This window comes from Rhinolophus ferrumequinum, chromosome 10 (assembly GCF_004115265.2).
Source record: "Rhinolophus ferrumequinum isolate MPI-CBG mRhiFer1 chromosome 10, mRhiFer1_v1.p, whole genome shotgun sequence".
Taxonomy (NCBI): domain Eukaryota; kingdom Metazoa; phylum Chordata; class Mammalia; order Chiroptera; family Rhinolophidae; genus Rhinolophus; species Rhinolophus ferrumequinum.
In genome coordinates, this window is record NC_046293.1 from 50,914,530 (window position 1) to 51,032,845 (window position 118,316).

The 118,316-nt window shown below is 40.2% G+C and overlaps 2 protein-coding genes across 7 annotated transcripts; both read right to left on the bottom strand.

Moving 5' to 3' along the window:
- Positions 1 to 8,413: 8,413 nt before the first annotated feature.
- On the bottom strand, positions 8,414 to 34,466 carry CERS5 (ceramide synthase 5). 4 transcript variants are annotated; one of them, XM_033118519.1, is made up of 11 exons: positions 34,021 to 34,370; positions 19,062 to 19,167; positions 18,356 to 18,486; positions 17,598 to 17,655; positions 15,809 to 15,859; positions 15,016 to 15,108; positions 13,158 to 13,286; positions 12,947 to 13,053; positions 11,997 to 12,153; positions 11,034 to 11,142; positions 9,121 to 9,259 (listed from the first exon to the last, which is right to left on the bottom strand). In XM_033118519.1, the coding sequence occupies exons 1-11, from the start codon at positions 34,215 to 34,217 to the stop codon at positions 9,252 to 9,254; spliced, it is 1,146 nt and encodes a 381-aa protein (XP_032974410.1). In that variant the 5' UTR covers positions 34,218 to 34,370; the 3' UTR covers positions 9,121 to 9,251. The 4 variants fall into 4 exon arrangements, with proteins under 4 accessions (XP_032974409.1, XP_032974412.1, XP_032974411.1 ...); XM_033118518.1 differs by lacking the exon at positions 11,034 to 11,142 and having other exon boundaries at positions 8,414 to 9,259; positions 34,021 to 34,366; XM_033118521.1 differs by lacking the exons at positions 11,034 to 11,142; positions 18,356 to 18,486; positions 34,021 to 34,370 and adding an exon at positions 34,424 to 34,466 and having other exon boundaries at positions 8,414 to 9,259.
- A 2,295-nt stretch (positions 34,467 to 36,761) lies between these two features.
- On the bottom strand, positions 36,762 to 116,874 carry LIMA1 (LIM domain and actin binding 1). Of its 3 annotated transcripts, none has more exons than XM_033116772.1 (11): positions 116,743 to 116,874; positions 89,706 to 89,847; positions 78,151 to 78,196; positions 70,073 to 70,537; positions 58,779 to 58,863; positions 57,890 to 58,038; positions 54,862 to 54,969; positions 51,397 to 51,481; positions 47,928 to 48,040; positions 40,658 to 40,791; positions 36,762 to 39,027 (listed from the first exon to the last, which is right to left on the bottom strand). In XM_033116772.1, exons 2-11 carry the CDS (start codon positions 89,822 to 89,824, stop codon positions 38,019 to 38,021), a joined length of 2,313 nt encoding a protein of 770 aa, XP_032972663.1. In that variant the 5' UTR covers positions 89,825 to 89,847; positions 116,743 to 116,874; the 3' UTR covers positions 36,762 to 38,018. The 3 variants fall into 3 exon arrangements, with proteins under 3 accessions (XP_032972663.1, XP_032972661.1, XP_032972662.1); XM_033116770.1 differs by lacking the exon at positions 116,743 to 116,874 and adding an exon at positions 90,787 to 90,892; XM_033116771.1 differs by lacking the exon at positions 116,743 to 116,874 and adding an exon at positions 90,787 to 90,891 and having other exon boundaries at positions 47,928 to 48,037.
- Between the last annotated feature and the right edge of the window lie 1,442 nt (positions 116,875 to 118,316).

Genomic DNA, 118,316 nt, shown 5'->3' on the forward strand with positions numbered 1-118,316 from the left:
ACTGCCTGGAGGGTTGCATACTGTTTTTTGTTTTCACACCTGTTCATGTTTTCTGTCTGATAGAATATCCTGTCTATCCCCTTCTCTCTTTTTCCAAAAAGGTTTTTGTGACCCTTCACCCTCCCATGCTGGGCCAAGTGTCTGTACAAGATAATACTTTTCGGGGCCGGCCTGGTGGCTCAGGCGGTTGGAGCTCCGTGTTCCTAACTCCGAAGGTTGCCGGTTTGATTCCCACATGGGCCAGTGGGCTCTCAACCACAAGGCTGCCAGTTCGATTCCTTGAGTCCCGCAAGGGATGGTGGGCTGCGCCCCCTGCAACTAGCAACCACAACTGCAACTGGACCTGGAGCTAAGCTGCTAAGCTGCGCCCTCCACAACTAAGAATGAAAGGACAACAACTTGACTTGGAAAAAAGTCCTGGAAGTACACACTGTTCCCCAATAAAATCTTTAAAAAAAAAAAAAACCAAAAAAAGATAATACTTTTCCTCTAAAAAAATATTTTCAAAAGCACAAGTAACTAAGAGAATTTTGAAAAGGAACAAAGAAGATGGGCTGGGCCTACCAGATATCAAGATATAGTAGAAAGCTAAAGTAATCTAAATGTTGGGGTATCAGTGCAGGGGTAGGTAAAGAAACCAGTGGCATAGAATAATAAATGTATCAGTGTGTATGTGAGAAATTGCATAGGATAGAGGATAGTCACAAACATGGAGAAAACCATACTGTTGCTATGGATACATGTGTGATTGTAAAACTTTAAAAAGTATGTATAAAAATGGATTGAAAGGACACACCAAACTTACAATATTAGTTATATTGGGGGGTGAGGTGAGGTAGAGGAGGGCAGAGGTTAAAGGAGTCATAAATGAAAACTTTCTGCTACTCAAAAACACTTCAGATACCAAATGTGCAAGCTTTTCCCACACCCAACAATTCTCAACTCTGGACACCGAGTGTTTTAGTTCCGCCACTGGCTGCCCAGGGTTAGTGCTAACGCCACAGGTTAAGGACCAGGCCCACAAGATGGCCCCTACTTCAGATGACTATCACTAGTAGTGGGTCCCTAGGTTACCCACACTCCTGCCTGACTTGGCTGCAAATTGGTGCCTACATCCTCCTTAGGTATAATGGCTCACAGAACTGAACTCAGGGAAACACTTTATTTACTAGTACTGGTTATAAAGGATACCACTCAGGAACAGCCGAATTGAAGAAATGCATAGGGCAAGGTACAGGGCACATCACCCTATCAGCACCTCAATATATTCAACCCTGAAGCTCTCCAAACCCCATTTTTAGGGTTTTTATGGAGGGTCTATTACATAAGCATGATTGATTAAATTATTGGCCACGGGTGATTAGCTCAATCCTTAGCCCCTCTCCCCTCCTTGGAGGTCTGATGGGGCTGAAAATTCCAACCTTCTAGTCAGGCCTTGGTCTGGTTCCTCTGGCAACGAAGTCTCATTCTGAAACTATCCAGGGGACCAACCAGAGTCATCTCATTAGCATACAAAAAGACAACACAGGACATTGCGAAGGTCTTAAAAGCTCTTTGCCAAAAACCTGGGATGAAGACTAAATACTTATCAGCAGACGGAGTTAATTAAGCAGGTTAATGTGAATGGGCCTCATCCAGTCAGTTGAAGGCTTTACGAGCAAAGACAGGAGAGTTCCCAAAGAGGGAATTCTGCATCAAAACAGAAACCCTGCCTGTTTCCAGCCTGTAGATCGTGGACTGCAACATCAACTCTTACCTGAATTTCCAGCCTGCCACCTGCTCTACACATTTCAGACTTGCTAATCCCTACAATGTGGGAGCCAATTCCTTAAAATAAATCGTTCTCCCTGCCTGTCTAACTTACTGGTTCTGTTTCTCTGGAGAACTCTAACAGAGCAGATAATGCCCGTGTGTACCTGTCCCGTCTTGTCTCCTGGCCTAGGTTCTAGTACACTCCTCCCTCAATGGTCTTAACAGTCATTTTCACTTGTAGCACCTACTGTCATTTCAAATACAGTTTGTCAAAACCTAAACTCAAGCAATTGTTCAGTATTTCCTTAGCATGAACTGTATATAATGAATAGACGTTTGCTGTCAAATTAAAATGAATATAATCAAGTTCATTTGGTTATTACACGAAATATCGAACTGAATTTCCCCATTAAAAGACAAAGTCTAATTGGGCTAAAAAAAAAATACCCCCACAAGTTCAAGTCGTATAGTTTCTAATAAACATCAAATAAATCTCTTAGTAGAGCCATGCTGCTGCCAAAAGTTTAGTATTGTTTCCTAAATGGCTTTCAGAGAGCAGTCACTTTGAGTGAAGGCAGATCCCAAATCTGTTTTTTGTTTTTTTTTGAGAATTTTTATGAGTTTATTTGAGCTAAACTGACAATTGCCAGGAAGCAAAATCTCAATGAATTGAGGAAATGGCTCCTCTGCTGTTTTTTTATCGGCCTACTAGGGCTATGGCTAAACTCTTGGTGAGGCCTGCCCTAGAAAAGAGACCTTACAAAACTAGAAGAAAAGCAACTATATGCAGATGGCTGAGGTGACAGTGGTACAGACGACCCTTTAGTTTGTGTCCTTAGTATGTAACTACTATGTATTGGACTATGCCAGTTCATAGGCCCCTTTTTTATAAAGCCATTTCCTGTACCTCTTCTATGATCAAGTCCCAAGTCCTAGGATAATCCTCTCTACGACTGCTTTTATGAGACTAATTTTGCTGCTTTAAACCTTTGGGGGCTCCCACGACCATCTAAACTTTAACTCTTCCACATCATAGTCAAGATTCTTCACAAACCATGGCCCCAAACCATCTTCTTACTGTCATCTCCTGCCAGTTCGATCAAACTCCAACAGATTACAATTCCCTGGAAATGTCAGGTACTTTTTATGTTAAAAAAAATTAAAATTATGAATTATTCCAAACTTATTGAAGGGTACCAAAAACAAACCCATCTCACATCCTCCATCCCCACAGATATAAACATCCTTCAATAGCTGTGTTTCTGTGCTTTTGCTATAGAAGGACCCTTAATATTATTTTGGGGTTAAAAAAGTAATGTTAATTGCATCAAACGAGACATAGTCATTTGCAACTTGCCTTTTTCACTCAACATTATGTTTTTGATACTTATGCATTGTGCTGGTTAATTTTGTGTTAATTTACCTGGGCTACTGAGTGCCCAGATTAGTGGTTAAACAGTATTCTTGGTGCATCTGTGAGGGTGGTTGCGGGTGAGATTAACATTCGAATCTATAGATGGAATAAAGCAGATGGCCCGCCCCAATGTGGTTGGGCCTCATCCAATCCACTGACAGCCTGAATAGAAAATTCTCTCTCCACTTGACTGTCTTCAAGCTGGGAGACTGTGGTCTTCCCCTGCCTTCAGACTCAGACTGCAATTTACACCATCAGCTCTCCTGCTTGTCAGGCCTATGGACTCGGAACTACACATTGAGCTCTCCTGGGTCTCCAGCTTACTGACTGCAGATCCTAGGGTTTCTCAGCCTCCATAACCATGTGAGCCAGTTCCCTATAATAAATCTTTTAAAAAAATTTTTATTTTAAATATGTATGTGAGCCTACAATTGTGTATGCACATACATACATCAATGAATGGGTCATTTCCACCTTTTTACCTCTTATAAATAGTAACGCAATGAGCATTCTTGTACATTTTCTTGGGCCCATGCTTCTTGGGCTAGTTTATTCAAAAGCGAAATTATTAGTATTTAGCTTTACTAGTTATTTATTGTTGCTTTTCCTAAGTGGTTATGTCAATTTCACTCTCACCAGCAATACTTCCATGTTCTGTTGGTGTGACGTAGTTTCCTTTCAATTTACATCATTGATTTCCAGTAAGGGTGAGCACCTTTTTGCTGATTATGCATTAGCATATTCATCCTTTAGGAATTGCCTATTCATATCCTTTGGTCCCCATACGCCCCTTCTTTTTTCTTGCTATTGGGTTGTCTTTGTTGTTCTTCATTATATATATTCTGGATACTAGTATTTTGTTAGTTGTATGTGTTGCAGTTTTGACATATCTTTCGGAGCTTTTTTATTTGGGGTACAGCGTGGTGACGGTGTAAGAATCCCACATTGCTGCATCACTGTGTACACGTCTCTCCAGAGCAGTCCCACGGATAACAGATCCGAGACCAGTATTCATGCAAGTTTTTACCTGGGGGTGAGGTGGGGATCAAGATGTTTCCCAGACAACACAGGAAGTGTACGCTGAGGTTCTCAAATTCACATGAAGTGTTGGGCCAGAATTTGAGAAAATTCTGTCTCCTGATCTCACAAGCCCAAACATTTAAACTTGCTTGCTTTCTCCTTTGGCCAACTGGGTGAATTTTTGATAGTTTTCTCCCTTTCACTAAGGCTGTTGGTCTTCTAGGGTCTGAGCTTTTTCTGGAGGTCTCAGTTCCAGCTGTCTGCATGGGGCCAGTCTCGTCTCTTGACATCAGTATAAAACCCAAGTCCTTCAGTGATGTGTGCCTTTCCAGTATTTGCATCAGCTGCTTGCCTTTTGCTTTGGCTTTCAATTCCTTGCTTTGAGGCTTTTGTAATCCTTTCTCGGAAGCTCAGCTATGCATTAAAAATCTTTACCCATCATTTCTAGATGTTTTCTCAGGTTACTCTGCATTAAGCCAGAAGTATCATATATTCTCACGTGTTCTAAACATACCTCCATTCCTGTTTTCCAGGCAAAATTCTACTTATCTTTAATGGCCCAGCGCCACTTTCACGTTTTTTTGAAAAATTTCAAATAGTTCTTATCGCATTGTACTGCCTTGCCCCCCGTGTACTGGGGTATATGCTCTTTGAGGGTAAAAGCCAGATCTTGTTCATCTTTGTGTCCCCAGCTTCTGCCAGTGCCTATGATAAAGTACTTAATGTTTTATTGAACTGAAAATAGCTTCCCACATGGATAATGTTTCACCATATTATCATAACCCACTAAATTCATATGATATTTTTAGGGTTGTGACGTGAGATTTCATTATACATGAAGAACAAACTAAGATGTTTGTGTTTTTTAAACAATTTTTGAGACTCGGTTTCCTTATTGTGGCAGATTGAATTTTTCAAAGATGAATGCAACTGTATGTCCCATTCCACATGCTCTTCTGCGTGACCTTGCCATTCCCTCATCAAGAGGTAGAGTTTATCTCACCATCCCCGAATCTAGGTGGTCCTTGTGACTACTTTGATCAACAGAATACAGTGGAAGGGATGTGTGCCTGTTCTAGACGACACTCTTAAATGGCCTAGCAACTTCTGCTTCCTGCCTCTTGGAACACAACCACTTGTGCAAAGCCCAAGACACGGAGAGGTTACCGTGTTTCCCGAAAATAAGACCTAGCGGACAATCAGCTCTAATGCATCTTTTGGAGCAAAAATTAATACAAGATCTGGTCTTATTTTACTATAAGTCTGGGATTTACTATAATATAATAATAAGTACAATATAGTATAATGTAAGTATAGTATGATATAGTATAATACAGTATAATACCAGGTCTTATATTAATTTTTGCTCCAAGACACATTAGAGCTGACTCTCCGGGATAGGTCTTACTTTCAGGGAAACTGGATAGGTGCAGGTACCTTAGCTGACAGCCCTGACTTAGGGAACAGCCAGCACCAACTTCTAGCCAGGATAGTAAATCATCTTACACATCGTAAATCATCTTGAGTCTTCAAATCACTCCATTCCCAGCTGTCATCTGATTGCAACCTCAAGAAGTATCTCCAGCTGAGCTCAAACAACCAAACCATGAGAAACAATAAATTCTTTTAAGCCACTACATTTTACGGTAGTTAGTTACATACTAATAGACAGTCAGAACACTAATTTATGGAATGGGAATAATAATCCCTGTTCTGAAGTTCACTTTTTTTTTTTTTTTTAAAGATTTTATTGGGGAAGGGGAACAGGACTTTTTTCCAAGTCGAGTTGTTGTCCTTTCAGTCTTAGTTGTGGAGGGTGCCATTCAGCTTCAAGTTGTTGACCTTTCAGTCTTAGTTGTGGGGGGCGCAGCTCAGCTCCAGGTCCAGTTGCCGTTGTTAGTTGCAAGGGGCGCAGCCCACCATCCCTTGTGGGAGTTGAACCAGCAACCTTGTGGTTGAGCGGACACGCTCCAACCAACTGAGCCATCGGGGAGCTCAGCGGCAGCTCATCTCAAGGTGCCGTGTTCAATCTTAGTTGCAGGGGGCGCTGCCCACCATCCCTTGAGGGACTTGAGGAATTGAACTGGCAACCTTGTGGTTGAGAGCCCACGAGGAATTGAACTGGCAACCTTGTGGTTGAGAGCCCACTGGCCCATGTGGGGATCGAACCGGAAGCCTTCGGAGTTAGGAGCACAGAGCTCCAACCACCTGAGCCACCGGGCCGGCCCCTGAAATTCACTTTTTTTTTTTTTTAAAGATTTTATTGGGGAAGGGGAACAGTACTTTATTGGGGAACAGTGTGTACTTCCAGGGCTTTTTTCTAAGTTAAGTTGTCCTTTCAGTCTTAGTTGTGCAGGGTACCATTCAGCTTTAAGTTGTTGTCCTTTCAGTCTTAGTTGTGGAGGGCACAGATCAGCTCCAGCTCCAGTTGCCGTTTCTAGTTGCAGGGGACATAGCCCACCATCCCTTGCGGGAGTCGAACTGGCAACCTTGTGCTTGAGAGGACACGCTCCAACCAACTGAGCCATCCAGGAGCTCAGCAGCAGCTCAGCTCAAGGTGCCGTGTTCAATCTTAGTTGCAGGGGGCCACCATCTCTTGCAGGACTCGAGGAATTGAACTGGCAACCTTGTGGTTGAGAGCCCACTGGCCCATGTGGGAATTGAACCGGCAGCCTTCGGAGTTAGGAGCATGGAGCTCTAACCGCCTGAAGCCACCGGGCCGGCCCTGAAGTTCACTTTTTGATGTATGTGATATCATTTTCTAAGTAGTAAAGCATTACACAAACATAAGTTATTTTTTTCAATAAATAATAAAGTTACAAACCCTTTATATTCCTTGCTTCTTATAAATATTCCTAGTTCTCTGGAAGGGATGATGTGAGTCTGCATCTAACCTGCTCTCTACTGATTTGGGTCCTTCCTCTTAGGCATGAAACCTTCCCAGGCCATCTATAAAGCTGACCTTATGCCAGTCTTGCTGCCCTGATAACATGATTTCAGTATGCAAATACCTTAGCACCTCTCGCGCACCTCCCACTCCAACTACATGCATATAGTTCTTTTTCAGAGCAAGACCCTATCCCTGTAATTGACCCTAATCTCAGCTCACTCATTCAGTGCCAACTCTAAAAAGTCTACGATAGATGTTTCTTCATCTATTCTTCCTCATTATGAAGTCTCGGGAAGAGGTATAGTGGTTAAGAACAGAGACATTGGGTTTGACTCATTACTAGCTGTTTGACCTTAGGCAAGTTAACCTGTTTTTGCTTCAATTTTATATGTAAAGAACTTAATACGGTGCCTGGCATGGGATAAAGGCTATGTGTTAGCTATGATTATTTTTATAATACCACTTGGTTGAATCTTTTGTCAGGTTAACTGGGCCAACTAACCCAGATTGTATTTATAAAGCAATCGCTCAAATTTCAGAAGGGAAAAAACATATCTCGTCTGACTTTCAAAAGTATTTCATTCATATTTTATAATTAATTACTAGTCTACTTAACAATATGGCAAGTTGAGGAACTAAATGTAAGACCTTAGTCTTTTTTAGTCTTCCTGATGATCTCTGACTAAATAACTACGTAAGATTTTTTTAAAACTTAATTTTCTTATACCCCATAGTAAGTCTTTTTAAACTCCAGCCACTCAGTAAGGTAAGTTTAGTAGGGGCCAATATCCCAATAATGTCAGTGAACATCAAGTGAATATCTGATTCTTAAAACAATAACCTATTTCTTTCAATTTTCATCCATCTCCCTGACAATGAAGTACTCCCTAGTGTCTTAATGTACACAAGAGCATCTGGAACTATTTGATAATATGAATATTCACTAAATGGAAAACTATCCTGAGAGATGAATAGTACTACTGGTAATTTTGCCAAGACTTCAACTAGAGGAAAATCTGGATTAGGAAGACTGTTTCTCCATTGGCTAACTAAAAGAGAAAACATCTGTTCAGACTCATTTATCACAATCTTAAAATGTCAACTGCAGTCTCTGTATTCAATAAGATGGGAAATACAGGTATCTAACTAAAGGTGTCTTAGCTCTTCAACCAAAGCCTTTGTTGGTTTGGTGACATACATGCTTTTATCTGCTCAGTATTTTTTCTTGTAACCACTATATATATATTTATTTTTTCTTAAAACATAAAAATTCTTAATTAGCTTATGAACTCAGGGAATTGGGGATGTAGAGTGACTAAGAGGTTGAGACAGCAGGGGAGGGTTGAAGCACTTTTAATCACAGAAGAGTAAACAAAAGTATAAACTGTTAACAGCTCACCCAGTGGCTGTTGTCCTCCTCCGGCCCTCAGCTCCCCCTCTCCCACCCACCGCTCCCTGCGTACCGTTGAGTAAAGAGCAGGTGGTAGGAAGGGGGTCTAGCTAGGGGTCACAGCAATCCTGGCCATCCATCTACACATATTCATGTGAAACATTCCAGCTCCGAAGGAGGAACAGTGCAGAAACCTGTAGCTGAACTTGGATGCTCCATTCCGATGGCCAGAGCCTTAAGAGCCATGGGCAACAAGGGAGGGGACAGTCCAGAGGCAGCATAATTCAAGATGCAACCAGATCTGGGGTTGAGGTGGGTTCAGAGGGGACCAGACAAGGCCTAGTGGCCGCAGTCCAGAATTGTGCCCCAACCCAGGCAATGAAACTCAGGCATATGCACAAATGCACACGCACACGCACACACACAAACACAGAGAGCAAATAATATTATTGAAAAAAACCTAGGGGCTATTAAATACAAAATGGCAGAGTTTTTAAAAAAGTGAAAATATTTTCTTCTTTGATTCTCCTCACTGCCCTGCAGACCCCTAGTCACCGGAGTGTAGATGTGGGGAGGCCCAAGAGGAGTAGGTTGCCAGTGGCCCTCTAAGTCCGTGCATGCTGAGGTCCCCATACCAACCATCTTACTCTTCAGCCCAGTAGCTGCCTCCCATGTGACCATTCACCCGATTGGCACCATTGCTGGAGCTGTTGCCACAGGGGCTTTTTGTGTTGGAGGTCACATCTTCTTCCTCTGAGCTGCTCTCCACATCACTGCGATCATCCTTAGTCACCTGTGTGGGATGGGACCAATGGCAGGAAAGATGAAGACACCTTTTTGGAATCGTAAGACAGATTAAGCCCACAGAGCCCATGTTTGGGCACTGTTCCCAATCTGGCCTACTTCCTGGTGGCACCTGACCAAGGCTCCTGCTGTGAATATCCTTTGCCTGCTTTCTGGGTTTCTCTATCATCGCTGATTCAGTTTTCTATGAAATAAGGAGCTTCTCTGGTCGGGATAGGTATCTTTCAGGACCAGTCTAGTTTCAGGAAAGCTGAAACCATTCACTGAGTCCTGATTTAGGTTTGAGGGAAACTCCAGACACCCTTTCTCCTCTTCCACCTCAAAAAACAGAAAAGGCCAACATAAACAATACATACGGTTGTCATCATTGCGTCTATCTTCTGTGGTTGTGATCACTGCAGTTACTTATGTTGGTTATCCTGAGTTTTGCTGTCCCCAAAGCTAAACCATGCTGGGCCTTTTTCAGTAGTTCTACTGTTCGTGGACTCAACTATCAACACCCTAAGAAACTGTTTCTCCAATCTTCTCCCTTTCCCAGTAGTAAGATCACTTCTGGGATGGCCCAATGGCTCAGGTGGTTGGAGCACTGTGCTCCTAACACCCAGGTCGCTGGTTCGATTCCCACATGAGCCAGTGAGCTGCGTCCTCCACGGCTAAGACTGTGAACAACAACTCTCCCTGAAGCTGGGCTGCCGTGAGCAGCCAGAGGTTGGCGTGGGCTGCCGTGGGCTGCTGCAGGCTACTGTGTGCCGCCATGAGCAGCAAGTGGTCAGCGTGAGCGGCCGGCAGCCATTGTGAGTAGCTGGGAGCCAGCGAGAGCTGCCGACCGACTGACAACCGGTGACCGACTGCCTCAACTGGGGCAGCACAAGGCTCACAATACCAGCATGGGCCCGGGAGCTGTGTCCTACACAACTAGACTGAGAAACAACAGCTTGAACCGGAGTGGGGGCGGGAGGCGGAAGAAAGAAGGGGGTGGAAATCACTTCTCTCGTGCAGCTTTGGCATCCCCCAAGATCGACATGGTGAAAAGTGGATTGGCAATCGTGAACAAGAGTCCGAGTCCCAAGCATGCTACCATCTGAATCTTTACTGCTTAATGTCAGCTTTTTTGTTTTGTATTTTCAAATGAAGATATTAGATTAGAGCAGTGTTTTCAAATCTAAACTATTCTGCATATCAAGCAAAGTATTTAAAATTCTTTACCATGGACCATAAAAGTAAAAGAGAGAAACCCAGTGACACTATGTCAGACTTCTGACCTCCAGAAACTGAAGGATAATAAATGTGTGCTGTTTTAAACATAAATAAGTAAAGGAGAGAAGGGTGTGGGAAGGAAACAAAACTAAAATTGTTGTTGCCAAGTGGGTCATCTTGGGGTGACTTGCTTTGGTTAGCTCTAAGATTCTATGGTTTATAATAGCTGTTGACCTCTGAACCCAGATAACTGATTGCCTGATCTTTAGGAAATTTCCAGAGAGCAAAGTGTGTTTGGATTTGAGGAAAAAGGGAGGCTCAAAAAAGGGGGTGGGGTGGGGAAAGGAAAGAAAAACAGAAAGGAAAAAAAAGAATAGACTCTATTTTTGCCTCCATCTAGGAAAAAGAATCTGGCAACCTGAGCTCCAGTCAACAGTGGCTCCACAAGGTCAGCAGAGGGGGGCATATTCTCAGACAACACGGGAAACAGAAAGGAAAGCAGGAGGAAGAGAAACACGTCCAGACAGACATGCTTCACTGAAGACTAGAAGCACAGATACACTTACATGCAAGAGATGAAACTGTCCAGCTCCCGCCAGGTATAGAAAAAAGGAAGGAGGTGAGAAAAGAGTGGAGAGTACAGAGTCTGGGTCTAATCCTTCCTGGATAAGTCACCTGGTCAGAAAAGAAAAGCAGGGGAGAAGAGAGATGTCCAGTAGCTACAGCAAGAAGCGTAAGCACACTGAGCAAGTTCTGTAACCAACTGCAGCTATAAGGAACAGTGACACAAGAAGTCATATATAGTTCTTCCTTCGGTCCTTGAGTGTGTCCTCCAGCAGAGCCCCTCCCCTTGGTTCTGTATTACTGAAGGCTGAATCCCCAGCCCTTGGGCTAATGAAAGCTTGGCTGCTTCAGAACTTGGATTCACTTATGAATTTTATCATTCAATGACACCTTTCTTTGTACTTGTGGCCTCTGGGCATAAGACGGGTATTTGAAACCCTAAGTATCCATCTCACTTCGGACCCTTGCCTCATACAACAGTTGGGTGAAGCCAGTCTTAGTCCCTTCCATAAGCCACATCTTGAACATCACAATGTGGTCATCTTGGGGTGGCTTGTGAACTAAAACCACTCCCTAGGCAATCTCTGCTTTTATATAGTTTGTATCTTGGAGCTCTGCATATGACTTCCTTTGAAAAAAGGCTCCCAGGTGAAAAATAAAAATACGAATCCACTGAAGTAGGCAGGGGTAGGAAATGGCTGAGGCCATCTCTAAAATTTAATACCGTTCATTATTTAATAACGGTCATTCCTAGGACAGGAAGAACGCAGATCCTTCCTCTTGCATCTAAGTCATGTCTTAGAAGGCCAAACACTCATAGAAAAGGCGGAAACTCTGGAGCCCTAGGCTTTTTGCTTGGTCTGCTTGTGTAGATGGGGCTCACCAGGCTGGATCGAGAGAGGTCTACTGAGTAATACCCATCCTTCCACCCAGCCCCAAAGAAAGAAGCCAGTTTTCATCCTCACCTTTCCTCGGATCAAGGCTTTGAAAGCAATTCGCGCAATTAGGTAGGACCAGATGACATGCAGAACCTGCAGGACCAGGAGGAGGCCATTGAAGAGCCACCAGGAGGGGTAGGGCCCGATCATCTCCCAACTCTCAAAGAGGGTCGTGTTCAGAATCCTAGAAGACGGAGGCCCATGGTCAGATTGTAGAGTCAAAGCCAGGCAGACAGGGATGAAGCTGAGTTCCCTGAGAAGCAGAAACTGTGCTTTCTCCCTATACCCCCTTTCAGTTGACGTGCCAGGGATATCCATCCACAGTGAGAAAAGAATAAAGAAAGGGGGCCTATGGAGTTTTCTATCTTTAGAGATGGGAAGATATATAAATCTTAGGAACTGATGGAGTTAAGTCATATTAATCGGTTCAAATGTGCAGTTTCACACAACTGGGACAGCAATTTTAATAGTGATCCTAGGAATTACTCAGATCCTCAGGCTCATATAGGATAGCTGGTAGCTCATTCCCTCAGATTAAGGAGAATCTCCAACCTACAGAGTCATTGACTTTGGACCATAAAGTAGTGACTGCAGAAGGTGTGTGTGTGTGTGTGTGTATATACGTGTGTGTGTGAGTTAGGATGGGGGAGAGAATTTAGAGCAGGAAAACAAGCAAGAAGAGCCTGAGAATTCTGTATCAGCACAAAAGAAGGCAAAGGAATTACTTAGGCATAAAATGAGGACTGTTCCTCAGAGATGAGTCAGGAAAGCCAGAGCCAAGTGAGTTAGATGCTCTGAGTCTGGATCCTGCCTCAACAGAAATATTATACAAGGGAACTGAGGTCCTGTGAGTCCATGAAGGGTCAGGTAAGGCCACGGAAAACGCAACACAATAAGGTTCTCGATGGTCTGTTCCCTAAACTGACCAGGTAACATTAGGGACTTATCTACTACAGATCCACAGCCCTAACACTTACCAGAATGGATAGATTCCGAGACGAGTGACCATAAAAACAGCACTGAAGATCACAAAAAGGGTGTCACACAGACGCTGATACTTGGCATAATTGGCCAGCTTGGCTGCCTGGAGAAAGGAAGATAAAAATTGAATCGAGGAGAAAGCCAGCTCTCAGCTAGGAAGAAAGGGTGAGAAAGAGAATAATGGGGAGAGAGAGGATGGGATCTTACCTCCAGCAAGAAGTCTGAGGCATCATGTAGACACATGACCAGAGTTCCTACGCGAACCATGTTGTTGATGTAGGAGAAGGTGATGAGCCCAATGGTGGCCAAGTGATGCACAAACATTATCAGGAAGTCCTGGGAAGGAAGGGAAATAGAAGAGGCAGGTATAGGCAAGGCCATAGAGATGCCAGCCAACTCAATGCCCTGCATTGTTCTCTGAGGATCTTATCCCATCCTTAGAAGTCCCATTTTGTTTAAACTCTCCATTAGGGACCTGGCTACCATTTGACTCCAAACTCGTTACATCAGTGACTGACCCATAATCTATGTTAATATAGCTTAAAACACAGAAAAGTGCTATTTTCCTTGGTAGTTGCATAATTTGTCAAGTATGGAGTCTGAGCTAACACTTAGAAATAACTCCCAGGTGGTAGTCAGACATACAAGCCTTAGATATCCTTGAGATTCTAAGACTCTTGTGCTTTGTTGAAAGAAATTTCAACGAAAGGGACCTAACAGAAAAGGGAGGTTTGTAGAGGGGCAAAGCTAACCTCCTCCAAAGTTTCAGAGAAATGCCAAACAATCCATCCTACTGCAAGCATTTCCTGCTTTCAGATTTAAAGCTCTAATTACCTCTTTGTTTAAATGCCAAAGTTAGACTTGGAGAAATCTCTAAATACCTCAGTTATCAGACATACCGTGTTTCCCTGAAAATAAGACCTAGCCGGACAATCAGCTCTCATGAGTTTTATATTATGTAAGACCAGGTTTTATATTATAGTAAAATAAGACCGGATCTTATATTAATTTTTGCTCCAAAAGACGCATTAGAGCTGATTGTCTGGCTAGGTCTTACTTTCGGGGGAAAAATGGTAGCTAATAAATACGTCTCAGCCCAATGAGTGACAGAGGGTGGGAGAAGGCAGGTGAATCTGGGTCCAAGAAACAAGGAAGAAAAGTCTCTGTTCTCCACAGAGACAGATACAATGGTATAGTCTAGTTCTTGAGCTGGCCATGGGTTCACAAGTATACATTCTAGTATGTTAGAACCTACATGTATATTACAAACCTTCTTATATATGTGTCATTATTAAAATAAAATTTTAATAAGGGAACCTGACCATAGGAGAGTGAAAGGCATCTGAATTATTAAGCTTCTAGGTTACACAACTAACAACCCAGATTAGTTTGTTCATTCCCATAAATGCTAACCTTGGTTTTCCTCACCAAAGATAACTACAAGTTAGTAACAGATTAGGTTAGAGCTGTCGGAACTACATTATGTCAGGTGGACACCAGTAAGAGGTGAAGATTCTGCCCTTTCTGTCTGCTTATAAAAAACTTTTAAGTCATTTCCAACTTTGCCACTATATGGGCAAATGAACTTACTTCTCTGAATCTGTTTCCTGAACAATAGCAAGAAAAGGGTAAATGGAATCATCCACAATGCCTTCCAGTTGAAATTTTTTGAGTAAATGGGGTCACCAAGAAGGAAGAACAGAGAGAGAACAAGGGTCCCTAATGCCAAACAAAAGCCAGATCTCACCTTTCTGGACTCAGGCCTTTTCGTCGGATCAGGCCTTGCTATACACGTAAGAAACTTGGAGAAAAATAAGGAAATGGGTATGCTTCTTAGCTAGTTAACTATTCTCATCCTGGCTGTCCCCGAATGCCTCAAATATACTTCATCATTAGTCAAGACTCTTTTCTGAGAACATTACAAAGAGCTAGTCCCATCAAACCTACTTCCTCCCTCTTTGGTGGTCCCAGTCAGGGCAGAGAATCCATCCCAATGGCAGTAATGGTAAGCTGCTAGGAAGGAGGATGCAATAAGTCAGGGAACTGAGGGAGCCAATGTCCTTACCTTTCTTTTAATGTCTGTAAACTGAGAAAACATAAGAGACCAATAGAAGGCCAACTCCATGATATAATAGTAATAAAGCCCACTTGTGAGAGGCTGGAAGAGAGAAAGTAGTAGTTAGAATACAGCTACTCAAAGATTCATTCCATCTCTGCAACTTTCTCTGCCTTGGAGGACCAATACCCAAAATTATTAGATATCTTTCCTCCCCATCATCTTCTAAGATTTGCAAGAGCTAACAGACTTTGGGTTGGTGTGGAGACTTAAACCTCTTCCCTCTGCCCTTTCACATACATATCTTCAGCTTTCATCTTTTAGAGATCAGATAAGGTTAACACATACTATAGCATTATCAAATCAATGTATCTAAAATTCTGGTAATTAATGCTTTTTAGGGGATTAAATATACTTAGGCCTTCCCTTTTTTCACCCTGTTAGTAGCCCCAACATTTTTCTAGTATAGATTAGAACCATGCTCTTATGGGGACTCCAAGTCACCCTTGATTCCAATGGGACACCTGAACCAGAAAACATCTCATTAAGTGCCAGGAAGCTGCTGTTCTTTCCAGCCCAATTAGGGTGAATATAATGGGGAACTGGAATAAAAACATCACTGGATTTCACAGCTATAGGGGCTCTAGAAATAGATTCCCCAAATATACGACTCAAAGAGACTCAGCCCCTTACCCCTCAAAAATACCAAGTAAATGTGCCATCTGCCCTGAGACTGCACTCATCCCCACCCCAACTTACATACACACATAAGGCCCCTGTCTTGCAAGGGCTCAGATCCTACCTGATGTGGATAGCTATGCCAGCACTGTCGGGTGTCCCAAAACCAAGGTGACTAAGAGAAAACAGATAATCCAGGTGAGTCTTCAGGATTCTCCCCTGGCCCCCCTATACGATCCCACTCTCTCTATGCTAGGGGCAAAAGGGAGATGGGAAAGAGAAAGGATTTCCTCTTGACAGAATTTAGGGATCCTTAAAGGGTCAGTAAATGGCTAGCTTTTTCTTCTAGAACAAGAAAGTATTATTACAAATAGAAAACCCATGCTTTGAGGTAAATAAGAGCAGGGAGAGCTCTAGGATAGTTTTTAGAAACATCACCACCTGGAATATAGGAGCTAGGGAGGCAGGAAGACAGTGATTCCATTTGATCACCAACAGCGAGATCTCCATGCCAAAGATTCAAAAGCAATCATTTCTAATGGAGTTTCAATTATGTCCGTTTCATCTAAGCTGTTGAATTTATTACTATTACATTTTTTATACTATTGTCTTATTATCCTTTCAATGTCTACAGGATCTGTAGTGATAGTCCTTTTTTCTCCCTGATATTGATAATTTGTTTTCTTTTTTTGTAGGAGTTTATCAATTTTAATTAAACCTTTCAAATCACCAACTTTTGGCTTTATTAGTTTTCTCCACTGTTTGTCTAATGCCTATTACATTAATTTTTGCTTACTTGTTTTTTAAATTATTTCTTTCCTTTAACTTACTTTGGGTTTACTTTGCTCTTCTTTTTCCAGATTTTAAAATGGAAACTTAGATCACTGATTTCAAAAAAAATTTTTTTTTTTGTAATATAAGCATTTCAAGTTCTAAGTTTCCTTATAAGTATGCTTTAGCTGCATCCTACAAACTTTATTCTGTTGTATTTTTAGCATTATTCGATTCAAAATATTAATTTCCCTCCCTGATTTCTTGTTTGATGCATTGATTACTTAGAAGAATTATTTAACTTCCAAATATTTTCTAGCTATCTTATTATTGATTTCTAATTTAATTCCATTATAGTCAGAGAATACATTCTGTAAGATTTCAATATTTTAAAATTTACTGAGATCTAATTTATGGCCTAGCATATGTTCTATCATACTGGATCTTCCATGGGCACTTAAAAATTATATTCTTCAGCTGTAGGTGTGATGTTCTAGAAATGTCAATAATTATATCAAATTGGTTGATTGTGGTATTCAAATCTTCTATATCCTTAGTGATTTTCTTTTTTTTTTGGTCTAGTGAGTTAGTTACTGATAGAACAGTATTAAAATCTCCAACTATGATTGTATTTTTGTTTATCCCCTTCCTTTAGTTCTGCCTCTTTTTGCTTCATGTATTTTGAAGCCTCAGTTATATCATTTAGAGAAAAACTGTGGTGCAGTGGAAAAAAAAAATGGAATCAGGAATCAAAAAGCTTGAAATTCTTTGATTCTGACAATTAACTGAAAAGCAGAAATAATCGTCTTATACCCACTTTAAAGGGTTACTAATTCCTTTTCTTTAACTGCCTTCTTGGAAGAACAGGATTTTTGTCAAGTGCTTTGTAAACTAGCATGTACTATGCTGCTTTAATCAATGCTAATAATAATGTTTATCATTAATATTATTTAGGGAGAAACAGTAGAGTTATGAGGTTACTGCAGTCAGGCCCCACGCAGAAGACAATCTATTTAGCATATGAACCTGGGCTAATGGCATGAAGTGGGGAAAAAAGGAGAGAAAATAAAGATCTAAAGGTATTATCTCTAGAGATGTAGGGATGATTAGAACCCAGTAGGAGATAGGAAGTTCAGACTCACCGACCAGAGAAATCTAATTCCGTAGCAGAATATACATAAATAAAAAGTGAATCTCCACCTGGGTGGGCAAAGAGTAGAGGTTAGATGAATATTCACTCAAAAGAAAGTCTTTGAGGCTAAGGAAGTCAAGATAGCGGATTTGGGGATAAGATAGTTCCTGGTGAGAAAGAAGATAAGTCCCCAGAATAGGAGCAAATACCTCAAAAGCCAAAAAGATAGAGACATCTTCCAGCCTCTTGTTTAAAATAGATTTCCACAAGTGTATACTGGCTTCAATCAACTTTTCTTCCATGTCAGACTCCCTGATATATATATATATATATATATATATATATTTTTTTTAATGACAATAATAAATACAGTGCTCTATGTCCACAGGGTAATTAGTAAAAACCCAGTGAAATGAAGTATAGCATGTCCAGAAAAGGGATGCTTCCCACCAAAATGTCAATTGAAAGCAAGCTGGACCATCGCCATCAAGGTGTAAAAGGGGTGCATGTCTATCTTCATAAGTGCAGTGATAGGAATTCACTCCCAATCTATTTGGGAAAAGGGAACAAAGTGGAACTACATCCAGCTTAGTGGTGAGCATATCCACGAAACTAAAGGTGACCAGTCTTCCAGTTCTCTTCCTTTCTGCCTATAATAAATCGAGTTATCCCTCCACATTTATCGCCTGTTGTCCTAACAATAGAAGTGATTTCCAAAGAGAAAACCTCAGTCCAGTTATACCCCCCCACTGCCCTCTGCACACCTACATGCTTTCACAGAATTTAGTGAGCGTTGGGGGCTTGTCCTGATTCCTCCGTTGGCGAAACCAGCATTGGATTTTTCGGATGTCCCAGTCCAGTTGCTTTGACAGGCCCTCCAGCCTTTTCTCATCAGGATACTGCAGACGTGGGACCAGAGTCAGAACATCCCTTTTCTTCATTAAATCCCTCTGACTAGTTGAGTGTCAAAGAGATGACGACTACAGTGGCTTAAGTGATGCTTATCTTTCCAGGTTTTACCCAAAAAGTCATTTTTAGTAAGAAGTCCTATTGCACGCATCAAGGACCTTACCATTCACCTATACACATCCCTGCTTCTCCCTCCACCCCAAGCTGAGGAAAAACCAATATTAAAAACCCAACCTGCAAAGGCTATCAGTACCGTCCCCATCTTAATTATGCAACTAAGTAATCACAAAAGCTGGAATAGGGAAAAACAAAATTAAGATATGATGTGTGTCTGGAGGTGGTGGGGGGTGGCTGCTAAGGCCTAAAACTCAAATGTGTGTGAACTTGACTTAGATCCTGGCCCAGGTATTTTCCCGAGGGGATCAAGTTCTCCTCATAGCTATATGGAATACCCAAATGTGAAAGATCCTCCCATCTGGTCCTTACCCTCGGAGGTACTTGTTCTCTATCCTCCTCTGCCCTATGGGCAACCCCTCACATGAATCTTGTTTCTGTGCCCACTTACCTTAGTAATAGAGACGAACACCTTTTCAAGGATGGCATTTGATGGGGCCTGGTAAGGACCGCTGTCCTGGATGCCAACATGGAGTGCACAGGGTTTGGCAATAAATCTGTAATGGAGAAAACCCAAAAGCCAATTCTAAATATGGTTTGCCAAGCATGAGGGTAAGCTCCTGATTAGGAGACTAATGGCAGGGGAAAACAGGAACACTGGCTGGGGGCCAGGACTTTTTGATTTCGTCATGGATTCTGCCATTGACTCACTTGAGAAGTGACCTGTTTAAGAAATAGTGGACCACAAGTGCTCTTTCTATTTTTCCCTGGCTTCCCTTGTCATATCTTGAGCTTCAGAATCAGAAAGACCTAGATCAAAGAACTACTCTACCATTTTACTGCCTTTATGAACTTGGACAGTTTATTAATCTTTATAAACCTGTTTTTCATCTGTAAGATAAATATCAACATCCTTGCTACTCAATACAAAGTCCATAGACCAACAACATTGTTGGCTTTTCCTAGGAGCTTTTTAGAAATGCAGGATCTTGAACCCTATCCCAGACCTGCAAATTCAAAATCTGCATTAACAAGCTCCCCAGGTGATGCATATGACCATTAAAATGGTTTACTTTACAAGAATCTTGTAAGTATTCGATGAGATAATATATACAGAGGGTGCAAAAAAATGTATACACATATTAAGAAAGGAAAACTATATTAAAATTTTAATACTCAATATATACCAGTAACAAAAGATGAATACAAGTCACGTTTGACTTCTGCAATTACAAGAGGTGCTCAAAGAGGTTACCATCAGCGCCCAGACACTTCTGATTATGGTGAAGTTGACCAAAGTGTCCTCTTGTGTACACGTTTTTGACACCCTCTGTATATGAAGACCCTGGCACAAGAAGGTGCTTAATAGTTTTCCTTAAAGCAGAAGATCATCTTGGGAGCGGACGGGTGGCTCAGTTGGTTAGAGCTTGAGCTCTGGGCAACAGGGCTGCTGGTTCGATTCCCACATGGGCCAGCGAGCTGCGCCCTCTGCAACTAGAATTTAGTCAATGAGCTGCAGCTCAGCTTCCGGATGGCCAGATGGCTCAGTCGGCTGGAGCGCGTCCTCTCAACCACAAGATTGCTGGTTCGACTCTCACAAGGGATGGTGGGCTGCGCCCCCTGCAACTAACAACGGCAATGGACCTGGAGCTGAGCTGAGCCATCCACAACTAAGACTGAATGGACAACAAAGTCCTGTTCCCCTTTCCCAACAAAAAAAATAAAAATAAAAAAAGAGAGAGAGAGAGAGAGAGAGAGAGAGAGAGAGAGAGAGAGAGAGAGAGAGAAGATCATCTTGATCTTAATTGCAGGGAAAAGTAAAACAGACTGAGCTCTTCCTAAATACAAATATCCTGGGTCATGGTCATCTTCCTGACTAGTAAGAAGATTATGGAAATACTTAGAACTTTCAGGAACACTGAAGAAAGAAACTAGCAAACTACGTGTTTCCCCGAAAATAAGACCTAGCCGGACAATCAGCTCTAATGTGTCTTTTGGAGCAAAAATTAATATAAGACCCAGTATTATATGATTACATATTATATTATATTATATTATATTATGTTACATTATATTATTATACCCGGTCTTATAGTAAAATAAGACCAGGTTTTATATTAAATTTGGTCTTAAATTTGATTGTCTGGTTAGGTCTTATTTTTGGGGAAACACGGTAGGAAGGGTGAGAAGGAAATTACTTACTAGTACTCAATTCTAGTCTCAGATCTACCACTAATAAGTTATATAAACTTGGCCAAGTCACTTAAATCTTGAGTCTTGGTTTCATTATCTGAAAAACGGGGTTGTGCGAGATGATTTCTAAGATTTTTTTCTATATCTAAGATTCCACAGTGTTATCATCGATTGTAATTAATTTCTAACTTTTATATCTTTGAAAATTGAGAAACTATTCCTTGGTTCTTTAAGAAAGATCTCCTACTTCACCACCACCATAGATTTTTGTGAGCACCAATCAGCTCTTGGAAAAGCTCTATATAGTTGCTTTGAGAATAAGTCAAAACCAGTTTTAGCTCCTTTAGCATCTTAGGGAGTCCCACGATGAAATTATGACTGGGAGGTATAAGATGGAGTGCTCTTGACCTATTTTCTTGGCCTGCATTTGAATCCAGAATTTATCTCCAAGGGAGGGACTGAGAATAAGAAACTTTGTTTATTATCTTCTATGAAAATTTCTTTTACCCTTATCACCAAAGTTCCTGAGCCACGGGGAAACATTTATTCAGAGCACAGTTAGCCATATCTGTCGTACAAAAGTTTCATTCAAAGGCTAATACTAGTAGATACTTTAACTTATATTTCTTGGTATGCTATTCTGTGTACAAATATTTTAAAACCCCACTAATTTTTACATTTATTGTGAACACAAAGAATACTGCTTTTGTATTTACCAAGGTTCTGAGCTCATGAGTTTCTCAGTAACCGACAAATCCCACCCTTGCTCTACTGGAGCTCAGTTTGGATGTCCAACCAGGATTGATCAGCATCCAGAAGAGTAATTAAGGCCCATTCTTTGCTGCTGAGCTGGTGCCATATCAGAGATAAAAGCAATGAATCATCTCTCTCTATCTCATCTATATCCTCTCATCTATATGAAGAGGTAGATCCAAACCCAAAAAACAGCTTTTCTATTCCTACTCTTACCCCCGATCTAGGTCTCTTCCTCAGGGCAGAGCAGTCCGGTGATTGACGACCCTGGAGTTAGACAGATTGTACTAGCTAAGAGACTTTGTGCAAGTTCCTTTTAAAGATGAAATGACAGACGAGGCATGCCTAGCCCAGTACCTGACACTTAGCAAACATTCAATAAAAGGCAGCTATTATTATTTTACTAGATTCAGTCTGGGCACTCCCTGATGGTACCTCTGGCAGAAGGTGAAAAGAGCAAGAAATCCTCTTTTATACAACAGAAACAGGTTTGTACCCTGCTCACCTGGGTGAAGCCAAGATAATTTTTTTATTATCTGGACCTACAGTTGTCATTAGCTCACATCCTGCTCTCATTAGTTCACAGGATTCAATGAAAGACGTAAAACTACTGGCATCCAGTCAGTTACAGCTGTATAGACCCTAAGAAAATGTATTTGATGGATATTTATTGGGCATCTATTTTGTGCTATAGCACAAAGCCCAAAACTAAAAATGAGTTATGGTGGGAAAAGGATGTTTCTGTGATAAAAAAAATTAAATACACAGATTTATTTATGCATTTAATGAATTACTTTAATGAAGAAACTGAAGTGATTTTAAATGAAAACTTTGAGGAAGTTCAGACTTAATCATGTATTCATTCTACATCATTTACCCGGCATCTAGTATAACATAAAATAGGTACCTAGGTTCATCAAACTCCAGACACAGAGCCTGGCATTCATCCTTTCTGCTAGATCAGCACTTCTCAAAAAGCATGTTCTGAAGAATCCATGGGGTCTCAGAGACTCTTTCAGGTCTGCAGGTAAAAACTATGCTCATAATAATTCTATAACTTCATAATAATTCTTTTCTTTCTCATCCTCTCATGAGTGTACAGTGGAATCTTCCACAGCTTACATGACAATGCAACAGACTGAATGCAGAAGCTGACATGAGAATACAGCTGCTAGATATTAGAGACTTGCAAAAATGTAAAACAATGCTAGTCTTCTCACTTTTCTTTTTTGTTTTGGAAAATAGTTCTTTTTCATAAGGCGTTAGTTCTATTACCAATATAATCAATTTATTGTTATTTGTAAAGGAATTAATACATATTAATTTTTTCCATTTTAATTTTTAAAACAGTACATACTGATAGATATTATCGATATAAATAAAAACTCTTTGAAGTCCTTGATAATTTTTAAGAGTGTAAAGGATACCTGACATCATACTGTGTTTCCCTGAAAATAAGACCTAACCAGAAAATAAGCCCTAGCATGATTTTTTAGGATGACATCCCCTGAACATAAGCGCTAATGCGTCTTTTGGAGCAAAAATTAATAAAAGACATGGTCTTATTTTCGGGGAAACATGGTAGTTTGCAAACTGCTGTGTTGGATGACACTGAAAAATCAAACTTATCTTGTGCTTTTCTGTCCTCTCCAGGATCAATTTGTTGCCCAAGTTTTAAAATAATTGGTAAGCCCTGGCTTCCTTTGCCTGCAGGTCTGAATAAGTAGGCATTTATAAGTCTATAACGTTAAGGTACTCCTTTCCATCTGCCACTACAGGAACACGAGTCTAATGACCCAACCTGATTGTAATATATCTGTCCTGCTTTGTAGAGATCATTTCATTCTGCCCTTTTCCTGCCCTCAAGATACATGGCAGCAGCCAACCTAGGCCTGGGTTAATTAAGATGAAATTACTTACTGCTTTGCTTTTTCATGCCAAAGACAGGAGCTATAATAACGGTGCTGTGTGACTCATCGCAACCTCACTGATGGATATGAACTATGCACAAATATATGAGAAAGTCTAGATCAAGCTTCTCAACTGGTGCATCATGGCAAGTAACACAGGTGGGGTATACTTATGCGGAGACGTTGCTCTTAGTTCTCAGGGTGGTCCACTCGGCCTGTGGTAGGCAGAAACCCTTAGCTGGTAGCCTCTGCACGCACACACCCCACTGTGCAATGCACATATCATGTTCCACGTGTGCAAAGAAACGTGACTGGGTTGGGAAGCACTGGCTTCGATCAATTTCTGGAAAAATAGAAAGTGTCACAATTGACACATGAAAAGAAAAAAAATCAAAGAAATTCAAATAGGGAAAAGGATGAAGAAGGGAAAAAGACAACAGAAAGAGGAAAGCCTTATACAGATTTATGAGGATGGTATTATCATTAGGTGAAGAGTACGGAGTAATTAAATTACCCGAACCTGAATACACCCCACCACACACACACACACACACACACACACACACACACACACACAGAGAAGACAGCAGAGTTTGAGAATTTAATCCTTAGGTATTTAGCATTTGAAAATCCTCCCCAGCCCCCACCCCTGAGAGGCAAATGCAGAGTCCCACAGAAAACATTCAGGGCGGCCAGATTGCCCCGTGGTCAGAGCGCGGCGCCCAGAACAAGGTCGCCGGTTCGATTCCCACATGGACCACTGAGCTGCGCCCTCCACAGCTAGACTGAAAACAAGGACTTGACTTTGAGCTGAGCAGCGCCGCCCCTCCCCCCCCCAAATAGACCGAAAACAATGACTTGACGTGGAGCTGATGGGTCCTGGAAAAACCCACTGTTCCCCAATATTCCCCAATAAAAAAAAAAAAAAGAAAAAAAGAAAACAGATTCAGAAAGTCCTTTCCCTTTACAACTGAATTATTAATAAACGAATCACATTAACAATTTGAGTGGCTCCTGTAGGGTGGAAAGAGGAGGAGAAGGTAAAAAGGACATTCAGGCAGAAGGAACAGCATGTACTAAAAACAAAGAGATAAGAAGCAAAGTGTATTTAGAGAACTGTGCAATGTATAGATTGGGGGCGGGGGTGACGACAGTGACAGGAAAAAAAACTACACAGGTAGTTAGGGTCCAGATCACAGGTGCCTTGTGTGTTATGCTAAGCTTGAACTTTATCCTATAGCTGATGGACAGTCATTGAAAGGCTTTACGCAGGGGGAGGAGAAGAGATGAATGGATCTGGATGTGTATTAATAAAGAACTTTCATCACCTAAAGGCTATTGTAGAAAAGCCATGCTATAAGTGATAAAGCACTAAACCCAGGCTCTAGAAATACAAAGGGCAGATTCAAGAGATGCTGAGGAAGTAAAAGTGATAGGACTTGGTGACTGAATAGATGTAAGAGGCAAAAGAAGAGTCGTGTGCCTTCCGTGTTTCTGGATTTGGAAACTAAGTTGATTATGGTGCCGCAACCAACTGGAGAATGAGAAAAGCAAATTTGGGAGTGATAGATGAGTTGTGTGTATGCTGAATTTGAAGTACCCATGGGTCACTGAAATGGCACTGTCTAATAGGCAAATAAACTTGGAAAAAGGGCTTGAGTAATATATGTCCACACACATACACAAACACACCAAGACCTGAGGAAAGAAAAGAGAGAAAGAGAGTGAAAGAATGAGAATATAGGTGGTAGCTAAATTTGTGGGGGGTGAACATAACTACTTAAGAAAGTAATATAAACTGAAAAGAGAACCAAAGTCAGAATCCTGGGAAACAACCAGCATGAAAGGTGAATTGAGGAGACAGGAAGGCCAGAGGTGGAGTCCTATTAGACGTGGCAGAGATCAAGTAGGAGAAGGAGTTCAGTATCCACTAGATTTGGCAATGTGGAGATCAGCTGTAACCTTCACTAAAGAAATTCCTACAAGTAAAATGGAGACTCTAAAAGATAGTAATGAGTTATAGCAGTGAAAGACATGAGAAGGAGGAAGTGGAAATAACCAAGACTCAAGAATCTAGGCTAAGGAGAAGGAATGCCTTCAACTTCCTCATCAGAACCACTCTTATCTAAAACTGGTGTCCCCATGCTTTAGATCCATTCTCTTCCTGATCAGATATTTCATTCTATTTATTCCTCTTTGTTTTTCTGTTATCTTCAGCCTCAGTCTCTACTTGTTTCTTCTCATCAGACCTCAAACATGCTCAAGTTTTCCCTATCTTAAAACGGCTCTCCCTGTCCGTCATACCCTCTGCTTCTCTCCCACCTCACAACTAAAATTCTTGAAGAAGCTCTCTCCTCGTGACTTTTAACTCCCACTCATTCCTCACCCTCTCTTATCTGACTTGTGTCCCTACACTCCACTGAAGCTGTTCTTGCCAAAGTCGTCAATGATCTTCTTACTGTGAAATCAAATAGATGCTTTTCAGTCCTGTATCTTACCTGCCCACTCAGCCCCATTTTTACATTATTGGCTATGCCCTCCCTCTCGAAATGCTCTTTTCTTAGCTTCCATACTGCCATTCACTTCCTAGTTTTGTCCATCTCTCTGGCAGTCAAATTAGACTGCTTGTATGCTCTGCTATGTAGTCGAGTCACCTTGGACAAGGTACGTAACTTTCTCTGTGCTTCGGTTTTCTCATCTGTAAAATGAGGATAACCACAGTATCTGCCTACCTCATAGAGTCACTATGTTTAGCACTTAGAACAGTGGCTGGGACAAAGTACTTATTAAATGCTAACTTTTATCAAATAACTATAAGACTGCCATACCTCTTATTCCCTTTGGGTTTCTTTTTCCTTTGCCTTATCCTAAAACAAAGTTCTATGTAGGTTCTTTTCTTACTCTACATTCCCTGGGTGATCTCACTCAATTATAGCAGAGGATCTCAAAGTATGGTCTGTAGACCTTGGAGAGTCTCTGAGATACTACTCCCTGGGGGCCTATAAAGTCAAAACAACTTTCATTATATTAAGACATTATTTGCGTTTGTTATTGTCTTGTTATTTGCGATGATGTTACAAAACACTGGTGTACATATATGGCTGCCTCAGGAAATGCACTTGGCTGAGTTGTGTGCTAAACTAAATCATTTTCACAGAAGAGCATTTTTACCTGAAAGAATGACTGAGGATAAACTAACGTTATTCAGACCTAAGTATTTAGGAGACATTTTCTTGAAAATGAATGAAATAAGCCTGTAACTTCAAAAAACAAACATTGTTGTCAATGATAAAATTCAAGCTTTCAAGTGAAAATTAGAATTTTAAAGAATGTCTATCTGCCTTTGAACTTGACAACTTCCCAATACTTCAAGACTTTTCTAATGAGATTAGTTACCATGAGATTGAACTAATATGATTTTTTAATATTGTACAATGTAATGTATTGTAGAAAAGCCATGGGAGATCTATATAACTCAGAAAACCAGTATTTTTCCAATGACCAATACATGATGTCCATTTAAAGTGTTAAGATAGGCCCATGAATTTTAACATGAATGAAAAGTTCAGCGATATGGTTTTAGATTCTACAATGCAACCAATCTTTAAGAAACTACTACTTGTGTTTTGGTGTAGTAAGAAAGAAAAAAATACCTCCCTTTTCCAATGACCTATCTGTGTGAGGCTGGCTTTTATTTACGTATTTCAACCAAAACAACGTATCACAAGAGATTGAATGCAGAAGCCAGCCAGGAGAATCCCATTATCTTCTATTGAGCCAGACATTAAAGAGATTTGCAAAAATGTAAAAGCAATGCTGTTCTTTGCACTAAATATTTTTTCTTTTGGAAAATAATTATTTGTCAAAAATATGTTACTTATGTTAACACGTAATAGGTTTATTATTGTTATTTTCAATGGAATAACAAGTATATTTCTTAAATTTCTCATTTTTAATTTAAAATATGGAAAAATTGATAGGTATATGCAACCCACATAAACAAAAGTTCCTCAAAGTCCCTCCTTTGGGATCCTCAATAATTTTTAAGAGTGAAAAAGAATACCGAAAACAAAAAAATTTAAGAGTTACTAAATTATGTTAATACTATTCATTTATGTGTTGATGACTCCCAGCCATTCATTATCTTGTACATTCCTTATACATATGCATTCATCTCAGTGTATTTTTCTGAGTAAATTCTTAAAAGGATAGGATTTTTGTGTTGTACACAGCTGTTGTACACACATGTGCTTGCTGTGCACAAGGTACTGAACTTTTCAAGGACACCTATACCCCCAAATCCAACACGTCTTGCATGGTCTGTGCATTAAGTAATTTTTGCAGTTTCTTTTGAGGGCTATTTTTTAAAATTGGCAAATGTGCTCTTAAAACAAAGCAGAAAAACAGACTATAAAGGACCTCTATGACATATACTATCCTAAACCATGACAAGGCACTCACCAGACTGGCCTATACTCCTTATTCCACTTACAGCAAAGTTATTTTCACTAAGACCTATACAGAGCCTTAAAGAATTAAGATGACTAATAATACCTGCTGTGCAATCTAATATACATACCTACTGATACTGGGATGAGAAGGATCAGCACCCTGCTTACATCTTACCTTATCATAAGGGAAATAAGTCTTGAGAGAATTACTTAGAGTACGTAAGTATGTGCAAATGCTTCAGACAGACGCAAACCAATTTAAGACTAAGATGTAGTTTTATTGTTCTAGGAAATATTTTACTTGCTATAGAGCTGCAGTTCTCCAAGTGCAACTGGAGAATACACGGGGGTCCTGAGACTCTGATTGTTTAAGAATTCCTCCCCTTTCCAACTGCGTACGTATATTTCTTTCATTAAACACATTTATCTTTTTTAAATGGATGAATGATTATACAACTTAATGTATTTGCTAAAAGTACAAACACAAATGCAGGCGTGCCAAATAAGAGGTAGATTAGAGAAAAAGGTTAAAATGTTCTTTCTTAAGAAGTTTTTACTATCCCTCATAGTCCAAGAAACAAGTGTTTGTTAGTGAGACATTAAGCCTATATTTTAATTAACAACTGTTAAGAGAAACTGAGTCCACCTCTTCTAAACTCCCATAACTTACCCCTGTGCATACATTTATTACACTGTATTTTAACCACTGATTTTCTTGCTCTCTTTCTGAGGGTACACATCATGACTTACTCATCTTTTTATTCTTGGCACATAGTTTGATATCTGGCAATCTGATTTAGTTTGAGACCGTCTGTACCTATAATTGAGACTTCTTAAAAATGCTGATACTACCCAAAAGCTAAAGACTACAAGGAATACTTTTTAAGAAACTCCGTAATTTTGAGAAGAACTATAATAGTGTGGTTATTCTCATTGCCTTACCAGGGCTGTGCACGGCCCATGTACATTTAACTACTTGTCCAACTTGTTTGTTTACAGATCATTAACTACTCAGTTGAGAAGATATATGCAGAAAAGCAAAACTACAGAGCAATGCTTGGCTAAAGACAGTGTCAACTGAAGATTACTCAAAACAGACTATAACTATTTAAATCATTCAAGAAATGATTTACGTTTTAGAAATCCCATTTTTACTACAATTTTTTTAGAAAGACCAGTTGTTTAAAGTATAATCCAATATACTTAGTACCGATTATCTTCTGGTCTTAAAAACTGATTCAAATGTGAATTTATATTATAATTCTCTTCTTGGTTATTAATATTTGAACCATTATCATCAGCACTGCTCAGTAGAAATATGTGAGCCACATGTGTAATTTTAAATTTTCTAATAGCCACATTTTAAAAAGTAAAAAAAGAGTTGAAATTAATTTTCAGAATATACTTTGTTTAACCTGATATATTCAAAATATGATGTCAATATGTAATCAATGTTAAAAATTAGGATATCTTTTTTTGCACTAAGTCTTCGAAATCTATTTTACACTTAGAACACATTGTGACTAGTCGCATTTGAAATCCCCCAAAGCTAGCAGCTACTGTACTAGCAGCGGATACTGTACTACTGGACAGCATAGTTCTAGATAAGTCAGAGAGAATTCTTCATATCTAGGAAAACTGGTTTAGTAGCTAAGGAAACTAGTTTGATTTCTTTCTTTCTTTTTTTTTTTTAGTTGGACATGAGTATGGTTAGTTAACTCCTTTTACAATAACACCTCAATTAACTTCCCCAAAGATAAGGTAGGAGTGGGTTCAAGCACAGAGAGCTCAAAACTCAGTGAATTCTTTAGAAAGCAGCTTTATCTGCCTGAAAATACCTCTAGAGAGAAAGCCAAAATAGGTATTATCTCTGCCTTCCCACATGAATTTCTTCTTTCCCCACCTTGGAGACCCTGGTTTTCTGACTCAGGAAGTGGCTAAAGCAAAAATATCTGACATGTTTCTTTTTCAGTGACGAATATACTGTCTCCAGGGATAAGCCAGGAGCCCGACCTCAGGCATAATAGTATTCAGGGATGCCTGCAGAGCATCAACACCCACTGCACAGAAAGTCTGGGGAAAGAAGTTTTCCCAGAGAGAGGAGGAACACATACAGCTTTGGACCATCTGGAGCTTATTAGGAGGTGGATTCTTAGATAAGGGCAGGGCCATGTGACCATCTCTTTCAATCTCGCTCTGCTGGATCTACAAACCGGATTTAATTCTGTGATTTACAATTCAATAACGCCCAACAGAACACCTCTGGGGATGCAGTGGAATAGGTAGTCTCCCTGACAGCCTAGTCAGCAGCTGCGTCCATTCTTCCCAAAGCCTCCCTCCCCTGGCTAGAGGAACTACTAATACTGGGTCACAATGCTGTGACTTGACATGGATCTGGGAGGGGGCCAGCAGGCTGTCAGGAAGAGGAAAAAAAAGTTCTTCCTCTTCTTAGAGGAAATAGGGGAGAACAGGAGGGAAAAAAAGGCAGTATGCAACAGAGGTAGCAAGGTTTACAAGAGGAAGATGAAATGAGTGGTTAAGAAACGTGCACACAAAAAAATGAGTCACTACTCTCGTTACTAGTTACATGACAGGGCAGCAAGTGAATCCGTTCAGTCCCTGGGTGAGAGCATGGTATTGAGAAGGCTCTTTAGACACCCCATAGAGGCAGTCTTGGAAGTAACAAGAAAGAAGAGGGGAATGGAATAATGAATGAACAGCAAGAAGAGCTCAAATCTATCTCCTGTATAATTCACAAAATATTCTTCTTCTGGCAATATAAAGCTCCTATTGCAATACCATATCCCAAATAAACGAACCTATATAGCTCTGATGGTGTCAATATTAAGTCTCAAGCTCCTACTTGATCCCAAGGAAAAAGTGCTCAAGGGACTAGATATTAAATTTCAAACAATTTTATCTTAAAGATTCAGTTTAAGCGAGACATAGCAGACCTAGCTTGAACCACTCTTTCTCTCAAGTCTCAATCATCACTATAATATTAAAACACGTTTAAAAAAACAGGTGGAAGTTTCTTATCTCTTTTGATAGGGTACAGGGTAATGTGAATTTGTGTATGGGGGAGGGGGAGAGAAAGAAGCTGTAGGAAGGTACACAACAAGCAAATATATTATGGTGAAACACAACAGAAACAAAGGAATTATAATTTTGCCTCTCTCAGTCAAGCCCGACATATATTTCAGTTTGAATATTTAGATTCCAGTTACTCCCCTGGGCATCTGAGTAGATGCCAGTGGACCCGTCTCAAACAATAAGTGTTTCCTTACTGCTACACCCAAGGCATTTTTGTGAGGTGCAGGACATCACCTAAGGTGCAGGGCATCACAATGCAACCCGAGTCAGCAGGGGCCCACAAAAGAAAACCTCCATTCTTTGGTAGGTAATTTTCTTCCATCTGCAGTTCTTTAGCAAAAGTTAGGTAGATACAAACATCTTATTTATGGTCTGGTAGCTTTTAAAGTCATCCCTATGAGACGTGATGCAGCTCTCTAGGGAATGCGGGAACTTAAAAAATAAACGCTCACTGTGGTTGATGACAAGGAAGAGAAAGGGAGACCATATTGTAAACTCCGTATTCATTCTTTAGGAGATTCTTAAAAACAACACAAATAGAGATAATTTATCAAGGGGCATAGTATAAGATCCATTAAAATATTCAGGACAATTTGAAACAAAAAAATGCAAAACTCAAACACACTGAACAATGAAGAATAAGATGAGCCCGGATGAGTTTCAAATCCTAGAATACTAGAAACAGGAGGTTAAATCTTAACCCTTGAAAGGGAGTTAAGGAACAGGAAAAAGGTAGCCACATCACGCAGTGGCAAGAGGATATGGAGAAAATGACCTGGATCTTGGTTCTAGTTCCTCTTCCAGGTGAGGATGCAACCTCTGAAAAGCTGCAGGATGTTTCTAAGCCTTAGTTTAAGTGTGGGAGGAGGCTGGAAATCTAGCTTTTACAGTCTATGATTACTACATGAATTGCTTCTAGAAACTAAGTAGGTGGGATTTGAGAAATGAGAAAAATGTAGGAAATATCTATACCGATATTTTTGATACATCTTTTACTATATATACTCTAAGAATGGCTTCTTTATGGAAGACCGGTGCAATAAGAGAGGAACAGGCAAACCAGTAGTCAATTATATTGCTAACTAAAGTAGGTCTTAAAAAGAGAAACAAAATAGCGAGACTGCTTCTAGAGTTAAACTTTCCTAAGATCAAACATGAGATGAACAAGGTACGGATCCTTACTAGCCAAGAAATACCATACTAGGATTCTTTCAGCTCAGTGTTCCCATTTACCCCTACTCTCCGGACACTGGAGCACCATAGAAACATTCAGATAGAATTCCCACAGGTAAAGGATCTTTTCCAGTGCCTCTGCCAGGAGATATAGTCTTCAGCCATCTGGGGGAACTCTTTGGAAATCTGAAGATATATGTAAGTTTATATAAAATGGGTGTTTATAAGCAACAAGCTACTTCCTCTTATCACTAATATGGAGAAATTTCCATATATTTAAATGAGCAGAATCTTTTTTAGGACAATGAACTTTGTTTTTGTTTTTTTAAGTCTTGAATTGTGTACTTTCCTTTTTAGTTATTACATTGTCCTTCTCTTTTTTCAGCCCTCACATATGGATGCTAAGGTAAAGAGTACCTGGATCTAAGTTATTCCTAAGAGAGACAAGTGGTTTGTGTCTCCACCCCAGTAATATTAACACAATGACTACACTTTAAAAACTGTAGCACTAAGCTCCCAAGGACCCAGAAAAGGCATTTAGATCTTCGGGTTTCATTTGCTTCAGTTAAAATCATCTTTATTTTTCCATTTGCAGTCTGGCAGAGCAGTCTGATAACAACATACAAACACTATGAATAAATGGATGAATGACTAGCTAGCTACATACAACAAATATTTTTTGAAAGATTTTGTAGGCAAATCAAAGAAGTAATCAAAAACAGATAATACTAATTTTTCAGAGAATAACAGATTATTTTATCTGCAATATATTCCCACCCTAGAAAGGGCATTCCTGCTCTAAAGGCCAAATGAATAAAAGATGTCAAAGTGCCACCTCATTACCTGAGAACTATTGGAAAGAAGTCTCCTTTCCTGAGTCTGAGTAGACCTGATCAAAATCACCCACAGCTATACTTATAAAATCACCACATCAAGTCCTTAGTGAATATCTTTATCTTAGACAAGTAGATACCATCCAGTCACTCAAAAAAAAAGGTGAAATCACCTTCCCCAACCACACAAGGCAGACAAAGTATGCTGTGATTCTGCTTTGCTCAATACAGCAGTTCTCCTTATAAGAGCCCTAGGGCTCTCCATCCTTTCAAGATGACCACTCCTCCTCCCATCTCAGGCCTCCAAGGCCCTTCTGGCAACTAATCTGACACCTTTCCATATTTTGGGAGCCTAAGGCTCCAATACACCCTGCCCCTATCAGGTTTCTACTCTCCTACGGGGCTCTGGCGGAATTTTATTGAACATACACACACACACACAAACGTACGTCCAAGAGCTGACAAATCAAGGCTTAGGGCCTAACTAATCCTGTTCCCCTCAACTCTCAGAAACTAAAGGGTCCTCACAAATCTTTGATTTCCATGAACCCTCTCCTTTGGCTTGGAATGTCTGGTCCTTGTGTTAACCCTTCAGCTTCCATGGCTCCAAGTAGGGTTCCCGTGGCCCTTTCCAGTTCCTCGCTTTCAGGTTCTCGGCCGCAGCTCACAACTTGTTTCCTAGTCGGTAGAATCCTTGGAGGTTGGGAGGAGGCCTATAAGACCCCACTCCCCAAACGACCTCCGGGATCTAAAATTGAATGGGCCCAGAGTCCCTTTCGACTCTGTCACTCTTTCATTGTACACGCCCCAAACTCTGTCTTAGCCTAGGCTCCGCGACCACCTGCGCCACCCTCGGTGCATCCCGCGCGGCGGCCCTGGCACCCCCAGCCCCCTGCTTCCGGACTTTCCCTGCAGTTCTGCTTCCGGTGCTCGGCCTCTCCCCTGCGACAGCTCCACCTGCCCCCGCCCCCGGCCCTCCGCGCCGCTCGCTCCCGGGCTCTCACCGCTCGAAGAGCAGCCTCACTGAGAACACGCCCGCCGCCAGCGGGAACACCGAAAGGATGTGCCGGGCCTGCGGGTAGCCGTAGCCGTCGCCCGGCCCCTCCAGGTCGGCCCAGCTCGCGTTCTGGGGCATCCAGAAGCGTTCGCTCCATAGCCAGCCCCACAGCATGCTCAGGGCTCCCGCCGCCGCTGTCGCCATCTTACGCCCGCCCCGCGGCCACAGCCGCCACAGCTTCAGCTGCCGCCACGGCCAACGGAACCCGCGGGGAGGCGGCCCCGGGGCGGGGCCGGACCGGCGGCCACCCCCTTCCGGCCCCTTCTTGTCCCCCGCACGTCTCAGCCCGCCTCCTCCGCGGGGCCGGGCCTCTTCACCGCCCATCTCGTCTCCCCGCCCACCACACTCACCGCAGATTTCATGGCCACCTTGTTTTGGGACCCCGCCCTCCAACCTGGCCACTCCCCTCCTCAGGCCTCCCACTCCGCCCCCGCCCCGCCTTGGATCCACGCCCCCTCCGTTCTCGCTCCGCCTCCACCCAGCCACAGGCCTCTCCTCTCTGTCCCGCCCCTTTTTGCTACCGGTTTCGGCCACGCTTCTCTCTCTCGCCCATCCAACTTCGGCCACACCTCTTATTTCAGGCCTAGCACCCTAATGGGGACATTGCTTTCTCAGCCTTGGAGACGCAAAGCTGTTCTTGCTCCCAACAGACCATACCCATCTCTCTACTCCCAGCCCCCTTCTCACTAGGGTCTATCTCGCCATCTTGGCTGGTCCCAACTACTCCTCTCCACCACAAGAGGGTAACTAGAACGGTCTTCAGAAAGATTAAAAGAACTAAATCTCTAACTCTTGTATGAGGACAGATAAAATAACTATATAACTAGTATGGAACGCTAACCCAGAAATTAAAAGGATTGAAAGAGAGAGGAAGAAGGAAAAACAAGCAGACATCCTAAGGAGTAGACTAGGTTTGCTTCTAGCTCAGTGGTTCTCAAACTTCAGTGTGCTTAAAGTTTGGGTATTAGCTTGTCCCATCTCCCACATGGGGAGTTTGTTAAAAGTTTTCTGGGCTCCATCCAAAGAGATTCTGATTCAGGAGGTTCAGGGTAGGGCCCATGAATTTGCATTTCTTATTTCTAACAAACACATAGGTGATGCCCTCGCTGCTGTTCTGAGAACCACTGCTTGAGTGGTTCTTGTCCAAGCTGGGCTTTTGTCCAAGGGCAGCAATAGCTTAATGGTAACTATCCTATATTCCAGATACATTTTAAAAGAAGTGAACTCTCCCTGATCCCATGGAAATTCAAATCAGAGCCACAAGGAACAGAAAACATGCTAACTCGGCCTCCAGGAACCAGTACATGATGATCTTGGTCTCAAGATCTATCCCCAGAAAAAGATATACCATTTCTCAACCTCTTGGCTGTTACAAAACATATTGCTGATGAAATATGTAATGAAAGCAAACTTGGTGCAGCTTTCACTTTGGCCAGGAGTGATCCCACCGGCAAGCTTGTGGAACTAAGTTGGCTCTGTAGCAGTCAAGAAGAGTCTCCTTAACCATCTCAGGTCCCAAGCGGCCCCTTTTCCAGCTTCACCAAGGAGAAACTCACATCATCCTACTGCCACCATTGACATACCGAATCCAAACAAGTTGCCTTCATTTGGGAGAGCTGAGAAAATAAACAATAAACGTTTTTTGTTTAACTGTCAGTTTTGTTTTTTTCTAAGAATGTTTGTTATCTGGTCATTCTCCTGAAAGGACATCCTTGTATTATATTGATTATGGAGCTAATCCTTGTTTCTACACTCTGTACCTAAAATATGTCTATCATAGCTTTTGAAAGGCATAGAAAAGTGTTCTTCTAAGTGTAATCTCAGTCCCTATGTACCTGATAATATGGTGACATACTCAACTAATAACCATAAATGCCAGCCATAGGCACTCAGATTTTTTTGTATAAACTCAGTAGATACTGTACCATGTGGATGGGTCAGAGTAGCAGTGAGTCACATAGTACAGATAGCTAAATTCAAGCCAGGATTGGATGTTTTACAAATGTCAGCAGGAGCTTCTGGATAACTACTCAGTGAACAAGACTTTCTAAATGATTTCAGCCTGTGGTGGGGCCAAGAGCAGAAAGTAGTACCCCGCCATCCCTTTAAAAGACTAGGCAAGACCCTGGAACACACAGTACCCTTGGAAAATGTAATAGATGACTCAAAAACATGCCTATCTCCAAGGAAATCCACACTCCTATTTAAAAAAAAAAAAAAAAAAAAGCCTTAACAATTGGGGCAGTTGCCTCTACAGGCAAAGGAATCAAACAACAAACTATGCCTCTGCCCAGAGTGGAAAACAAATCCATTTTCAGCAGAGGCATTTGGAAATTCCATTTGGCACGTGAGGAATAATTGTAAGGTAAATTATTAAATGTTGAATACAATTAACAATAAAAAACCACCACTGGAGTTTGAATTGGTAAAACAAACGGCTCATTTTGAATATACACACTAATTCTCTGGCCAAGTTGCTTTCAATTTTCAAGAAAAAAATTCTCTTCCTTCAGGAAGGATAAGCAGCCCAACACCACCACCTTGTGGTAAGATATATTCATAGCATTTCACTTAAACCATATCAGACCTTTTTCTGCCCAAACTGCTAAGGTAAAAGTAGGTCCAGAGAGACTGCAACAACGTAAAATAACGAAAAAGGAACACTGAAAAGTTCAAATGTAAATTAAAAGCTTTATTGAATAAAAATGTTTCAGACTAAGCAAGACTGTAAGAAAGCAGAATATTTTACATCTCTAAAAAATATTAGCGCTAAATCTCTAAAAATGCAGTACAAAGAAAAGCCTATAGCTTAAAACATCTCTCTTCCCCACATACAATTTGCAATATCAATTATGTACAACAAATGTACTCAAGTTTATAATGTTCCAAAGCCTTAATACTAGAAAACCATCCCCCAACAAATGCCTATAATTGGTTTAATTGCACCCCGGGAATACTGTCTGCCCCAAAAAATCAATACAATTAGGAGCTGATATGAATTTAAAAACTAGTGTCCCTGAAAGGGAATTATCAAGTGGAATATAGAGTTTGGGGGCTGGAGCTCAAGTGGCTTAAGGCATTTTTTTCCTGTTATTCCTTCTTTAAACTCATTTTGCGCTAACATGCAACATGGCAAACAGCAATATAAAAGATCTTATAAAAATATTGCAGCTTTCAGTAAATTATGAGAAGCACAGATACCACCAGAGAAGAAGGCAATCACCTGGGGTACAGTCAAACTCATTGGCAAATACCATAGTTTATTTGGGAGACAGTAGATATCTCCAAGCACCAAAGGTGCTCAAAAGGTGCTTCAAAAAGGTGGTTCTGTAATATCTCAAGAATCCAGTTCAGGATGTGGTTTAGAGAGCAGGATATAAAGCAATACATTCCCCATATATAACAGCGTAAGAAAATTAACCTAAAAAAATTTTTTTTAAAAGACTAAATATTTGATCTCTTAACTGATGAATACTAAACAATTAAATTGGTATTCATTAAAAAATATACAAACTGTGCCCTTTATACTAAAGTGCATTCAGTCATAATATTTAAGCCCCTAAATCTCTTCTGTATGTTCACTAATTCCATATTTGAATGTTTAGTGTAACAATGTATTACTAATGATCTATTTTCATATTGCCTTTTGGGAATACAGTGGAATCCTGACTATATCAGTTGGAATGTTCCCCCCACCCCCCATATGACCTTAAAGCACTTATGTATATCATCATGGCTAAAATAGAGGATACAGATAATGCTATCTCTAGCATTTAGAGATAAGCTGCAGTACGGGATTTTTTTGAAGCAAGAACTCTTTCCCAAAATTACTTCCCCATAAATTACAGTTCATGCTAAGGTAACTGTGTTTGTGCATTACTCTGACAGAGGGCTCTGGCTCACTACCACTAACACAAATGTAAGGCCCAGCACCATTGCAATTTGTCATTCCTCATCTTCATCCTCATCGTAGTACCGATTTCTCTTTATCTGCTCCTCTACAGAAAGCTCTTTGACTACGTCTCCCTCCCAGACTCCTACATCTTGGGGTTTCTGATTCTGAGTAGTGATTTCTTTCATGGAGGTGTTGTCTACAAAGCTGGACCCATTTGGGGACTTCGGTTCTAGTGGAGACTGCTGTTTGAAAAGGCTTCTATCATCTTCATCTAAGTTTGCACCATTTTCTACAAGACTCTCACTCCCCATCTCAAAACCATGACCTTCCTTCCTTCTCCTCCCTGCCTCCCCTCCTTTAGATTCCTTGTTTTGCCAGGTTGTTTTTCCCACATTCCCGTTCTTCTCAGAGGCACTGGCATTTTCCACTTGTTTCCTTCCTGCTGCTATTCCTCCTACAAATTCCTCACTCTGTTCTGACATGCTCCAGCCCTTCCTGAAAGGTGGGGACAAGGTTTTCGGGCTCTTGACCGAAGTGGTTCGAAATGAAGCTGCTACGGTAAATGGGCGGCTCCTTTCCTTCAGTGAAGAAGATCGTCTTAGCTTCTTCAGATCCAGATCTACATCCTCCGGAGCTTCCGGCTTGCTGGTTTCATCCTCAGGAGGCCATTTAGGCTTGGATACTCTGATGCCTTCCTCCAACATAGTTCCCGAACTGCCAAGTTCAGTGGGCGGCGGCCAGGCGATCCTCAACTTCTTGGTTTCAGCGGGCTTGTCTTCTTTCTCCAGCTGAGAGGAGGCCTTGGCTTCCATGCTTGCGGTCAGCACACCCACCTTCGCGATGGGGGCATCTTCTACCCCTGGGCTCTGAGGGGTCTCTCCTGCGTTTGGAAGCGGGGCTGGTCTCTCCAATGTCTCTTCATTCTCATTTTTGCTTGCCCACAGATCCTTGTGTGGTTTGTGCCCAAAGCCTTCATCATAGTTGCCTTTAGATTTAAATAGTTGATTGAAGTGAGGCTTGCAATAGATTCTCCCATGTAATGATGCGTATGTTCCCAGACTGTGGTTAAAAGAAAAAGAGTATAAAGTTAACACATCTGTATACTCTTATTTATAACGGTAGGCTGAAATCTGGCAATTCCAGTATTTTCCGAAGATGCTAAGTGAGAAAAATAGCTTCAAAAGCACACCAATCACCTAGGATGCTCTACCCCCTTTTAAGCATGATTGTTTAATTATCCTATAAAAAATATGCTCACTTCCAGACTTGAACCTTCACAAGACATTCTTTCACCTGGTACATGCTCCCATTTTCAAATGATTTCATTCCCCTTTGTCAAAACTCTTAAAAACAAACAAATATAAAACTTCATCCGGGGAGGACTCCCTAGGTAATCCCACCTTGCTCTGATCACTTACATATTTCCTAAGTATTTATAACCTATAACTACTTATAATGATATTCCTTTGTAAAAAGTTGAATCTTTTGCCTCCTAGTTTTCCTCCTAATTTAAAAGCACATCTCTACAGGAATGGGTACAATGCACTGTAAACAGTTGGCCCTCAGGAGGTACGAGGGACTGAATAAAAAGTAAGCTCCAGTTAACAGGAGAATGGTGGGCAGTAGCCGGAAAGTAAGTCTATCTTTTTTTTTTTTTAAGGAGGGCGCGCAGCTCACAGTGGCCCATGTGGGGATCGAACCGGCAACCTTGGTTATCAGCACGACGCTCTAACCAACTGAGCCAACCGGCCACCCTGTAAGTCTATCTCAATGTCAGTGCTGCACAGGTCTTTAGGAGATTTGGTGTCTCTCGCAGGGTAACAAATTTTAAAGGGAGCATTAAAACAGCATTTTCACAGAAGAAATATAAAAATTCAAAAATTCAGAAAAATGTGCTTTGGAGAAAAAAATAATAAAGTGGGCAGAAAAAGAACCAATGAGTGGAAGTTAGAGAGGCGCATTTTTGTTCAATAGAAAGGAAAGTCATGGAGCTAGAGCTACCTAACACTGGAACTAGCTGGAGTGAGGTATCAGCCTTGCAGAAGTGTCACACAGGACACCTTTCAAGAGTATTTTAGAAGGGATGTTTGCTCTGGAAGGAAAGCTGGAGGAAGTGACATCCTAGTTACTTCTTTCTCTAGATTCTATGATTAAAATGAGTTAATATGGAATATTTCCCCAATTTGCACATTTATCTCCATACTTTGAGTGACTTGGAAGAAATGATACATAATGATGATTTTCTCAGAAAGAAAATAAAGCAACATACAGAAAAATACATACTTCCAAGGTCCATTTATTATTGCTATTATTACCATTCATATAGTGCTCAGCACACTTTGAAGTATAAGGGCTAGACAAGTATCCTCTTGAGATTTCTCAACTTTATGATTCTATGCTACCAAGGGGCAACATTCTACTAAATTAGGTCACAGGGTGTTTTACTGCAACCCTATTATTTACGCTTCAGTCCTAACGTGTAAATTAACATATCAATGTTTTAAGAAGTTCCAAACACCATTACCTAATATGAAATAGCTGTCACTAAACGGTACTTTTTACGTCTTTCAGGGGCCTTTAACTAACAGCACACTATTAGCACAGTAGCTTTTAGGACCAGTGCTCTAAAAGCCAAAGACTCCCCCCGAGGTCCTGCTATACAGAGATGGCTTGTTTTGGCCCAGCTTACCTAAGTTTGTTGTTGCAATAGGAGCAACGGAAGCAGCTGATGTGAAACACCTGCTGATTGGCCAAGAGACGCTCCATCGGGTAGACTGTCTTCTGACATTCCACGCAGGTCTCTCTGGCAGGTGCCTGAAACTTCTGGGAAAAGGAGAAGGACAGCTTTAACTAGCATAGGCAGTGATGAATTAACTGCTCTGCTGAGATGGGCCCTGAGATTTCCTTTGTGATCTAAGGGCTCCCTTACCTGGTCTGTCAGTTCTCATAGGAACACTAAGTCTGCTAGGATTCTATCAGCTGCCTCTTTAAAGCCAGGAGGCTCTCCTGAATTCCTTCCCCAGAAGGTCTGGCTGCCTTAAATGTGGCATCCACTGAGGACGGGTGGATCTAGGGCTGGGTTGCAGAGAAAGGTTTAGACAAGCCACCACACACACAAAATAGTACATAACATGTTTCCGCAGACAGGAAATTAGGAGAAAATGTCAACACACACAGAAGAAAGAAGTTTGATTGTTTGATTCAAGCACCAAGTAAAAGCAGGACAGACTATTTTAAGAACGAATTGTGAAGGGGATAAATTTCAAGCAGAGGAAAAGCATTTGGGTTTGGGAATTAGGAAAAGACACTTTGATAAAGCATCTTTTAGTACCCTCTGCTTGTAACCTTGATTTGCTCAATCCACTAGGCATAATCTTTTCAAATAAGTCGAAACTGACACATAAATGGAACAATTTAAGAGACATAAACTATTTTATTAGGACTCCAGAAGAACGCATAGCCCAATAAAGCTAGGTTCTATGATCTTTTAAAAAAAACCAGTGGAAAACAAAACTAACGTAATGGGGCGTGGGAAGTCCTAACAGACTAGAAATCATGAACTCTTTGTAAAATATGGAATAGGGTGGGGTGAGCACAGATCTTCTAGCTGGTAAACCCAATCCTAAAGAACATGAAATACTTGGTATTCTAACACTGATGAAAGCCAGAACTCCAAAACTGTTAAGTTTTTACATAATAAGAAATGGTTACATGGCTCCTAGGGGTGGGGATAACAAGTCTAGGTGTGTGAAACCCTTGACTTGCCCCAACAGAAACACCTCAACCAGTAAAGACAGAAGCCGCTTAGGTTAAGGTGGCCAGGAAGGTCTCACGGGCACTTTGGTGCCCCTTGGCTGCCAAGACCGGTGTGGTGGTAAATGATGCAAATTAGTCCTAAGGCCCAGGACCTGAATGATTAAGGTAGGCAAAAATAAATTAGGTTATGGGCAACATAGAGTTTTGATAAAAATACTCGAAAATAGATGCATAAAAAATTCAGACTCGAGCGGCTGGATGGCTCAGTTGGTTAGAGCGCGAGCTCTGAACAACAGGGTTGCCGGTTCGATTCCCACATGGGGCCAGTGAGCTGTGCCCTCCACATCTAGATTGAAAACAACAAGCTGCCGCTGAGCTTCTGGAGGGGCGGCCAGATGGCTCAGTTGGTTAGAGCGTGAGCTCTCAACAACAAGGTTGCCGGTTCAATTCCCTCATGGGATGGTGGGCTGTGCCCTCTGTAAGTAAAGATTGAAAATGGTGACTGGACTTGGAGTCGAGCTGCGCCCTCCACAACTAGATTGAAGGACAGCGACTTGGAGCTGCTGGGCCACTGCTGGGCCCTGGAGAAACACACTGTTCCCTAATATTCCCCAATAAAATTAAAAAAAATAATAATAATTCAGACTGCTGGTTCACTTGCCATATGATTCACTAGGAGGTAAAGCAAAAAATAAGAATGGTTTTCCAAGTAGATTTGGACAGGAAATGAGAGTAGAAAATGGGCATGAAATGGAAGTAAAGGGAAAGATCTATAAAAGGGAGTTTAATATAATTAGTAGGAAACTCCCAAATAACACCAAACGATTTAAGAATGAAGGAGCAGAACTGAGTAGAAATAGCACCCTCCTCCATTCCTAGGGGTAGGGCCCTAAAAAAAACACTTAAAGCATCAAAGACCACAGGCTACAACCTAGTTTACCAAGCATGAGGAAGGTATTTAAATGTGATCAAATGTTATTGTATTGAATGCTGCTGGAAGAAATAAGGCATTATTTAGAGCTCAGAATTCTTTTCTTATACGAACGCTTCTAACAAGATAGGACCTAAGTGGAGATGTCCTTGCATAGTTTAATTAGGTTTCTCTAAAAGGACTAGGCCTTCCTCTTAATGCAGAATAACTGGCTACAATAGCACAACTGAAGCCACTGGAGAGAGCCTGTACAAATCACAATTCACATAATGTAAAATAATAGGACAAGTGTATTATCAGATTGAAAATCTTTTCAGCTGCGGGGTGGATTCTGTATTTTTTAACACGACAGGAGAATAAGCATTGTGGTCAGTAAAGATAGAGCAGGAAACAAATTTCACGTGGTATAGGAAGAAATGGGTAAAATGCATATTATTCTGCTAAAGGGGAATGGAAGGCTAGAGCACGTCTCCATTATACACACACACACACACACACACACACACACACACACCACCCTGTAGAGAGGGGTGCAGCCCCGTGAATAGGAGGGAGAACCTGAGAGAAAGCTGAAAGTTGAGCTCACATTAGGAGGAAAGTGGAAGGCAGGAGCAGAAATTAGGTACCGGGAGCAGGAAGCAGAAGCTGGAAGAGACAAACAGGAACCTTCAATGAATACACAGCATTTGGGGCGCCCTGGAGCACTTTACTGCAGCTGGGCTGAAAACTCAGTTACAGACTCAGACCCAAGAATAAGGCCATGTTTTCTTTTTTTTTTCAAGTAACTCGGCTAATCGTGGCAAAATCAGCCTCACTTGTATCTACCTGAGGCTGGAATATGTCCCAGCTCAGGAGAGAGTGAGCTTTTAATGAGCCTTCACCCACACAAGGAGTGTTTCATTAACAATTCTTTAGTGTCTCACTACCTCCCACACCTGACCCACAATGGCTCTCTCTTGAATGGAGCCTTCACCCACACAGGTGAAAAATCATTCTTCCTCCTTAATATGAAATAACACAGGCATACCTTATTTTATTGTGCTTCAAAGATGTTGTGCTTTTTTTTACAAATTGAAGGCAAGACCCTCCATCAGCAAAAAGATTACAACTCACTTTACCGCAGTGGTCTGGAACCAAACTCGCAATATCTCTGAGGTATGCCTATGGATTGCTGCTCAGACATCTGACTAACCACAAGCTTCTAACTAGCCAGACCTACAGGATTCCCATTATTCCTATTCCGTTTTTTACATAAACCTTTTCTAATATTAATTCAGGTTTATGAGGCAGCTGCCCAAAGGCCCTCATAGTTTTATAAAGACAAGAAGATGCCAACATGGTATAATGCCAGGTCAGAGTGGCTGCGGCTGTGCCTTCCCTTTATTTCCTCTGTCCTGGGCTCTCAGCCACTTTTCTGTAATGGCCCCCATGTCTATTCAGACAACAGGAAGCATAGTCAGTGCCCAAAAATCTCTACCATTATGGCAGGCCTGGCGTACATCCTACCCGGGCCTTCGTGGCATGTTTGGACTTGGCACAGCCACATTTAAAACCTGCCAATATTAGAATATTAGACTTTTTAAAATCTTAACAATATATTTTTTCAGTCAATAAGATGTTTTTTTCATCTCCTCTCCCTCACCCTTTTCACACATAGAAACTAACGCACCAGGATGTCAGGTGCCTTATCAAAGTTCACAGTCAGTAAATTATTATAAAACTCAGAACTCCCGACTCACAAACCAATGGAGCACTTTCTAAATTTTCCTGGAATCTAAAATTTCCATAATGAAAGGAAACTCTTTGGGGAAGAGAGCAGATGCTAACCCAGATGAAAATAATCTCACTATAGCACTTTGAACAAACGACAGTCTTTGTTTCAAATTAAAATATGTAGATAAAATCTTTGGGATAGTCAGAACCGAGTGAGGTAATACACAAATAACTGATGTCCATAAACACTGCCATGTCTTTCCCATCTGAGGGCTCCCACAGGCCTCTGCTGATCAGCAGCTACTTAAAGTTATTTTTCCAATAAATGCGCATGACTTCATCTACATTCTTTCACTCTCTTAAGTATATTTTTTAGTCTAATGAAGGCTTCAGTTGGGGTATACACATGTGTGTGGGGGGGGGTCGGGGGAGGCAACAGTTGGCAACAGGCAGTGAAGCTAACTAGCCCTCAGACCGAATGTCATCAGAAGAAAATTCTATATTGATGTCAGGCCTCCATTGTCCAGACAGAACACCACAAAATGCCTGTCATTCCCTCCTTCCAATTTGTACACAATATCTAGGAAATTAAACCAAAAATTTTCACCACACAGTAAATGATTGGGCCTGCTTTGCACACAGCCTTAACCCTTCCCTAGCTTTCTGTGAACCTCTTTTTGAAAGCATTTTGGGGATAGTTCTATCTTAAAGAGGCTGCTCTACATGTAGAAGAAAAGTTAGTGCTCTGAGAAAGTAGTAACAATATAGACAGTGACGTAGGATGCTGGTTGCCCTTCTAGCATAATTCTGATCATTTTGCAAAATAGCATCAAGGCTCCTACCCTGTCCACAGAGGAAGGGACAGCTGGCAGGCATGGAGGAGGGGGTGCCACAGCATGTGTCCTCTCATGCAGTCTGCTGTGTTTTCTCTCCATATTCATCAGCAGACCAGCCAAGGAAGCCTGAGACTGGTCTGTTCTGGATACAGTGGGGACAAGCGAATGTTCCCAGGGCCACCTACATCTCCTTGTATTTCCTCCCTTATCTGTCCCTCTGGGAATGTTTAGGGCTAACTTCTTTCAATGGGAGAACATAAAGCTTAAGAGACCTCTGGGTCTCGTGAGTCAAGAGGTGCTGATTCTTCTCATAGGGTCCACTGAGCTCTGCACCCAGAACAACACCCGTTTTGAAAATGAACCTGCAACTTTAACTTCATTAGCACCAAGTTTCATCAACTGAGTTATTTGGCCACTGTTCAAAATATACAAAATCTTTACTTTTTTTTTTTTTTTAAATCTTTACTTTTAACGACCAGCGTTTGTTTTTTCTTAATTAAGCCAAAATTTGAAATGAATTGAGTTTCTACCTTAGATGTCCTATTTTCAATAACTGACAAGGCACTAAGGAACAGTTTTTCCAGGATGTGTGGGACCCAAAAATCTATTCTGAGTGAACAAGTTTATTCTTAGCTGTATGTAATTTCCCAAAATGGAGAAACAACTTCTGTTGCATAGTCTGTAGCCACAACACCAGTTATGCCAGCAGGCCATCCTATAAGCACTAAATATCTACATACTTGCCTGCAGAATATGAAGGGTAACTTTGAGGAAGAGAAAAATAAACTGGCCTTAAATAAAAGTGGAGATGTGATTGGGTCCCACCCCAGGCTCTCTATACCATAACCATTTGATCATTGGACCATGGAAAATTTAGGCAGCGAGCCAGTTTATCCCAGTCTTTAGACAATGTTCAAAATCTGAGGTGTATGGCTGGTGAAAGTAGGCCTGTCTGCATTCTACTACTGCTGAGTGACCAGGGCCAAAGAAGCAGGCATGGGTCTGGGGCAGCTGCAGAGGGATCTTTATGTCCATCGCCTTTCTGAAGTGTGCTAGGAAGACCGAAGTGTGTGCTCTGCTGCACATCGCTCATCAGCTCAGACGCTAGAGTTTGAATCAGGAGGGATCTCAGAGGTCCAACCCAGAACCAGGAGGTTTGGCCTAGCAGCTGAGGGAGGGAAGTCAGACTGGATTGAGAATTCAAAACCACTCAAGAACAGATTTCAGTGCTTAGATTAGGGAATTCCCCTAGTCCCTCAGTCACACAGAATCCATGGCCAAATCGGATTTGCTAGCTGTTCTTGATCCAGAACCATAACCCAAGGACTCACATCTGGGCAGGGCTGCTGTTGGAGAGGAAATTAACCTCGTGGCATTTGCTACTTTGTTGGACTCCAAATACTGGAAAAGAAAAAGAAGTGCCGATGACAGCATAAGCAGATCTTTACAGCCAGAAGGGTCATGTTGAATACACGTGCAGATTCAATCACTATAACTCAGTTCTTTCTTCCTTTACTAGCCTTCTCTTGATACTTTCTTTATCTCTTCCTCCTTTTCAATAAACCTTATTCTCATGAATCTCTGCTTCCTTTGAAATGTTCATGTTTACCTTCTTCACCTCTTTCCCCTTTTAAAATCCACCTTTTACATCCTGGATTCTCCCCCTTCCTTTGCCTGTGTCTCTTCTCTTCCTTTTTTTTGTGCGTAGAACTTTCATCAAGGGACCAAGCATGCCCACAGTTGCGAGATACACGCACGGGAGACGAGGGCATGAGGATGGGGCAGCCCAAACCACCTGAAAACTAATTCTGCCTATTGAGTCTCTCTCAAATGTTCAAAAGTGCTACTTAAGAGAGCAAGCACCAGAGGAGAAAGACACTAAAGAAATGTGGGTATGTTTGGTTAGTAATCCAAATGGGTAAATTAGCACAGCATTAGCAAAGCACTCAATTAAAACAAGCTTACAACAGGTGTTGAATTTAAAAAACAACACAAAACAAAAAAACCTTTGTTTATTTTTATGGGAATATATATATATATATATATGTTCATAGAAAGGAAAAAGAAGGTTTTTCAAAATTAGTGAATAAGAACAGACCATAGGTTGAATAGCTTAGTACAATTTTCTTACGGTACAAAACCTGTACATTCCTTAACATCTACTATTAGGGTACACTAGGGTATAGTAGTATAAGTGTTACCTGAAAGTCCATTTTATAGCAAATGGCCTGGCCAACCCCCGTTGGAAAGTACATATTCTTTCTTTAAATAATGCTGACTATCAAACAGGTGATGGTCAAGTTCTCAGACCAGGGAGCCACTATCTTTAAGTTGACATTGTACATTTCCATCCAATGGGCTGATTTTAGCTGAACAGATTTCTCATATTTCCCATTTTGTGGGCTTTCACCCATTCACAGGTTTATAAACTTGGACTTTTTTTTTTTAATCATGCTATTTTTAACTTCAGGTTTTCTTAAAACGTTCATGAGTTTTCCAGATTTCAAACAGTGATTTTAATGAGCTTCCCCACTATTGACCCCAACACCTGAACAGAAGCAGAAAGATTTCCAGGAAAAGTAACCTGCCTTAAGTGTGTCCTTACTTAGTATTTTCATCCCCAGGAAAGCAAATCAGGTTATAATGAACATAATGACAGAAGGTGCAGTGAGCTCTACTAGTAAACCAACGTCTAAAGACTCCGAGAGAAACTGCCATCATACCTTCACTACTTTGGGAGGAGAACTTTCCGAAAGGCCGGAGGCTCTGGCATCTGGACTTAGTGGCTTAGGATGGACTGGCTGCTGGACCTCACTCTTAACCTGGGAGTTACCTGCTTGAATTACAAAAGGAAGACATTTTTTAGTAACTCATGGGAAGTCTCAGAAAAGGTTCCTCTCCAAAGCAAAGTTTAGGCACCTTCACTAATAACAAGTCATTTCAACACCAGGAAAAACACTGCTTTTCTATTGAAGAATATTCTAATGCTAAAAGTTATGCTCTTAGGTTCCCTCACAAACTGGGTTTTCAGCTGGGAGGCTTTTTCACCCCCTTTACCCCAAACAGGAGAAATCTAAACCACCTTTCTATAAGAAACTTTCTGCCCTGTGGCTTTTGTCCTTTTTAAAGGCTGTTTATAGACTTTGATGACTTTTTGGTAGTTAGCACTTTCAATAACTCGTTCTGGGGTGCTTCAACTGAAGTTGGGGAAATGGAGGAATGTGAAAGTAGAAATTTCGTGTATACACGCACGTGTGTGTGTGTGTGTGTGTGTGTGTGTGTGTGTAATCTGACACTGTCTTTTTGGTCAGTCCTATAGCAGATATCCATGGACGAGGATTATGAAGCTTTTTCATAATCATTGACGTGTGGCCTGCATAAGTTCATTTCCTGCCAAATATTCATCCCATGGAAAACTCTGAAGAAGAACAGAAAGTCATTTACACAGCTACTAAGGAAACATAAAAAGATTCCTTAAAATCTAGAGTTCAGTTAATAAAGTACTAAAAGATTAAGGCTTATTTTTTTTAAAGGCTAACTTTTCAAAAAAATGTTGAAAAAAATGTTTTGAAAACCTAGTCAAAACTCAGAAAAAATTCTAGTCTAAGCAAAGTGATTGCAAAAGGAATGTTCCTGTTTTCAAACTGCAAGTTTCTCTCTGAAATTTTTAAGGTAGGATTTATTAGCGATCTGTTTAGCTTTTACTTCTACTTTAGTTGCTGAGTTTTCAGTGTCTAATAAACTAACGTGGGAAGAAGGTAGAAATCCATATATATATATGGATATATATTGTGGGGACAGAGTCCCAGCGAGCAGTTTCCAGGCTCTCGGCCTCATGTGGGAAGGAGCTGGCTCGGGTAGTAGATGGCCATCCGCTGTGGCTGGTTGGCCATCACCTGTTACCGGTTAGACATTAGGCACTGATATAACTGCCATGGCTAAGCTACAGGGTTGGTTGGTTGGCAGAGAAGCGGATGGCAGATTGCAGATCATGTGGCTCCTGCTTCCTGTGTCTCCAACCCAGCTGCCAGCGAGAATATAGTGGCATGACCTCCCCATCTATGGCTCCGTGGGTGTTCCTTTTCGGCCTCACCATATCCTGCGTTCCTGTGAGGGGAGCGAGATCAGAGACCCCGCATGACACATGGCGCAGCAAGCAGGGTATGGTGCCGGCCAAAACTCTCCGAAGGATGGTAGAGTAGTTTGTGTGTGTGAAAACTCAGCCTTGGGAAGCCCATGCACAGCAGCGCCGGGAGCAGGAAACGTGATTGGGCTGGGAAAAACGCAGATGCCTGGTGCGGCAAGCAAGATTCCGGCCAGGTAAGAATGATATCTGACTCTGGGCAGGAGGACATGTGGCCCCCACACTGTGTGGTACTTGGTAGCCACTGTTGTCAGGAGTTAGACCCCCATGGAGGAGTGGGAAGACGTGGACGATTCTCCAATCAGCAAAGGAAAAGCCGTGCAGCTGCCAGAGAGCTGGACCCCTGTGGAGGGGTGGGAGGACATGGATGGTTCTCCGACCAGCATAGGCTGGAGAAAGCAAAGGTCATTGCGGCTGTGTGGGCTGGGAAGTGCTTGCTGAGACAGCTCGGATGTGGGACTTGTAGTCCCAGGAGGAAATGCTTGCTGAGTCCTCTGTGGGAGATGTGGGTGACGTCAAGGTCGTCCCTCACCCCCAGATTGGGGAGGACTAGGAGCCCTCACCCTGCAGAGAGGGCATACGTTGTGAGGCCAGCGCTGGAGAATGACTGTGGACTATGGGGAATTGCCTTCCACTCCTGATTTGATGGACTGTTTGCTTGGGAATGTACCACCATGTAGCGGAACTGATGGGTGTTTGCTTCCTGTGTCTCGCCTGGCTGCCAGTGAGACTGTGGTGCAGGAAGACCCCTTGTTGGGGAGCAGGCAGATGTTTACTTTCTGTGTCACAACCCGCCGCCATCGAGAATATGTAAGCACCTTGGCTGTGAGACATTGTTCCAGCATGGTACCCTGAGAACCCTGGCTGTGCCCAGGACTTTTGGCTGTGCCTAGAAAGACTGGTGGTACCCTGAGAAACCCTGGCTGTGCTCAGAAAGTCTGGCTGTGCCCAGAAAGACTGGCGGTACCCTGAGAAACCCTAGCTGTGCCCAGAAAGTAGGTGGACATCGAGGGACACCCCCTGGGACATTACTTGTACTGGACTGAAACTTTTCCTTGTGAGCTAGGTTTTTGACACAGGGCCCCTCGTGGAAGACGCTTGTCGCGTAGATTGTGAGGCAAAACCCTGGAGGGGTGGGAGTGTGGGGATAGACTCCCAGAGAGCAGATTCCAGGCTCTTGGCCTCATGTGGAAAAGTGCTGGCTGGGTTATTAGATGGCCATCCCTTGTGACTGGTTGGCCATCAGCTGTTACTGGTTAGACATTAGCCACTTTTATAACTGCCATGGCTACGCTAGGAAGTTGGTTGGTTGGCAGAGAAGCAGACGGTAGATTGCGGATCGTGTCTTCAACCCAGCCGCCAGTGAGACTTTAGTAGTATGACTCCCCTATCTATGGCTCTGTTGGTGTTCCTTTTTGGCCTCACCATATCCTGCATTCTTGTGCGGGGAGCGGGACCAGAGACCCTGCATAACATATATATAAAATAATACACCGAAAATCAGAATCAAAGTGGATATAGATAAAAAGATAAAAACCTTTGGGAGATGTGAGGCTGAAAATGACTCCAAAATAGGATGAAAAGGTTTTCAAATTAAAGACAAACAGGAAAATCTCTAGGGTCTAGCAAGAGGGTGGACTATGGTACACATTTAGCTACGTAAGGAAAGCTATTTTTAACAGGTTACTCAGATACTAATTCTTCATCCCTATAAATGAATAAAATCTATCTTGGCCAAACTTGTATTAAAATAGAAATGCAAAGTTAGTTTTTGTAGCTTTAAGTCTAAAAAGATTTGGTACAAAAGGTAAGATAAATTCAATGAGAGAAGCATCAAAAGTACTTAGTTTGCTCCAAGTTAATCATGTTTAATTGAACTTAACTTCCTCCTAAGCCACAAAAGGTGTGAAGGGTATTTAAGCATCAGTCCTTACAACTAAGTAAATGATCTGATCAGCTGAATTACCGGATTTAATGTTCCTTTCTCAGCACTGACAGCAACGGGGACACCCCCCAACCAAATATGGGATAGAGAAGAAGAACCTCACCCTCAAGATCTAAGAACGAATGTTTACGGGAGTCATCTTCTGCAGGGGTGGAATGGACTGCCAGGCTATTCTCCGTTGAAGAAACCTACCAAACAAGGGGGTGGGGATGGGATTAAGAAGCACATTAAAAATAACAGAGCAAACTGCTGTTAATACCGTAAAAACCTGCTGACTCCAGTCGGTCACTGGCTGCCTGGGGAACATAAGGGGCCCCAGAACAGCTGAGCATTTAAACAAGAGGCGGCAAAATGTCTTTTATTAGGATGTTAACATGCCTCTCAATTACAGAGCAATGCCAGAAACAGACTGCACTCAGCTGCCAAAAGCGTGCATCATCTCCCTTTATAAAAGAACTTTTAAACCATGTTTTTCTATTCTCAATAAAGGTGGGAGTGGGGACGGGGAGCAAAACTAAACCCTCCATCAGGGAAAGCAAAGCTCACCATAAACTATAACTCATTAATCATAACTCACTCCAAGGCAAGAGAAAGTCTTTAGAAATAGGAAATATTCTTATTCTTTTATGTTCCTAATCCCTTACTTCCCAACCAAATACATTCTGCTAAAACAAGCTTGCTAGTACAGAAGACTTTTTGATAGCTATAAACCAAATTTATCTAAAACCAACCTCCAGTATTACCTTCAAGGTTAGTTTCCCTTTTTAATCCCAGTCTCAAAATGGCAGTGTTTAACAAGATGGCAGATCTTTTTCCCAGAAGCCATCAAATTTAAACAAAAGAACTTTCTACTAGGTCTCTCCTTTCTACTGGCCCCTAGGCCGTCCTGGTATCTTCCTCCACATTCAAAATCAAAAGGGTCAATAGGTGACCCAGTGTGCACTCTTCTTGTAATATTCTTTCATTCAGATGTCAGGGATTTTTATGGGTGATGCTGAGCATTTATATCAGGATGTCTAATGTACTGAATAAATTTATAATGGAATCAAGTGTTGGCTGACTGCACCTGAATTTCAGGATAGTTGTTTTTTTCCACTACACTTTTCATTACAGGAATTCTGACTTGATATAAAATAAACCAGTATAATAACAGCCAACAGTTACTGTGTACTATGAGCACTGGTATGATCACCTTACGTGCATTATTTCTTTTAATGATATGAAATACATTTTTTGAAAGTTGTGCATGGCCATAAAAAGCTCTTCAATTCTTGCTAATTAGTAGGTGCAGCCATCCCAGGATGTTTTTATCTCACCTCTAATTTGGTTACCTTGAACCTGCAGGGTAAAGTTAATGCCAGTCATGACATCATTGCACATGCCCACCCAGATGACTTCACTGCAGGAACAGCCAGGAGAGAGCACGTGAGATTTCGCTCAATCATTTCATTAAAGGAAAGTACAAATTCATTCACAAGAGGAGAAAGGGATGAACAATACCCTGACAAAATATTCTATTTCAGGCAAGTTTACCCTGGCATTAATGTCCTTTTGTAACAAGCCAAAGATCGACTAGTTCTTAGGTATTGGTTAACAAAAACTAGGCAAACAGCCAAAAGGACAGCTAAGGCTCTGAAAAATTTTACAAATTTTAAGGCAGCCAAGTGTTTATGAACCTGCAGTATGTGCTTGAAGACTATGTATTATCTTTAACACCTTTCTTTCCCACCCACTCCCCAATTCGTGATTCAGTTGCACTGATGCCCTTTTAGGCTATAATTAAAATGTTCTGATCTTCCAGTTCAGCTCAGAGTTCCAGTTTCGAATCAGCACAAAGACAATCAAGAAAAAACCATGAAATTAGAGAAAGGAACAATCCGAGCATTATTTTCCAAATGATCAATTCTCAAACTATGCTCCTAGTGTAGATGGTGGGGATTTCAATGTTAGGGATATTTTTCTCTTAAGTGTCTTTTTTTATAGTATATAAGAAAAATTCCAAACATATTTACTCAGTTTTTCTTATGACATAATCTCCCACTTTAAAAGGGGAAAACCAAGCAGTCTAATGGGAGATCTCACTTGATACACAGCATGTGACCCATGGCACTAACGCCTAAGCCCACTGTTGCAAGGATGTATGTAATTTATTTGATGATTTTATGAAACATTATTTCAACATGTATTTGTGATGTTTTTGTGAAATAAAGTGATTTAATTTTTCTAGGTTTTTTTTTTCCTGTTCTATTGTATGATTCAAATGGTATAGCCATTAATCTGAGACCATTTTTCTGTGTGCCTCCTTTGGTCCAAGGGTGTAGTGTATCTCATGAGTTCCTGTTGGTTTTCTGTCAATTCGGCATACGTTTACAAGTCTGCTATAGTGAAATAAGTTTGAGAATTATTGCTCTTAACCCATTTTAATTATCTCTTCACCTTCTGGAAGAATGACTTTAAGGGTATCAATATGGATGACAGAATGGTTTTTCTCCTAAGATTAATCACTGTAATAGATTTGAAAGCTTTTTCTCCTCATCTAACTTAACATTTGATTATCATATTGACCGAAAGACCAAAGAGATTGGGTAATGGATTGGCAGAGGAAATGATAAATTCAACTGACATCCATATTGGTACTTACTCAAAGTAAGCCATTCATCTAATGATGAATGCATAAAACACAAATCTAATTTGCTTAAAATCTTCCCCTAGCTTTCCACCACTGCAGGACTACATCCAAACTCTTAATGGTGGCACACAAAGTTTTTCAATACCCACAGTGGCCCTCTCCCCCCACCTGTCTCTCACCACTGCCTATAAGTATCTCATGCTCCAGCCAAGTCATCTTGGTTTGGATCTCCAGTTTCCAAACCTCTATTATGTCTGCCTGGAACACCCTTCTCTTTCTTTACTTTGTCCTTATTCACTTGGCCTATTTCCACACATTCTTCAAGACTTGGCTCAGGCATCACCTTCTTGAGGAAGTCAGGGTAAGTGTCCTTAGTCTGAGCTTCCATGGCCCTGCATAGCCTTCTCATAGCACTTGTCACACCGTTTTATGATGGCCAACCTGTTATTCATCTCCCTTCTACTCTGTTAGCTTCTTTGAACTTAAAGACCACATGGAACGGTATGTTTTTAATTTAAAATTAATGTATTTAATTTTTAAGCTTAGAATTTCCTGTGCTTAGCATAGTGCCTAGCTTTCAAAATACATGGAGTGAAAGAAATTTTCTTGCATAAAATGAGTTAAATTAATAATATACAAACACTTTGAAGATAGTATCTCTAATCAAAACAGATTTTCAAAAATCACTTTAGCTCTACGCCCTCTGAGCATTTTGCTGAGCAAAAACATTCTCCAAGGCAAGTTCATTATTTGGTCAGCTATAAGTTACAGAGCTCCCCAACCGAAATTATGTGACCTGCAAAAACAACAATCTGTCCTGGCAGCTGTTACCAAATTCCCAGACACTCTACAGCCCAGGGTTAGAGGGTTTCTAATTTTAAGTATCTAATTTAGAACACATGCTTCCTTGGCAACTGGACATCAGGCTTTTCAACCTACCTTTTCTCCATCCTGGTGGGAGATGCAGACCTCAGGACCTGGGGGCACATTCTCCTTTTGCTCCAATTTATGAGTTTTGATTTCACTGCCATTGGCTCTCAATTCATTCTAGAAAATAAAAGTAGTCTGTGAGTTTTAAAAAAAATCTTACTGTTCTATTCTCTTCATAGCACATCTATTAAGTAAACTTGGAATGTGAAAAAAAAAAAATTCTTTTAAGAGGCCTCAGGTCAAATCAACCCCCTAATTCTCATAAGCAAAACCCATTGACTTGTGAAATGACAAAAGCAGCTTTGTGGACACATACCTCAGAGTTAAATATTTGTACACTAGTCTAAAACCAGATGCTCATTAGAATACAGACACACCAACACAGACGCACACCCAGACCACCCCCAGCACACAATGTTCTTGTGATTCACTCTTCTAGCAGCAGAGCTTGTGGGAATGCAAAGCTTGTGAGTTTTATCAGAAAAGACCATTCTGGAGCAGGGAAAGGAGATGCCAAGTGCCAATAATTAAGAAAATATACTGACCATTTATACATATATGCCCGGCCTGGAAAGAGAGACAGGGATGATGTACACAGATGAAAACAAGTTATATTTAATGATACTATAAAACAACCTTTTTTGGTGAAACTTTCAAAAACATGTTTTTTGCATAAAATTCATACATTGTACTAAAAACATACCTTATTCTGCTTCTCATAGTAGAGCCTCAACATAAAAAAGCAGGCCTTAATACTGTCATAAGGAATAAGCATAGTCATATTTTTTTCCTTGCAAAGAACACCTGGGACAAAATATTAAAATTAACTTTATCTACTAGATCCAAAATCAATATAGAGGTAGATGTAGCCGGCAACTTGACGGTATTCGTTTACTGTTTCTAATAGCTTTTTGGTGGAGTCTTTAGGGTTTTCTATATACAGCATCATGTCATCTGCAAAGAGTGACAATTTGACTTCTTCATTCCCAATTTGGATGCCTTTTATTTCTTTCCCTTGCCTGATAGCTCTGGCGAGGACTTCCAACACTATGTTGAAAAGCTGGGGTGATAGGGGACAGCCCTGTCGTATTCTTGAATGTAGAGCAAAGGGCTTCAGTTTTTCACCGTTAATTATGATATTAGCTGAGCGTTTGTAGAGGTAGATGAATATGAACATTCACTACTATTAGTCTGCTAGTAACCTAGTACCTTTCTGTTCTCTGTGATTCTTTAGGCATGGGGAGAAAACAGGGCTAGTGCGGGAGTGTGAGTGGGACTGACTTACTCAGGCGTGGGATTCCAGATTCAGGCACACATCCTGGCGGTGCATCTATATGGAGGAGCTGGCAGCCAGCTCTGCAGAACACAACCGTACCACAGCCCAACGGCTCGTTCCTGATCCCATCTCAAAGCCCCGCCTCCAGAGTCACTGCCAGAGAGTGTGTGCCTTATTACAACCGTCCTCAGTAAGGGGCCTGAGAAATTCTTTGGGGATGAGATAAAATGTACTTTTACAAGAATTCCTCAAGCTTTTCAACTCTTAAAATTTACAGAGCCTGAGAAGTGCAATGCAGACACTCTATTAGGAGTTTTTTTTAAAAAGTCACGGAACAGGTTTTTCCACTTAGGGAGTCACCTGGTCGGAATGTTTATAGCAGGAGGGCACTGGAAAGCAGTAGAATCCTGTACCAAGAAGGAATAAAGCTCCACAGATCACCTATTTGCTGTATCTCCTGACCTGCCTTCTAAGAGAAGCCTCAGTTTGCTCATTTTTCACACTCACTATTGATTTACACACATTATCTCTCCTTAAAACGACAGTGAAAAATCAAGACGAAATTATTGATTGCCCAGGGACTTAGGCTACCAGCAGATACTACTGGAGAATGCATACTTGATAATGTGGGAAAAAGAAGGCTCACCTCCTGAAATACTATGATTTCTAATAGGCAGTTTCACTCCACTTGGGAACAAATAAAATTCAATATTATTCTTCCAACTTTGTTAAACAATAGAATATCAAGAGATTAATGGTCTGTAATTTGCAATCTTAGAAGGAACAAATGTTTGAAAGGTACATATATATGTATGTGGACATATGTATATATGCATGCATATATATGAATAAATGGCATTTAAAAGGTAACTTCAATTAATCAGTTCCATAGTGTCATCCTGCCAGTTAAGCCTAGGTAAGTATAAAATGGCAAGACCATCCATTCTATTTAGAATGCCAATTTTTTTTGTGCTTACTGAGTACAATATCTTGTCATTTCTCTTCCCTTTTCTTATCCACTATTTGATTCTTTTAGAAAATCATTACATCACAAGGAGTAATGATTAAGTAAGCCATATATTGTATGATTTCATTTATAAGAAATGTCTGGAATAAGCAAATCCATAAAGACAGAAAGTAGATTAGTGGTTGCTAGGGGATGAGGGGAGGGGGGGAATTAAGAGTGACTTCACAGGCAGGGGGTTTCTTTTTGGAGTGATGGAAGTGTTCTGGAATTAGACAGTGATGTTGGTTGCACAACCTTGTGAATATACTAAAAATGACTGAATTGTATAGCTTAAAATGGTGATTTTATGCCATGTGAATACAATTGCAAATATCCCCACCCCATATTAATGTTGACTATATCTGATATTTCTCTCCATCATTCACCCATTTTCCCCTCAAAGACAAAAATAAAATCAAGATTTCTGTGAAAACTAATAAAATACTACTTCTTTAACAACAACGAGAACACACTTAAGAAGAGACCAGGCACCCTCTCAATGACATTAGTGAATGGTAACATCACAAAAAACATGAGTGGAGTGGGAATGAGACCTAGAAAAGCAAAGTCAGGATTAGAACATGGGAAGGATTATGAATGAAGCTAGGGTAGGATTTCTGTGAAAAGAGAATGATGGCAGGGGACCTGAGAGGGAGAATGGGCTCACAAGTCAGGGTCTGGGAGACATTTCTACTTCCCGTGCTCAGCGACCCTTTGCTGGATGAATGAGTGAATGAATGATGCAGAACACATACTGTATAGTTGGTGAAACTGCTTTGTTTAGACACAGCTGCCTGGTACTTGGCCATTCGGTCCTTAATGGAGGTTTCTGACAGGCGCGGGATCTCCAGATTTCGCCTAGTCTCGCTTTTCTCTGAGTTGAAAGCAGGAGGTGACAACTGACCTGGAAGCATGCGAACAATATGCTTTATTAGAAGATAAAATGTGATTTCAATGGCTTCAAGATTCTAAATTTGGGGGTACTGTAATCCAATGTAGTCAGTTTCTTTTAAGAGTACAAAGAAGGAAATCAGGCATATAACTGTCATTTATAAGGTAATAGTCACTTTCCCAACATTAAAAGGAGAAACTTTACCTTAATTGACTATTGTATGTTTTTAAACTTTGGCTTATTTAATATGTAAAAAACAATTAGATCTCAATGTCATTTCATTTGCATTTCTTTGATTACTAGAAGGAGGATGATTTTCCTATGTTTATTAATTTGATTTTTTCTTTTGTGAAGTGTCTCATATGACCCTTCAGAACATAATTCCATTCTCAAGATGTTTTGTTACTGCTGATAATGCAGGATAACAAATCTTGACGGGGGACACTGCCCATCCATGGGAGCCCGAAAGGCCCAGATGACCATGGAGCCAAAACTGTTGGCCATACATCCCTTGCAATCCCGCAAAAGTACCCTTTGGTTACCACAGGTTACCACTGACAAGGATGGATTAAAAATACAGAGAAGCTTTTGTAGAGCGCAATGAGATTTGGTAACGGTTTGTATTTAATAAATAGACTTCCTTTTCATTTGTCCCACTCCTTCCTTCAAAAGCATTGGCTTTGAGGACAAAAGGTTCTGTTTCTAATGAGTACTTCCTAGAGAACTACACACACGAGGAGCTCTCTGCTTACCTGGTCCTATTTCCAAATCATCCAGAGAATAGCTGTTTTCTGAGATCCTCCTTCCACCTGCACTTCGGCTTTGGGCTCGAAGAATCTGTTTGGAAAACAACAACCCAGCAATAAATTTTGCACAGAAGATGGGAAAGTTTGATGCCATGTTCAAAAAGAGGACTGCGAATCTCCTTTATAAATAAAATCCAAAAGACATTAGATTTTATGTTAGTTTTGATATTTCATAGAATGTGTTTTTAGTGTTATAAATATCAAGCACTACATATTCACAGGTACCCAGGGAAAAATAAGTTAACTCTATCTAGGCTATGTTCTCTGCTAATGATCACTGCCTAACCAGCTTAACCAGAAGGCCTTGTAATTTAAACAGGCATTGAGGGGAATCCTTATATCGCAAGTGACAATAACGTGTCTCTCCAAATTGCCAAGTCCTGACGGCTGTATCTGCTGTTCTCCTTCTCCGTTGTACTTTATCCCTGCTGTTGCTGCCATGGATGAGCTATTGCACCACCTTTCTAATTGGTTCTTATACCTTCCAGTCAAGTCTCTATGATGCTGCCAGTATCCCAAATAATACAAAGTATTATAAGTACCCCAACATATAAATCTATATTATTCTCATTTAAAATTCTTTAAGGATTCCTAATCACTCCTTGAATTAAATCTAAAGTGCTTAGTATGTCACAGAAGACCAGTTCTAGATCTGGCCTCCACCTACCCTCTCTGGGTATTCTCTTTGTCACTCTTTACCCTCCAGGAAGAGCAAATTGCTGTGAGGTCCATGATACCATAATGAGTTCCCTCCACCTTTTTATCTTTCTGTGATCTAGCAGATGCCGGTTTCTTCAAGACTCAGTGTAAACTAAGCTACTTTCCTTCTGTGGAGTCTACCCTACCTCTCCTACATAAATCTAAGTACTCCTTCCTCTGTTCCCAAGGTACCTGTTACACTTCCATTACAATACTTATCAAATTGTTGCGTGTCCCTCTATTGGACAGGAAGCTTACTGGGGGCGGAGACCAAGTTTGTTTGTTTTCTAATAGAAAAGTGAATGGTACAGATTTTTTAAATATTTCATGATTTCTGTAAATCACTACATTTCTTTCTCTCATATCTAGGGTAGATCTCCAAGTTACAAATTATCATTTTTAAGACTGGCACAGTAACTCAACAGAAAGCCACTTAGTGTCACAGAATGTTCCCACAGTACACAGAGAGCATGTCGTGCTTTTTCAGATTGTAATGAGAGCCTTCCACCACATCCTATTATTTAAATTTATTTCCCGATAACTTGAAGTAGAAAAGATAATGGAAATCCAGTACAACAGGAGATAAGACTTAGTACCCTTTTGAAATCAACATCAGTAAATAGCTAGTAAACCTCTAAGTTCAGTGGAATAATCAACTCAACGGTCAAGTTTAAGACAGTGAACTACCACTTTTTTCAAGTCCCCCTCCCTTGGAGATGGAAAACACGCCACTTCAGAAGTCAGAGCCAAGGACAGGTTTATTTGTGCCATACCAACAAGAATACAGTTTCTTGCAAATTCAATATACATGGAATACAATTTGTCTCTAGTCAGCTTTGCTCTTTACGTTATTAGTTGCATCTATTTTTAATAAAAACCAAGAGAAGCTGTAGCAACTCTAACCTTGCCACATCATACTCAGGTCAGCTGCACCATCAGTCATTTCCACATGACTCATGTGATGCAACAGTCTTGCTCCAGGAGGAGCCCCCAGTCTGGAAATGAAGACCATCTGCCAAAGCGAAAAGATAAGTTTGGCAGGATACCCTCCCACCCACATTTTTTGTTTTCAAAGCATTTCTCATTTGCAGGTAATTAAAGTAAAGGAAATTCCAAAGATTTATTCCAAATGCTGCTGCACTATAAGATGATCACTATAAAAATTAGAATTTTCAGGGCTCGAAAAGAGAGAAAGCCTGGAAATAAACTTTTGTTTTCAACCAAAGGGAACAGGTTCTGCACTTCTAAAACTAGAGCAATATTTCAAATATTTACATTCTGTCAAAGGTAAAGTTCAAGTATAATTCAAGAGTATGTGTTACATGTTGCAACCTGCTGAGCGTTCAGTTTTCTGTCTGTACTTGCAGTCACGTGTGAAGGCTCTGAACTGGTGTTATTGGGAGCAAGACCATTTAGAAGAGAACATATGCCCTGCCAGGGCAGAGACTTTCTTTGGTTTTAGATGCATATAATTTCCCATCTTTGCTAGCCTTTTATTTAAACCTTTGGGTTAAAGTAAGAGACTTAAAAAAAAAAGGGAAAAAGAAAAGCTTTCTGGTTCATGAGGGTATCAACACTCTGAATTATCTTTTTTCAAGTACTAAAAAAGTGAATGTGCAAAGCTATTTGGTCTTAGAGAAAAATAGAAAGAGAGAAACATCTCTGGAAATCAAAGTTATACTGACCCCGGGTCTGAGGCGGAATATAGCTCTGAGACGAGCTGGCTTTTAACGAGATCCCAGGTGAAGCACTAAGCATTTCTAAATTATCTTTTCACCTCCAAACCACCCAAATATCCAGAATAACAAGATCTCAAACGCATTTACTATAAACATTATGATCCTTATTTTACAAGTGGTAATCTTGTAAAGAGGTACAGGAAGAAGGAGGAGTTTCCTCCAACATTTCTCAAGGAAGTAGAGGGGCACAGAAAGAATTAAAAAACAAAACAAAAACAGGAATTCTAATACTAAAATATTCTTCTGTAACACATTTTTATCACATTGCAGCCCTTTTTATTCATATGCGTGAGGGAGCCTAAATCATAAGCTGTTAAGAGAAGAAAGACAAGACACTTTAAGACTTTCTGGAACTTCCTAAGGCTTGACCTCATCCCACCCAACCCTACAGGTCCTCCCCTTCCTGTCAGCTGACAATAGTAACTCTATTTAGTGTGAATGCCCCTTAAACATTCTTTGTGAATCTATAAACAAACACATCACCAAGTACCAACAACAGAACAAGAGTTTGGGGCTTTTAGCCAGTAGTCTGTTGAATTTCTTTCCTCTGGTTTTTTTTTTTTTTTTAAAGAAATAAAATGTTAGGTTCCAAATGTCAAGTAAGAAGCAGGGTTCCCTGTCCCCTGTATCCCTATTTTCAGGAAAAGTTATCTTTAAAAGTTTAATTTATTGAGATCCTCCTACCTCTCTCTCAGTCACTTCCTTCAACCTTTCAACTTCGACCTTCTTTCAGACTCCCATCCCTCAAAAGTCAAGGGTGCAGGAAGGATGACTTAGGGAAAAATGAGACTTTGCTGAACTATGTATGGGGACCACAGGGTGTAGATAAAACCTGGCCTTAATTTCTCAGAATAATGTGAGATAAACATTTCCTTCTCTAGGGATCCCCTTAGAAAAACTACAGCTCATTTAAGTAAAAATACACAGAGAAGGAGCACTTATCTCCAGGTAGTGGGATTTTTCTATTTTTTTCTATATTTCTAAGCATTCTATAAAAATTATGTGGTACTCTTACAATTAGGAAAAAAAAGGAAGGCGAAGCAATACTTCATATTTATGAAATTAACATAAATATATAAAAATTATAAAACCAAATGCTGATGAGGTGCTGGGGAATTAAATATGTTCTTAGATTGTGCGAGTGGTGATATGAAATAGTATAATCTTTGAGAACAAGCTGAAAATATGTAAGAAGAATGTTTAATGAACTATATCTTTTGACCATGATAACATCACTTCAGAAATATAGCCCCTCCCTCCCAAATAACTAAAACCAAAATGTTTCTGCCAAGATGCTGAGAGCTTTTTTATTAGTCTAGAAAACGATCTAATTACCAGGAAATGATTAAAGAGTATAATCAAAATACCATATGGCCATAAAAGGATAACTATATGAACTAGGAAGATATATAGAAAGGTGTATATAAAAAAGACCAAATAAAAGATAAAGCACACAAAGCAGTGAGCACACCGTGACTAAAACCATGTGCAAACTAGTTGTGCAATGATAAGGATATCATTGTGCACAATGGATGAAGGTCACTCTTCAAGGTTTACTTGGCTTTTCCTTTTCCTTTCTGGATTACAGCATGAGAGAGACAGAGAGAGCAAGAGTTGTTCAGATGACTATTTAATTTACATAAGAAAAACAAAACTCCCAAACCCACAAGCTAACTCAAGAGTTTTAGTACAAATATCTCACATTCCAATGTATTTCTTCTCTTCATTGCCATGATGGTTTTTATTCAGTTAAGAGACTACAAAATGCGGGAAGAGGGAAGACAGAGAGCTAACTTCTTTGAGAATATAGCCGCTGATATGTTTAAAATTTTTCCTAGTTTCCTTTGATTTCGGAGATACGTACGGCAATTGCCAGCTGCTTTTATCCAATAAAGTTATTATGATAACAGTTTGAAGATCGTGTTATAGGGTAGAAGGGGTACTACACAATTTCAGTCCTTGTTCTGATACTAATTAGCCACATGACATTGGGTGTATCGTTAACTCCTCTAACTTCAGCTGTCTCCATCTGTAAAATAAGGATTTTAATATCCTAACTGCTTGAGAGCAGAGAGCTGAGTTAAATAACCTCTTATCATCCTTTATAGTTCTAGGATTTATGTAAACAATCATGACAGGGATTTCTCACTCATTGTAACTCACTGATAAGTTAGAAGGCTAGAGGAAATGACTAATACGCATATATTCATCTGGATACACTCCTATGTTGTCTAATCCAGAAGTCTAACAGCAAGACCAGGGTGGTGATATTTGGTGGTGGTAGGTGTAAATGAGGAGAGTTTGGCCCATCCAACATTGTTTAGAGCATGTTCCAGTCCCCTGACATTACTTTTCAACATGTTTTATTGTAATGAAAGCAGCTAGAAACCAGTAAGTGGTTAGCATGAAAGGAAGCAGAAAAGAGATAACTGGTCTCCAGCTGGCACATCAAGGACAGCGTTTAAGGTAACGGTGAGGAAGATCAGAATTCCTTGACTGGCACCTTTACACCCAGATCCATTATTATCTTACCACAAAAGACCAAAGAGTTACTCAGAGTTACTAATTAAGGGTATATAAAAGTTAATTTATATGTTTTGGCATGAGGACTTTATGAGAAATGATCCGCTATAGAGAGAAGTCAGTCAAAATAACATTGACAGCAGTCTTGGTTGTATTTTGAAATCATAGAAGCTACAAACTATAGTTAAATATAACAAATGAGCAAAAACTTAGTTTTACTTGGATATATGAGAAAGCACTGATAGAAAAACAAAGATGATTCTTGTGTTTATTTAACACAACCAGCTATCCATATTTAAAGCACTACCAATGTATCTATTGGAGGTGTAATGCTGGGTCAATTTAAGATTTGTGATTCTCTGATAAGCAAATTAAAGATATACTCCCCTACATCAGGATGACTATCTTAGACCCCACAGTGATGTTGATATTATTAAATCCCTTTCTTGGCTAAGGCCATCTTAAAATTATGACTTAAAAAATATGCAATTAATACCAGTTATGAACATCCTCAGAACTGCATTCTTCTTGGAATTTAATTCTAAATAATTTACTTAAGACATTAAGAAAGCAGAAGAGGGCCGGCCCGGTGGCTCCGGCAGTTAGAGCTCTGTGCTCCTAACTCCGAAGGTTGCCAGTTCGATTCCCACATGGGCCAGTGGGCTCTCAACCACAAGGTTGCTGGTTAGATTCCTCGACTCCCGCAAGGGATGGTGGGCTGCGCCCCCTGCAACTAGCAACAGCAACTGGACCTGGAGCTGAGCTGCGCCCTCCACAACTAAGATTGAAAGGACAACAACTTCACTTGGAAAAAAGTCCTGGAAATACACACTGTTCCCCAATAAAATCCTGTTCCCCTTCCCCCAATAAAATCTTAAAAAAAAAAAAAAGAAAGCAGAAGAAAAATCTTATTAAGTAGACAAGGGAACACATGCAATTATTAACCATGAGAGGAAAAAATAAAATGTTATGATAATTATGTAACAATGTAGAGATTCCCTATGGACACTACCCATTCTTCAAGAAGGCAAATATAAATTGCTTGCTTTGTAATTTGATATAAATTATGGATTCACTGGCTATGGATAAAATATCTGATGAACACAGATCAGACTTGAGTTTGGTTTCCTTATTTCCTCCAGGACTGGCTCTACTACACCAACACATATACACTGCTATGTACCACTGTTATGTAAAGCTAAACAAAATAACAAGTGTCACTTCCAGGATTTACAAGAAGGAAAACCACAAAAATGTTGGACTGTTTGAAGAAGGATGGTTTTACTCTTATATTAACAAGTGCAGTTTGTGTTGGCGTTTTGATGCTAGCCATTCATATAATGATCCTGATGATAAGAAAAAGAGAAATTCTAAGGGAAATTCATTGGGTTTAGAAGTCTAAGGGGAGAGAAGTCACAAAGAAGTGAAAAGGGGGATAGGACAAGGGAAACTTCCATTTTTATTTTAGATACTTCTATTTTAGCTGAATGTACTGTTTTACCTTTGTAATATAAAACAAATAAACACAATTAAGAGATGACTAACTGGAAGCATTAAAATATACCATGAATAATGGAGGGGAAGGAGAAAGAAAAAAAAAAGTTTTTCTAAATAGTATTAATTCCATTCACTTATGGACAAACTTATCTTTGCCATATCATTACTACTTATCCTTGGTTAGTCCCCAAAGAGTGAGCAAGTGAGTGTGTTTATATATTTTGGAAAATAGGGATTTTTGGTGAGGAGGCATTCTTTCTTCTCTCCTTATCTAACTCCTCTCCTAGAAGACAGAAACCCTGCACGGAAGAAGCGGTAGTCGGCACCTGTATAAAAGAACTAAGGGATAGCCACATTCCAGCCTTATTTCATTGTATTACACCTAATTGGTTCAATCCTGACCCAAGAAAAGACAATATTTAAATAGGTTACGAAGGTAGAAGTACACCGCCCAAATATTTGGTCTTTACTCTCCTATCCGACGATTTATGTGAACAAAATATTTTAGGAAGCAAACAGAAAAAACTGAGACTTAAGGAGCTTGTCACATGCTTCCTACATTGCTTGGTCATTCCTGGTCATGGAAGAAGAAGTACTTAATTTTTGAATAAACTCATCCTGTCTTCTGAAGATAATGGATTCAAATGTCAACATGACAGTAACTGAACATTGGTTATAACTAGTTGATCAGCTATGTTTTTCATAAAGGGAAGCCCAGAATATTTATATACACTACCTAAAACCCCGATCAACATATACGTGAAGTTAGGGATGCTAAACCACGTTCAGTATCTGTCACTGGAAGGTTTCTTTTTCCTACTAATGCTAGGTGACCTTAATCCACCCGTCATTCATTCACTCATTGGAATTAGAACCACCATATTCAATTAAACCATCTGACCTAATAACCTATTCATCAAAAGTAGAGAATGAATGAGGAATAGCCTTTGATCGATTCTTATTATTTATAAGTAGAGTTCTAAGTGTCTTTTCTTCCTTTTATAAAGTAAACACTAAGAGCCACATCATTGTGCTGACCACTGGGGAAGGAAAACATCATTACTTTGAAGGAAATTATAGACTGGGAAATGTACAGATTTATAAATGACTATTAAAGTGCCCAAAGAGAAGTAAAAAGAAAATTCTAGAGGAGAAGGAGGAGGGTTAATTCATCCAGAAGAAACTGGGGTAAGGCCTCACAGTCTTGATAGACCTTAAGGAGTAAGATTTTACAAGGTAGCAATTGGGGGATAAGAATGAATACTTTAGAAAATAAGGGAAGTAATCCATGGTTTGAATATAAGATAGGCCATGAGACCGGAAAGGTAGGCTGAGTTCAGACTGTGGAAGAGGTGGATATTAAATTTGGATTACTTTGAGGTATCAAAAGTTTCTGATCAAGGGAGTAACATAATTTATAACTATATTCAGAAAAATAAATAGCAATAGTGTGGAGGATGCATGGGAAGAAAGAAATAAGAGGCCAGCGGTGGGAGGTTATAGAACACTATGGAATCAGACAGAAGGGCCCATACTTGAGAGACGCATAGAAGGTAGACTTAGATGGCTTAGCAGTATTCATAATTGACTGGGAAGAGGTGGCGGACAGAAGAAAGAACTGATTCCAGGCTTTACAGACTAGGAGATTTGGTAAATGGTGACGCATGAAGGGACACCATCGGTAAAACAGGTTTTGGGTGGAAACATAATGAATCCTTTCCTAGCCTTCTTGAATCTGAGTACCTAAGGGATATTCACAGAGAGATGTTTGATACGGCAGAAATATAAGGCTGAAGTTTGGGTTAAGAATTCAGGATTAGACTCTGGGATGGGGATTCATCTCTTGAAGTCATGGAAAGAGATGAGATTACGCAGGGGGAGCGGGGTGGGAAACAAAAACAGGGGCCGGCCCAGTGGCTCAGGCGGTTAGAGCTCCATGCTCCTAACGCCGAAGGCTGCCGGTTCAATTCCCACATGGGCCAGTGGGCTCTCAACCACAAGGTTGCCAGTTCGATTCCTCGACTCCCTCAAGGGATGGTGGGCTCCGCCCCCTGCAACTAAGATTGAACATGGCACCTTAAGCTGAGCTGCCTCCCGGATGGCTCAGTTGGTTAGAGTGCATCCTCTCAACCACAAGGTTGCCGGTTCAACTCCCGCAAGGGATGGTGGGCTGTGCTCTCTGCAACTAGCAACGGCAACTGGACCTGGAGCTGAGCTGCGCCCGACACAACTAAGACTGAAAGGTCAACAACTTGACTTGGAAAACAGGCCTGGAAGTACACACTGTTCCCCAATAAAGTCCTGTTCCCCTTCCCCAATAAAAAAAAATAAAAAAAAAAAAAACCAGGAGGGCAGAGAAAAAATCAGGAAGAGAAGTGGACAGGAACAGAAATCCTCTCAGACAAAAGGGAGCAAGAGAGACAGAAAAGTGAAACTCAAGCCAGTTAACTTTGTCTCCTGTAAATACCTCTGATATAAAGATTTAGGAGATGCAACATTAGACCATGTATTTCCATTACCTGTCTGCTCCCTGTCCCTGCTCATCTAGTTAGTTGAGATTCAGTCCAGTTCTCTAAAAATCAATTATGGATCCAAAGATTCAAACAATGTGTACCCAATGTATGCATTTGTCTCACTGAGTACTAACTTGTTAGCCCTGAGGAATACATGCTTACTTGTATACTTATTCCTAAAAGGATTTCTAGTGTCTCTACCATATTTCTCAGTGCTTCTTTCCAAAGATCCAGTTATGTAACTTCATGATTAAAGCCTTTCCCATGTTAAACCTGAAATTACGTTAACAATAACCATAACCTAGTTTCAAACTGGTTAGTTATTCCTTAACCTAAAGTAGACATAAATTTTAACAGTTTTATTGAAATGTTAGACAAAACTTCATAAAGTAATCTACACTGTTTCCAACATGGATAACGATACTGAAAAACAGCTATAAAACCAAGGGTAGTTGTATTTGTCACTCCTGAAGCAGTCCATAGAGTGACAAACAACTGCTTATTCATGAAGCTTAAAAGGCACCTAAAAAAGCCCGATCTTAGGGCACCCTCTCCCCTATCTTCCTAGACCATTAGCAATCAGGCAGCCCAGTGCCTGTGAAAGTGGGTTGGGGACTCAATTCTTTATATTAGGAGTTTTTTTCTCCACTCTGACCAGCCACAAAGAGACAGGCTTGTTCTTATCCATCTCTCACCAGGCATTTGTAAGAAAAAAGTCTCTCACCAGATCCTTACACATAATCAGCATTTTTGTTTGCTGCCATCCCAGTCATTTCCTACCTTAGGCCAGTTGCAACATGCACCAGCCTTTTGCACTGAATCGACATTGTGTGTGCTGGCGTGACATCAGCTGTCCTGCCCTAGCAGGGTCTGCGAGGAGGAGACTTACAATGGAGCTTTGAGTCACAACAAAGCCCCTTCCTCTCTATTTAAGATTTCTGACATTTTTTCCGTCCATTTAACATTCTTCTTCCCATTTAAATTTAATTTCTTTTTTTTTTTTTTGCTAAGACCATAAAGAAGGAAGAGGGAGTTGGCAGGACTAGAGGACTAAATATTGGGAGGATGGAGAGTTTAAGTTATAAAACTGCTTGGTGGTTACATCTCTTGCCAATTGGTTTCAGTATTAAAATAGAGCTAAAACTCATTCACAAAGAAGGGTTCTAGGTTTACAAACTTTTAAAAATTCTTTCTACATCCTCAAATAGATGGTCCCTAAACATTCAAGAACTTTTCTAGGCAGGAAAGCTCCACGAACAATGGGAAGAGACTGTCACCCCAAATATAACTGAGAATTAGGATGAGTTATTTAATTTTTCTCTCAGAAAGAATACTTCATACCATTACTTCAAAAATGAAGGGATTTGGGCCAAACATTTAGCTTTAAAAAATTCAGTTTTCCCATCTAGATGGAATCTAGGATAAATGATGGTTTTGCTTACCATCAGATATGTTTATTTCATTATGACTGTAGTAATAAAACATCCTCATGTACAAAGCCAGATATGCAGGAAAGTATGAGAAAACTGGAAAAATTTACCAGTTCTGCGGCCCCTGGATTGTGTTATAAGTCACCAGCATATGTAACTCATTTTCTAGTTAAGTAATTCCCTCTGGGGACCTGGTCTGCAATCCACACGAAGGATCAAATTTCATTAGCAGTCCTAGGAAAATGCAACTCTGTGCATTTGCAAGTCAAAAATCCTGAAGGCTACAGCTAGTCTGGCTATCTTCATTGATTTTTCCTGGGAGAAGATTTTCGCTGATAGAAAACATTTGTTGGAAGGCACAGATGAGGAAGTTGAGAAGAAGAGAAGGGATTCAGCTAGCAAAGAGACAACTAAGCCTCAGTCTTAACGTTAAACTCTGGCCTTAACACTCAGCCTGCAGCTGTGTCCAAGAGGAGAACGATTCAGCAGTAATTCCACACCCCACCCCCCCCAAGTAACAAATGACAAAAGACACAGGAAGACAAATTAAAAGGGCAAGCGTACAAAAACACATAATCCTACGGGCATCAAACTCTCTTCATTGCTAGATATCAATCTGATGCCCCGTGTGTGCTTGATTTCACATGAAATTGGGTTGGAGACTCATAAATCTTAGCATCTATGCAAATAATGAGATTTTTAATTAGCTCATTTAACTTGAATCAAAAGAAGTACTGACCACATGTTCGCCACTACTCAAACCGTCTAGATTTGAAAACCGGCTTAGTTTATTTACTTGAATTGGCTTTCTCAAGTTTTAAACCCTCCCAAATCCTTACCTTGGTTTGAGTTGGTTCGCCTTTCTCAAACATCATCTTAAGTCTGTTCAGCGGAACACTGTATTTCTCTATTTTGTTTGCAGCTTCTGTGTGTTCACTGATTTCAGGTTTTCCTACTTCATGCCTGGACTCTCCCAGACAATTTTCCATTTTTTTACTTTCTGTTGAGTGGTCTTGAAGATGCTCACTGTCCTCGATGCGGGGATACGGATGCTGAATAAGGGCTTCAGGAGGGGATCCAAGTCTAGGTCTGGGGTGGACTCGTTCGTCCCGGTTAGCTTCAGCCCCAGGGGCAGAGGGGCTTACCACTTCAGCAGAAGGACGGTCGTCTCTGTGCCTGACCTCAGGGCTGCTGTTTCGCAGCGAGTCGGGGGGAGACTCGGCTCCCGGCACCGGGTTCTCCCACTTCTTCTTTAACACAGTCAGGATCCCCCTTCTAAAGTGCTGGGGGAGATTTTCAGTGTTCTAGAAGAACAAGAAGTAAGTGCCAGTTATAACTTGCCTGCTGAAACATTCAAACATGTTGTTCTTTGTAAAATGAAAGTTAAACTCCAAGCTGCTCCAGGTCCACTGGCGTTTCAGACAGCTGTGAACAGTTACAGCCCTGCCACATGGAGAAGGCACCCACCCCAGGAGAGGGAGAGGGGAAGAGAGAAAAAGTCAGGAGCTGAAGCAGGAAGTGATAAAACAGGATAGCCTTATAAGGACAAAATGAGAAGAAAGGAGAGCCCAGATCTAATGATGGTTCCACTGGAGACAAGAGATTTTTATCCAAAGATTAATGGAAAAGAAAAAGCAAAATACCAGGTACTTTAAATACTGTAAATATGCATTAATAAAAGTTCATCATTACATGTTTCCAAATTACATGGCGAATCCCTTTTTTTCTTTAAAACAAGACAAAGATGCAGTATAGCTGAGTCTACATAATACACTAACTGGATAGTAGCATCAAGGATTGAAACTATTTGTTCACAGTTCAAAAAGTTATCAGCTTTTACATGTATTTGCATAAATGACATTTCATTATATCTGACACAATTTACATGCATATAAACAAATTTTATTTTTACATAAGAATCTAATTCTCTTCCTGCTCTTCCCTGCAGGTACAGATTCTCAGTTATCAGAAAATTCACTATTTTACAGATCCTTGGATTAAAAAATATCCAGGCTTCATATGAAAACACCACCACCACCTACTCTCTTGATTGAAGAGCACATTTACACATCAAAGAGAGTTCACCTGGGTCAAAATGGAATTAATTTCTACATATAAGACACATAGAAAACAACCTGGAAACTGTCAATGTTGTTCCACAATAATATAGGAAACATGCTTGTTTAAATAAAATTTAATGTCCCATCCTTGGAAAGTACTCCTAATTAGAACAGCACCAGCTTCCCAACAAGCCACCAACTCCAAGACTGCCTTCTTGCCCTCCATTCTCATAGTCTTTGACTCACTGGTCTTTCCACTAAGAAAGAAGACAGCCACCTAGGACTCAAAGACTTTGGGGCGTTAAACAGGATTAGCAGCTACATTGGGAATTGACTCTCACCCTATTACTCTTCTGAATATACTCCGAGAGCCACTTCATCAAGTAGCTGCAAGGCTTGGGGAAAACAAGTTACAGGAGAAAACCTGCTTGATTTTAGTGTTTAAATATTAGCTGACAAGATTCACTGGGGGAAGCATGTATGGGTCAGAGATAGAAGAAGCATGAAAAGTTTTCTTATTGGAAAAGAGAAAATGAAAAAAACCAGTTCCGGAAGCTGGTGCGACCTTAACTGCCAGCAGCACTCTTGGCTCTGCGCTCCCCCTGCCACACAATGGATGAGTCATCTGGGTCTCCGACTTTACCTGCCCTGCCCTTGCCCTGCCCAAACAGGAGCCCTGAGAATCAAAGGGGCATTTTGCCTTGGTAACTGGACACTGCTTTTCTCATAAGATACTTGTGAGTGGAAAAAAGCAAATTTTAAAACAGCATGATCCCATTTTATAATACACACATGTATTTATAAATATTTATAAATATTTGAAATATTTATAAATATAAGCGTAGGAAAGTTATTCTGGAAGGATGTTAGGGGGTTACCTTTGACTCATGGATTGCGGCATTTGTACTTTCTGTTCCTTTTTACAATATGGATTCACTATATAATAAAAACTCAATACAAAAATCAAATTATACATCGTCCTCATATCACAAAGAAAGCTTCTACAGAATATTAAACACTTTTGATGTTACTGTAAGCGGCTTGGAAATTGTCATTTCTACTTTACATGTGATGACCAGAAAGAGAGGGATGTGTGATAGAATACAAGCAGTGTCCCAAACAAGGGCCTGGGTGGAGAACATCCCTTAGGGGACATTTTAACAAGGACTAAATGTGCTTTTTTATTAAAAGGGAGCTCGTAAGCATACAAGTTCAAAAGTGCTGGAGAAGGGACACAAAGAGGAAGGGCAGGGCTGTGTGGTCTGACAGCATGAAAGGCCCTAAACCCTGACATCACTCCTGGAAGCAGCACCCAAGCTGTGCCAGTGGCCCATGTTTTTAGGACCCGAGGCAAGTAAACATGGGGGAGAAGCAGTGGCTACAGTCTTTCCGGGGAAGAAAGAGAAGCAAGAAGGTACAGAACAAAAGGGATAGCTAAAAGCGGTTTGGGCAGCACAGCGAAAAGAGTATTGGGCTGAGATAGCTGGGGTTATCATCGGAAAATGGACTATGGGCCACTTTTCTTTTCTTCTCTTTATCTGCATTTTCTATAATGAACATGTATTACTTGTATAATCCAGCTCCATCCAGCCAAGTGACATTTGGCAATTTTCTTCATTTCTGGAAACTACCATACAAGGTTACTGTGGAGAATAAATAAATGAGACTATATTAAAGCATGTAGTGTAGTATTTGACACAAATAGGCCTATTTAATAAATGTTATTAAATAGGGTGATCCTCCCTATTCCTCCAGCTATACTTCACGATGGTGATCACCCACAGTATCCAGTCATCTCCCCAAAACTTGGGTTGTCGTCTCTTCCTGTTCTGTCTACTCTTTCTAGAGTCTCTACTGTTCTACAGTTGGAGGTGGGGACATAAAATAAGGTGAAATTCTAGTTGATGTCATTTGTATCAAGGTTTTAATTTTCCAAGTATTTTCCTAGAATAAAGCAGTGGGACGTGAAGGGGGCTGCAAGTTTTCAAGGGCTCAATTGGTTGCCACACAACCACAGCCCCCTTTCTCAATGACACCCAGTAAAGGCTGAGAATCTCGGCAGATTTGCCTCTGGACCAGGACGTGTTGCCTGAATCCAGATCAGACACACCAATGTCCTTTCTGCAGGAGCATCTGACTTGGAATTGGGATGAATCCCCGCTCTGTCACTCTGAGATGTATGACCTTGGATGAGTCCCTTGGTTTTTTTGGGGTCTTAGTTATCTATCACACCTGTAAAACAAAGAGGCTGGGTCAAATGAGCATTAATGTCGAAATCTTGGCAGGAGAATTTTCATCTTAAAAGCAGGAGGAAGTTTGGTAGCAGACATTAATGGTGCTGGAAATATGGACTACCTGGATATATGTAGGCTCCAAGGAAGGAAAGAAATTCCTAGGCTGAGAGCTTCTCAGAAAAGTGGTAGGCAATCATTATGGAGATGAGTGCCCAAACAGCACAGATTTCAAGAAGTGGCATATTCGATGCTTGAAGGGAACCTGAATATATAACTGATGATGGTATTAATGGCCTGCGTTTCTGTGTCCTAGGTGTAAGTGGAAGAGGAAGAGAAAAAAAGGAATAAATTTCTGGGAATCCCCGCTATCATATAACCCGATTTCACTATTTGCAAAAGAAACAAATTTACCCACTGGCTCCTGAATGTTTCTCTAACTTGCTTTCCGCCGTAGAATGTTAAGTATTCTTTCACCTGGTCAGTCACTTCTATAAATTTATAAGGACATTTCTCCCTGTTCTTCAGGAGACAATTTAAACTTCTAACAAGTCTAGTGGATCTTAAAAGCAACCCTCTGTCATTAGTGGAAAAACTGGTGAGATCTGAATAAAATCTGTAGTTTAGTTAATAGTGTTGCACCAACGTCAATTTCTTAAGTTTTGCTAGCAGAGGTACCATAGTTATATAAAATGTTAACACTAGGGGAAGCTAGGTGGGTGGAGGTGTATGGGAGCTCTCTGTACTATCTTAGTAACTCTACTGTCAATCCAAAATTATTTCGAAATAAAAAGTTTGTTAAAAATATAGTAACCTGCCCTCAACTTTATGTCTTCCTCTGGCTCTTGCTGTCTCTTGAATTTCATAGTCAAGGGTCTTGAAAGCAGTCTGCAGTTGCTATTTCCACTGGATCACTTTCCATTCACTCTAATTCTACCACAAAAACACTTCTGAAGTAGCTGCCATCAAGATCACAAATTACGTCTTTAAAATTTCCATTTCATTATCTTATTTTCAACTTATTATTTTTCTCCATTACAAAAATAATAAAAAAAACCTTATTGAGATAAAAAAAAGTCACAATCAATATAAGAGTGTATACATGCCTTGAATATAGGCTATAATTTCCCCTATTTGACACCCCCACCGCTCCTAACCAAGATATCCACAGCTAACAGTTCGGGGCATACGCTCTCAGTTTTCCCCCTATTTTTATACACTACGTTTTTCCCCTACAAAATCGTATTGTACTTGCTGTTCTGCACCTTGCTTAGTCATTTCATGTGCTTTTGCTATCTTTCCATGTGAATACATAAAATCCTAACCACATAGTATAATATCATATGTAATATTTTATACATCATAGTGGATGTAGATACCATAATTCACCATCCCCCACTGATGAATATCTGCATTATTTCAATTTTTTCAGTATTACAAAAAAATCCTGCAATAAATATCTGTTTAAGTTTATTTTATTTCACTTGTGAATTTTTCTCAATGGTGATTCCTAGAAGTAGAAATGCTGGATCCATGGGTGTGAAACATATTTACGATTTTAATAGATATTGCCTAGTTGGCTTCTCACTAAATGTTGAGAGTTCCTGTTTCTGCACATACTGAATATTATCCATTAAGTACACCTGCCACTTGTTTAGATTACAATTTATATCTCATGATTTCTTTAATGTACATGTCTTTGACTGTTAGCAAGGCTGAGCATTTTTTTCTTGTTCATTGTTTCTTCTTTAATTACCTATCCCACATCCCTTGACCTCAACTGCCAATGGACACTTCTGCTTTATTTGATATGTCTATGACATCTGACATTACTGACCACTTCCCGCTTCCCTCCTTCCCTGGTTTATGTGACACCGCCTTTTCCTAGATTTCTTCCCATTTCTCTGGCCACTCCTCAGTTTTCTTTACCGGTTCTCTTCCTCTGTCTCTCCCTTCCATCGTCCTCTTCTTTGCTCACTGTTCATCTTCTCTGTGGATGATCTGGGCTCACCCCCCAGCTGTCTGTTGATGACTCATATCTCTCCTTACCTATCTCTCCTTACCTATCTCCTTACCTATCAATTTTACCTGGAAATCCTATAGGTATCTTAAAACTCATCCTTGTCTAAGGCTGAAGTCTTCCCTCTCTTCCCTTCATTCCTCACTCTAATCTGTTTCTTTTCCTGAATTCTCCATCTTAGTGAAGGTGACAATTACCTTTTCAACTGTCAAATGTGCCTGTTCTCTTATACCTGTTGTGTATGTGCTGCTCCTTCTGCCCCTGCGTTACCTCCTTTTTAAAGCTTCCTATTTGTGGCTCAGGAAGGCACCACTTCTTCTGGGAAGCCTTCCTTGACATGGCACAACCCAGGTTATGAGTCCCTCCTAAATTCTCCTCCAGCACCTTGAGTGTTTCTTTAGTATGGTACTTAGCACACTGGGATTATAAACTATATTTTCCAAATTCTGAACAGTCCCTTAAAAACAGGGACCACCACATCATATTCCTCTGTATCGTCAGCACCTGGCACTGAAGAGACGCTCCATAAATGTTTGTCTAATCTCGTGGTGTCAACTCTATGATCCCACTGTCTTGCTCCTCCAATCAGGCCTTTATTTCACCACTTACAAACAGCACAAGGTCACCAGTGGCCCTCATGCTGCCAAACCCTAGTGGTCAATCTCAGCCTATCTGTTTGTCTCTGTTGAGAACTCTCCTTTTAGAATCACTTTATTGACTTAACTTCTGGAATTCTCTTATTTCAGTGCTCTTTCACCAGTTGCTCTCTCTTGGTCTCCTTTGCTGGTTCCTCCTTATCTCTCTAACCTTTAAACACCAAGGTGCCCTTGAGCTCAGTCCGCAGACCTTTTCTCTGGCTGCACTCACTCCCTAGGTAATCTCATGCATTTTGTGTCTCTAAATACCACATACACGTATCTCATTTCATATCCAGCCCGATCTCTTCCAATTTCAGATTTGTACATCCAAGTTCCTATTTGACACCTCCGCTTAGAAGTCTTAATAAAGAATTTTATATTCAATATGTCCAAAACTGAGCTTCCAATATTTCCCCTTCTCTAAACCTGCTTTTACTGCACTCTTCCCCATCTCAATTAATGGCATTTTCCCAGGTGTTTGCTCCAAAAACACTGTTGCCGTTCTTACTTCTTCTCTTTCTCTTTACCTTTAGTGTAAATCCTGACCACTTCTCATCACCCACGTGGCTGCTACTCCAGTCCAATCCATTATCATCTCTTGTCTAAATCACTGCAATTGTCTCGTAATTGGTCTCCATGCTTCTGCCACTGTAGCTCTGGTCTCTTTCTCCTCTTTTAAAAATTTAAGCCATATCGTATCACACTCCTTTGCACACCAATCCTCCAAAGGTCCCCATTGATCAGGGTAAAGCCTAGGTCCTCACAACGGTCCTCTATGACCTTGCTTTTCCTCAAACCTACTAGGAATGTTTCTGCCTCAGGGCATTTGCGTGTGCTCTGAGTTTTGCCTGGCTCTTGTCCTCAGATCTCTGCTCAAATGTCTTCTTGACCACCCTATAGTGTCTCTCTTATCTGACATGTTTCACAGTTCTGATCACCCCCTGACACAATATCTTTATTGTCGTCTCTCCCACTGGAATGTCAACTTCATGGTGGCAGAGAATGTCAACTCCGTATTAATGTCCAAAACAGAGCTTGGCATGTAGGAGGTTTTCTGTGAATACTTGCTAAATGAATGAGTGAAAGGAAAGAAGGAAGGAGGAAGGGGGGAAAATAACAGGTGAGAGAGAGAAGGAAGAAAGCAGCAGTTGAGTGAAATGATGATAGCTTTTTCTTACAAGGGGATCCATTTTTGAATTATAGGAAAATTAAACTAAGGACCCAGTCAGCATGACCCGCTTAGAGAGAACAAATTGACAGGGGCATGTAATGTACTAATTTAAATAGGTTAGGTACTGAAAACTGCCAGGAGGATGTTTTTGTAATGCCAGTCAAATGAAAGGATTATTGCCCAAACATGTGAGGTTTTTTTCCTAATAAGATTAAGTCAAGTAAGATTTCAAAAAACTACAGCATCCAGCCCAGCTGGAAGTTAGCTGGCAGGGAGAGTAGAGAATGGGTACAAGAAGAGAGCTTGTTCTGAGGTTTTAGCCTTTGATGAATCCTGCAGCTAAGAAACTTGCTAACTAGACTGGGTCAAGAAGTTTGTTTTAAACAAAGAACCCAGAAGATGACACCAGCTGCACAGCTGCTACCATTTAAACGCAAAGATACAGAAATTCTGGTTGTTTGATTCGGAAAACATGGATGGCAGCCTCGGAAGCCTTGTATCCTAATTTCAGTAGAAGTTGTAAGCCATTTTACTAACTTCAGGCAAAGCACTTAGCCTTCGGTCCCTCACTCCATTCAGGAAAGAAAAAGTGGTTCCAAAAGGGAACCTAGTGAAAAAAGTAGATTCCCTGCACTTAAGGCAAGTTGTCCTGGCTAAATGGCTCACACATCAGATCAGCTGGCACATGTGCCTGGCTAGGATCACGTGCAGCCCAAGCCCCCACAGAGGCTGCAGGAGGCTGGGCCACACAGGCTCCGCTCCGAAGTCCCACACGCCCAGGGCTTCCGAATACTTACATTTCTCCTCTTCTCCGTGTTTGCTTCTTCCGCTGCTTTCTGGTACCTTCAGAGAAGGGAGAGGGGGCAGAAAATGTCCTCAAATTAAACTTATATTTTTACTCTTTCAATCTTTAAGAAAACCACTTCTGCATACTTAGTTCTGCTAGCAATTGTCTTTAATCAACTCTATTCGAAGAAGCAGAGACTCAGAGCAGCCAGCCCTCAGTTCCAGTCATCTGCTCTGATACAACAGAAAGATTCAAGTTGATGAGGTCAACTGCTGGGAAACAACTGGGTAGAACAGAAAGTCTGGGGTTTATGTCCCAGTTTCATCACTTATTGACTATTATGTCTGGCCAGGAACTTAACCTCTCTAAGCCTCCGTTTCCTTATCTAGAAAATAGCTTTATATATCTACTTTCAGAGTTGCTGGGAAGATTGAATGAGACAATGTGTGTAAAAACGCTTTGGGATTAGTCAAAGAATGTAGCATTGCATTAATCCTAGAATGCATATTTCCCCCATGCTAATGCTTCTGAAATTTTCAATTCAACCAAACACATGATGGAGAGGTAGTCATATTGCCTGTACACGTGTGAATTTAGTCTAAGTTGTTGGAATTGTCAGTTTAGTTCAGTAAAATGTATCTGATGGTACTACACGTTTTAGATACTAACTAAAATATCTTTAAAGAGATTACACTATGATTTGGCATTTAAAAAAAATGTATTTTACTTTTTTTTATGTACATATAAGTGCTATGTGAGAAAAGTTTATGTGGTAAGCAAGCATTGGTCCTTTTCATTAGCAATATTTTTTCTTAGCGATGCATAAAATAGTGGCACAGCCTCCATTTGACGGCATCTTATATTTGATAAACAGGCATATATAATTGTATTATTTTAATTTTCTTACTTCTTTTCTTATTTAATTTTATCATTTTTAGTACTTGGATCAGAAGATCCCTGAGAAACAAGTGAAGTCCCAAGGCTTTTCAGGGGGAATCAAGTTATCTCCATTTGAAGACAAAGGAGGCCTGAGAGGTCCAGGCTGCCGCAAATCGCCAAGACTGCCCAGAACAACCCTCCCCCGGCTTCCTCAGGGCGCCCGAGTCTAGCGTTAAAGATGGTGGCATCCCTCAGCGAATCCCCAGCATGTGTCTCTCCTTGGGCCTGCACACCTAGAACTCGATTAGCATCAATCTGACTCTAGAAAAGGGCACATTTAAAGGGCGTGTTCTGTCTTAAGGTAGAATTTCAGAATTCACGAGACATTTGGGGAGGGAAAAGGAAATGAGAAAAAAAGAAAAAGCGCAGAATGGGAAAGGGCCCATTTCTCTACCAAAACCAACTTTCAATTCCTTCAGAAGCTCAGAACTTTCTTAGTGTGTGTGTGTTAAATAAATACCATAACTTCAACCAAAATGGAAGCCAGAGAAAAATCGTGATTCTGGCAGCACTGTTTACCTGCTATGTAACCTGAGTTATATCACTTCATTTACTGGCCTCATCTCCAAAAGTAAGTCATTATGTGAGAGGATTTCAAAGGTTCTTCCATTCCTATCACGGTTTAAATATTAACAATAAGATGTTAATAAGTGTCTCCTTCACCAGGTTGTGTATTATTCCACAACTGAGCAGAGCTTTCTAATAGGGTAAGGTCAAAAACCTTCCAAAATGTTCTGGAATTTCATTGACCATAAATAGGTGATGGAAGAAAATGGGATTAGAAGTGCTATAAGTAAATAGCTGGAAAGATATTTGCAACTTATATTACAGACCAAAGGCTAATTTCCCTAAAATACAAATAATTCTTGAAAATCAATAAGAAAATGACAAATAATAGAGAAATGAGCATGGATATAAACACACAGTTCACAGAATAGAATATCAAAAGGCTCTTAAATGAACAAAAAGGATGTTCAATCTCAAAATGAAAATTCAAACACTAAGAATGTTTTATACCCATCAAGTAGGAAAATATATATATTTTAAAAAGCTAATATACTAAAGGTAAATTATTAACACCTCTACGAAAGGTATTTTGTCAATTTTACAAAAATTACAAAAGCATAAATGTTATGAGTCATCAATTGTTTCCAGAATTTATTCTATTGATCTACTCACACAAGCAAAAATGACACTTACGTTAGAGTATTTGTCACAGCATTAATTGCAAAAGCAAAAGACTGAAAACAACCTGAGTGTCCATTTGTAGAGGACTGGTAAATAAATTATAACGTATTCATGTAATGGAATATTATGCAGCAAATAAAAAGAACAAAAGGATAGTGGTGATGGTTGCACAACAATCTAAGTGTTTGTTCTTAATGCCACTGAACTGTATACTTAAAAATGGTTAAAATGGTAAATTATATATGATGTATATTTTACCACAATTTAAGAAAAATTGTAGTATTGGCATAAAGACAGACATACAGATCTATGGAATGGAATACAGAGTCCAGAAATAAACCCTCACATATATGGTCAAAGGATTTTGACAAGGATGCCAAGACCATCTAATAAGGACAGTCTTTTCCATAAATGATGTTGGGAAAACTATATATCCACGTGCGAAAAATGAAGATGGGCCCTTTACACCATATACAAAAATTAAGTAAAAATAGATTAAAGACCCAAGCTAAAACTATAAAAGTCTTAGGAAAAAACAGTGACACAGCTTTGGGACCCTGGATTTAGTAACAACTTCTTGAAATGACACCAAAAGCATAGGCAACAGAAGAAAATACAGATAAATTAGACTTCAACAAAATCTGTGCATCAAAGGACACCATCCATAGAGAGAAAAGGCAACACATGGAGTGGAAGAAAATATTTGCAGATCATGTACCTGATAAGGTTTAACATCCAAAATATACAAAATTTTAAAAATAACAAATACAGGATAATATCGTGTATACTATTCTGCATCTTTCTCCATTTTAGAACAGCTGAAGTTTGCATTCAAGAAATGTGTTCTGGGTGGCTGAATGGCTCAGTTGGTTAGAGCGTGAGCTCTGAACAACAGGATTGCCGGTTCAACTCCCGCATGGGATGCTGGGCTGCACCCCCTGCAACTAAAGATTGAAAACGGCTTCAAACTGGGGTGTCTGAGCTGAGCTGCGCCCTCCACAACTAGATTGAAGGACAATGACTTGGAGCTGATGGGCCCTGGAGAAACACACTGTTCCCCAACTAAAAAAAAAAAAAGAAGAAAGAAAAAAATATGTTCTGAGCACTAGAGAAAAAGTAATGAAACAACCAAAAGAGAGACATAGTTCCTGCTCTCAGACAGCTTACAGTTTAAACATTAAACACGTAAGCACATAAATATATATATATATATACGTATATTTACACATATATATGCATATACACATACATACACACACATATAGTGATAAATTCTTCAAAGAAAAAAACAAAGTAGTAGTATCAAATAACCTAACAAAGGAACCAAACTGAGAAGGCAGGGGGTGGAATGAGTGGTGAGCGTGTGTGTGTGTGTGTGTGTGTGTGTGTGTGTGTGTGTGTATGAAGGAAAGCCTCACTTGAGGAAATGACCTTTAGACTGAGATCTGAAGTTTGACCAGGAGTAAGCCAGGCAAAACGAGGCAGAAAAGCATTCCAGGCATAGAAAAATAGCACTTGCAAAGTCCCCAAGGCAGGAGAGGGTCTCATGTTTATAAGGTACACAAAGAATTCCAGTGTTGCTGAAGTCCACCGAGAAAGGAAGAGGCAGGAGTGGATGCTGGGAGGCAGGGGCTTTGCAGGCCAGGCTAAGGGTTTTGAACTTAATCTTAGGTACAATGGATGGTCATTGATCCAATTCATGTTTTAAAAGAGCGCTTTGGATGCTGTGTGGAGAATGGACTGGAAGGGGCCGAGAACGGAGGTGGCATTAGTGAGAAATGATGTTGGCGTGGCCCAGGGTGGTGGCACTGGTGATAAAGAAAAGGGAATACATTTGAGGTAGAATCAACGGGACTGGTAATGAGGGGATGGGGAAGAAAAAGACCAGCACGATTCCCAGGTTTCTGGCAGCTGAGTCAATGGAAGTATTGTTTACTGAAATGGGGAATTCTGAAGAAGGAGCAAATTTGTGATAGGGAAGATGAAGAGGTCGGTGTCAGCCCTGTTAAATAAAACATCCATTTGGTGGTGACAGTGATCAGATACATGTGTCTAGAGCCCGGAAGAGCGATCTGAGGCAATACTGTAAACTGAGGACTTGTCTGTCCAGGGATGGTATGAAAGCATGGGCATATGTGGTATCGTCTACAAAGAGGCAGAGCGCGAGGAAAGGCCAGGAACTCAGGCCTGGAGACTAACATTTAGCAGTCAGAAGAGGTGATAAGAGAGAATGACAAGGAACATACAGAGAGGTAGGAGGAAAGCCAGGAGACTGCCAGAGAAGTCAAGAGAAGAAAAACTGTGGGAAGGAAGAAATGGTGCAAGGTCATGTAAGATAAAGGTGAACAAACATCTCCTGGATTTAGCAACACGGAAGGCTTTGGGAACCCTGACAAGCCTTTTCCATTATAAATATAATTAATTCACCCATACTCCTTTTTAATGGGCGTTTTGGGCGTTTCTAGTTTTCCACCATTACAAATAGTGCTTTGGTGAATATCCTTGTACATATGTGTATGTATTTTTCCCCACTTGTACTCATATATCTGTTTGAGAGAGTTCTTAAAAATGGAAATGCCGAAACACAGTGGATTATAGCTAGAAAGAAACTTAAAACTGGCCTTTAACCTATATTTTCACAACCCTAGTTTAATCATCTACAGTATACGAGTATTACAGCAATAATACAATATATGAAAACTGCAGCCAATCCGCAGACAGGTTTATTCTTAGTCAATTATTCTCCAAGGCAAGATATTTACACTGTGGTTAGTGGGGTAAATAAGCTCAGAAGTGCCCTTTACTACCGTAACAGAAACACAGATTCAAAGAAAGAAGATCACATTAGTTTTCATCTTCAGTCCTGCCCTGGTAGCTTGGAGGCATCTGTAAGACGCTGGTGTCGGAAGGGATGGCTGTCTTGAACTGTGTTTTGAAACTCCCACTCAAATCTCCCCACCCCTTATTTGTAATGAAGTATTTGCTAAGCAGTAGTAGATACACAGGGAGACAGGTTCTACATCACTGCTTTCTTCCAAGTCAGGTGGTTGGCACTTTTACATTTTGTCCCCTCAGAATGCTGAGACACTAAGGTGCAATACTTCTGACTTCAGTGTTAGAACAGGATTCTGACTTCAGACTTTCTTCAAAGGCACTCAGAGCAACGAGCATTATTATGACACAAAATGTGAAGGTCCCTGATTTGGGGAAGGGGGGAAAAGCATTTTGAAGATCCAAATTTGAGGGGGAAAATATTTGCAGTGAGATTTCTATCATTCAAATCTTATCCCTCTTCCCTTCCAAGATTTTTGGTCCTCCAGTTTCCTCTTTTCCACATACATAATTTAATCTTGCAACTGCTCATGAATGCTCAGCTGTGAGGCAGGCAGCTGATGGAGGATGCCGAAATTATCTGGGGAGTAATAACAGTGTCTCCAACTTTTGTAAAGCCAGAAAGCGGAGTTCCTGAGCCATGACTCTTGCTGGTGTGCCCTCAAATACAGCAAAGGGAACACAGCCAAAAAAGTGAAAATGGAAACTCCCCAGTTTGAGGCAATGTATTTTCTTCTGAAACAATGTCACCACTAAAATGTTACAGAGAAGCAAAGAAGTTAACCAGGGAGATCTGAGGGCCAGTTTTTTTCTTAATGAAGGAAGAACAGTCACAGAAAACTAAATACTAATATAAACTCTGTTCTTTCTGGGGCTATAGAGTGGGTAAAGTTATAATAAAAGTGGGAAGAGGTGTGACATGGCGAAAGGCGCAACAGGTGGGGGAAGAGGTGTGGGGGTTGGGTCCTGCCTCTATCTTGGGGTGTGATCTTCAGTCATAATTGGGAGACATCAAGTTCACTATCTGGTAGAAGAATGGGGCAAAGGTTAGCCAGGTCAGTGGTTTTTAAACTCTTTTCCCTGCAGAATCCTCTTTTCAAATTATATCTTATTTAGAATCTTACATATAAAAGGCATCAAAGCCCAAGGACTGGGGTGAAAGGGCTCAGGCTCAGGCTTTAAATCTTCCTATTTTCCCAGAACTGTCCCCTGAGGTTTTCCTGAAAAAACTCAATTAAGATAGTTTGAAAACCACTGGACGAGATTCCTTTTAATTCCAAAAATACATCAGTCAAAAGGAAGCTTCTGCAAAGCAACCAAATTCCACGGAAAGAGTCAAATTTTAATCAAGCAAAGGATTATGTCATGTTGAAGTCCACAGTGAGTGAAACCAAAGCTAGCTGTTCAAATTGATCCATCGATAGGTCCTTCCTTTCCTCAAATGTAATGATTTATACAGCATAGAAGCTTAGTAAAAGAGAAGTCTGGAGCTATAAAGTAGTCATGAGACACAAATTCTGATGCTAGAAAAATTACTCTCATGTACATATAAATGTAAAATGTATTGTTAATAACTAGAAAGTAAAGCCGAGCTAAACCTACAAATATCAGCCAGCTTAAGTTGCCTCCAAATTTTATATTAGTCTCTGATCAGAAACCTTCTAAGGGTTCCTACAGGCTCTCAATTGGGCTTCTTTAGGATTTACTAATTCCAAACCCCATAATAGAGAGTGTTTCAAAAGAAGAGAAAATCATGTCACTTGTATTAGAAGTAGGTATTCTGCGTATGCCTTATGGAACACCGTCCTGCAGTCTGCTTTGGGAACCCACCGTAAGTGAACCCTAAAAGCCGTAAGCAATATCAGCAGTATGTCTCCTGGAGTATGAAAGCTGGAGGAGAAATCCAGGAGGACTCTCTGATTTTCACTGTCTTAAGAGCACATTATCATGCCCTGTCTTACTTCTGTGCCTTGGCTCCTATGGTTCTCTTTTCTCAGCAATGTTGCCCCCATTTTCCCAACCTGTCAATACAATTTTAGTCATCTTTCCAAACCAGTTCAATGTGCGAGGATATATGCATCCAAAGAAAAATACTAGACAAAACAAGTTAAAATATTAACATGGGCATGTTACTCTTTACACCTCAGTTTTCTCAGCTATAAAACAGGGATAATGTCCTTCCCTCCTATAGTTTTTGTTAGGATTGGAAGTAATATCTATTTCTATCAATAGTCTAGCATAGTGCTTGGCACACTGAGTCTGACTCATGAGTTCAGGATTTACAGTTCTGCATAATTGCCATTTGCCCTTATAACCTTCATGGAGAAAAGACAGCCTACTGTGCTACTTGTATGAGAAGGTGATCGCGAAGATCCCTTTGCAAATTCTCTCGGAAAAATTATTGAGGCCCCTAAAATGAATAGCTTTTCTACTTTCCTAACTCTCCTCAGTGCTACTACAAGATTCAAATCCTCTATTTTGAGAATTGGCTGGGCTGGACAATGACAGCAAAAAGGAGGGAGAAAGCAACTGAGGAAGGGGTGAGAGTTTCTGACGTGACTGACCAAGTCAGGCAGGGAAGGAAGTGAAGCCAGGAAGGGGGTTGACATCCATGGCCTGGATGTCCTGGTTTGGCCAAAGAGCAGGGTCAGCGCGAGTAAGACAGTGGAACAAGTGGAAGCACAGAAGGATCTCATCAAAGAGTAGGTTTCCCAAATGCACATTTCAGAGATAATTCTGGGTGATGGTAAGGTTGGAACTGGATGCAGGGGCATGGGAGACAATGTACAGGTTGAAGAAATAGGGGGAGATCAAGAAATTATGAGTCCAGAGTATGAGACAGATCATTCACACGGACAAGTGATTCTTCACCGGGGGCACTACTGGCCGGGGGCCATTTGGAAAACTGTAGGAATCTTCTTGGGGTTTCTCCTCCACCTCTTTTTTTCTTTTTTTGGTTGTCACTGTGTCACTAGCATTTGGAGGAAGGCAAAATGATGAACATCTTGCACAAGGAACATCTGCCTCATCCAAATGCCAATAGCACCTCCACTGAGAAACACTGAGAAGGGAAGCGAGCTAGAAGCCAGTGTCCCCAGTGAAGGCAAGGAGCTAGTCTGGAGGCTGCTACCCCACTGCAAAGAAAGGGAGGGTGAGAGAGTATAGTACAGTTAGATGTGAGCCGCAAAGCACAAGTTTAGAACTTCAGAACCAGGCACAAAAAACAAGGAATGGGAAACAGTAGTGGAGATGTAGGGAGTAGCATCTCTGACTCCTGGCCCCAGAATATTTCAGGGAAACACATGCAGAAAAAAGCAGGCAACTACTACTCAGGCACAGAATGCGTGTCAAGGGAAAGCCAAGTCCAGTTGGAGAGAGGTGGGGCTAGAGAGGGTGAAAAGGGTAAGAATGTGGAGAAGTTTTCTGCAGAACAGGGAGTTTCCAAGTCCCATTAATCACATATCAACACTGTCTCAAATCTTTCCCTTCCTTTCCATTCCTGCTGCCCCCCACCCTCAATAGCTTTCACTTGGGTTCTCAAGAGAACCTCATGACTTGTCTCCGTGCTATCCATCTCTCACCTTTCCAGTATACTTTTTACACTGTTGCCAGAAGCATCTTTCTAAAAGGCAAGTCTGACCATGTCATTCTCCCTGCACAAAATCCTTCACTTGTTTCCACTGTTTATTTAACTGTTTCCACTGTTTATCCTAAACTTAGCATAGCATTCGAGGCCTTCCATCACCTGGCCCTAATTGTACTGTACCAGTCCCTTCTCCCTTTTGTATTTCTCCATGCCAGACTGCTTGCTTTCCTAGTCCCTTTATTCATGTTCAGCTTCCACAATCTTTTGCTTGAACCTATCATTCTGCTTTATGTTCAAGTTCATTGCTTTGAGTTCACAAGTCCATCTCTTCTATAACCAGTACTTCCAAAATTCCCCTGAAGGTGAAAATTACCTGGGATACTTGTTAAAATAAACAATTCCTGGGCCCCATCCCAGACACATGAACTCTGAATCTTCAGGGGCGGGGGGGAGCTGGGAAGCTATATAGGATGGTTTTAAAATATGTCCAAAAAAATCTTTGACACTCCTCCCATCAAAAAGTACAGTCAGGGCCGGCCCGGTGGCTCAGGCGGTTGGAGCTCTGTGCTCCTAACTCCAAAGGCTGCCAGTTCGATTCCCACATGGGCCAGTGGGCTCTCAACCACAAGGTTGCCAGTTCAATTCCTCGAGTCCCGCAAGGGGGCTCTGCCCCCTGCAACTAAGATGGAACATGGCACCTTGAGCTGAGCTGCCGCTGAGCTCCCAGATGGCTCAGTTGTTGGTTGGAACGCGGGCTCTCAACCAGAAGGTTGCCGGTTCGACTCCCGCAAGGGATGGTGGGCTGCGCCCCCTGCAACTAGTAACAGCAACTGGACCTGGAGCTGAGCTGTGCCCTCCACAACTAAGACTGAAAGGACAACAACTTGACTTGGAAAAAAGTCCTGGAAGTACACACTGTTCCCAAATAAAGTCCTGTTCCCCTTCCCCAATAAAATCTTTAAAAAAAAAAAAAAAAAAAGTACAGTCAAATTCCCCTCCCTCTGAATATGAGCCAGCCTCAGGGACTTAACTTCTGATGAAGAGCATGTGGCAAAAGTGCGGAACTTCTGAGGGTGAGGTCATAATAGACAACACCCCCCTGACCCTGACTCCCTTCCTCCTTTGCTCCCTCCCCCGCTCTGTGTCTGGATGCTTGCCCCGGGAATGCAGCCAATCAAGCCATGTGTAGGTGTTCCGACCAGGGCCTCCAGCTGAGAGCCCAGATGACTGCCAGCATGAACCACCTCACTGGTGAGGTCAGAGAGCCTTTAGGTCACTATGGCTCCCAGTCTTTGAGCTACCCTAACTGATGCTGAGGGGAGCAGAGGCAGGCAAGCCCTGATGAAACTGCAGCTTTATTAGCAAAATAAGTCTTGTCATTATTTTAAGCCACTACATTTTGGAGACTGTTTTTCACCCAGCACAGCTAACTGGAACACTATATTATTAGCAGGTACCTCATGGGATTCTTAAGATGAAGGAAGTTTGGGGACTTCCTCTACTATATAAACTATACTAAACTATGCTGTTAAGTTCCTTGAGGTCAGGGATTATGTCTTAACAGCTTTCCACATCTCGATCCCCTTTTTCCTGAAATATCTCTATTGATTTTCTTTTTTTGATAAGAATAATATATGTTTAACATACATAAATAAAAATGCATAATGTAGAATGCATAATATAAATATAAAATGCATAATATAAAATGCATAATGTAGAAAATAAAAGGGCCAGGCCGTTCTCATCCCACCTCCACTCCACCTTAAGCGATAACAAAGGTGAACAGTTTAGAAGGGCAGTGCTTTCCACATAGCAGGTGTTTGATGGATTTGTTATTGAAGAAAAGGTGACATTGTGATTACAGAAACCTTTATCGGTATTTAACGGTATCTTTGATACCGCTCCCAGAATTACTTTCTTCAAATCTTTACACCTTCCTTCCCTTAAATGTATTGTAGCTTCCTATGAATAGACTACTAGTGAGGTAAACCTACCACCTGCCCTAAGCTCGCCCCCACTATGGCATCTCTATTTGAGTGAAGTCGGTGTATTTGCTCTTCTGGTGTATTATTTACATATACCATTCCTTCAACGTTTGTTGAGTGTCAGCTATGTTCCAATCACCATGCTACACAGTAGGGATACAAAAGAAACAGGAAAGGGGCCCTCATGTCAAAGAACTCATGGTCCAGAGCAGGGGTCAGCAAACTTTTTCTTAAAGGGCCAGGTAGTAAATATTTTAGACATTGAGGGCCATATGGTCTGCAGCAACTCTGCTGCTGTAGCATGAAAGTAGCTGTAGACAATACATACACGGACATAGCTGTGTTCCAGTAAACCTTTATTTACTAAAATGCAGCCAGTGGGCTGTAGTTTGCCTATGTAGTTTGCAATGTTCAACAGAACTTTATTCAATGATGAAATGCTTCTGTGATGTCCAATATGGTAGCCACCCATAGCTAGCTCCATGTAGCTATGAGACACCTGAAATGTGGCTAGTGTAGGTGACGAATTGAATTTTAAATATTATTTCATTGTAATTCACTTAAATTTAAATAGCCATATATGTAATGGCTACCTACTGGACAATGCAGGCAGACAGAGCACCTTACGTTCCCTTCAACTAAATCAAAACTTGCCTCAAAACTCACCTCAGTCAGGAAGCCTTCCTGACTAGCTTCTGCCCATGATGGTCACTTTCTCTCTCTCTTCTTCTGTATCTAGTCCTTACTCCTATTCATTTTGGACTTGCTGGCATCTTGCTTAATAATTATGTTTCATGATTATCTTTTGTGTTTGCAGTTTTTTTCTTTTTCCAACTAAACAAAAATTCAAAGACAGAAAATGTGTGCCCTGGTGATCCTCCTCCTCCTTCCTGACAGTGCCTTGTATGGCCCTGGAAACCCATGAGGTGCTCAGTAAAGCCCTTGTACACGATGGACTTCCTTTGCTGATTTCCCTGACAGGTGGTGATGTTTGCTCAAGACAGATGGTCCTCTTGGATCAGAATCAGCACTTACTTGGAGAATATTTCTACAATAGCCGATGACTTGTTCTTGTTGACAAGAGAAAGTTCTTTGGCCGTGACCCTCAATGATAGTGAAGTCCATTGCTGTCTATTAAATGGAGTTGATTCCATCTTGTCTACAGATACTGAAATACCTATGTAATAAAGAAAGTCAGAACATTAGACACAGAAGAGGATTCTCCAGCATCCAAACACTAGCAGTGGTGTGGTGTAAGTGAGAGAGCAAAGTGCCGTAGGGCAGCAGACCACACTCCTCTACCAGTTCTCTCAAAAACTGTAACCTTGGTCAAATGATTCAATATCTTTGGGTTGTAGTTTCCTGTAAAATGAGAAGGTTAGACCAGATGATCGGTAAGATCCCTTCCAGTTCCATCATTTTATGACTGACCCTACTGTGCAAACATCAAGTGGCCTTTCCCTGAACTTAAGTCTGTTCCAAAGGTACATTTGGAGTGAAATGTTCCACTCTTCTGAGTTACCTCCCAGGGGAGGTACAATCAGCATCTCTGTAGACTCATGTCCAAATTAGGTTCTACCTACATCCAAGTTTCTTTTGGCTGCCCTCTCTCCCCAAGCTCTGCAGCACTGACCACTTGTTGTTGGGGAGATAGCTAGGAACACAGCATGGGATAACACAAAGAAATGAGGGCTTTAAGGCAAGCTAGACTTTAGATGAAATTGTAACTATTACCTTGAACAAATTATATTGTCTTTTTCAGTTTTAGTTTCTTCAGTTGAAAAATGAGATTCATACCTATCTTTATAAAGATTTTGATGTAGATTGAAGGAGATAATATATTTAAAATACTAGGTATGTTACAATAGTATTAAGAGCACTTTAAGTATAACATATTAGTATTGGCTTCTGTTATGATTCTTATTATTTTAAAGCCTTTTAGCAATTGGGAGAAGTATAATGAACTTTAAATTGGGGGGAATAAAACCTCTATACTTAAGTTCTTTTCTAAATCCTTTCAAGTCAAAGAATATATAAAGCCATACCCTTGACATCACCTAGTGCCTATCCTGGATTGTTTGGTTTTTGCCCCAATAATTATTAAAGGAGTTTGAACCTTTGTCCAGGTGAGATGAGATTAGAAATGAGTCAATCATTTCCTTATTTGAAGAATGAAAAATATAGATGAAAGTAGCACTGGCAGCTCTCTTGACAACGACAGAGCAGAACTGATCTGGTAGAACGTATGGTTCCTCAGGTACTGCTTCCAGCAGCCTTGACAACAGTAGAACACACAGTGTGTTTACCTAAGCAACCTGGGCCTCTGTTTCACACTAGAAGTCCTGTGATGCAAAGTGAGTGATGATAGGCAACCCTAAAAGATCACACTACTTTTCCACATGTAGTACTTGTTCTTCCAACGAAAGCCTTGTCTGAAAACAATACTAGTTTTATTTTTGTTTATTTTAATCCCCAAGTTGGAAGGCAACATAGAACCCTCTGATGGTGCGGAGCTCCGGCATTGGAGAGCAATGCAGCTAAGTGGGAGTATTGGCCCCACCATTTAAAGCTGTGCATTCATTGCTAAACTTAGATTTCTTACCCATAATAATAGTACTTACTTCATCATATCCTTATGAGGATAAACAAGATAAAAAAGAAAAGACCCTGACACAGAAAAAAAAAAAGCAATGTTCATCTTTTATCTCTTCTTTATAGGAATAAAGGAACCTTAAAGGAATAAAATAACCTTAATTCTACACATGTTCTTTGAAATAAACCTGAATGTATCAAATAATATATGATATTTCTCTATTTGCTTTCTAGTTTGTAACTGACAAACCCACTGAACATTGTCAGTCTTTTCTCTAACAAGAAAAAAGACACTGAAGCAACAAACAATTCAGCTAAATTTAATTATGTAAAACCACAGTAATGACCTTTTAAGCCAAGTTTAGGAAATATGGACCAATACTCTAAGATACTATTTGGCAAAGTTATGCTTCTAGTATAGACGTGGGAATAAATGTTGTCAGTTCTTCTCCAGAGATCAATTCTGAATCAAAGGGGAAAAAAGAAGGTATGTTTTCAAATTTGCTTATAAGAAAGGAAAAGCATAAATCATTTGAGGGACTGAATGTGATAAAGCAAAAAGAGTTTAATTCACAAGTCTAATTCCATGCTCTTGATTACTCTTGGCCAAAAAGTTAAGAAAAGTCATAACATCTGTCTTGCTCTAAGGCTAGGTTACCACACTTTATACTTGAGGAACAAGGGGGCTCACACCGTGACCACACTGCTCTTCATAGAAGCCAACTGTTATTTCTTACCAATGTGATTAGCACCCTATGAAATAGGTAAAGGTAAGAATCCCCTGGCACCAGATTACTGAGTAACTACTTCCTACAAGGTACAGGAAGAGGGCCCTGCTCAAATAGTGTGCAAAATCTACTGGGCTTGCTAACATACACACAAATAATTACAGCACAAGGCAGAATGCGGTTAGAGGCAATGCATGACCTAGGAGTACAGGACCTGGTTTTGTGGCTTGGTGGGTGGGAAGGGAAGAGACATCGGACTGACTTGAAATTTAGGAATGGGCAGAATTTCAACAAGTGAGGGTGGGGGAAGGAAAGTGCATCTCAGGTACGGAGAACAGCATTACACCGTTAGGAAGTTGAAATAGCACAGGAGACTTCAACAGAGTTAGACTCTAGGTGCAAGAGAAGTTGAAGATAAGCTATGGGAAGATAGAATGGGAAGAGCCTTGAAAACCATGCTAAGGAGTTTGGGCCATATTCCAATAGTGGAGAGAACTAGCCTGTGAGTGAGCTGAAATGAAGTCTAGTCTTAAGGTGCCACTCCTAGTACACGTGAGACTTTTACGGCAAATGGAAAAATAATTTCCCCTGAGCCTCAATATGTGCATTTGTAAAAAAAAGAATTCTGTAGTGGATTACCCAGTTTCTCTGGTGGAACACAGAAAGTTTCTGTAAAAGCAAGTAACACAATAAGAGCCATATTTTAAAAGATGATTCTGCAGCAGTGTGTAACTTGATAAAAGGGGAAAAGATTGGAGTCTAAATTATTATCAAGAAGATCCTAAAACTAAGTGAGAGGTATCAAGGCTTAAATGAGTGTAGGTGGGAGTAGAAAGATGGAAGGAGAACTGACAGTTCTTAGAATAAAATGGGCTTTATGGATAAAAGAAGGAATCAAAGCTGGCATCATCAGTCTTGAATAATGTTGAATGTTGATGCCATTACCAGAGAGTAAATGTAGGAAGAAGAGGGAGAATGATGAGTTTCGCTTTACATGTGTTGAGATATACACATCAGCAATAAAAATCCTACTGATACACAAAAGGAAGATAAAAATTCAAGGCTAAGGTTAAAAATTAGACTCTTGGAAGGAAATGAACATTTTAAAACATCAACATATGCAAAGTATATATCTCAATCCTCACAACCATTTTAAAAGATTGGTTTTATTATTTTATATATAAATATGTGATGAAGAAACTTTCAGAGATTTAAATAACTTTACAATGATCACTTAGCTATAAAGTAGCAGGGCTGGGATTCAAATCCATATTCTTTTTTTTATTCCAAAGTCAATTTTCTTTCCACTACAAGTAATGAATCACGATTAAAATCACCACTTTTAACCAAGGTAGAAAATTGGGTAGCAAAATCTCTGAACCCCCTAGCTACAAGCTCATACAAACTATCTTTCAGTAAGAAAGTAGTGGAAAGTATCTTCCCAGAATGATGAACATCAGAAATAATCATTTGTTCATTCCGAGATACTTCAAGTTACCTTGGGTCCACTTGAAATACCCTCCACTGTGACTCTTTCGGCTTTCATAGGCTTGTATTAAAGGTGTGATATTTCCCTACCTGCTCTCTTTCTCAAATGAGAGTCCCAAACTCAGACTTTAGAACAATTTCCTTAATTCTAGAAATCCAGTTAACAGTGAAAAAGGCATGTACCAACACCTGGAAAGATCTACCCAAGAGGAGATATTCAATCTGGGCTGCTATAATATCGTTGAATATTTTTTCCAGAGGCCCTGTGGACTTTTAAGATCCAATCCATGCACTACCGTACACGAAATAGAACAGTAGCTATCACTTATTAAGCACTAACTCAATCCTTACACAACCCTAAAGATAGACCATATTATTTCCATTAAAAAATAATGTGGTTCATTGAGGTTGAGTAATTTGCCTAAGGTCACATAGCTCATATATGTGTTCCAGGCAGAACCCAGTGTTTCAGTGTGGATAAAAACAGGGTTCTGTGGAAAGTAATCTCACAAGGTGATCTGATCATAAATTCCTAACTGGGCAGCTCATGGTGTGTAATTGCGCCCCAGGCCTATAACTTCTTTAGTGAAAGGTTTTTAAAGCAAACCTGTTCATTGTTCTTGTGCATCTAGGTTAACCCACCTTTGAAATGCCAGCAGCAATACCCCTCCAAGGTGTAACCACCCTCAAGATTGCACAGAATCTTAACTATCCTGTAATCCAACCACCCACCTTGCTTTCTCCCACCTTCATATAATCTTCCTTAGGTTCCTCCCTTAATTCCAAATGCATAAAAGAAACTGCAAAACTGTTATTTCCGGAGCATTTGAGATCCTGCTTCCAGGCAATTGTCGTCAGTTTGTCTCAAATATCTCATAAAAATTCTCTACAGGTTTGGACATTTCTTATGCTGGCCGACAAAACTCCAAACCCAAACTCTTAGGTCACCTGCATTCTACTACCACTTCAACCATAAAGGAAGAACTGCTGGAATGGTTGACAGTTGTGTGCAAGAGTTAAAGGAAATGGATATAACAAAAATAACTAAGACTTTTAGCCTCAGAGACTATGAGGTCTATCAAATAAAAAGGGGATACATAGAAAAGGAAATCATTTGCTAAGAAGGAAGATGTCTTCAGCTTTAAATACACGTGGCATTTTTACAATGAGAGCAGTTTAGAAATAAGTAATCAAACTCCCTTTTTATAGTAAAAGAACTGAGGCACATAAAGATCCAATAATTTCCCAAACTTACCAGCTCGTTAGTATGAGAGCCAGAGTTCTAATACGCCATTCAAAGTGTTTACCTTACCAGGTAGCTCCTATGGGTGAGCTGCAGCCTGGAGATAAAGATCTCTGAACAAAGGTCCTTGAAAGTTTAAGGGTTGGGCAATGACTCACTGGGATATTTAGCCCCAGGTATCTGCTTCCTCAAACTATTGCTTAGGGTGAGGTGTGTAGCCACTCCAGGAAACCTATTCTAAACAGTGAAACTTAAACCTACTCTAACCTAGACTTAACTTACCTAACCAAGTGAATTGGCTCCCAAACCAGGCTGAGACAAAAAAAGCAAATGAGCTGCCATTAATAAATTCCTAAATCCTGTTCTTATAAACCCAATCTCACTCATCCTCCTCCCTCTATTTTTTTTTTTAAAACACTCCTGAGATGGCTATGTGTGCAAGAGGCATAGTTGCCTGAATATAGCCTCAGAAAATTAAAGAGAACAAGTACAGTTGACCCTTGAACAATATGGGTTTGAACTTTGCGGGTCCATTTAATATGCACATTTTTTTTTCAGTAAATACTGTGTTAGGCATAGCTGGAGGAATGAGTTGCAGGAGACCAAGATTGTTCTACTAGAATTTATTGGGCGTGTTTGAGCTGCGGGAGGTCAGGGTGCAGCAGAGGGAAAAGATAACCTCTTTTCCATCTGCAAAGAAGGGTATGGAGTTTTATAGGAGGGGGTAAACCAAGCTGTTCCCCTCTCAATGCTTCAGGGGGTTTCACCCAGGCCCACCCACCCAGAACCGCTGCTCACAGCCCCTAGCAGATAAAACAAGACAGGATCAAGGCAAGATGGCTTTTAAGATATGGTTTCTACTCCTGGCCTAAGTATGGCTTAACATACTATAAATGTATTACCTCTTCTCTAGCTTACGTTATTGTAAGAATACAGTATATGATACATATAACATACATAACGTATGTTAATTGCCCGTTTATGTTATTGGCAAGCCTTCCAGTCAACAGCAGACTATTAATAGTTAAGTTTTTGGGAAGCCCAAACTTGTATGCAGATTTTAGACTGCACAGGGGTGCGGAAGTTCAGCTCTAACTCCTATGCTGTTCAAGGGTCAACTGTACAAACTTACTTGTTAAGAGAAAATGTTATTTAAAAAAACAAAAAATAAAAAATACAAAGAGAGAGAAGATACTAATTTTTAGAAATAAATTGTTGTTTTAAATCTCTTTTTTTAAACCAATAACTTTAATTCAACAGGTTAAAGGGAGCAACTAATTAAAAGAAAAAAGAAAAAAAACCTAAAAAACTTTAAGGTGCAAAGGGAATTTTTAAATAAAAGCAACATGCAATATATGCCCACATGAAGTTTTTTCAGAATACAAACTACATTTATTTGTAAGGGTATATCTTTGTATAAAAATATTGTGATTAAATTCACACACTTGAAAAAAATTTTGGATGTTAATAGCTATTTTTTAACCTTTTACTTTGAAGCAATTTTAGATTTACAGAGTTGCAAAGATAGTACAAAATTTCCCACATACTTTTTACCTAGCTTTACCTTACATGACAATACCATTATAAAAATTAAGAAATAAACACTGCTATAATACTATTAACTAAACTACAGACTTTATTTAAATCCTAGCACTTTTTCCACTAATGTCTTTTTTCTGTTCCAGGATCCTACACTGCATTTAGTTGTCATGTCTCCTTAAGTCTCCTCCAGTCTGTGACAGTTCTGTTTTTCCTTGCCTTTCAGGACGTTGACATTTATGAAGAATACTGGTCAGATATTATGTAGAATGTCTCTCAATTTGGGTTTCTCAGTTTCTTCAATATAAAGAACCAGGGCTTCTTGGAGAAATGGCTGGTTTCAGAGCTGGTGCAGGGCAAATAGAAGATGAGCCTGGAACAACTTGTAATGCTCAAAAAGAAAATTTTTTTTAAAAAATATGATGTTTTCTCAGATTAGATTGAAGTTATAGAATTTTGGGAGGCATACTGCAGAGCTAATGTGCCTTCCTCACGGCATCATAGCAGAGGGTATATGATGTATGAGATCGGATAATTAAGTTCGTGAACTCATCCTAGAAAATGTGCTACATACCTCATTGCTGAATATCACTATGGTCACCTTTGAAGCACTCCCCTTGGGAAGCTATGCACTGACGCCAACACCTAGTCCACCTTTCAAAGCAATTTTGGAACTCTTTTTCTGGAACGGCCATCAGAGCTGTCGTCGTATTACCCTTGATGTCCTGAATGTCATTAAATGTCTTCCTTTCAATATTTCCTTTATCTTCGGGTAAAGAAAGAAGTCATTGGGGGCCAGATCAGGTGAGTAGGGATAGGTGTTCCAATACAGTGATTTGTTTACTGGCTAAAAACTCCCTCACAGACAGTGCCGTGTGAGCTGGTGCATTGTTGTGAAGCAAGAGCCATGAATTGTGGGCAAAAAGTTCAGGTCATCTAACTTTTTCACGCAGGCTTCTCAGCACTTCCAAATAGTAAACTTGGTTAACTGTTTGTCCAGTGGGTGCAAATTCATAATGAACAATCCCTCTGATACCAAAAAAAAAGGTTAGCAACATTGTTGCAACAAGTTCTTGAATTTAATGGTCTGACATCATAGATGTCTCCTTAACGGTGACAGTAACCTTGATCATGTGGTGAAGGTGGTATCTCGCAGGTTTTCCCACTGTACAGTCACTATTTATTTTTCCCTACGATTCATAAATATTTTGGGGGAGATATTCTTCTCCTGCTCCTCCTTCAACTTTTACTCACTAATTTTAGCATTCATGAGTGGATCTTGCCTTCAGCCATTATTACTGTGGTTTTCTATTGCCCTCCTTCCTTCTACATTTTTTAATTGGACTCCTTCTGTAAGGAATAATTGACCTTTATCCTTCATTGATTTATTAATTCAATCATTTTATTTATATTAGTATAGACTCATGGATATTTATTTTACTCCCTGGGTTATTTTATTTTATTTTATTTATGCTCAAATTGTTCCAGCTTTGGCCATTTGAAGCTCTTTCAGTTTGGCTCCCATGTCCTTTCAACAGGCCACCAATTTTTTTAAAGCATTTTCTCACTTTCTAGCACTATAAGATGTTCCATACTTATCTTGCATTTCCCCTGCCCCAGCCCAGGAATCAAGGAGCCCTGATTCCTTTCACTGGAAGAACAAAGATCTGGACACTGGTGTGCTCATTCCTACTGAGATGTCACTGCTTCTATTAGGCTCTCCTAGGGGACAGAACCAGGAAATCTATGTATGGACATTAATCCATACATATCTATATTTTTATATTTATCTCTATATCTACCTATCTATCTATATTTATTTAAACTATAAATTCATAGTGATACTTCTGACTCCAATCTAGCATCCCAAGATTCATTTTAGTACATACTCCCTTCTATTTCTTTCTTTCTCTAATAGTGAGAAGCCTAATTCCATAGAATTTTGACATGAAAAGAAATCCAGAATCTCCACAATTATGCCATTACCGGTATCTACTCCCTTGACACACCACAATTTTTTTTTCATTTCAGCTCGAATGCTATCCATTCTTTAATCTATTCACCTTTCAAGACTCAAGGGAAAGATTCCCTCCTTAAAGAACACTTTCTTGAACTGACCTAGTCCTATTCCCAATCAGTATAGGCCACTTCCTCTGTCTTATCAGAATCTCATCAATCCTACTCAATGGAAAAATCTTGAGGTCAAGGGACAGATCTTCTTTGCCTTTTGACCTCCCAGCATCTAGTGTATTGCTTTCTAAATAGAAATAGAAATTTGTCTTGAATGAAATTGCCGTGAAGGTTTACAGTTTATCCAAAACACTATCAGTACAAAAATGGATGCTTATTGTATAGTCCAAAACTAGTGGTCAAGAAAGCACACGACATTTTTCAGAACTGTGAATAGTCATTTTAGATTATTCAAACTCTAAGATAAACACAAGTGATATGAAAAAAAAAAGGAACCATTAAATAACTTCAAATACTATACATGAAAAGCTCACTACTCTATTATTCAGCAACATGGTGACAGACAAGTCTGTAAATAATCATTGTTACTGTTCTTGGAAGACCATTAGCCAAGTCTCTATAAAAACATGTGTCCTAGACAATAGGAAAATTGTAACAATGACCAAAATTCCAGGGCCCAACAAGGATGTAGATGTTTGCATCAGGACAGATTAATTTCAATAACATTGTTTCTTTTTTAAAAATCTTATTTTAAGGATATTTTGTTCTTAAAAAACACTAAGGTCCAGAGCGAGAGTAATGAAAAAGGGGCTGCGCAAGTAATGAAAAGCAGTTTCACTTCGGGAAACTGCTCGCCAAATAATCAGCAACTTTCACTGGGTGCTTATATTTACCCTTAGTGATTCACACTTTACCACCTTTATCCAGAGATAAAGGAAGAAAAGAAAGTTCCTTCAGATAGTATCATCCTTCACGCCACTTCACCTATGTCAGGGGAAAAATAACTGTCATGACAGTCTGAGCTCCTGATCTTTCCCTTCTACCGTGTTTCCCCGAAAATAAGACCTAGCCGGACCATCAGCTCTAATGCGTCTTTTGGAGCAAAATTTAGTATAAGACCCGGTATTATATTATGTTATGTTATATTATATTATATTATATTATATTATATTATATTATATTACATAATCTGGTCTTGTATTATAGTAAAATAAGACCGGGTCTTATATTAATTTTTGCTCCTAAAGATGCATTAGAGCTGATTATCCAGCTAGGTCTTAGTTTCGGGGAAACATGGTGTCGTCTCAGAGCCTCATTTCACCTCCAATTCTGACTTTGTCCTAAAAACATGCTCACATTTCTGGTGTGTGTGTGTGTGCATATCTGAAATTTGTATATATGGATAAAATAAAGAACTCTTTTTTCTCTTAAGCCTTTCCCCCCCAAACTCCCACCTCACCTTGCTCCTACCTTTACAGCCAAACCTTAGTCTCCAGGCCCTCATTGTTTCCACTTCCTCATCTTCCATTCATCCCTCTGCCCCCTGGGTCTGGCTCCTACTGCTATCATCCCTGCAATTATTATTATTATTATTATTATTATTTATTTTTTTCCCCCAAGTCAAGTTGTTGTCCTTTCAATCTTACTTGTGGAGGGTGCAGCTCAGCTCCAGGTCAGGTTGCCGTTGCTAGTTGCAGGGGGCGCAGCCCACCATCCCTTGCGGGAGTCAAACCAGCAACCGAACTGGCAACCTTGTGGTTGAGAGAACGTGCTCCAACCAACTGAGCCATCTGGGAGCTCAGTGGCAGCTCAGCTCAAGGTGCCGTGTTCAATCTTAGTTGTAGGGGGCACTGCCCACCATCCCTTGCGGGACTCGAGGAATTGAACTGGCAACCTTGTGGTTGAGAGCCCACTGGCCCATGTGGGAATCGAACTGGCAGCCTTCGGAGTTAGGAGCATGGAGCTCTAACTGCCTGAGCCACCGGGCTGGCCCCAATTATTTTTTGAACATCTCTTATTGTCCAATCTAAGAACCATGTCTCAGTTTTTATCAGTCTTTGTTGTCCTTTGAATTGTTGATTAGTTCCTCATTTTTGAAATTGTATTTTCCCTTGCTTTTTCTTAAATGCTACGCTTCTGTTTCCTTTCCTATCTTTGAAACCATTTTCAATTTTCTCACTGAATCCCTTCTCTCCCCCTCCACTCACCCCTGTTCCTAGATATTAGGAACTCAAGGGTCACCCCTGATACTCAAGGCTCAGTTTCTCTCCTTTTTCTGGGTGAGCTCAGCTACTCTCATGTCAACAAAGGTCACTCGCACCAGATCATTTCCAAAGCTGTATCATGAGCCCTAAGCTTCCTGACTTCAGTCCTAGGATTTCCACTGCATTCTGCGTAGCTGGCAGATGTATCATCCTCGCTTACCTCTACCTCTCAAAGTAAGTTTATATAACCACAAATAATTTTTCTCAAAAGATGAGCTAGCATACGAAGTTTTCCTTATATCAAACAAAATTATATGAAAAATAGCATCATGTAACAAAATGCGCACAAGATTTGAGGTGAAAAAGAGGCCTCACTCAGCCTCTTTCCAACTGCTGATTATAGGCAATTTATTAACCTCTCTGAGGAATATACCGTCACCTACCGTAGTTCATCAAAACTTCTATATAAAATGTGTAACACGTGACACACAGTGGAGAGAGAATGGCATAGAGACTAGGACCATAGGCCATGGAGTTTGAATCTAGCTGTTCATGTCTCACCCCATTCACTAGTTGTGTGATCCTGGGCAAGTTACTATACTCTATTTCCTCATTTGTAAATTTGGGGGATAGAACCTACCCCGTAGCATTTTTTTTTTTTTTTGAGAATTAAAAATTAAAACAAGTTCCCAAATGCCAAGCATGTACTATACTACCTAGCACCTAATAAATGCTCAATAAATCTTTACTCTTATTGTTATTAATCAGTAAGTATTATTTCACACCCACCCTTTATTTTCTTTCACATGTGGACTTTGTATAAACTTTTTCTCACATCTTTAGGTAGGCCTAACTTATTTCTGTTGGTCCCTGGCCTTTCTGTACATGATCTTTACTCTGTCTAAAATGCTTTAGACGTTCCCTGGCCTTATGCTACAGGTCCCAGCTTAGATGACACTTTCCTCCTGATGCTCCCCTTGAACCCCCAAGCCTGGACTAGGAGGTTCCTCTTAAGTTCCTAAAATACTAAACCTACCCCTAACAGTGATGGCATTGTTTTTGTTTTTGTTTTTTTTAGTCACACTGTGTTTTAATTCTCAGAACAGTGCCTGGCACATAGTGGGCACTCAAGTATTTGTTAAATAAAGGGAGGAATACCAGGTATCTGAAATCGTTTCTTGGATTGAGCTCAATTTATAGCCTAGTCCTTTGGGGGAAGAGAAAATGAAACAAAACAGTGGGCTGTGTTTGTTTATTCCAAGACAAATGATTCCAAATTATGGGAAACCAATGGATCTAGCTGTCAAACAATGGTCTCTACCCCTAAACTCTATAATAAAACCGAACCCTATCAAAGCAGATTGTTTTAGTTAACTCCCTCTGTTGGCATAATTCAGGAGTTTTCTTACAAATGCTAATTCTTTCAAATAATTATTTGGCTTTTCAGGTAACAAAGCCAAATAGTAATTCTAGAACCCAAAAGGGAGCTAAGATGAGAAGTAAAAGGGGGAATAAAACTTAATTCAGTTGGTCACAACCTTGAGTGTATAGAAGAATCACCTAGAAAGTTGAAAATACTGATTTCCAGGTCCCATCCCCCAACTGGATTCATTAGGTCTGGAAGAGGGCCCAGGACAACCACACTTTCTATAAAAAGAAACTTGAAGTGACGGTAATGTTGGAGGTTTCTCCATCACGTGTTGAAAAACACTGAAATGAAAAGGTTTAAGACCCATATGTATTCCAAGAAAAATGGAAAAAACAGCAGCATAAAGTATTTTTAGATTGCCCACTTCAAATTTTATGTTGCCACTCAAATTTGGCAGTGTAAGGGATACAGCAGCCCTGTAAAGGCAGACTAAGATGCGGACAAAAGTGAATCTGGACTCTGAACTGATAAATTTGTTGCCTGTCATCCAGGTTCACCTAGACGGTCTTTGCCCAGAAGAGAAGGCAAGACCAATAACTCATGATAATACAAGTGAGTTCTTTTTATTCTTTCTTTCTTTCTTTTTTCCCCTCTAGTTTGGTTTGCTGCTGAATTTAAAACGCTGCTCGAGGAAAATCTACAAGGGCAAGAAAATGATATCTCGACAGAAACTCCAATTTCTTTTTATCTACTGAACATGAGGGCAACTATAATTTATTGAGATGTCAAAGTTAAAGTAGGAAGCCAATAGGCTTGGGCTCTAATCTTTAATCTGTCACTAATTAGCAGTATCATATGCTGAACAAGTCATCTCTCAGGGCCTCAATTTCCTCCTGTGTAAAAAGAAGGGGTTAAAATAGCCTAGAGTTTTTTTAAGTGTAGGTCACAATTAGTGAGTGTGAAGTCCATTTTGTGGGTCAGAACCACCATGTTTATTTGCTTGTGCTAATGAAATAGAACGAAACAGAAAACGTCAGAGTGTGTCACACATAGTATAGGTATTCTTTTATAAAGCTTTTTTTCATTTATTTGTGTTTGTATAAACGATAAGAATGCAAACTACTTCTTATTGTAGGATGTGGTTAAAACAATTATAGTTTGACAAGTGTTGGTGAGGATATAGAGAAACTGAAACCCTCATTCACTGCTGACGGGAATGTAAAATGTTGCAGTTGCTTTGGAAAATAGTTGGCAGTTCCTCAAAAGGTTAAACATACAATTATCATGATCGTATGACCAGCAATTGCACTCCTAGATGTGTGTGCGTGTGTGTGTGTGTGTGTCTCCCAGAGAAATGAAAACACATGTCCACATAAAAACTTGTACATGAATGTTCATAAAGTATTATTCACAATGACCAAAAGTGGAAACATTCCAACTGCTCATCAACTGATGAATGGATAAACAAAATGTGGTCTATACATATAAAGATACATTGATTATTTGGCCATGAAAAGGATGAAGTACTGATACATGCTAAAACATGGATGAACTTTGAAAAATTATGCCAAATGAAAGAAACCTGTCACAATAGATCACATATTGCATGATTCTTACATGAAATGTCCAGAATAAGCAAATCTATAGAAACAGAAAGATTAGTGGTTGCCTAGCACTTGGCCAGGGGTCAGGGGGAAAGCTGGAGGGTTTAACAGGGATTGACACTAACGGGCAGGTTTTGTATTTTTTTCCTGGGAGGTGATGAAAATGTTGAAAAATTGATTGGGGTGAGTGATGGCTGCATAACTCTGTAAATATACCAAAAACCACTGAATTGCAAATTTTAAATAGGAAAATTGTATGGTATATATTTCAATAAAACTGCATTTAAAAAATTATAGTTTGAATTATAGATGAGATGATAGATGATCACCGAGGTCCCCAGAATTCTCAGTGCAGCCCCCACACTGCCCATTCTTCCAGCATGGTTACTCGGCGGCAGAGCCGGATCATGGAAACACCAGCTGATTCCAATTCTGACTCCAGTGCCGACCCGATACCTGGCGACCTCTCTGTATTATACTTTCCTTCCACGTAAAATGAGGATGATAAACCTATGCTACAGGGTTGTTCTAAAAACAAAAGGAGACAATAAATGCAAAAAAGTGCCTGGCACGTTGCTTGAGGTCAGAACCCATCTTGTCAGTCTTCGAATATCTCTGTGTCTAAGACACATTCAATAAGCATTACTCTAAGGGTTTAGTTAACAGAACACATATTTAAGTTTAGCTTAGTTTACATGTCATATTGTTTTAACGTGGCCTATGTCATAAGGCTCTTTTTACAATATTTTATTATGGAGGTAGTAACAGTAGTTGAAAAGAAATTAGCAGTCTCTTTAAAATATTGAAATTTTTATTTTATAATTATTAGAAAAACTACCTAGCTCTTCTTAAATGTTTGGTTTGGCCACTTTGAGCAATTACTTTTTCTAGTTTTTATTCAAAAGTCAAATTAAACATAAATCACTTTTTTAGTATAAATGTGACTAAATTGCAAAAAGGATAGTTCAGATATAAATGTTGGGTCTTCATAAGGTTCTCGTGACATGAAATTTTTTAATCTTTAATTAGGTCAATGGTTTTTAAAAAGAGCTGTGGCAGCCAAGGTGGAATCCATCAGCCTCCCTCCTTCTCCTCACACCACCACCCTTCTTCACCCTCCTCCTTTCCTTTGGACAACCTCTCTGCAGGTTCTCAAAACACACTCAAAACCTCTCTGCAGGTCTCAAGCGTACTCAAAAGCACTCCAAAGCAGAGCTGTCATTTTCTTCACTGTCTAGCTTCCTCGGTCAGAGTGATTGGTCCAGGGACGGGCCTGCTCATCATAAACAATAAGAAACAGAAGTGTCTGCCTGCTCTGTCCTGCCCTTCCCCCAAGCCCATTCTATTTCCCAAAGACAACCTCTGTCATGTCTGAAGCATCAGCTTTCACATATATCGCCTATATGTGACAATGATGATGATGGTGACAGTGATGATGACACACACACACCACTGCGTGTCAGTCACTGTTCTAAGCATTCTACATATATTATCTCATTTGATCTTCACAACTCATGAGGTAGATGTTATGATGATGCCGATTTTATTATACAAATAAGAAAACAGAGACACAGAGATGTTAACACACCTTGTGCATAAAAACACATTAAAAAAAATAACAGTGGTTTTCTGTTAATGTGCTGTCCAGCAATTATTATTTCCTCTTGGACATCTTCCCACATCAGGACATGTAGGTCTACCTCAACCTTTCAGGACCACTTACTATTTCACTCCAAAATTGTCTGTAACATTTAATCAGGCCCCTGCCAATGAACATTAAGGTGTTTTAGATGCGTTATTCTTAAGAACAAGATGCAATGAACACGCTCCTGCTATCGCTGACACGTAGAGGTGTGCATCTACGGTGGAAATTCCTAGAAGCAGCATTTCGAGTTCCAAAGGCTTATGCATTAAAGTTTTAATAGACATTTCCAAATATCCCTCCAAAAAAGTTACTTCAATTGGTACGTATATTTTGCATCAATTTGTATGTGAGCCATCAGCTATATGAGAAAGCCTATTCTCCACATCCTTGCTGATATTGAGGGTTATTAATCATTGTTTTTTCCAATCTGCTACATATGTGAAAAAATGGTAAGTTACTGTTTTAGTTTTCATTCCTTTAAGCATGGGGAAGGTTGAATATATTTTCAAATGTGTATTGGACATTCAGTACATTTACTTTATGAAACTACATTTATTTTTTAATGTCATTTATAAATTGTTCATTATCTCTACAAGTTAATTACTTTTTAAAATTGCACAAGGACTTCTGAATATCATGTGTAACTCCTTGTACAATTCAAATTGCCTCTCACAGCAGCTGTCCTTTCCTGGTGTCTGATTCCTATCCAGATCTCATTAATATTCTTTCCAAATAGAAATGTTGCTGGACTATACAGATGAGATCCTCGTTTCTGTAGAGTTCCCTTTTGTAGGGCATCCACCCCTTGACTGCTCATTAATCTTCCAACCAGAGCACAGTCCTATGAGAAGCCTGACTGACACTCTAGGACAATCCAGGCATTAAGATCACTGTTTGGGAAAAAATTAAATGTATGTTTTTTTTTAAAAAAATCACTGTTTGGCGTTGCGCTCCAGGGCTCCCCTTAACCAGCCAGAGTAATGCTCTCAGTTGTGCGGGGGCAGGTGAAGAGGGTGCTCTGAATAGCAGGATTGTCCTTGGAATCTGAATCTCTCACGTGGAGTCTACACACATTACATTTTTCTGAAAAGGGTCCCCTATGATTCCAATGTGAAAACAGCTTTGGGAGTTTAGTTTTGGCTTGATTCCAGGGTTATTAGGTGAGAGCAGGGAGGCAGACACAGACCCTAATCACCCACCATCGAGATGGACTGTGTCAGAATCAGGCAAAAGTTTGGGCCACCTTAGCATAAGCCTGGGGATGGGTTATGGAGCCCTGGTCATATGCAAGGTGATTCGTTCCATTTGATTTTATTGACTTAATCCTATGATACCACGAAACAAATATTATTCTCATTTTACAAAGGAAGAAACTGAAGCTCAGAAAGGTTAAAGAGCTTGCTCAAGGTCACACAGCTATTAAGAGGCAGAGCCAGGATATGAAACAGTCTGACAGACCCTAATGCTCGAATGACTTACTGCAAACCACATCTTCCCAGTGTCTGGGGGTGGTCTGGGCCAGTCCTTAGCCTCCTAAGGGTCTCAAAACTAGATATGGCAAAGGCTGGGCCAGATGCCTCAGCCTGTTCCACATCTAGTTTGACTCTGCCCCAGGTTCCTTTCAGCTCATGCCTACACCCTCCGTCTACCACTTACTTACTGGGTAATATTAGGAAATTACTGTAAGCGTTAGCCTCATCATCTCTAAAATGTTCTTTTAGCTCAGTACTAAAATAAGTGCTTAATAAATAGATAGTGGTTGTGGTAAGAAAAATAGCTAACATTTATGGAATGTTTACCATATGTCAGATACTGTTTTAATTGTTTTGCATACATAAACGTATTAATCCTCATAGTTACACATTCAGAAGAGTGTTGTCCCATTTTACAGATGAAGAAACTGAGGCCCAGAGAGGTTAAATAAATGTTAGCTCTTATTCATTTTTTAGGAGGCTGGCATGGAAACAAAATGATCTCTAGCACAGAGAATAAACCAGAAATGCAGTTCTAGTGTACACTGCATTTCAGGGTCAACTTATTTTTGTTAAATCAGCAATTTAAAAAAGAGCATCTTTAATGTCATTTCTGAGAAACTGGTAGTGACTACCAGGCACAAGAAATCTACTCAAAACCCTAACACCATTCCTCTGCACCAAAAAGCCTAAATCTCTGTCAAACTATACCTTGTCAGGGCCAACTTTTAGGGGTTCTCAACACCTCTGTAAAAATTGAAGACGCTGTAACGATTACCTTACATGGCTTCTGTTACTTTATTCCCTCACTTAAATATCCTATCTTCTTGCGCTTTTGAAATCCAAATTAGCTTTTTACATAATTGTGGTAATCTTCATGTATCTTATTTAGACAGTTAAAAAGAATATCATCCAATGACAGCATTTAAAAACTGACTTGGTCTAAAATTTTTAGGTCGTGAAGAACTACCCAAGAACCTTTTAAATCTTTTTCCTTTAAATTAAGGAACTACCAGATCTGATGCAAGTTTAAAGCCATTTCTCTTTAAAATCTAATTTGTTATATATTCACTTGGTTCTTCCTCCCTTCCCCCCAGTTGATAATTAACTCATTGTTAAAGGGAAACATAATCCAATGGAGTGAGGGTTTTTCCAGTATTTTTTCACACATAGTAAGGAAAACCTCTTTCATTAAGTAGAAAAACAGATGATCATGTCAGTAACTTCAAATTTAAGGGGGAAAGTAGAGAAAAGCATATTTAATTAGAAAAAGAATGTGGAAATTTCGAGTGGACTGAGATCATTACACAAAGCATAGATTTACTCTGAACAGCCTGCTTCTCCTTTAACCTTTGTACCATTCCATACTTAATCATCAGACACACCAAGTACCAGTGCCTGGTACCACATAGGGGCTCAATAAATGCCTGTTATACAAACGATAAATAATATTATGCTAATTATCAGCAGCCACATATCTCGACAAAGACCCACCTACATAATCGGATATCTGCCTTTACAGTATGCTCATAGGTCTTGCCAATTACATGCTTTATTAAGACAAAGTGGCTAATTAAAGAGTCTTCTTCATAATGTCAAAGCAGAAGAAATATAAACGCTTTTTTTAAGAAGGCTGCTTCTATGAAAGATATAACCTCCTTATACCAGTCCTTTGTCCTTAATAATTAATCAAGTTTTCTCCAAATACAGGGCTTCTTAGTTTCACTCCTGGCCATTTCCAGGAAGGGCCTGGCTTCCATTCTTCTTATCTGAAATTTTAGATGATGTGTTTTTTTCAGGTCTTGCTCAATCTGAAAAGCCAGTTCAGATCAATTTAACCAATCCCTTCAAGCAGGAAAATTAGAACGGGTTTGGTGAAAAGTGACTCTTCTCTAAGCAAGTTCTGTAATCTTTCCTTTCTGTAAAAATCTGAGAAGCTAACACCGAACAATGCTTCAATCAAGGACAAGCAAAGCTGAGCCTGGTAACATAAAGAATGACCAAATCATCCAACCACATAAATGACAGAATTCTGCTAATCTTAACCAATGCTATGGATATTATTTCTTAATAAGGACTGGTTACAAACATGTTAATAGTAGTGTTTTAATTAAATTTTAATGTTTACATTCTAAAATTAGATAAATTAATGTGCTATTTAAAAAATTGAGAGGCATTTATTGAGTAATGGTCTTTTAGTTAGCATGGGAAAGTCAATCAGTTTCTTTGGGTCTCAGTTTCTTCATCTCCAAAACATAATAATTCACATGAGATGACTATAAGGATTAAATGAGAGGATGAAAGTAATAGTACTTTGAAAACTATAAATTGCTATAAAAACTATTATTATTTTTAATACAAATTTCAAGCCAGTTTCAAGAAAATATGGAATTAAAAAATAAGGCGACCCAATGAAGAGAAATAGGAAGAAATTAGAAATGATTAGTTACATTGTCTGGTTCAACCGGATATTAACAAGAAACCCCTTGTTTAGAGCTGTTGCTGAAAATCTTTCTAATCAATACACCCTATTTCAGGATGTATAGTAAAGAAAATATTCTTTCCTTGAAGATTCTCTGTAGCTTTTTATTGTTCTCCCACACAAGGAAAGCAGAAGAAAACTTCTGGTTGCTTGATGATTCTAAGTCAGTTGGATTCTAGTTTTCTATACTTGCTTTTAAAAATGTAATGAGCACTAATAGACTAGTATTGGCTGGCAGGAATAACCCCGGAAGTAGAGGCTGACAGGTAGTAAAATAGTGCCCTGGATCCTGGGAACACCTTGGAAAACCTGCACTCAGATGGAACTGAATCCTGGCTATCACAGTATCCAAATCTTTGTTGTGCTACCTTCGGAAATCCTCAGAGACTACCACCTGATTTGAACCCTGATGAAACTACCTCAGCTGTTGTCCAAAAAACAAACAAACAAACAAACAACAACAAAAAAAACAACCAACAGAAAAGCTTTGGATTGCAAACCAAACCAAGACTTACTGATTCATTCAACAAATATTTATTGAGCACTTACCATGTGCCAAGCAGTGTTCTATTTGCTAAAGATATATAACCTTAAAGGTAACACACAAGGTCTCTGCTCTCACGAAGCTTCCATTCTACTGTGGAAGCAGGACAATTAAATACTGTGATTAGTGCTGTGAAGGAAATACAAAGAGAGTAACAGGAGTGGTGGTAGAAAGGGGGTAGATGTTTTAGATAATGGTCAGGGAAGGCTTCTTCCAGTGAATGACATTTGAGCTGAAACCTGAATGATGGGGAGGAGATAGGCAGCCAGCCTGGTGAAGAGATGGGGAGTTTTCCAGGGATAATAGCAAAGGCAAAGGTCCTGAGGCAGGAATAACATGGCTAGGGAGTGAATGAGAAATCTAAGATGATGCCAGAGATAAATGGCAGCTAGATTAAAAAAGGATTTACAAGCAATGGTAAAAATTTTAATGTATTCTAAGTGTGATGTGAAGCCCAACACTGTTATATAACAGTGTATGCAAGATGAGATATATTTCATATATTGAGCAGTTAATTGCTATACATATATGTGTGTGTGTGTGTATATATATATATATTTGTGTGTATATATATATATATTTAATGGCTACAAAATGACAACGAAAGGCAAGGTTCTCACACTTAGAAGGCTCATAATTTTTTAAGGAAGCAATAAATTATACATAGTGACAGCATTAAGGTAAAAAAATGAAGTAAAAATAAAGTGCTAAAGACTGAGGAGGGCACCACTGATTCAAATAGGAGAAATTAGAAAAGGCTTTATTTTTTTAAATAGCATTTTATTTGTGCTCTTAAGGAAAAGGATTACAGCAGGAGTGGGGGTCGGGGGGGAGCATGAGGCTGTGGGAGCTGCATGGGCAAAGGCACAGAGGCAGGAAAGCACAGGGTGGGTCCGGGAAACCATGAATCATTGCCTAACTACAGTGCCGGGGGGGTGGGTAGTGATGTGGGAGACAAGCCTGGAGAAACAGCCTGTGGGGTGTGGGAGTGCAGGTCTTGAATGGCACGCAGAGACACTGAGGCTGAATTTACTTGGGCGTTGATTCCCCTTAAGCATGTAAATCAATCTCTTGAAGTACTTGTTAAAACTGTAGATTCTCAGCACCTGCTTCCCCCCACACCCCCAGATATACTGATTTGTAGGTAGAGGTGGGAACTGGGAATCTACCTACCTTTTTAACCAACATACTAGGTGATTCTGTGACAGGTAATTGAGGGAACCATACTTTGAAAAATCAGTGTTTTATTTATTTATGACAACTTTGGACTGAAAGGGAAAAACTGAAGCCCACTATAAGGATTGCTCAAAGACTCTCGCAAAAAAGGGGGATCTGCATTAGAAGGCTGATGAAAGAGGCATTATTACTGTTGGGGTAGAATTAACCAAACTTGGTGATTAAACGTGGGAGGAGAGAAAGACTGAAGAGTGCAAGACAACTTCAAGTCTTCTCCTCCGGGAAACTAGGTGCCTGGTATGTAGGGACTATCCATCCACGTGGTCTACCAGGCAGCTGGAAATATGGATTTGGAGCTCCGAGATATATGCAAACGCACTAAACATCCTGGTTTGGTATTCCAAAGCAAATTCAAGACAAATTAAAGATAAAAAATAGAAGGAAATAGAAGTGAAGACTTAGTCCATCTCTGGATGGCAAGACTTTTAAAGATAAAAGCAACAAAAGAATTTGCAAAGAAAAAGAACTACGGATGAGTAATAACATACTACTCACAAAATTAAAAGGCAAATAACTAGTTAAACTTTGACCAAAGGAAAAAGAATTACTATTCTTAAAATGAAGAGCTTACACAAATCACAAAGAAAAACACTAAGAATAGTTTCTGTACAGAACAGTAAAAGTTGGTAAATAACTTGGCTTGTCATAACTTAAAGCTCTTGTCATGAAATGAGATTTGTTTTCCATCCACTAAAGATGATGAGGCTTTGTGGCATAGATCAGCAGGTCTCTTAGGATTTACTTTACCAAGTTGCCAGGTATCAATCTATGGGAGTGTCTAAAAACACCAATTTTTGCAACTTCTAGTTTCCTAATGGCACAAACACTTTAAATTGTCCCCAGGCTCCACTAAGCCTTGCTAACCCTGTGGAAATTGCCTTTACTGCATCCAGTCTTTCCTCAGGCTCTATACATCTAAAATGGGTGAAGAGTTAGGAATGGGACAGAAACAATTTCACAATGTGTAGAGAACAATGGCTCAAAAGTCATCCTTTCAGCACAGAGGTTGTATGGATTTGGGGATCAACAGCCCCGACCTCTCATTTTACAGGTGAGGCTGAGAGAGGATGAACGACTTTCCCAAGATAACCTAAGTAGTTGGTTTTCAACACTGCGTTGGGAATCCTGACTCTCATCTCAAGTCAACACCCTTCCCATTTGGCAGCGCTGCTTCATCATCCACAAACTCTGGCTTCTCATAACAATAGGCATTTAAAACACCACAATTTTAACTTCTTGTACACTTTCTACTTTGTTACTCCACTCATTCGATTTGGCCTAATAAAGACCACTCACAAATAAATGAAAGAACCCCAGAAAAAAAAAAAATAATTAAAATGTTAAGACCCAAATAAAAATGGGAATGGATTAACTAAATTGCAATTCACAGAAGAAGAAATTAAAATGGAAATGAATACATGAAAAGTGTTCACTCTCACTAGTAATTAAAGAAATACAAATTAAATCACTTTTGCTTATCAAATCAATAAAGATTTGGCAGCAGGATTAGTATTCTTAAATTTTCATGCCCTTTGACCTAGGAATTCAACTTCCAGGAATCTACCCTAAGGAAATAATGAGTGATTTGTACAAAGATTTTATACATAAATTTATTCTCAATTTTTTTCACTTAATGTTACAAAACACCCAAGTGCATAAATTATTTTTAAATGATTTTGATGCCACGAGAAATTATGACATAACGTAAAGTAAAAATAGCAGATACAAAACTATATCTACTATAATAGTATGAGCCCAATTAACTGTGTGTTCGTGTGTGTGTGTGTGTGTGTGTGTGTGTATCAAAGAAAAAGAGAAGATTGAAAGGAAATATCCCAAATGGTAGTTTTCTCTAGAACAGCTTATGGAATATTTTATCTTCTTTACAATTAATTTTTCCCCAGGCTTTCTATAATAAGTATATACACTTCTTTTTATCTAAATGTGTATGTATGTTTGTATAAATGGAAATAAAACAAGAATTGTAGATATATAATATGAAAAAAGTCTTTTAAAAAGATAAATTTGCAAGTCATTCACATGAAGGTGTTGAAGTCATGGAAATAGATCAAATTGCACCAGGAGAAAGCATAATGAGAATAAGATGCTGGACAGAGCCATGGCAAACCCCACATTCAAGGGGGCAAAAAGACTGTGAGTTAGTGAAGAAGCACGGGAGAAAGTCGTTCTATTAGAAGATGGAGAACCAGGTAGAGTCACGTCAAGAAAGCCAAATGACAGGAAGAACTGGAAAAGTTGTCCACTTGGTCAAATGTTGCCAAGTGGTAGGAGGAGGGCAGTGGCAGGGCCATCAGAGGGAAATCACTGGATACTATGCATGGACAGACAGATTTCCTCTAATGCTGGAGGAAGCCAAATCTGAGCACATGTTGCCTGTTTAGTAAAACTGACTATGAGGAAAAGAAGTCCTGGGCCATTTGCTTGAATTTCAGTTTATGGAAGAAAAAAAAAAGATTGTGGAAATCTAAAACCAAGTAAAAGCATATCAGGATTACTGATCTATGGGTAATGAAACAAAAATTGGCAATACTTTGGAGTGCAAGAAAAAACATGTTTGAGGGACTGTAAGGTTTTCCAAATAGTAAGCTCTCTTATAGGATAAATAAGGGTGAAAAAATTAGCTTCACATTTGTTATCAGAAGTAAAAAAAAAAAAAGATGCATCTTTTTTTTTCTAAATATGAAAGTTCTTAATTTCAGAGTAGCATTGTTAAGAAATCCCTTGAAAGAAAACAAAAAGAATGTAAATTTCCATGGTATCATGTTAACTTCTTATGACTGTACATGTGAAGACTCTAGAAACGTTTTCAAGTATAAAGAAATCATTTGACATGCTGAATAATGAATTGCTTGTTGGGTCAAACTTTGTCCTTTTAATGAAAAGAGGTTTGCATTAGCACAATAATTTGACTGAGTCTCAAGGACTTTGCATCCAGCCACAGAATAAACATATCAGTATGGTCCAACCAAGAGTACCATTTACCATAGATCTCAATTCCACAATCATTAAGTAGAAACTACTCATTTTACAACCACTCATTGTTACTAAAGAACCTTGAGAGTCTGTGTTAAGTAATTTAACATCACCTGGAGATTACTGTACACAATTCAAAATAAAGTACTTTAACTTCCTATCAAAAAACATACAGTAAAAGACCACAGCAACCTTAAAAAAACAACCAAGTCTTTTCTTACGGAAATTCCTGACTTAAGAACCAAGTTACACATTTTTCTATCTGCAGAAAGAGTACATACAATACCAATCTAAATGAAAGTCGTCTATTTCTGAGTGTATGGAATTAAGAATGTCTGAAAACTAGTTTTGCTGTCTACATAAATAATTGCCAATTCTCCCTATTTCTAGTTAGGTGGCCTTTTACAGCAAACATGTCTATTGATTTCCCACCCTCTCAACATTCTTTTTTGTCTGTGTATCTTTGAAGAACTTTTTTTTTTGTCTTTGAAGAACTGTTGTACTTGAAAACATCATAAGAAAACAACATAATCACTGTAGGTACCCAAATTACATGCACATATACCTACTGCCTTTCCAAAAATTCCTGGCAGAGACCACTTTCCTAGAGTGTAAACAGAAAGAAAGGAAGTAAGCAACGTCAAAAAACGTGTTCAATAAGTACCATAGCTCAAATTACCAAACGAAACAACCATCATCTGTATTAACTCACAATCTCTATTTAAAAAATGAAAAACATAATCATATAGAACAGACCATGTCATGTTCATCCTGTGTATACTAGACCACTGGTACACAGTAGGCAATAAATAAAAGCCTGCAGTTGTATGAAAAGCACTCAAGACTACTCTAGACTTCAGATCATCAAAACTCTACAAAGAATCTTCACTTTTCATCTTCCTCCACCGATTTACCCACCCTGTCCCTGCCTCCAAAGAAAAAAAAGAAAGAAAAAGATATTTTGAGGGCACTTTAGCAAGACAAAGTTACCAAGATGTGCTGCTAATAGAATTGTTTTTACTTCTGAAGTTTTCGCTTCTTAGAATTATTAGAAGGTTGACACTTGGCCCACCTTTAACCAGAGTCTGGAACAAAGTTTGAAGGAACCAAGTTAAACAACGTTACACGGTGGAGCAATTTTTACAAAATGGCACTCCTCTGCTAATGTTGCCAATACACTGTTCTCTTCCCAGTAGCTCTACAGGTCAGGGGCTACCTGGTAACAGCACTTCTAGGCCCAATACAGAACAGTGAACACAGCTTTACCAATTACTTACTGAACTGCCACAGAATTAACAACAGGGCCTAATCCCATCTTCAAAAGGCCATAGCATCGACAGAACACAAGGTAAGAAATACGAATGATACAAATATTAGGTTGGTGCAAAAGTAATAGTGGTTTAAAAGGTTAAAAATAATTGCAAAAACCGCAATTACCTTTGCACTAACCTAATACATGAACCAAAGAGAACACTATGAGTCAGAGGTTTTTGCTATTGTTGTCGTTTACTTTGTTTTCAGGAAAACTGGAAGAGGTCATTAAAAAAAACAATCTTCTGTGCTCCGACAGCACTCTGGGCTGATCAGTACTACTTCACTGACCCCACTTATATTGTCAATTATATCTATTGATTTGCCTAATCCATTTGACTTTAAGCTCTTTTAAGCAGGAACGGTTGGAACTTTGAGTCCACAGTAGGACTGACAAAATGAGAGGCACTCAGTAAATGTTTTGTCCAAAAAATGAAATAAATTCCTAAAGTAATTACCTACTACCATGCTATATATTTTTCTATTGATGAAAAACAAGGAAATATATATGCATGCACACTTTTTTTTAAATTAAACCTTCTCTCCTGATAACTCTGTAATTTCTTGAAGGTCTACTTAAAACATGATCAGCCTCCATCCAGGCTATAACTTCACAAGAACTTAGAAATGTTTGTTAAGGGTCATCTTCTTTTGTGTCTACATCAGACCTCAGAAGAAAGTGTTATTTCACAGTTCCTATAACATTTATCATTTCTGAATAGTATTAGTATCTATGCAGATAAAAAAGTATTCCATTTAACCACTGAAATCAAGAGCAAAAGAAAGAATACCTCATGCAAAAGAGACCTCTCTTCTAAAGGGGTATTGTCTTAAACGCTGATAACTCCCTAAATATCTTGACTAACTTAAAAAGTCAAGTTGATAGAACCATCTGGATAAGGCAGGCTTTTGAAAGCTGGAATTAGGTGAAAGACAATAGTAGTTCAAATATCTCTCACCAAGATCACTAAACTCGTTGTTGTAAGCACCAGTAAGAGGGCAGGACGGGCACCAGATGGTTCCCTCCTAGCACCTACAACTTCAAGCTTAGTAGGTGTAGCCAGGGGTGTACGGTTACCTTATATTAACACCTACGTATGTTGGTGACAGGTGCCAGCGATATATACACGATAGCGATTCCGGGATGACACATCCTGCTGCAAGGACTGCTATATTCTCAACATACCTCAAAAGGATTATAAGTGTCTTAAAACGGAGTTCAATTGGCAGAATGGAAGGGGAGAAAAATCAAAGAGGGAAGGCTGAAAATGAAGGAAAAGAGCAGTTGAATATCATAATACCATTTCCCTGGTAGATTATTTTGAATTTTAATAAACTGCCATTCCTCCACCACACCAAAAAAAAGTATATAGTTAGAAAGGAGTATTCCCGATTTAAGAGAAGGCAGTTCCTGCCTTCAGGCAGCAAAGGCTCAGCCCCACATAATTACTTCCAACCCTACAACAGACCCAGAAGTGAGGAATGAGCAGAGGATCAGCAGTTCCTCCATTCCCTCTTTCGAGGGGAAGGGGTTCACGCTCCTTGTGCTGCCCCCGCCCCAGAAGTCGCGGGAGAAAGAGGGTGTGGAGGGAAGCCGAGATCTCCGCGCACTCTTCGATTGTGGAGGATATGGAGAGAGAAGGGCCTTACCTGACTAAAAGCAGTCTTTTCAATGCGCGGCTACCAGCCCTGCCACCGGTCCCAGGTGCTCTGCCTCGCGCACCTGTCGGGACCTAGCTACAGCACCTACAGCTCCGGCGGCCCCGCCCCGCTCAGGCTCAGAGCCCCGCCCTGTACCCCGCCCACCGCCGCGGGGGCGCGCACGCCAGCCCGCCTCCCGTGCGGCCTCCGGGCGACCGTGCGCGCCGCCGGCTGCGTGCCCTGCCCTCGCGGGTGCTCGCGTTGCTTCGCGGCAAGCGGCCTCGGCGGTGTGAGGGGCGTGGCTGCGCTTCCCAGGGCCGCTTCAAACTCTCCACGCTGCCCATTGAAGAATGCACGCATCTTAACTGCCCTAGGTTTGTGCTGCTATACTTTAGCCTTAAGTCTCTGACTGACCGCAGTGTGACTCAGGCGCGACTGGGCGGTTTGTCCTAGGCTCCACTGTAGGCCAGTCCCCTACCAGGTTGCTGGTGCTTTCGGGGTAAGTTCTGTGCAAGGAGAGTGTTCTAGAGGAGGCCGTGTTGTGTAGTAGAAAGAGCTATACATTAATCTTGGCTCGACTGCTTGACGTTTATCAAGTCTTTTCACCTCACGAGAGTTTCTTCACATAAATGAAGGGGGTGGACAATGGCAAATGTCCAAGTTACAGCAGCTGTAACCGTTGTTATGCCTACACTTAGAACAGGAGCTCTGCCGAAAGGTTTAGAGGACTTGAAGAGACCTAGCACTTGGTCATCCTGCCCCCCAAATTCCCTGCTGCTGCATGAGTGCCCTTTGATAGTGTCCTTTCCTTTTCCTGCACCCCAAGTGTAGTAAGGTTTCACACCACAAGTTCAAGTCGTTGTCCTTAAATCTAGTTGTGGAGGGCGCAGCTCACTGGCCCAGGTGGGAATCCAACCGGCAACCCTGTTATTCAGAGCCGGCGATCTAACCAACGGAGGCATCCGGCTGCCCCAAGGTAATTTTTAAAGAAAAATTTCCAACAGCAGGTGATGGATAGACCACTCAGTTGTTGCCTTCTTCCTTCAAATATCCAGCCTAGACTGATTTCTGGATAGGCATCAAGATTCTAGCAAAAGTGGCAGACAGCGTGGGAATGTGAAAGAGTATGCAACATCAGTATAGGATAGTACTCCCGAAAATGCATTCCCTGCATGTGGAGTTCCCTCAACGTATGACCCCTCCACAATTTAAAAAAAAAAAAAAAGCCAATAAAGGACCTTATTCATAAGAAGCCTAACCTGGGTCAGAGTTTTGGACTTAGATTTGAATCTTGACTGAGTCACTTACCAACTAGGCAACTTGCTCTCCCAAAGACCTGCTTGTGCCCTTTTGAAAATAGAGCTAGTAGTACACCGCCGTTGGCATTTACCAGTTTACAAGGCTGATTGCTAAGTTTTTCGGGGATTTTATGAGCCAGTTGCTAAGCATAACCACTGTTAAAAATCAAATTATATAAATTTACAGTTAAATATGTTAAAAACAGGTAGTAAATACTCAAAACTCATCACTTCTTTTTTTACTTCATTTTACTAATAGCTCTATTCTTGAGGTTGTCTGTTGTA

Excerpts from the sequence above, each read along its gene's own strand:
- CERS5 (XM_033118518.1), bottom strand. The coding sequence starts at position 34,217 with ATGGCGACAGCGGCGGCGGGAGCCCTGAGCATGCTGTGGGGCTGGCTA. Across the intron at positions 15,109-15,808 it reads GGCATAGCTATCCACATCAG|CCTCTCACAAGTGGGCTTTA; the intron begins GTAGGATCTGAG and ends TCTCTCTTCCAG. Across the intron at positions 13,287-15,015 it reads TTACAGACATTAAAAGAAAG|GACTTCCTGATAATGTTTGT; the intron begins GTAAGGACATTG and ends CTTCCTTCCCAG.
- LIMA1 (XM_033116770.1), bottom strand. The coding sequence starts at position 90,826 with ATGATTGACTCATTTCTAATCTCATCTCACCTGGACAAAG. Across the intron at positions 89,848-90,786 it reads CTCATCTCACCTGGACAAAG|GTATTTCAGTATCTGTAGAC; the intron begins GTTCAAACTCCT and ends TTTATTACATAG. Across the intron at positions 58,039-58,778 it reads TGATTTGGAAATAGGACCAG|GTCAGTTGTCACCTCCTGCT; the intron begins GTAAGCAGAGAG and ends GCATGCTTCCAG.